The 141742-nt window shown below is 31.8% G+C and overlaps 13 protein-coding genes and 1 pseudogene across 23 annotated transcripts; 5 read left to right on the top strand and 9 right to left on the bottom strand.

Annotated features, from left to right (window-relative positions):
* Positions 1 to 9702: 9702 nt before the first annotated feature.
* LOC124819650 (protein IMPAIRED IN BABA-INDUCED STERILITY 1) lies at positions 9703 to 15733 on the top strand. 2 transcript variants are annotated; one of them, XM_047291206.2, is made up of 10 exons: positions 9703 to 10574; positions 11025 to 11309; positions 11450 to 11767; positions 12419 to 12646; positions 13201 to 13298; positions 13903 to 13990; positions 14110 to 14375; positions 14481 to 14637; positions 15061 to 15193; positions 15380 to 15733. In XM_047291206.2, exons 1-10 carry the CDS (start codon positions 10275 to 10277, stop codon positions 15397 to 15399), a joined length of 1893 nt encoding a protein of 630 aa, XP_047147162.1. In that variant the 5' UTR covers positions 9703 to 10274; the 3' UTR covers positions 15400 to 15733. The 2 variants fall into 2 exon arrangements, with proteins under 2 accessions (XP_047147162.1, XP_047147161.1); XM_047291205.2 differs by having other exon boundaries at positions 9704 to 10574; positions 14110 to 14637.
* Positions 15734 to 38101: 22368 nt separating this feature from the next.
* On the top strand, positions 38102 to 56845 carry LOC124819648 (actin binding protein). Of its 4 annotated transcripts, none has more exons than XR_007027273.2 (18): positions 38103 to 38334; positions 38475 to 38753; positions 39425 to 40128; positions 40208 to 40429; positions 40507 to 43355; positions 43478 to 43607; positions 44014 to 44085; positions 44408 to 44506; positions 45247 to 45288; positions 49087 to 49167; positions 49260 to 49310; positions 49388 to 49469; positions 49660 to 49754; positions 49829 to 49900; positions 53000 to 53133; positions 54625 to 54693; positions 54774 to 54840; positions 55947 to 55960. XR_007027273.2 is itself a non-coding variant. In XM_047291202.2 (18 exons), exons 2-18 carry the CDS (start codon positions 38681 to 38683, stop codon positions 56102 to 56104), a joined length of 4983 nt encoding a protein of 1660 aa, XP_047147158.2. In that variant the 5' UTR covers positions 38104 to 38334; positions 38475 to 38680; the 3' UTR covers positions 56105 to 56845. The 4 variants fall into 4 exon arrangements, 2 of the variants coding, with proteins under 2 accessions (XP_087961167.1, XP_047147158.2); XM_047291202.2 differs by having other exon boundaries at positions 38104 to 38334; positions 53000 to 53116; positions 55947 to 56845; XR_015783821.1 differs by lacking the exons at positions 49829 to 49900; positions 53000 to 53133; positions 54625 to 54693; positions 54774 to 54840; positions 55947 to 55960 and adding an exon at positions 46585 to 46633 and having other exon boundaries at positions 49660 to 49717.
* Positions 56846 to 57976: 1131 nt separating this feature from the next.
* Positions 57977 to 59687, bottom strand: LOC124819653 (uncharacterized). Its single transcript, XM_047291210.2, has one exon. It carries the CDS (start codon positions 59407 to 59409, stop codon positions 58327 to 58329), a length of 1083 nt encoding a protein of 360 aa, XP_047147166.2. The 5' UTR covers positions 59410 to 59687; the 3' UTR covers positions 57977 to 58326.
* Positions 59688 to 64410: 4723 nt separating this feature from the next.
* LOC124819646 (Protein kinase superfamily protein) lies at positions 64411 to 67089 on the bottom strand. Its single transcript, XM_088109244.1, has one exon. The coding sequence runs from the start codon at positions 66850 to 66852 to the stop codon at positions 64411 to 64413; it is 2442 nt and encodes an 813-aa protein (XP_087965370.1). The 5' UTR covers positions 66853 to 67089.
* A 5368-nt stretch (positions 67090 to 72457) lies between these two features.
* LOC124819645 (uncharacterized) lies at positions 72458 to 74228 on the top strand. Of its 3 annotated transcripts, none has more exons than XM_047291199.2 (3): positions 72458 to 72960; positions 73583 to 73682; positions 73888 to 74228. In XM_047291199.2, the coding sequence occupies exons 1-2, from the start codon at positions 72577 to 72579 to the stop codon at positions 73667 to 73669; spliced, it is 471 nt and encodes a 156-aa protein (XP_047147155.2). In that variant the 5' UTR covers positions 72458 to 72576; the 3' UTR covers positions 73670 to 73682; positions 73888 to 74228. The 3 variants fall into 3 exon arrangements, with proteins under 3 accessions (XP_047147155.2, XP_047147154.2, XP_047147153.2); XM_047291198.2 differs by having other exon boundaries at positions 73583 to 73694; XM_047291197.2 differs by having other exon boundaries at positions 72459 to 72960; positions 73583 to 74228.
* Positions 74229 to 76106: 1878 nt separating this feature from the next.
* On the bottom strand, positions 76107 to 77918 carry LOC124819652 (putative xyloglucan 6-xylosyltransferase 5). Its single transcript, XM_047291209.2, has one exon. It carries the CDS (start codon positions 77710 to 77712, stop codon positions 76375 to 76377), a length of 1338 nt encoding a protein of 445 aa, XP_047147165.1. The 5' UTR covers positions 77713 to 77918; the 3' UTR covers positions 76107 to 76374.
* A 6178-nt stretch (positions 77919 to 84096) lies between these two features.
* On the bottom strand, positions 84097 to 87468 carry LOC124819644 (Pentatricopeptide repeat (PPR) superfamily protein). Its single transcript, XM_047291195.2, has 2 exons — positions 87227 to 87468; positions 84097 to 86595 (listed from the first exon to the last, which is right to left on the bottom strand). The coding sequence occupies exon 2, from the start codon at positions 86541 to 86543 to the stop codon at positions 85053 to 85055; it is 1491 nt and encodes a 496-aa protein (XP_047147151.2). The 5' UTR covers positions 86544 to 86595; positions 87227 to 87468; the 3' UTR covers positions 84097 to 85052.
* A 391-nt stretch (positions 87469 to 87859) lies between these two features.
* Positions 87860 to 93406, bottom strand: LOC124826871 (two-component response regulator-like APRR1). 3 transcript variants are annotated; one of them, XM_088105039.1, is made up of 8 exons: positions 92830 to 93406; positions 92273 to 92434; positions 92023 to 92156; positions 91070 to 91237; positions 90112 to 90159; positions 89846 to 89945; positions 89543 to 89584; positions 87860 to 89385 (listed from the first exon to the last, which is right to left on the bottom strand). In XM_088105039.1, exons 1-8 carry the CDS (start codon positions 93014 to 93016, stop codon positions 88466 to 88468), a joined length of 1761 nt encoding a protein of 586 aa, XP_087961165.1. In that variant the 5' UTR covers positions 93017 to 93406; the 3' UTR covers positions 87860 to 88465. The 3 variants fall into 3 exon arrangements, with proteins under 3 accessions (XP_087961165.1, XP_047155774.2, XP_047155783.2); XM_047299818.2 differs by lacking the exon at positions 90112 to 90159 and having other exon boundaries at positions 92830 to 93405; XM_047299827.2 differs by lacking the exons at positions 89543 to 89584; positions 90112 to 90159 and having other exon boundaries at positions 92830 to 93404.
* A 4751-nt stretch (positions 93407 to 98157) lies between these two features.
* Positions 98158 to 102229, bottom strand: LOC124826884 (Polynucleotidyl transferase, ribonuclease H-like superfamily protein). The gene is made up of 6 exons (XM_047299838.2): positions 101644 to 102229; positions 101384 to 101541; positions 101179 to 101225; positions 101028 to 101091; positions 99116 to 99843; positions 98158 to 98556 (listed from the first exon to the last, which is right to left on the bottom strand). Exons 1-6 carry the CDS (start codon positions 101924 to 101926, stop codon positions 98322 to 98324), a joined length of 1515 nt encoding a protein of 504 aa, XP_047155794.2. The 5' UTR covers positions 101927 to 102229; the 3' UTR covers positions 98158 to 98321.
* Positions 102230 to 105618: 3389 nt separating this feature from the next.
* Positions 105619 to 107646, bottom strand: LOC124826893 (pentatricopeptide repeat-containing protein At1g05750, chloroplastic pseudogene; annotated as a pseudogene).
* Positions 107647 to 111797: 4151 nt separating this feature from the next.
* On the top strand, positions 111798 to 115414 carry LOC124826915 (RING/U-box superfamily protein). 2 transcript variants are annotated; one of them, XM_047299888.2, is made up of 5 exons: positions 111798 to 112146; positions 112756 to 112934; positions 113137 to 113220; positions 114717 to 114869; positions 115084 to 115414. In XM_047299888.2, the coding sequence occupies exons 1-5, from the start codon at positions 112047 to 112049 to the stop codon at positions 115204 to 115206; spliced, it is 639 nt and encodes a 212-aa protein (XP_047155844.1). In that variant the 5' UTR covers positions 111798 to 112046; the 3' UTR covers positions 115207 to 115414. The 2 variants fall into 2 exon arrangements, with proteins under 2 accessions (XP_047155844.1, XP_047155836.1); XM_047299880.2 differs by having other exon boundaries at positions 111800 to 112146; positions 114708 to 114869.
* Positions 115415 to 115958: 544 nt separating this feature from the next.
* Positions 115959 to 120995, bottom strand: RPE (D-ribulose-5-phosphate-3-epimerase). 2 transcript variants are annotated; one of them, XM_047299867.2, is made up of 10 exons: positions 120835 to 120995; positions 120033 to 120147; positions 119682 to 119822; positions 119481 to 119594; positions 118370 to 118448; positions 117384 to 117493; positions 117228 to 117284; positions 116753 to 116822; positions 116580 to 116655; positions 115959 to 116260 (listed from the first exon to the last, which is right to left on the bottom strand). In XM_047299867.2, the coding sequence occupies exons 1-9, from the start codon at positions 120939 to 120941 to the stop codon at positions 116606 to 116608; spliced, it is 843 nt and encodes a 280-aa protein (XP_047155823.1). In that variant the 5' UTR covers positions 120942 to 120995; the 3' UTR covers positions 115959 to 116260; positions 116580 to 116605. The 2 variants fall into 2 exon arrangements, with proteins under 2 accessions (XP_047155823.1, XP_047155815.1); XM_047299859.2 differs by lacking the exon at positions 115959 to 116260 and having other exon boundaries at positions 116304 to 116655.
* Positions 120996 to 128081: 7086 nt separating this feature from the next.
* On the top strand, positions 128082 to 130246 carry LOC124826927 (galactoside 2-alpha-L-fucosyltransferase-like). The gene is made up of 2 exons (XM_047299900.2): positions 128082 to 128462; positions 128570 to 130246. Exons 1-2 carry the CDS (start codon positions 128258 to 128260, stop codon positions 130024 to 130026), a joined length of 1662 nt encoding a protein of 553 aa, XP_047155856.1. The 5' UTR covers positions 128082 to 128257; the 3' UTR covers positions 130027 to 130246.
* A 6306-nt stretch (positions 130247 to 136552) lies between these two features.
* On the bottom strand, positions 136553 to 138466 carry NAC100 (NAC domain containing protein 100). Its single transcript, XM_088105038.1, has 4 exons — positions 138324 to 138466; positions 138046 to 138232; positions 137691 to 137968; positions 136553 to 137595 (listed from the first exon to the last, which is right to left on the bottom strand). The coding sequence occupies exons 2-4, from the start codon at positions 138230 to 138232 to the stop codon at positions 137002 to 137004; spliced, it is 1059 nt and encodes a 352-aa protein (XP_087961164.1). The 5' UTR covers positions 138324 to 138466; the 3' UTR covers positions 136553 to 137001.
* Positions 138467 to 141742: the final 3276 nt, after the last annotated feature.

Genomic DNA, 141742 nt, shown 5'->3' with positions numbered 1-141742 from the left:
TTTCTTAAAAAATTTATTATATAATTATAAATAAATTAGTTTTATTTTATTTAGTAAAATAATAATAATTAATTTAATTTATATATTATTATTTAATTAATTATTATAATACTTTTATATTATTATTAGTTAAACGGATGTGTCACATCCGTTCCGTTACGTTTTTTTTTTTTAGTTTTTAGGTGGTCATATCCGTTGACGGATATCAACATCCGTTGAAGGTGAAACAGATGTTGATATCTGTTAGAGACGAAATTGGAAGGACAAATTAGGTATGGGGTGGTGTAGGGAGGATTTGATGGTGGTGGAGGGAGCAACACTCTAAAAACGATTGAATTGGTCCGATTCTTTTTAGTGTGTGCATATGTGTCTCTTAATTTGTTTTTAGTTTTTATATATGGATCTTTGCTAATATTAAAACTTTATTTTGAATATTAGTTATTTCAAAATAATATCTTAAATTTGAGCTATCAAATTCCAATTTTTTAAACTTTATTCACTATTTCATTTATCGTTATTATTTTATTATGTATTAAGCTTTAAATTTGATTAGATTTGTCAAATTGGGTTAACTATATATAATATATATTTTTTCAAAGCTGTATTGGTCAGTAATCTATCTGTCTAACCATTAATCCAGTACAATGATAGGGCGACTTTTCAGAACCGTATAAGAAAGCTATTTTCTATTTCTATTTTTGATATTTTTTATTTTTGTAATACATAATTTTAACAAGTGGCTCATAATCTATAGAATAAAAGTAAATAAAAATAGGAAAAAATATATTTAAAATAACTTGTTTATCATCTTTTACTTTTTTCCGATTTTTAACAAGAATACAGTACGTTTGAAATGCTAGAAAGCGTTTTAATATTGCATTTATTATTTTCACAGCTTAAAGGTTTGTGGGTGTGAGGGAGTAGGGCCATCCATGGCACCCTGAACAAAAGGATAAAGGAAATTGTCCCTTTTCAAGGGCCAAGAAAGATTACTAAAATTTTGCAACATACTAAATTAATTCACTTAGCATAATGCAGTTAGGATTTATCTCTCTAACACCATCTGATGTTATTTTAGTTTTCATTTAATTTGTACCACAGGGATGCTACATGCGATATTACAAAATTGGGTCTATTCATTAATCTTCCTGTCGTAAGAACACAACATCATGGTGATTAATGCCTCATAATTCTATTACATTCTTAAGATACTAGTTCTACCACTAAATTCTTGATGCTTCAAGTAATTACATAATATTTTAAAAGTATTTAATATTACCTATACATCTTTCATTTTATATGTACCATTTTAAGTGTTAATTTAGGTTTTATCAAAAGATGTTGTAGAAAAAAATTAAGAGATGAAAACATAAAAATAAATTAGAAAAAAAAGGACGAAACAAACATTGTCAAAGGAGATGTTGCATAAATAATAGGTGTATTCTTTTTTTTTTTATATTGGACAATCTGCATGAATTTTTCTTCTCCAATTTTTTTTTAATGAGAGAGTTTCTTTTACCTTTTATCTCCTATCTTCCACCTTCACCCACATCCTTATTTATCCTTTCCATCACTTTTCTTCCTTTCAGTTCAATTTGTTCATGACATGTTGCTTTACTTAGTTCTATTACATTTTATTATTTTATGAACAATACAACTATGACACGATAAAGCATTTCGACTTCCCTCTAATTATAAATTACCTCACTTAGCAACTGATAATCATCTAATTATGCAAAACTACTTTGTTAATCAAGATTATGGCATTAATGTCTCATTTAAGAATTGGGCCAACAACAATTTAGAGAGAGTTGTTTCCTCCACCACCACGCATCACTCCTTCCACCTCCCTATTCCCTTTTTGTCCTCAATAATATTTAATTTCTGTTTTTATTTTTTTACCTAACAACCAACCACTTTCGTCAATGGTTCCACCACTGTATCAATGCACTTCCACAATAGTCCATTGATTCCGTTGAATGAAATCCTTTGGATATTTTTCTCCCTCTAATTTTTGTTTATTGAAACTATGATGGTGTAGCGTAGGGATATTGTGGTGTGTTTGGTTGGAGATAGCATTGATTTGTCGTGGTGCAAGAAGGATCTCAAGTGATTAGAGGAAATAGCAAAAAAGCTTTGGAGTGATGCAAGAAAAAGAAGGTGCAGGGGTGGGAGAGCTTCGTCTCGTCGTTGAAGGTGGTCCGCGTTCTTCACAGGTTTTTTGAATATATAAGCCTATCACTGTAACGGATGTGAGTACTCGATGGAGTCTTAAACGGATGTCAATATCCGTAGACGGATATCGACATCCGTTCAAGGCCAAACGGATAGCCACATTCGTTGAAGCCTAGCCAGTTATCTTCTTCCTCTACACACAGAAGACGCACAAGCAACCAAACATAAAAAATGCACAGGACAACAACCAAACATACAACAACCAAACATATTCCAATACATATTAATTAAAATGAAATATTTATCATGACCAACCTCTCTTGTGGACCAAAGAAAAAATGTACACAGTAGACGCACACACAAAGCGGCTGCAGCGGAATGGTTAGCGTGGAATAACAAACCAAGAGGGTTTTTAATACGAACGTGTGCCTTTTAATTTCTACTCAGTTTTACTTACTAAGCATATAATATAAATTAATAACAAGAGTAAGGTTGAGAGAAATTTGCACAGATGATTTTATCCTGGTTCGGATCTTACCAATCCTACGTCCAGTCGTTTATCTCAAAATAAGATAAACAATTTACTACTCACAAAACAATTACAAATTACAATCACAGAGAAACAATTTGTAAAAGTTTAGAAACCACCTCTCTTGATACCACAAGAGATGAACCTGCACCTCCTTTGAGTCTTCACAAAGGATGAACACCTCTTCCGAATACTTCACGAAGGATGAACTTCCTCTTCCAAACACCTCCTTAGACACACCAAGGATGAACCAACTATTTCCTCTGTCACCGTAGCAACACTTCACCAGCTCCACATACATGAGTTTCACAAGCCGAACAAGAACACACAAGTCTCAATGATTTCTGAGTACTAGAGCACAAGGAAAGAGTTGTTGTTGATGGATAAAGAGAGTATATTTATAGACTCAAGCAAATACTCTTTCATTCTTCGTAACTGGCCATTTAACGCTTTTAATCGATTAATATTAGTGTTAATCGATTAAAATGAGTGCAACGGCTAGTTTTCAAAAGTCAGCAAACTCCAACGATCACCTTTAATTGATTATTTTTAGGATTAATCGATTAACTAATCGATTAAAATAGGTATTAATCGATTATTTTCATGTTAGTTGAGTTTTCAGCACCTGCAACGTTTTAACCGATTAATACTTGATTTAATCGATTAAAACCGTGCATTTTTTATTATGAACAGCAAATACAAAGTATGGAAGTACAAGAATCAAAATCTAAGTCTTACACATTAAACTACAATTATTACAAAAGCTTTTAATAGCAAAACAAATCTTCAAAAGATCTTCTTGAATCTTGATATATCTTGACTTGATTTGGACATCATCAAAACTTCATCTTCATTATTTTGCTAACACACGAAGCACCACCAAAGCACCACTACCGCACAACTAGGAGACCAAAACGGAGAAGAAAGAACGAATGAATGAAATGAAAACTGCTATGGAGAAAAATGGTTGAGAAGAAACAAATCTGGAGGAGAAAAGGGATTCGAAACGGATCAAGAGGAGGAGAAAAGTTTGAAAGTGAGAGTTTGGGGGTAGAGGTGCGCCACTATGAGTGAAAATGAGGTAGGGATTTAGGATTTTGATAAACAAGTAAAAAAGTAAAAAAAGTAAAAGGTTAAAATAAAATGGATAGTTTTATAATTAAAATTTTTTTGGAGAGGTGTAGGTGGTTGTTGCGGTGGTGGAGGGAGCAACTCTCCAATTTAGACTCACACTATACCCAAAGTAAAAAGGCCACAACAAAGTGGTATAAATACAATACATATTAACTTTTACACATTTTGTAGTTTGAATTTTTTTTATTCACCTATTTTGTTAACGAAGAAAGTTGAACCCACGATATCTCTTACCCTTAAAGAAAATTTCTAAAAATAATAATTATGTCTAATCATATATTTTTATCTTTATAGATCTAAAATGCATAGCACAATTATATATATAATAAAGTTCCTAAGAAATAATAATTGCGTCTAACTACATGTTTTTATCTATAAAGATTCATAATCTATAATATAATCGTATATTAATCTTCAATGAACTCATAATTTAATTCATGATGAAAATGAATGTAAAAATATATTTTGCCATTAGAAATTATGTGGATGATCAAATTAACTGTAGATATGTGATCTTTCAAAAATATAGAGTTTTAGACACCACTTTTGTTATCTCTCTTGATGAGACAAAGAGAAAACAAAATTCTAATATAAATGTCTTTTATATACAAATAGATATCATATTTCGTTTTATAACTCTTGTTAGTTGTATTTCATATTTCGATAATTCTAATTCCAAATCAAAATATTATTTTAAGATATATATACACAATAATCTTTCATAATAATTATGTCTTTAGTTATAGATTTAGTATTAATTGATCGCTTTATTATTTTAACCACTCACTAATGATTCTAATATATTTAAATTATATATATATATATATATATATATATATATATATATATATATATATATATATAATTTAAATTCTAACCATTATCTCTTCCAGCTTTACATCATGTGAATCTTATATCTCATCAATAATCTGGGTATTAAAATCTCTTTTATAATTATTGAGATTGAGATTGCGATAATGAATAATAATTGTGAAAGGAGACAAATAGGAAAATAGTTGAGTATGATTGTTATAATAAGGCTGTCTTCCTTGAATATTTTACATATATTCTTTATAAGATACTTAATTTATATCCGTTTGAATTTTTACTAGGTAATGTTGATATAAAATGAAGTATCAAAATATGTGTATAACTCTACTTAGATTTATTTGAAGAAGAGGATATGTTTCCCTTTGCATGTCAAAGTTTAACTGTGCGTACATTTGCCCTTTTAGGAAAAATAAAATAAGAAAACTTAGATCATACATTATATACAGTTATGGTAATTTTTGGCTTTCTTCGATTTTGAGCTTAATTTTTATAATTTACATTTCATTAAATACGTTGAATATGTGAAACTCTAAATATTATTGGAAAAAACCAATCGTATCTATAGTATACTCTATTCAAAAGTTTTCTCCATAAAACTTCATAGGTTTAATACATAATTTGGTTCCTACTTTTAGGGATTTGATTCAAAGTAATCCAACCTTTTAAAAAAGTTCAGTAAGACCTCATATTTCGTTAAAAAATGTTTAATCCGGTCTTTTCCGCTCACGTCGTTAAAAACATAACGGTGCAAATGTCACGTCATCATCACCATCTTCAGACAAACCCTAATTTCTCGCGTCGCATAGCTTTGGTGGTGGCGTGTGATGTGTTGGAGAGGACAGCTACTGGCGAGGATGGCGATGACGGCGCTGGATGGTGCAGCGGCTAGGGTTTCTTGGAGAGAAATGAGGGTTTGTTTGGAGATGGTGATGATGATGTGGCAGGGACTTTTTTTTAAAATTAAAAAATTATTTAAGTCCACCTATTACCGTGTGCCACATGCCTATGATATGGCACAATGACATTTGCATCGTTATGTTTTTAACGGCGTGAACGGAAAGGATCAGATTCAACATTTTTTAACGAAATATGGGATTTTACCAAACTTTTTAAAAAAATAAGATTACTTTGAATCAAACCCCTAAAAGTAGAGACTAAAGTATTAAACCAACTTGATATAAGGAAGGAGATATGTTTCAATTACTCATTGTTTTCAGTAAGCATTTCTTCCAACTTTTACTAACGATTCGTAAAAATTGAAAATGTTTCTATTCTTTAATGTTAAAAAAAATGAATTTAATATTTATTCATAATTGTAATAAACTAATTAATAATAACGTTAGTATAACCTTTTAAGCAATTACTTTACATAAAAGTTATAAGTTGGAAACTAAACCGTAAGAAACTAATAAAAGTATATATTTTTAATGTAAAACAATGGCCACAAGTTGACTTAAAACCTCATAGAAACTTTCTAAACCCCACCATCATAGTCATAATCTTACTGAACGTTGACCCTTTTCTCTTTGTCCTTGGAAATAAATGTTTCCATAACTAAGTAGGCAGTACTTAACAAAAGGAATTAATATTACTACCAAATTAAGTTGGTCTTCTTATACACTCAGTATAAGAAATGTTCAGAGCAACTAATTAAATTTATTATATGCTTCAAATTTAATTATAATTAAATACATTATTAGTGGCTATTTCATACTACAAAATCTAATGAGATCATTTCCATTTTCACAACATAAGTTTCTTTTCATTTTTTATGTATTCTAATATATTTCACTTCATAATTTATTTTATATAGATTCTATTATATAAATCTTATTACGTCATATCGTTTTTAAAATATTTTTTAGTTTTGACACAACATACAAGTCGTATAACATGTATATAATGGATTTCTTACTATCTTTGGAAAAGGAATACGTAATGATCACGTAAAACCCTTTTCCTTTTTCTCAGATTTCAGAGCATAAAGCATTAAGAAGAGTGGAAAATGCAAAATATTTAGACGAGAAAAGGTCAGTTTTATGAAGAATTGGGCTCTCCTTTTGTGATGTGGTTAACTTCTGGCTGAGTAATGATGAGGGAGAAAAACATGAACATGTTGCAGGGCCAGAATGTGTGTAAGAAAAGAATAAAGTAACTAACGAAGGAAATGTTGGTGTGTTTTGGTTTTGTTGTCGTTCGGTGTTTGTGGTTTCATTAAGCGTATGTAGGTTCTCTAGTCAATATTTGCACCAACTAAACCACAGTTATAAACCAAATCCTGACATGGATCCCCACTTGTGGCCAACCTTTAACCTACCACACCCACCTCTTTTTGTTCTTCATTTTATTACTCTTTATTCCTTTTAATCACTGCTGTTGGTTTTCAGTTTATTTGACATCTTTTGCAGTGGAGGAGAGGGTGATGCTTCCTCCACCATGTATAAAAAAATGAATTCAAAAATTAATCACAACAGCTCCAATCACATGCTTTGTTCAACATCACATTTACTCACTTGTATCTTTTGGTGTACATTTACTCACTTGTTTGAGTTGTTTCCTTGTTTGGAAATTAAGCTTATCAGTTTAATCTTGTTTAGGTGCGCATGCATTGGTTTTCTGTTTTTTGTCAACTTCCTCAAGTTGCAATTTGAAACACCCTATATTGAAGATTAAATAAGTCCACTTATGCCACTAAACTGTTTGTCATTATTCTCAAGCCAACTTTGTCAAAATGTCTGGACTAGTTAATAAATGCATTCAATGGAAAGATTATTTTCTCTGATCAACTGTGGCACATTAAAAATCTGGGGGCTTTTTCAGCTTTGTGTTTACCCTGCAGTAAATACATGCAGTACATCTTCATATTTTTTCTTATAACTGGGTTGAAACTTTCAGGGAAAGATGGGTGCAAGGTTGTAATTCTAAAAGACAATCTTTTTCCTCTTTTAGCTCTGTGATTAACCACTTATCCCCTTTTCTTATAAATTGTGAGTTTGAATAATGCTTTGTCTGCATTTATTTACATTGATTAATGCAAGGGTTTCTTTCATAGTTTCATCTATAGATGTATTTATTAGTTCTCACTTTGGTATTGTTTATTTCTATCATTGCTTCTGAGTGCTCCTCATGCTTTGTGGGATATCTTGATTAGATCACGGGAGGCACGAGGCAGCAATTATGGCTTTTCTCAGAGCCATCTTTCTTTTTTTTATGCATATTATCAGAGCCATTTCTTTTTCTGGGGGAGGGGTTGGAGAAGTTACTTTAAAAGTTTTAAAAAGAGTTACTATTATCAGTGTGCATCAGTGATGTCAAAGACACCACATGTAGAACTGGTAAAAGGAAGGCTGATTTTTTTTGACAGCTAAAAATCGATATTGTTTAACTCTTTAAATTTACTTCGATACTTATTTGTTTTTTTCCTACTTTTGTGGTTTAATTTCTGAAATACAGGAATGTAAGATGGGGTGAAAGTGGGATACTGATATTTAAAATCCAGTCATTATTATCAAATCAAAAACTCTTATTACCTCATGTTTCTAGTTCCGAATCTTGACCCAGAACTATTAATCTCAGTTACTCGTGACTCAATCCAGCAACTATGAGCCTTATTTCCTTAAATTATGACTTCCTAGTATGATGTGTCCCTGTAGCTAAATAGACAAAATTATGAAAAAGCTTCAATTTGCATAACAGCACAAACCATTATTTAGGTGAATAACAAGACTTGAAGAATCAGGAAAGTTACTCACTTATTTTACTTTATCCTATTCTGACTGTTAACTCTAGGATTCCGGAAACTACATAGAATGGTAATCATAATGGTGAAAATAGCTGTTGGATGCTTGGATCCCCTTTCCTTTTATCACCTAGAAAGAGAAAAGAGAAAAGAGAAAAAAGATATATAGTGGGAGCCACACTGCAAACTTTTCCCTCGCCATTAGGATACTGAGAAAACAGCATACTGGAAATAAGGTAAGCACATTAATAATGCAGACAAGGTTTTGGTGATCAAATCATCATGCTATCCTTCTTTCACTCAAGTCAGCTATGCTTACACCATGCCTAATCATTGTACTAAATTCCTAAACGCATTAGCACCAGAAATAATTATTTAAAACAACACCGCTTTCATTTTTTTTTTCTGTATTATTAAGAAATGTTGGTTTTCCTTTTCCTGTGCGGATAGGAAGAACTATTGAAACATGGTAAATTATAGCAGCTAAAAGCTAATTTAGCATGTGTACGAGCCTAGGCCGTTTAAATATTATTGGTCTACATCAAATTCAAATGGGATAATTTTGCGAGATTTTCTGGAATCTACAGAAATGGTCCCAAGACTCCGAATTCCCTAGTCAGCCTATATCCTAAGCAGCACGCTTTCTACCCACTCAAAAATATCAAACATTCCAAAGCGTTATCTCTAAGAAAGTGAGAACTGTGGTCAATATATACACCAAGGATATAGAAGATGGATAGACACTGTTCTATTTTCATAATCGAGTGTCAAACCACGAAGAAAATTTTGTGTAGAGGTGCCTGCCCCATTATTATTTCAACCTATCAAAATCAAACACAGAATGCGTGGACTTTAAGTCAGTAACTGACGGAAGTAAACATGAAAATGTCAGCGTTTTATGCAGACACAGTTCAAGTAAGCGAATTTTATGCAGACTAACATCTCCTTCCTTTACCAACATTGCAGGGAAATGATTATTACAATATTTATTATTTTCAAGAAGTGATTAATACGAAAAATCACCCTTTTATTACCCTGTTCCCACGTAAAGTGGTGCATGAAGTATGAACAGAAAATAATCTTCAAATCTTAAATTCAAAGAAAGTGGAAACTCAAGCAAGGAAGACGCATTAATGAGCACAACAACGACAGCCCAATACCATTTATCAGTGTGGAAGCAAAATTAATTGTGATTGATAATAATTGGTGATTAGCAAATTGACATGATGACGCCATAAGGCAAATGAAAACGGAATGTATTAATTTATATATCTGTCATATACTATAACCTCCCGATTTCACACGCGCTCTTCTAATCAAGCCCATGCAAAATTTCTCTACTTTCAAGTAGTTTACCTTTCACACACACACAACATCACGCTCACTGGCAAAACAAACCTATTATAATACAAATTTGCAAACTAGCAGTACCGAGTAGTTACAAATACAACAAAACCAGTATTTCGCATTTTTGTTCGTTCGTTCGTTCGTTGTCATGCAAAAAGGCAAATACGCACAAAAGACTTTCATCCTTCCGTTGATTTCGGCGCTGTGTTTCAGTGAGCCTCATTAAGAACCCAACATCCATCCTCTCTTTCCGCAATTACCGGAGAAACGAAAAAAAAGTGAGAAAGCGAGTGAAACAAAATTTTAGTTCGTGCCTGTGTCTGAGTTCATGTCGCGTGAGCTTAAAAGATCAGACCCATTTGCCTTTCGATGTTGAACAGTTGCTGATGATCGCTCTCTTTCTCTGGGGTTCCCAAAGAAGCTAACTTCACCGGAGGAACAGGACGAAGTTAACCGGTTGGGTGGTGGGTCGGAAGGTGAAGGGGTTTGGAGTGATATGGTGCGGTGAGGCGTAACGTAATGGGGTGTGTGGTGGCGAAGCAGGCTGTTTCTGTCACACCCGCGATTGAGCACTCGGTTGAGTCGGATAAGAACAGGAAGAAGAAGACTGAGTCTAGTAGGAGCGAGTTGGGCGAGTCAGGGAGAGCGAGTTCCAATGCTGGAAGTGAGTCACTGAGCTTCAGGTTGGGTAACCTGAGCAAGTACGTGGAGGGAGAGCAGGCGGCGGCAGGTTGGCCAGCGTGGCTCAGCGCCGTCGCAAGTGAGGCCATTCACGGTTGGGTTCCTCTTCGAGCTGACGCATATGAGAAACTTGAAAAGGTTCGTATAAATACCAGCCACCATTTCATTCAAATTATCAACGGTTTATCTGGTGGTGTTAATTTTGTGATTTGACGAACTAGGAAGCCTTTCAAAACGAGAGTCATGGACGAGATTTCTCAAACATTTTGGAATGGTATAGATAAGATTTAAATTGCTGTTGCTGTCAGCAATTTTATCACAATGATTTTGCAGAAAATTTGTAGACGAACCCAACTGTAATTGCATCTTAATTTTCTTATATCAATATTAGATATTATAAAAAAAAATTTAAGTGCAGTCATAACTATGGTTGCAGAAATCTTAAAAGGCTTGACGATGCAATTGAAATTGTCGCTGTTGAATGATTGGTTTCTCTTGAGTTGTATATAACGTGCTGCTTTATATACTAATGTTTATTATTGAGTTTTGATAACTTGGCTTTTATATATTTGGAAACTGGATGAATAGATTGGTCAGGGAACATATAGCAGTGTTTTCCGAGCAAAGGAGATTGAGACCGGAAAGATAGTAGCTTTGAAGAAGGTGAGATTTGACAATTTTGAGCCGGAGAGTGTGAGGTTTATGGCACGAGAAATAATGATTCTTAGGAGGCTTGATCATCCAAACATCATTAAACTGGAGGGCTTGATTACTTCTAGATTGTCTTGTAGCATATACCTTGTGTTTGAGTACATGGAGCATGACATCACGGGGCTCTTGTCTAGACCAGAAATCAAGTTTAGTGAATCACAGGTATGAATGTTGCATGTTTGTTGTTTTGTTTCTCATACACCATGAGATAAGTATTGAGTGATTTGTAAACTGAGACAAAAGAGGTGCCAACTGAATGTTGTGATGCTTAACTGAAAGGATGAAATAATTTTGTTGTGCAGATCAAATGCTACATGAAACAATTGTTATCTGGTCTTGAGCACTGTCACTCACGGGGTGTGATGCACCGGGACATCAAAGGATCAAATCTTTTAGTGAATAATGAAGGGATATTGAAGGTGGCAGATTTTGGACTGGCAAATTTCTCCAATTCTGGGAACAAGCAGCCCCTCACTAGTCGTGTAGTCACGTTATGGTATCGTCCTCCAGAACTTTTGCTCGGTTCAACAGATTATGGTCCATCCGTGGATATTTGGAGTGTTGGCTGTGTATTTGCAGAATTACTAATTGGGAAGCCTATACTTCAGGGGAGAACCGAGGTAGTAAAGTAAACTTTTCAAAATGTATGGACTTTTTTCCTTCCCCATTTGATATTTTGTGTTAAGAATCAGATTATCCTCTAATGGTGCTCGTTAGTGAGAATTTGAGAATTGGATTAGATCTTATTACAACAAATAGTAAAACTACTTTTCTATTAGAAAGGTTTCATTTTATTTGTTGATGTGCCAAAAAAACTGGTCACGTGCCTAAATGGCCTGTGGTTTGTGCCACCTTATATGCTCTTCAATAGAATGTCTTTTTCAGTCTCAACTCAACTGTCTTGTCCGTCTAAAAGCAAGTAGTGCTCTCGTGTCATGCCTACAAACTGATTTGAGCTTCATTCATTGTTTCTATTACATACTGATTTTACCATACGAGTCACATTGTAAAGTTCAAAATAAATCTTATGTAGTTGTTGACAGTAATTAATCCGACTACATATTAAGTCCCCTTCCTGTTGCATCGGTGCTCTTGTTGTGTGTTTAATTATATATGATCTTGATACAGTTTAGAGTGGAACTGAACTTCATAGATTACTTGTTAACCGGCTAATTGATAATAAACTAATCAACTGGAATTGGAAAATATTATATTTTGTTCTTTACTGTTCTCTTCAATCTATTCTGAATTCAACTTTGCTATACATTCAGGTTGAACAATTGCACAAAATTTTCAAGCTTTGTGGCTCCCCACCCGAAGAATACTGGAAAAAGACCAGACTTCCTCATGCAACATTGTTCAAGCCACAACAACCATACGATAGTTGCCTCCGACAGACATTTAAAGATTTTCACGTATCCAGTGTAAATCTTCTACAAACTCTTCTTTCTGTCGAACCAAGCAAACGTGGGACTGCCTCCTCTGCTCTCTCATTAGAGGTTAGTCAACATGGCAGTGTTGGTTTTGTATATGTTGAAAATCGTTAGAAAATGGATTTGGGTCTTACTCAATCATGTAAAAAGTCAACTTGTATGGTGAGATTTCACTTGTATACAATAATATGGTCATTTTTAAGTCAGCATGTATGGTCAGGTTTCACTCACTTGTATGATAGATATTTATAGGCTGTTCAATTGCAGTCCTTGGCTAGGATAGACAATGATACAATTTTAGAAAGTGGTATTAGAGTTTATTCTATAAACTCGATTCTATAAAGTTAAACTTAAACTCATCTTTTAAGAAAAATCACTGAAGTGTTCTTTTTCAGTGATTAATCTCTATAACAGAGCATAGTCTTCTGATTGCCTTTTTCCATTTTGATTTTGATAATATCTTTTTATGCATATAATCTTTCTGCCATGTTTGTGATATTAGTCCTAGCCTATATACAGATTTGTTCATCATCCATCTGCAAATTTTATGACCATGTGCAGCATTGATGTATGGTTTTAGACTCTTGTAGCCTTCTAACAATAATTTTACCACTTTTCAGTATTTCAAAACAAAACCTTATGCATGCGACCCATCAAGCTTACCAATATACCCACCTAGCAAGGAGATTGATGCGAAACATGAAGAGGAGTCAAGAAGGTGAAAATCAATAATCTTTTCTGTCTATTTTATGGAATTTACTGTCTAAGAATGGTTTAGATTGTCGTACATGAACCAGCGCCCCTAGACATGCATTTCCTTCTGTCTGAGTGGTATGGTAAAACCAAGAGAACATCTGCATGTTTAATTCACTTGGTCAAGTTCATCAGCATACTTTCTTAAGTTGATCCATTAAAGAAATGTTTGTTTGAATATTTTATCAGGGTCTAGATTTGGTGTTAGATTGGTTCTTTTATCTTCCAAACATTACTTGAATGGCATCCTTGAACAGTAAATTAGGAAGGAAAGTAAGCTATTATAACATGAATACCAAAGGTTCAATTCCAGTAGCAATGGAGGCAGGAATACTAAATTCACCATCTCTGAAGAGTATTGTATGTGTTCTTCCGGGATATATCTTTAATTAAGGGTCCGTTTGGAGTCCCAATGTGGCAAACAGACTCTAACGGTTGTAATACTGAAAAGATGATATGAAGCTTTCAATAGTACTGAACATCATAAACTAAATTTAATCTTCAAATTTCCATTTTATCAATCATCGTTTGTTGCCTTTTCATGAGATTATACGTCGATGAACTTCCAGGAAAAAAATTGGTGGGCGAGCTGGTGTACCAGAATCAAGAAAACCATCAAGAAAGCCACTAGCACTGAGTAAATTAGCCCCAGCAGAGGTCTAGCTTGCTTTTTTCGTTTTTCCATCATGGTGTTTCTTATGCACTGATTTCCAGCACTGCTCTAATCACCAAAAATGTATTTTCATCTCACCTAGCATCATATTCTCCTCCTGCAGGATTTGACAACTCAAACTCAAACTTCCCAAAAGAATGATGATAGATGTATCCACACCCTTAAAGAAGAGAACACCCATGCAGGTGAGGGGGCACCAAAGCAGTCTGGTGGTAAACCAGACGATGATTCCCATGTGAAGAAGGCATCTCAAGTAGATATTCCCTTTCCTGGGCCATTGCAAGTTTCAAAATCAAGTGGCTTTGCATGGGCTAAAAGGCGTAGAGATGACGCTTCAATTAGAACTCACAGTCGTTCTATTTCTAGAGGGTATATCTTTAATTCATTGGAAACTTCTACACTAAATTCAAGGAATAATTCTGAATCCAGAAACTACGAAAATAATGAATTTTTCGGGACATGCACCAACTCTAGGGGCCATGACCTACTTGAAATTTCTAAGCTTGCCATGAAAAATCAATGGAGTAAGTTTGATCGTCCAGATTCATTTGATACTGAGGAGTACCATTCACAAGAACTTTCCATGGCGCTTTATAACAGGCAAGACTCATTATCCAAGAGAAGTAACCTGGTAAGTTTATTTAGTTTGCTACATTCACTACTAATATGGCATTAAGCATTCTGAGGCATGAAACTTAACTGCCTCTTTCTTATGTGGAGATTTCCAGGGATTCTATTTTCAAGATTAAATTTGGGACCTTTGATGACATAGAGAATTATTTAAACTTTAAAAAGCATAAAGATCTTCATATTTAGTTGAAATATTCATATCTGCATTGTTTAGAACAATGAGGTGTAAAGAAATATCTTGCTCAAATGACGACAATTAAAACTAAAAAAGTTAGTCTTACTACGATCACTTAAAATATTGATGAAGTTTACTCTTTAATTTACTTTACTGGCCCTAGTTGTTAGTTTACTTGGACCAGAAGCCAGAATATGCAATTTATGTGCCCTGCAGTGGACATGCTTCTTATTTATTTCCTCCTAACAGAGTTACCAGGATCAAGGAGAAAAGGTAGAGTTTTCAGGGCCTCTGTTATCTCAAATGCACACAGTTGATGAGCTCTTAGAAAGACATGAGCGTCATATCCGGCGTACTGTCAGAAGATCATGGTTTCAGAGAGGTATGTGACAGTAATATCTAAAAGATTGTCACAAAAAGAAGAAGCAAATGCTTTTTTCACTCACTCTTCAATCTTTTCTCATTCATTTGTGTGCATAGACTTCTTGAAATCATTATCAAGGAACTATGTTATTACAAAGTTAATCGATCAAATTGGCTGAGAACTTTGGCATGACATGGATTGCAGGTAAGAAGCAAGGGAAGTAACTCCAATGGTGATATTTATTCATGGGAGGAAATAGATCCTCGCATTTCAAACCAAATGTCCTTGTGAAAGGACCATTTTCATTCTCCAAGCTCACGAGCTGCTGTGATTTTGAGCAACAAATGAACATCATCATGTACACATGGACGCAGTATCCAGCAGCATGAGTTGGTACCAAGAATAGAAGCTTGGAAACTAACCAATTTGAGGAGTGTAATTCAGTCTACAGAAATCAGAAGGCCATGGAGAAGGGAAAAAAAGCTCTTCTTTTACTTCTTTTTCACCATGGATTCTCTATTTTTGGTCAATTATAATATATGGAAATTTATTTCTTTATGATCTAAACTTCCTCAAACATCTTCCCTTTGGTAATCGTTAGAGGTGTCATTTCAGCCCCTGGTCCATGGGTTGACCCTAACCCCTTCTAAAATCAAGCCTCAATTTTCTAGCCCCCTTAATAGGGGGCTTTTTAAAAGCCCCAACTCCTAAAGCCCCACATAAAGTGGGCTGGGGTAGGGTTAGGATGGGGCTAGCCCCCAAACTAAATTAATTCACTTTTAATGTTTTTTTAGTTATTTCTTTTATTTACTTTACAAGTTCAATAATTTTCAAAATTTACATGATATTTAATATCTTTTTAATTAAATATAAATGTATAAATATTAATTTTATAAAAATTTATTTAAAATAATTTTTTAATTATAAGTATATTTTAAATATATAATTTTATTATTTTGGAAAGTTAAAAAAGAAAATTATTATTATTTTTTTTATTTGAAAGAAAATGAAAAAAAATGAAAAAAATAAACTATAAAAGTAATACAGTTGAAAATTCGATTTTTCAATAATCGAATTATGATATCTATATAAATATTTGAAATATTAATTATGGATAGATTTTAAATTCAAATCTACTGATTGGATAAATTTTTAATATCGGTGTAAAATTTTTATTTTTTATAGTTTGTCATATAAAATTCTTTTGTTGAATGTTTTGTATAGATATATATACATTAAAAAATTAAACCACAAACTTTGTAAAATTTAAAATTAATTTCATGTAATAAAAGAACTAACTTTTTAGTGAAAATCCTTGTTAGGCAAAATTCTTATAAATATCATATATGTTAGTATACAAGATCTAGATATAATCCTAGTGGTTATAAAATCATATTTTTTTTCTAACCTTTTAGATTAAATTAATATTTTAAAATCATACTTATCTTTACCCAACAAAGATCGTTTTTATTGAATTATTTATCATAATTGAGCCGATTGTAATAAAAAATAATTAAATAATAGATACAATACTTTTAAATAAATATAATGTTATAATTTATAATACTAAAATTAAAATTATTATTGTATTTAATTATTAACATATAAAATAAATAAAAATTATAATAATAAATAAATTACATCAATGTCTCTTAATAAGAAACTAATAAAAAAGACAAATGAATATAATATAAAATATATGAAAAAGACATAGAAATATATAAATTGATGTAAATGACTAAATAATATGTTTCATAAAAAATTTTTTAAAAGAATTATATAACTTTGTAAATAATAAATATTAATTTTATTAAATTTGGAAAATTAAAAAAGTTAAAAAGTTATTAAGTCAAAATTTTAACATGTTCACACCAATTAAAAATAATGTAATTTTGATCACAAATCTTAATCGAATGATATTGATTTAAACTAGTGACAAAATAGATTACCATCTATAAATAAATTCGTTAGTCCATCAAAATTTTACATATTAAATTAAATTTTTTAACTTTTAAACCTATTTTATGTGGATATCTCTGAACCGTCAAATTTACAAACCAAAATTAAGAAACCAAAATTAAGATGAAAAAATTATCAAAACAAAATTTGAAAATTAAGAAATAATTGTATAAAAGCATTATTATTAAACTAATTAATATAGAAACAGTTATGAAGTAGAAAATTAATTTTATTGGTAAAAAAATATAATTATACATGAATCAATTATGGTTATAAGTTATTACTAACAAAGATAAAATGAAAGCTAGATAAAAAATACATATGATTTGTGATTACTTGTATAATGATATTATGTTTCTAGACGTTAAATTTTGTAAAAATGAAAGCCCATGGGCTGGCCCTGGCCTATAGAGCTTTAGGGGTTTTTAGCCCTGTGGACTTTTTTAATAAAGAGTTTTTTTGGTCCTGTGAGCTTTTTTGGCCCCAACCCACATGGGCTAGGGCCAAATCTTATTAAAGGGGCTCATTTGACAGCTCTAGTAATCGTTATCTACCTCTCAATTCTCATCCACCAATGTACATACTACATACACACATTATCTGCATTGCTTGAATATGTATAAATTGGTCTAATTCCCATTTCACTATTTTTTATAGGCTTCAATAGTATATGATGGAGGATCTTTGAATTGCACAATTAGACTTTAGGATTGCATATTCTGAAAATTTAAAATTATTTCTAGAAAAAAAAAATGATTTCAAGATTACATAATTAAGTTATCTAATTTTTGGATTACCTGAAAGTCATTTTTTAAATCTTAGATTGGACAATTTGAAATTATTTTTAGGTAAAATTTTAAAATATTTTTTACTTTCAGATCGTATAATCTGAAAGTCTTTTTTATTAAGGAAAAACTTTTGAGTTATACAAATGAGCCATTTTTGACTTTTAAATTGTAAAGTTACAAAAGACAAAAGAAAAAGAAAATGTGGGAGTGCAGAAAGAAGATAAGGAGGTGCAGTAGGAAACTGCTTCGTGAGTTACTATTGGACTTCTAGGGCTCATAGGAACTTTTTGAGTTTTGCTTTCTCCACCACCACACCCTACACCCTGCTCTCTACACTTCTCCAAATTCTTTTAATTTCAATTTTATTTTTAGATTAAAACTCTTTTACTTTTACTATTTAAGATTTTTTAATTAATTTGAAAACCTTATTTCTCCTCATTTACTCAGCACAACTGCACCTTCATCCATTCCTATTTTCTCCATTTTCGTTTCACTTCCTCATATCTGTTTTATATATTATCTTGATATTAAATTTGAGATGTTGATTTTAGAATTAAGCGATTCGTTCAGAAACCCCCTCCGTTAGGATTGGTTGGACCTTTCGCCTGTGTTAAAGTATTAAGATTTACGTGATACATAAAAGTTGCTTAAATTGTATCTTTAATCGTTCAAAATAATATATAAATTCATTCAACCATTAAATTTCATATTCTTATCGATTATATAATGTCTACCAGCTTCCATATAATAATGTTCATTTAATATATATATATATATATATATATATATATATATATATATATATATATATATATATATATATATATATATATTAATATATATATATTAATATTGACACAAAATATAACGTTTATATTATCTTATTTTGTCCCTATAAAATTTATAATATATTAAACACGTCTCCCTAAAATTGTTCCTATTATTTCCTCTGTCCCAAATTTAAACATGACAACCTTAACACAAGGTTAATAAGAAATCTTATGCAGTAAAAAATGTGATTGACGTAAAATTTCCGTGGGACATGGTTACATATAAAACTTAAAAATACATGATAGCCTGAAAGAAAGATAGTGAAAAGTAAGATTTTGGCAAGAGTAAAAAGATAATGATGGATCTTAAGAAAAAGGAAAGGGGTTAGTTAAGCAGTGTTTTGAGGTGATAAATTGTGGATGAATGGCGGAGGAGGAGGAGCAATGAAATGTTTAACGAGGTGATGGAGCCGGTTTTGGTGGAGAGGATCATGAACTTCAGCCCCATGAGATCCGTAGGGCTAAAGCTTGTCAGAACGGGAACGCCCTTCTCTGCCATCAGTGTGGCCAGACCAATCTGATGGTCGACCAGAGGGTCCTCTTGGCACCCACTCACCAACACGCGCCACCCCAGCTCCCTCACCCTCTCCAAAATCACGCTGCCATCGCCACCACCAGGATTGCAATACTCGTGCTCGCGGTCAACCCCAACGGGCAACGACAGCTCCCACAGCACGTCACACACGTGCGGCGCCAAAACCGGATCCTCCGCAAGCCTCACCTCAAAAAGACTCCGAAAAACGGAAATGGTGTGAGAGATGGGTGGAGGTGCAGATGCGCTGAGTAGATGAGTAGAAGTAGAGTTTTCAAATTAATTAAAAAATTCTAAATGGTAAAATTAAAATTATTTTTAATCTAAGAAAAGAATTGGAATTAAAAAAAATTAGAGAGGTGCAGGAAGCAATACTCGAACTTTTTCTCTGTGTCGTTTCGTTCCTTTTGTTTATTGGGCTTTGGCTCTAGACACCCGGAAAAGATAAGAAGGGATTTAACTCCGCAGCACTTCTGCACATCTCCATCTTTTTGCATCTCATTATTTCTTTCAATAGAAAAAGCCTGAATTATTTATATAATATATTTTTTAGTTTGTGTAATTTAAAATATATTTTTAGATTCTTCAATTCAAAATATATTTATATATTTTTAGATTGTATAATCTAAAATTAGTCGTTCTATTATTCAGTGTTATAAAAATAGTTCTTGGTTCTACAATTCAGAAGTTAAAATTATAATTTTAAATTTCAAAATTCATTATAACTGAGAATTGTATGATTCAAAATGCTATAGCAGCTGCACAATATAAATGAAACTCAAGACAAGAAAAGACATGATTTTTTAAAAAATTATTTAGAAAAAGGATTAATTTAAAGAAAAAAATTAATATAAATTGATTTATTTAAAACAGTTAATAATTTATATTGAAATGAGAAAGTGATTTGTAATTATATATCTGAAAAAGAGAGTGTGATATGCATTTAATTTAAGATATACCTCGATTATAATGATAAAATTTAGGGTTTGATTGGTGCAATCAACGCATTACAATGCGTCCCAAATAGAATGACCGCTGAGTTGTTTAATTGAAAGCAAGATGACCTAAAGTGGTTGTGGTGCATAAATTAGTGCTAAAAATAGAATGAAGTTGTAATAATTGGTAGCTAAACCTAGAGACTGAACAGAAACCTGGAAGCACTTGTTTTAGGTCATTGTCTTGGTGTTAAGAAAAAGAAAAAGAGCGAGGCATGCATGCATGCAAAGGGGTTGCTTCCAAACTTGGTCAGCATCAATCAAACATAACATGGATATTGATTTGTTTATATGCAGTTTGTGTGAGGTTAGTGATGTTTTAAGAGAGATATTAGAGAATTAGGGATAAAGGGTATTGTGAACAACGTGAATATGATTGTGTTTGTTTTAGTTGTCAGTTTTAAAGAGGACGCGATGATGAAAGCGAAAGAGGGACCATTGCGCTTACAATCATATCAATTTTTTACACAGCTCTTCGTTTTGGTTTCTCCAGATAAAAATAAAAGGCTCCTTCATTCATTCATATGCAGCTTTTTATCATCTTTGAGGAAGGATATGACACATGATATTGGACCACTACCTGCTCCCTTATCACTAAACTCATGTATTCTACTCTAATATTTTAGACTCTATGTTTTCTACCATTTTGTTTTTAAGAGGCATATAAGAAAGTAAAACAAATAAGAAAAATTCTTAAATTATTTTAAGTCTAAATTTATAATGTGAGAGAAGTAGAAAGAGTTACTCTCTTAAAATTGATTATAAAGTATTATCTTTTTTATATATTAAAAATCGATTTCAATTTTAATGGATATAAAATATTCTACATTGCTCTTGAAAGCAAAACACAACAAAGCAAAAGACACTGCAGCGCAAAATATAAAACAAAAACAGTTAAAAGGACCTTTTCAATTCACGTGGAACCCTTTCTTCCATTCAAATATGCGCAAAAAGGAAGAATCTACCTACGTCACTGGATTTCGGCAAATTACATGTGAATTGCATTCATCCATCTTCGAGTAAGTACGATACACACTCAAATATTTATGATTTTAAAGAAATATTTATCTTTAATAAATAACATTCGTATATTTTTATTATATTATTAAGTCACTAAAAATCTTGTTTATAGTTTTACATTTTAAAACATTAGTTTTCGGTTTTATAATTTTTATACCCAAATTTTAATCAGCATAATATTTTTAAATAAAAAGAGTGAATAGCATTTATTAAATACATAAAAGGACGTCTGAATAACAATTTAAAAAAGAAATATGAGTATCATCTTATTAAAAGATTTAATATTTATTTTAAATTACATTCACATTAAGACATTTAATAAAACTCTCACACTTGTAAGAATTCTCTGCAGTTTCTGAGAAAGTGCTGGAAATTTTTATTCCAGATTTTACACGTGAATGCAGAATCTCAAACATCCGATCACGTTTCTTACCCAGAAAATGTTAGGCAGCACAGAGTGGTCACAATCATTTCATGGACCGATTCACAACGCTGTACACCACTCTACGTTGATATTGTTGACTTTTCTCCACTGTTGACAAACAATCATGTGGCAGTGCACAAGGAGCCACAGAGGAACAGCGACAGGCCTCGCACGTCTGATTCCTCCGACCCCAACGTTGCTTACCTTACCTTTTATTGCAAGAGACAATCAACGCAGATTGCTAAACAACCAACCCTCTGTCATCAACACCTTTTTCACATCCATTTGTTTTTATTGATTAATTTATTTTCCTGGCTTTCTTATTCCCTAATGCACGACACATACGTGGATCATTATACACTACCTCGAGATCAAATTACTATAATGAAAATGAATTTATAGTAAAGTTAGAAATGTGATTGTTGTCATCGAGTAAAATTAAGGTAAAACGAAATGAAAAGTTAGGGCAGTTAATAGAAATAAACGGAGTTAAATGTTTGCAAATTTGGACAAACATATAAGGTAACATTGGAAACAGTAGGGCTTTAATCTACAAAATAGACTTTGAAGTATAATTCAACTTAATTATGTAATTTCCTAGAAGTCAGTTACTTTAATAAGTTCGTATGAGTTTAATGCGAATCAATTCACACGTCTTTCTTCCTACTTATTTTATTCAACATTATTTTGTTACACTTCTCACACGTAATATACCATCTTATTTTCACTACTCTTTCTGTGTACTGAAATAAATACATAGTTATCGTGTTAAAAAAATCACATTCACTCTCAGAATACGTTTTATTTTTATAGGAGTTGTGGGGATGATGTATCGGACGCATCTAACTCATGATAGAAAATGAAATTTAACAACAAATATGAAAGAAATTGAAGGATGGCGGGATACATAAAGTTTAATTAAAAAAATGTTATATTTATACATGACCGTGACTAATTATTGTAATCTAATTGTTTTTAGGGATTTAAGTAATGATTATAATTTCAAGAAATAAGACTGATAATTTTGTATATGTAATTAGTTTTGCTTTAACGCTTGTATTGTACGATAATAGTTATCAGCAAAGATGTACTTAAAAATGGCTTTCAAAAATATGGTAAGTTTACTCATTAAAGAGCCTGACGTAACCTACTCTACTGTCCACCTAAGCTTAGATACTACGCCTACTTGATGAATAAGTTACGAGATAATTTATTTAAAAACTTATTAATTAAAAATAGACTTAATATCAAGCTATTTTATAATAATAATAATAATAATATAAATAATACATTATCCAATTTTAGCAAAGTTGAATATGTTCTTTTAAAGGATATATTTCCATGTTGAACTTTCATTTCTTAAAAAAGCATTGTATTTTTTTGTTATAAAAAGAAATGTGTGAGTGAACTAAGAAGAGGGTGTATATTTTATAATGTTAGAATGAAAACATTGTATCCTATATGTGACAAAGTGGGATCAAGCACGGTTTGTACCAATTAGTTATCCTAAAAAAGATTATCACTTTATTCGTCGATACTCGTACAAGAATATTAGTGAAATCTTTTATATACGTGAATACGATATATGTAAATACTTTTATATTTTATTTTTTTATTTTATTAATAAATTTATTTAAAAGAATAAACTTAAATTATAAATTTAGATAAAAATTATTTTTTAAATATAATTTAAATCAAATTAATTAAAAAAATATTAATACAAATAAATTCAATTTTTTAGAAAAGTAAATTTAAATGAGTTGTACTAAAATATAAATTTTTAAAAAATAGCATTTTATAGAATAATTTCAGTTTTATATATCTAAATAAAAAATAGAAATATATAAATTTTAAATTTTAAACAATTATTTTATAGTTAATATTTTTTTATGAATAATTTTATTTCACTTAAATTTAAAAAATAAAATTTATCATTAATTATTTAGAGAAGATATCTATGTCTGTCATCCTGATAAAAAATCTTCTTAGTAATGAAAATATTTTCTTGTATATAAATTCATATCAATTTTTTGTTTTATTTGAGGTGTGACTCGTCTGCCAATATAAAAAATAAGAGTGGAATTTGACTTTTAAACTCGGGTATGTAGATTAGTATTACCTTATTCAAATCCTAATGATTGCCATTTATAATGTTTAAAGACAAAAGAAAATATAATAGAAAATAATTTGAGCAAGAAATAACTTAATGTTGGATAACAGCTTAAGACTAAAATTGCAATTAAATATTTATTTAAGATAAATTTATGTTTATTCATAAAGTCAATAGTTTATATATTAGCTATAAAGTTGGTCTGGTAAAAGAGGTTATAAATTTAATTCTTTTAATTAACATAATGTTAGTTTGAATAATACATTTAACCATCATCTATAGTTGCTTACATCTATGTTCTAAGTAGTTGACCTTTCACCCCAGACAATTTATATACAAGAACATTTGTTTGCAGGGTGGATAATAGACCAAAAACTAGGTAATCATTGAAGGCGTTGTTATTGAAGATTGGTAAAAGATTAAACAATAATGATTTAAATAATAAGAAACGATTAATATAAAGTGGGAAATTAATTAATATTAACGTTGTGAAAATATATAGAAGATGTTGTAAGTGAGGAATATCACGCAGCGATTGGTGCCTCCTTTTTCCTTTCTGAGATGCAATGTAATGATTCATTTTGTTGTGTAAAAAAGTTAAAATAATTCATTTTATTCTTTTTAGTCCTTTTGCCTACACCAGTGGGGTCTCATACATCATTAATTAGTGGTGCAAATCTTCTAACCTAATTTCTTCACGATTCAATCATAATTTTTTATAGTTACGTTATTCAGATGATCAGTGGCTCTTCATTCCATCGTTTCATTAACAAATTCATGGCTTTTACACTTTATGTATATTCCAAACTTCGCCCGCTGTCTATAAGATTACCATTGCAAAATTTTCTTTTAATTTTTAGTTTTACAAATTAAAACAATTCAAAATTTAAGTTCAGTTGAAAATTCATATAAAAACGAGAAAGATAGACTATATATAAATAAAATAACATAAATTTATCGTTTTAAAAGTTTTGTTTAATTTTGATTATAATTCGAACAAATATAATATAAGGTAGATAAATAATTTTAAAGTTTAAGTGTTCATGATATTGAATTTTTTTTCCATTTTAAAAAATTGTCTCATTATATAATAATGATAAAGTAAACTGACGCTGCTAAAATATTTATACTTGTCTTTTAGTTACAAACGAATAACATGAATAATATATAAATAAAATACAAACACATTATCTTTAGATTTTACATTTAAAGAAAATATATTAATTTCTTATCATCACACATTAGTGTCAAATTTTCTCATATCACTTAAATACCAAAAACTCATAAAAACAGGTTTTTTGTCTGCATGCGAGTGTTGAAAATTTATATATGTATATATTTCTATATATGCTTACCTAATTAAAAAATAAATGTCTTACATATTTAATCATTTTTTATAATTAATTTAAAAGTTATATGATAATAAAAAATTCAGATAATTTCTTAGGTTAAATAGGTTCGTATTTTATTAGAAGAAGGAAAAGAAAAAGGCTTGTGATGTTGTATTGTGTGATGAAATTGAAGTTATGGAAGACTGTGATTCCTTCTTGTCTGTACGACGAGGATGAGTCCTCCTTGTCTCGCGGCGATAATGTTCCCTCACAGTCCATCACTTTCCATTTGTTTATGTAAAAAAAATTATTTCTCCAACTTTCACAAAAAATGTATATTGTTAATACTTTTTGACTTTAAAAATATATTATATATACTTCTGGTTTAATATTAAACTATAAGAGGCTGGATAGGATGAAATTAAAGTAGTACGTTGCGGGATAAAAAGTGGGGAAGAATTTTAAGAAAGCTATTTTCAGTGTACTGTTTTCTTATTTATGGGCATGATGTTACTATAATTTTTTTTTTCTTCCCGTTTCTGTCTTTTCTAAAAAAATATAAAAGTAAGATTAGCATTAATGAGAAATACTTTTTTACGACCATTTATTATATCGGTTATAATTCACTCCACATAATAAATAACATGGTGATAGTATGTGAAAATACTTTTTATATTAATAATGTCTAAAATTGATATAGAAATAGTACGTGAAAATAGTTTTGTATATTAATATATTATTTGTTTCTGTGCACTGATATATCTTTTCTTTTTTATTGTTTAGAATTGACATGAAAATATATTAATATATTATTTTAAATTGTTTGTTATATATTATAACTAACCTAGATTCTTTTATTTTCGTTTTTAGTCATTTTTCTCTCTAGTATGGTGGATGACATTATTCTTCTCCTTAGAGTAACTTTTGTATTTTTCTTAATGGCTACTTCAATCTTATTGAGATATTTTTAATTGGTGTCGCTCTTGTTCTCACAGACCTTTTAGTGTTATCGCAATCACTCTCGTAAGCATTGTGTTTAGGGTTTGGGTATTTCGCCGCAATGGTTTCTCCGTGTCTGTTGTCGATCTCGAACATCTCCCATACTTTCCTAAACGTTACTACCCTTTTTATATTTTTCTTTTTTATTTTCGCATTAGGTATGCAATTGTTCTTCTTCTTCATTCTTTTACGTGCAAATATTCATTTCCTCGTTCTTTTATTTTTCTCTTTGTTCTGTCACTTTTTAAAACATGTCAATTTTTTTACATTTTAACATAGTAGTTTTAAATAATTTCAATGAATCATTCTTACACTTGTCGATGGCCTTCACGACCACCATGTCGTTGTCCACAAGAAAGCTTGTTTGTTACGCCTTAGCGAAGTTCTCACTACCAAAGAATCACGTGAGTTGATACCTACTTGAGAAAGTAACACTTTCTATGTCTATTATAACTATAACTAGAACAAAAATAAAAGTTTTCTATAACATAGAAAATTTTCTGTGCATTAATGTATAAAAATAATTAAGTTAAAAATAACATATTTTATAATAAATAAAATACTTATTAGTATTACTGTGTTTAATTTATGGTAACATATTTGATAAATCAATAAAAAGATTAATATATTGTGAATATTCTAATGATAATTTTAATTATGTGAATGAAATAAATCATTTAAAATATTTATAATATTATTATATTATTAAAAACAATTTGCTTTATATTTAAAAATAATAATAATTTGTACTTTTTTTATTTTTGCAAGTGTTTTAATCATTTTTAAATATTTCATTTATTGTTGACATCTCGTGTCCACTATAAATAATGTAAATTCACACTATATAAATAGAGAAACTCCACTTTACAATTTAGTTTTGTAAAGTTTAATTACATTAAAATATATTTAATAACAAGAGTCTAATTATAGTCTATCATAATGAACTTTGATTTACATTAATAAGTCTCATACTTAAATTAGATTTAAGATTTACTTTTTAACATTTATTATCGTTTATTTTGTTTTCACTTTATCAATTATCAGTACATGTTTTACTATAAACTATCTCTCTCGAATAAAAAAAAATAACGTGTCTTTCGATCATCATAAACATCAAAACAAATTATGTAGTTCAAATCATACTTGAAAGAAATGATTAAATAATAAAATAATAGTAATAAAGTTTATACTGAATGATAAACCATGAGATTGATTATTTTATGGTAGAATCCAATGAATTCTTTTACTAAAATCATTACATTATAAGAACAAAATTTCAACAATCAGTTAGTAATATGACTTTTCTGACATATTTCTGGTTATAATAAATTTGTTAATAATTTAATTGTTAACAAAACTATCAATCAATTATATATGTCTGTTACAGATATTCTAATGAAAACTATTGTAGGCAAAACTTGTGATATCCATCATAAATTATTGAAGGAAAAATGTGTGATGATAAATATTAAATAAGTGTGCAAAATATCACTAACACTGGATATTCACCCTAAGTTTGTATGGCTATAAAATGTTTCGTTCGTATTTTCTGTACCCAAATACCTACTAAAATAAAAATTCAAAAAACCTAAGTAAAATTTTTATGAACTATTAATACGTGTTTGATCCAATTAATGAAACATGTTAAACCATCATTAGTCAAATAATTAAATCTCTATTACAAATGGCTATTAACATGATAGTATTCATATTGTTAAGCTATTGTGACAAAAGTGTTCAAATTCTATTATAAATTCTTTTAAATTTGAACTTACACCGATGAATATAGGAAATTTCAAGTAGGCATATACAATCATTATCAAATAAAGGTTATGTGAACTAGGATTCTAGTAATGCATGCAAGGCAACTGAATGTAGAAATGGATCCAAAAGCATCATTAAAAAAAACTCAGGAAAACCATCAATTAAAGTTAAATATATTATTAATAAGTTATTTAATGAAAGGCAACAAATGTCTACAATAAAGAGATTGAAAAATCACCAAAGAAGATGAAGGAGAGAAAAGGGAATAATAAATAGTTAGGATTTAGGAAAAATAACAGCTGGTGATCATAAGTAAAAGAAAAAAAATGAGAAGAATTTGTTAGCATAACTTAAGAATCTATCTCAAGTAGGAGAAAAACTCATCTAAGTAGAATGGATTAGGGTTGACGTTTAGGGAAATTGGGACCATGCCCTGATTGGGAAGAAGAAAAGGTAGAATTTTCCACAAGCATGATTGTGTAGATATTTGGGTTTGAATAGGTTAGGATTCTTACTGGGGAGAGTTTAAATTGGGACTATGCTTAAATGAAAGGAGATTCCCCATTGTTAAAAATCTTGTTGCATTAGAATAAAACAACTTTTAATAATAAATAATAATAACTTTTCAAGTAATAATAATAATTTTATTTAATTACGAATTACAATAAAAAATGCATTTTTGTGTGAAAAATATTTAAATCAATATTTTAATCTGTATTTAAATGATTATAATAGTAACGAATTAATGTATAAAGCTAATACTCATTTCGAAAATAATAACTCCTCTAAATTTATTATTTGAACACTTTTATACTTTCAATTTAAGTTTCCATATACAATTTCCATTAGAATATCATTGGTTAAATAAATAATTAAGCTTATACTCTTAATGATTAAATTTCAATAAATTGTTAAAAATAAAACAAAAATCTTAAAACCAACGATAGTTGAAATTATTATTATTATTAAAAAATTAATTTTAGTTAATATAAAATTAATAAATATAACTTTTCTAATGAACATATTACCAGTAATAGTATGATTACATTAAAATTAAAACGTTTTCAATAATAATTTGATATTTAAATTCATATTTTACATTTATTAAATTTATGTAAACAAAAAAAGTTAATATAAAAAATAATTTAAAAGGTATGTCTCAATTAATAATGATATTTCTATTTCTATTTAAGATGAAACTTCATGTATGTTTACTGGTCTTTTATTTATCTTCCAGTGGTTAAATTTATATTTCATTTCATTTGATTAAATTTCAAGTCATTTACAATTTTTAATATTTTTAACTGATTTTTTATTAAATTGTTTTGTATGCATTAAGTATTTCAAAATTTAGTTCTTTTAATTATGTTTCTATTATTTATTTATTGAGTATTTATATATATTTTTTCTAATGAATATTTACTTAGTAATTACTTATACTCACTATTATATTCATAAAAGATCCAAACTCTTTTAATAACTTAAGTGTTAAAGAACTTTTAGAGGTGAATGTTCTTTCTTTGAGTAACAAGAAATTCAATTCCAACTATAAAGAGCATCCAAGTCACCGCTAGGATCTTGCCACCTGTCCGTAAATTCATGTTAAATATTTTGATAAGATCAATTGACGTTCACCGTGGTGTCGATAACGAGATTATTGATTGGAGGCTTATGTTTCTACTCCACCTTATAGTCTCACATCGCTTAGAAGTTGAGACTAAGACAATTTAAATGTCTTTCTTCTTTGATCCTTCGAGATGTCTTTTAAAGACAAAATTGTGACTGAGTTTCATATTCTAAAGCAGAAAATACCTCAAATGTATGGATCAATCACGATATATTTGAGGTATTATCGATTTTTTGAGTGTAAAACTCTCATGATTTTGTTTTTAAAAAACATAGAATATAAAAGAATAAATAATTATTTAAATTACTTTGAATCCTAAATAATGTGAAACTATTTTGTACCGTAGAAACATTTTTTGTAAATTAATTTCAATTTCATTAAATCATTTATATTTTTATATTTATATTTATTATTTATCTTTGAATTCTTTCATATATATTTTTTATATGCCAGAGAAGAGAGACACGGTAAATAACATTAATTGATATTCATAGTTGCAACCTCTTCGTTGATAACCGAACCGACCAAAATAATTGGCTTAGGCTGTGCCATTATGTTTGGTTTGGTGCGTGGTCCACCAAACTTACATATCAGAATCACGCACGAGTGCTGACCATTAAGTGTGTGGGCAATGATGCAGTATGCTCTCAAAATCCAACGGTTCAAATAAAACACAAGTCCTTCCTCACTTTTAGCTCATCTCTACAAAACTCAAATAACATCTCGATAGCTTAAATTTTCAGAAGTATAAGGTAATATTCATAGTTGTTTTACTTTTCAATAATGGTTCAACTTCTATAGAAAGTGAATATAATAAGTAAATTATGAGATGTTAATATAATCAAAACCTCAAAATGATCAAAACTATTATGCGCATGAAATGTCATTCTTAATTTTTACGTTGTCAATCAATTTGAAAACCACTGTTACTAATTTAACTTTTTAGCAACATGTTACAAAAAAACATAAGTTAATCTTATAAGATTATTTAGTCAGTACTAGGACTGGACAAAAATAATTGATCTGTATTGTACTATAGTTAACTATATTATATTATACTTAAAAACACTGATCCATTTTTACTAAAAGTTCAGTATACTATTTTATGGTTTAGTTTTTAAAAACTGAACTTATAACAGTTTCGGTTCAATTAACTGTGAGAATTGTATCTACTCTTTTTTCTTCTCTAGTTCCCGTCCAATTGTTCCGTTTTGCTAAGAAAACGTTATTTAATAATAAAATATTAATAAAAGAAACCGTTCAAATAAAAAATTAATAATAAATTTTTTAAGACAAAACTTTTTTATCACAAATTTTTATATTTTTTTTTATCAATAAACATATATTACTTTTTAAATAATATTATTTTAAGTAATAAAAGTAAAATATATTTTTTTAAATTTAATTTTATTAAATGATTAAGTAATATAAATGATAAAAAAAAAGACTATATAAAAAAAATAATACTTTAAATATATTATATTCTTTAACATATTATTAAATATGTAAAAATATGTTAAACAAGCTTTTAATGATATTAAAACGTGTGTAAGCGAACAAACTAAAATAACTATTTATTTTAAAAATCAACTTACTTTAAAATAAATATCAATATTATTATTTTTAAATGATAGTATTTTACATACTAAAACTAAAATATATTTTTTAACATTAAACTTTATTAAATGAATATATAATGAAATATCATAAAAAAAATAGTAATGTAGCAAAAATAATTAATATTATAGAAATATCAAATGACAAAAAAATTAACAAACGTTGATTAAGAGTAATTTTTCTAGTATCATCTTTTATTATATTATAATAATTAATAAATATTAGTTTAATTTTTACATAATAAAATATAAATAATAAATAATTGATTAATAAAACAATTTTAGGAGGGAACAAAATAAATATAAATAAAAAATTATTTTAAAATAAAATAAGTAGATAAAAAGATAAAATAAATTATATACACATATAAAACAAAAAAATATAAATAAAAAATTAAAAAAATAAATATAAAAGTAAAATAATATTCATGACAAAATAAATATAAATAAAAAAATAAAAAATAAAATAAAATAAAATAAATAAATAAATAATAAAATAATTTCCATACACATATAATAATAAAAGAAATATAAATAAAATAGAAAATAATAATATCAAATAATTAAAAAGCTAATTTGTAAGACACTTATGAATAAAATAAAATAAATATTAAAATAAATTTCAATTAAAAAGAACATGTATTGTTATACTATTCAGTTTAAAAACTAGTACAAATCAGTTTAAAAACTAGTACAATTCAGTTTAAAATTAGTATAATTCAGTTTAAAATTAGTATAGTTAGTACTTCAGTTTAGTTTATATTGTAGTTTAGTACAATTTAGTATAGTTCAGTTCAGTCCAGTTTGATAAAACAAAAAATAGTTCAGTTCAGTTTGTTTGAACTGTTTTATAGGTCAGTTCAGTTTAGACAAATTAGTTTTTAGTTCAATACAGATTTTAGTAATACAATGCAGTTCAGTTCTATTTGCCCACCCCTAATCAGTACTGATTTTTTCCATACAAAATTTCTTTATTTTTTTTTTCAAGACGATACAGTACTAATGAAATATCGTCAACATTCAAAGCACATATAATTGATTTCCTTAAAACAGTGATGTTATGTCACAAGTTGACACGACCTTTTAAACTAACTTCAAAATGGAGGGAGGTTAACATATGTTTCATCTGCTTAAATATGTCATGACAATGGTCATCCTAATTAAAAATTGATATACTTTTCCAGCAATTTTATCATGAACGTATTTTGTTTGTCAACTTTGGAATGAAATAAAACATTATACCACTTTCACGTTCTTCAGACTTATCATGTCAATCATAACTTAATATTTTTCAACATTCACTTCTATTTTGGATCAATAATAATTTATTTTTATAAAATTATTAAAATGTTTCAATTAAAGAATAATAAAAATATTAAAAATTTATGAAAATAATCGAATATCTAAAATAATATATATCTATATATATAAAATATCAAAATAATATATCACTTTATATGATAAATTCTAATTACATTGTGTAATTTAGTATACATGCTCCTTTATATTAAGCATGTTTCATTATAGACTAATCATCAACTCATTAAAAGTCTCTTTAAAATCATCTTTCATCGTTTTTAGTATACATGCCCCTTTATATTAAGCATGTTTCATTATAGACTAACATAAACTCATTAAAAGTCTCTTTAAAACCTTGTGCACAAACTTTATTTTGTCATTGATGCCTCCATCTATTTGATTAAACCACCACTCAAATACAAGGTATTTTTTTCTTAATTAACTTTTTTGATGTTATAATGCTATCAAATATTTTCATCATGCAACCATAAAAGTAACATTTATTTTTGTTAGTGTAAAATTTCTAATACATTTTTTCACACTCAAATATATAGACTTAACAAACAGTACACTTGTTAAAATACACTTTAACCCATGACTATATAATATCTAGTTAATAATAAAACTTTAAATATAATTTAATCTTACAAAAATTGATTTATAAAATAAAATTTACATTCATTTATATATTATAAATTAATTTTATCTTTAATCAATGTGAGATATTTATAATAATTTTAAAAAGGAAACTCACAATATTTTAGAAGAGAATTTGCCTAAAACATAAATTTCATGATTTAGTTTAAGAAAATAAAGAGAAATTACGCAAATTTCTAAAATAAGTTTAAAGAAGTTTTTTAAACAATAAAATAAATAATAAAATCTATTTATTTTCCATTTATAATCTTGAAACCAAGCATAATATTTTTTTATTTAATTTTTAAATATGCTTACCTAATATTCTAAATATAAATCCTTACACTAAAAAAAGACCAAACATTTGAATTAATAAAGCATTTTTTTATTACAAATAACTAAAACATTATTTTAAAAACGAGTAATCGAATATAGTCTACGAATAATTATACATTTTAAATTTAAACGTCTTTGCAACATGTTTTCCTGGTATAACATTTTATAAACCTATTTGCACTTCTAATTTTCAGCGATCGTGTTTATGCAAATTTCATCTATTTATTTATTTATAATTAGTCTCCCACTATTTTACTAGTGTGATTTTTTGATTGACCCGTTAACTTACCGTTTAAATTTAATAAAAGCAATAATGGCAACATAGTGTGATTGCAATGCAACATTGTGTGCAGATAGTGTTTGTTGAACATTAAAAGTGAAATTAAAAAATAGATTAAAATTGCATGACTAAAAAAGTGATAGATAATTTTGTATATAAGAAAAATGAATATTTAGAATTATGTTGTTTGGAATAAAAAAGAATTGTTGGGATAAGGGAGGTGAGAAAAAGTTGAAGTTGATTGGAATTTGTCGTTGAGAATGAATGGGGCGTGTCTCGTGTCTCATCCACTGTGCCAAGGAAAAGATCTGCATCTTTGGACCCAATCCCAATCTCAATCCTTCCATTTTACACTTTTTCTCCAATACCTCTTTTATTTCATTTCAGAACATACCTATCTCTATAATAAACCTTAACATTTTACTTCGATTATACTTTCCTTTTCTATTTTTTAAGTTGGTATCCATTGACTTTTTGAACTGAAGCAGTGTACTTGTTCCGAATGTGTAGGACTGTGTCGTTTAATATCTTCACGTCCTTCTTTGTTTGTACTTGGTGTGTTCGGTCCTTCGTACTCACTCCTCAATTTCTTCCTCAATCCGCGGGTAGGAGACCTGCGAAAGATTCTCCGATGCCAAAGTCAGTTGAGAACAATGACGTTTTTCTATCGAACAGTAATAAATGTGCAGTGGAAAGTTAATCACGGCCCATATTAAACGCAATAGCTTTTAACCTCAACTTACCTTAAACCTGGTTAATCAACAGTATGGTCGGCCATTCTCCCATAGTTTGGCCTTTCGGCCGGCCAATCCCTATAGGTGGTATGACCAGTCGGCCTCCTTGCTGTTTATCCGGATGACGAGCTGTAAGGTTGCATGATCGCGGGTGAATGGGCGTCCGGCTTGGCGCGTCCAACCCTCGATGATGAGCAAAAGGATAACGTGTTTGGTCCATTGTGGGCGTACGGTCCATCGTCCGTCCGGTCCCTATTGGTACAGTACTTTTGGTGTGATCACCTAATGAATAAATCAATAAACTTATCATTATATATTAGGTGATACTTTAGCTTATGACACATAGATTAAGTGAGTTATTAAGTGTAAAACTTCTTGAAATAAGACATTCCTTGTTAGAAAGATAATAAACTTGAAATACAATAATGGTTTCTTGGTGAGAGTAGTTTTTAGAATATGATAAGTTGATCATGTGTAGAGATTTAGATGATAAGTAACTACCATTCTTGTTGCTCAGTTCATTATTAGACAATTGAAAGATATTAGCAATATATCTTAATAAATATATTTCTAATGAAAAACTTGTTTTTGACATGATTAATAATAACTTGTTAAATGAGGGAACTATAGAAATGATAGTAGGCTATCTACTATATTCAAAATGAACCTTTAGTTATATTAGAGTTCAAAAGTAAATATGTATACAGATTTTTAAAGATTTAATGACCATTGTTATAGATTTAACAATATTAGTAAGTTAAAATAAAAGTAAAGATAACAAAATACATCACGAGCTTCTATGGTAATAAAATAGGCACATTATTAAAGAGCGAAAAATTCTAAAACAAGAGAAATCAAGAAACAAAGAAGATAATGATAATATTATCTTTTAATTTAAAATAATATAAAAATAAAATAAATAGTTGTATCAGATAGTGAACTTGTAATTGTTAACAAAGATGATTTTATTAACTTCACTGGTCAGAATATGAATGAGTTATTAAATATACGATTTAATTGTATAATTTTATAACGTTATAATACTATGATTTTATAATAAAAATTTATTTTAAAGTTTTTGAATCATAAAATTACATGTAAAGACAATTAAGTAAGATGACGAGAAATTAATACTCGTGACATGTATTTAACTATCACAAAATTAAATGATAAAAATTTAATTGAAATTTCTAATTTTTTCAGCACTAAATAAATTATAAAAATTCAAAAAGTTTTCAAATTTATATAGAAAGCGAAAGTTAGTCAAGTCATAAAACTTAAAATGTATTTATAGCATCAATTCAAATTTCAATAAATAAAATATGTAAATGTTTTAAAAGATAAAATAAAAATTACACTAATCATTATAACATTACCACACATTATATTTTATTTGATTTAATTAGTGATTTCGAATTTTAATTTGTTAATTTTGGTTTCGCTATTTTTCTTTTCAATTTAATTCCTTAATTTTTTTTAAAATTTAATCTAGTCATTTTCATTGAGTTAACATTACCATTCGTATATGTCACATATCAATTTATAAAATTTTTATTTATTTATTTATTTTTTAAGAAAAACAAAAACCGTCATGTGCAAGTTAGAGTAGTGCTATGTGACAATATCATCATGTTAGTGTCATTGTCACGTATTGTTTTCCATTTAATTTCTTTGTTTTAAATTTTAATTCAATTTAATTTCATTTTATAAAATGTATCAATTCTGTCATTTCTTATTTAAGATCAAATTAATTTATTTTTTACAAATGTAAAAAACTTTAAATATAAAAAATTACAAGTGAAAAAACATAAAAAACTAAATAATTTTAGTATTTTAGTTTTAAGATGTAAATTCTAAAAAATATTTTTTCACGTATATATAACCGTAATTAAGTTTAAATATTATTTTTTCTCAAATTAGAAAAGACAAAATTAAATTATTTTAAAATAAATAAAAAATAAATTGAATTAAAATTTTAAATAAAAATTAAATTGAAAATAATCACACATATACAACAATAAAATTGACACAACCACATGTGAAATTTTATTTTTTAAAAATTAAAAAATATTTTTTTTATAAATTTACACTTGAGATAAAGTATTAATACCAACTTAATAAAAAAGATTAAATTGAAATTTTTTAAAAAACTTAAAAAACTAAATTAGCCCAAAAATAATAAAAAGAACAAAATAAACCAACCTAGTAAATTAGAAAAATCACTAATTAAGCCTATTTTAGTTTTTTAAATAAAATTTTAAATGATAGCATTAATATTAGTAATATAAGAAATGGAATGTTTATTTTAAAACAATAAACAATATGAATGACATTCGAAGGAAAATTAAATGAAAAGCCATTTAATATTTATTCACAAAAAATATTTAATTTTTATAATTTTAAATTTCCTTTTTTAAATTTTTTATCTTTAATAACATTTTAGTCAATACATTATTTTAAAATTAAATAATAGAAACCACTGACATTTCGTTAAAAATATAAAGACAATAGATGTCATTTTATTAAAAATATAACGAATTGTGAGTTTTTCAAAAGCTAAAAGTGGTGTTATTGTTATTATTATTATTTTATAAATTTAAGGGAAATTGAATGCTTTTTAAAGGTATACATATTTACTATGCAAGTATTTTGCCTTTTCTGATGTATACAGATACACGAAATCAATGCTAAGAAGATAACAAATACGGTGCGACACAGTACGAGAATATGACTATGTTTATTAACACACACTTTCGCTAAGTTAAATTATAGTGATACTATTGACATTAAATATAAGCTGAGTTAATTAGTTTTGGAATTTATCTACTAGTTAATTGACCTGACTATAATTAGGTTAATCCAAATTAACCAAATTCAAAACGATATATAATCTAAATTGTTGAATTGTTGTTCGGATAAATTTATGTGTATTAATTAATCCCTAATTGTTAATCTAATTGAAATTGTTAGAGGATTGGTTTTTTTATAAGTTCAAGATTTTAATTTATTATATATATATATATATAAATATTTTAACGAATTTCAATTTTAAAAGTCAATCAAATGTATTTTTAAACAAGTCTGGACTGGTGTAATAAAAAGTCTTGAATTTCAAGTTATATTTTAATGTTCCAATTTGATAACCTTTTTAGAACATTATATTGTATTTATATTATTTATCTTAACAGTAATATATATGTTTAACAATATCCGATGTTTAAATTGATATATTATATTTTATACATTTGATATATTTGTCTAATTCAAATAATACAAGCCGATTAATAGGTACTTTTTTGATAAAAGTTTTATTAATTTCTATTAAATGTTCTTATATATATTAAAGAGTTTAGTTTTCCATTACTGATTATTTTTATAATATTAACTAATCAGATATTATGTAAAATGTGAAACTTACATAATTATTACTAAAATAGTTAATAAAAAGATGTATGAAATAATAACAAGTTAAAAATTACAGCGAAACGTATAAGAAAACTACGTTAAGAAGTGAACTGTTAAATTTTGGATGTGTTGGAGTTAAACATGTCCGAAGGGAGATGTGGAATGTACGTGCCACGTCACCAACCACGTAGACAAGGGTGCAATCAACCCCAGCTTGCGCAAAAATATGTTGTCTGTATGCAGTTGCAGAGAGACAGAACACAACACAGAGGCAAAGAGAGAGAAGGAGAAAGAGAAAGAGAAAGAGAGACGGGTCTAACTTCCAACAAGTGTTCGTATTCTCCTTTTCAGTCCACTACGCTTCCTTCTTCCCTTTCCCTCTTCTCCGTTACCCCTTTCCCCCTTCACATTCTAATCACATTTTCTCACCCCGCTTTACCAAAAAAAGAGAAAGAAAGAAGAAACAAGATAAAGGTTTATTACCTTTTATGCATTCCACTTATACTTCACTTCAATTTTTCTTCTACCCTTTATCTCCTTCAATTCGTTTTTTATTAATTTATTATTTTCATTTTAGAATTCAATTCTTTGACTATTGTTTTTCTTCAATTCAGCTTTTCATTGGATCACGTCACCCACCTTTGCTTTTGCTCTCTTCTGCCTCTGAATTGAGCATTTCCGAGTTCTATTGGCCTCTGATCGAATTGGGTATTTGCAAGATCTGCGGCTTCAATTGTTGGGGGCAAAAAGTTTTGATCTTGGTGGTGGACCAACCCAATTACCGGTTTGGATCCGATCGGGGTAGAAACAGCGCCATCAGATGGCGCTGTTCAGAAGGTTCTTCTACCGGAAGCCGCCGGATCGGCTTCTGGAGATTTCCGAGAGAGTTTATGGTTTGCTTTCTCCCCATTTCCCTCTTGTCTCTACTTTGCCCATTTTCTATTTCTTCATTGATTGTTCTGTTTTCTCTGCACAATTTAGCTCATGAATGCACCGGAAGCATTAATCCGTTACTTTTTCAACTCTCCAAGTTAAGGGGCAGCTGATTTTGTAGCTTTTAGGGCTCGTTTTAATGTTTAGAAGCTAATTTAGTTAAATTTCATTAATGTCATTTCAAAACAATGCCTTTGGTAATGAGCTACAACAGGGTGGACCTTTTATTTTTATTTTAACTTGCACTTTTTAGTTTCTTCTCTTCCTTTATTGTAGGACACTAATTACTCTGGAGAAGGAAAAGTAAAGCATTATCTGATTCATGGTGGTCAGTTATCAATTAGGTTGCTGTTTGATGAGTTCTGGAAGATTCTTTAAACTGAGACCATTGAGTGTTGTCCTTTAAGACATTTTTCTTATGGCTTGCAACGATTCTCTTTTTTTCCCTTTGTTGCAAAGATGTGTACTGGCAAAATGAAACAGTGTTCTCTGTTAAGAAATTCTTTCTTCTTTGCTTATTGCCTTTGGTTTTTCTAACTTGTTGAAATGAAACATGACTTTTAAAGTTGTAAATAAGTACCCTAGTTACCGAATTGGTAGTATCTGACTATTCCATACCCATTTTTTGCAGTTTTTGATTGTTGCTTCTCCCCGGATGTCTTGGAAGAAGAAGAATATAGAGTTTATATGGGGGGGATTGTGGCTCAGCTACAGGATCACTTTCCAGATGCTTCTTTCATGGTATTCAACTTCAGAGAAGGGGAGAGACGCAGCCAAATCTCAGACATATTTTCTCAGTATGACATGACAGTTATGGAGTACCCTCGGCAGTATGAGGGTTGTCCTGTTCTGCCGTTAGAGATGATCCATCACTTCCTTCGATCAAGTGAAAGCTGGTTGTCTCTGGAGGGGCAACAAAATGTGCTTTTGATGCATTGTGAAAGGGGAGGTTGGCCCGTGCTGGCATTTATGCTAGCAGGTCTTCTGTTATACAGGAAACAGTACAGTGGGGAGCAAAAGACTCTTGAAATGGTCTACAAGCAAGCTCCAAGGGAACTACTACACATATTGTCTCCTTTGAATCCACAGCCTTCGCATTTAAGATATCTTCAGTATATTTCCAGGAGAAGTTTGGGAGCTGAGTGGCCACCATCGGAAACACCCTTATACTTGGATTGTCTGATTCTTAGAGTCCTTCCAATATTTGACGATGGAAAAGGTTGCAGGCCCGTTGTACGTGTTTATGGTCAAGACCCTTCAATTACTGCCACTAGAAGTTCAAAGCTTCTTTTTTCAACTTCACAATCCAAAAAACATGTTCGCCACTACCTACAGGTGCCATATAAATTTCCACTATTGATACTGAATTGTGAATTGATTAGATAGACGTCCTCTTATTAAATTTTAATCACAGGCAGAGTGTATGCTCGTGAAAATTGACTTGCGTTGTCGTGTTCAAGGGGATGTGGTTCTTGAGTGCATACATTTAAGTGATGATTTTGTTCACGAGGAATTGATGTTTAGAGTTATGTTTCATACTGCATTTGTGCGGTCAAATATTTTGATGCTGAGCCGTGATGAAATTGATATTTTGTGGGAGGCGAAGGACCTATTTCCCAAGGACTTCAAAGCAGAGGTAAGTTATTGTTATTCTTCCACAAAGGCCATTTTCTGGAGCAGTAGGAGTTGAACACGTACTCATATCTGTATCAGGTGCTTTTTTTGGACGCTGATGCTGTTATACCTGATCTAACCACAGTCACGGTGAGTGAAGATGCAAATGAGATTGAGAGTGCTGAGACAGAAAGTGCTTCACCTGATGAGTTCTATGAAGTAGAAGAAATCTTCAGCAGTGTAATTGATGCACAAGAAGGTAAGACAGAGTATGATTCTCAGGCTTTCCATGAAAATGCTGTGAATGATGAAACTCATAAGGGGGTCTGGAGGCAGAAGTCTGATCCTCATAGTTTTGAGGATTGTCCGCCAGATGACAAGATCGCCAAGCAGGTTTACAAGATGGATCCTGGTATTAATACTGTGAAAGACATCTCTATTGATGATGCTCACTATAAATTTGATGGGAGCATAGATTCAGATCCTCATGCAGTGAAGGACATTGCTGTCGATGATGGAGAAATTAAGTCAACTTCCATTGCAGTTATTTCTGATATGATGAAACCTCCTCTGGAAACAAAGGAAGTTACCATGCATGTGCAGCAGGAATTTGCAGTCATTGAAAATGAATATGATGAAGATAAGGAGGTAACAGAAAAGGAGCTAGACTCCAAGGCTGGGAACCAGATGCCTGATTTGACTGAACAAAAATCTGGTAAAGTACTTCCATCTACTGCCAAGAAACAACCTCCATCCAACTCGAAGCCAGTTGGAGATACAGTTGCAGCAAAGCAAAAGATTAAACAGCAAGAAACCCATGGTTTTCAGGCAAAACAAGCTAAGCCAAATGCCGTAACTAGATGGATTCCTTCTAACAAGGGTTCTTATACAAATTCAATGCACGTCTATTATCCGCCATCAAGGAATAATAGTGCACCAGCTGCACTGACAAATTTGTCTTCCACAAAAGAGAAAATTGAAGATTCCAAAACAAGATCTTTATCTGCTCCTGTTGTTTCTGCAGTTGTTGCTTCTATTGACAAAACAAATGACCTAAAAAGCCGGAAAGTGGTCACTTCAAAATCTTCTGGCTATATAGCAACAGAAATAGATGAAAAAGGTCTACCGTCACCATTGTCATCAATTAAAGAGACATCTTTTCAGTCAGATACTCCAGCGCAAGAGCAGAGCTCAGAACAACTGCTACAGCCTCCCCCACCACCTCCCCCTCCCCCTCCTGCTCACAGTAGAGTCTCTTCTCAAGTTTTTGAATCCTCATCATTAAAGGATGATGTATCAGCTCAAGGCTCTCCATCTTCTTTGGGTGGAAAAGGGTCCCTCATGCCACCACCACCACCTCCTCCACCGCCACCATTTCAACCTTCAACTTTAACAACATTTATGAGACCACCTGAAACTTCTCTTCCTTTCCCTCCACCCCCACCACCACCCCCGCCCCCTTTTTTTGGGCAAAATGTAGGGAGCTCAGTACCTTTTCCATCCCCTAGGAAATCTGTGGCTTCATCAATGGTTGGAGAGACTAGTGTATCTTTAACAGTTTCTACAACCCCTCTTCCATTTACAAGCACTGCCGTTACACCGGATGTTTCTCAAGTGGGTACTGCAGTGATCCCTTCACAGCCTCCTCCACCGCCACCACCTCCAAGGTATGAAGTTTCATCTGTTCCTCCTTTGACACCACTAGCATCACCTCTTCCAAAAAATGAAATTCCATCGGTTCCCCCTCCTCCCATGTTTCCTACAGCTTCAACAAACAGGGCTCCACCCCCTCCTCCCCCAACACCCCCATTTGCATTACATAAAGGTTCACCTCCACCAGCAACCCCACCTCCAACTCAACCCCTGTCTCCGCCTCCTCCTCCCCCTCCCCTAGCCAATTCACATATATATTCAGCTACACCACCTATAGCTAATTCTCATGTATATTCAACTACACTACCTATACCTCCGCCACCACCTCCCCCTCCTTTTGGTAAAGCTTCATTACCTCCCTCTCCACCTCCTTTCAATAGTCCTCTTCCACCACCACCACCTCCACCCACACCTCCTTCCCCACCTCTTCCTCTATCAAGTGTGGCCTCTCCTCCACCTCCTCCAATGTATAAAGCCGCACCTCCCCCACCACCACCTCTTCCTCCATCAAGTAGAGCCTCACCTCCGCCACCGCCACCACCACCTCTTCCTCCATCAAATGGAGCCCCACCTCCACCTCCACCACCACCTCTTCCTCCATCAAGTGGAGCCCCACCACCCCCTCCACCTCCAATGTACGGAGTACCACCTCCATCAATGTATGGAACACCACCTCCTCCTCTAGGTGGTCGAGGACCACCTCCTCCACCTCCTCCTCCAGGCGGTCGAGGACCACCTCCTCCACCTCCTCCTCCAATGTATGGAACACCACTTCCTCCACCCCCTCCATTGTATGGAGCACCACCTCCACCTCCTGGTGGTCGAGGACCACCACCTCCTCCTCCCCCAATGTTTGGAGCACCACCTCCACCTCCTGGTGGTCGAGGACCACCACCTCCTCCTCCCCCAATGTTTGGAGCACCACCTCCACCTCCTGGTGGTAGAGGACCACCTCCTCCTCCTCCCCCAATGTTTGGAGCACCACCTCCACCTCCTGGTGGTAGAGGACCACCTCCTCCACCTCCTCCTGGTGGTCGAGGTCCTCCTCCTCCACCTCCCCCAGGTGTTCCTGGTGCTCCTACACCTCCTGGGGGTGGACCTCCGCCACCTCCGCCCTTTGGTGCAAAAGGTGCAAATGTTGGAGTTGATCCAAGAGGGAGAGGACGTGGGTATGCGCGCCCTACAGGGGCTGCACCCCGTAAATCCTCTTTAAAGCCTTTACATTGGAGCAAGGTTACAAGGGCACTACAAGGAAGTTTATGGGAAGAATTACAAAGACATGGAGAACCACAAATGTAATGTGTCTTTTCTACTGTTGAACATGTCTGCTGAAACATTTCAATTATGTATAATTGTATTATTTTCTCCATCTTATTTATATCCCTATATTTTTTAATGACTGGTTTTATGTTCTTAGTGCACCAGAGTTCGATTTTTCAGAGCTAGAGAAGCTTTTCTCCTTAAATGTTCCAAAACCTGCTGATGCTGGTGGAAAATCTGGAGGGAAGGGCAAGTCTGCTGGATCTAAAACTGACAGAGTCACCTTGGTATTATTCTAACACACATGAATATTTCAAAACTTGATTTTTGATATAAGCCTTAGAGATGATTTGATGGGTTCTCATTTAGTAACTCCATCTACAAATATAAGTCACCATGATTTGTAATTTTGCTTTGCACCTTGATAGGTGATTCATTTAAAATTTAGTATTATTGACCGTACTAAATTAGTGAATGAAAAATATTGTTCTGTTATTGTCGTTTCACTTCACTGTCTCTCATGTTCCATAATTTAAAATTCTGATACTGTATATTTGATGAATTGTAAAGTGATATTGGCGCAGTTTTCCTCTTGTTAGTGCTTAAAGCTAACAACATAAACTCATTGACTTGATTTTTATTTGATTCCATGTTACTTATCAATAACTTGTGTGTTTATATTATTGATTTTAGGTTGATCTAAGGAGGGCTAATAATACTGAAATTATGCTCACTAAGGTTAAGATGCCACTTCCCGATATGATGGTAAGCTGATACTTTGATGTGGGAATTTTTTTACAATCATCTAGGAATAGTTATTTAAGATAAGTATTTTTTTTAATGAAAATAACTGCTTTCTTTTTTTGTTTTTGTTTTCGCTTGAAGCACTATGGTGAAATAATTCTTTTTTGCTTTCATTAAGATTGGTTCTTAAAATGGTGAAGATTAGTACCGAAGGCTGCTGATAGTAGATAAACACTCTTTTGGACTCCAATCTGCTTCAAACTTTTCTAACTTCTAAATCTCAACCTGTATCTATCAGTGCCAGGTATTATCTTTTATAACACATTCTAATGTGATATTTCAGGCTGCAGTACTGGCTTTGGACGAGTCAGTATTAGATGTTGATCAAGTGGAAAATCTTATTAAGTTTTGTCCTACAAAAGAGGAGATGGATCTTATAAAGGTGAATTTTAATAAATTTATCCCTACTTACATCTTGTTTTAACAATCATGGGTTCGTTTCTGAGTTGTAAATTCCAAAAGGTTTTAGAAACTGCAACCATTTTAGTTGTAAAAATTAGTTTAGTTTTGGGCGATTTTTTAGTTTTGAAAATCAGTATTTTTTTCTAATTTCTAGTTTCAAAATAAATTAGATTAAAAATTCCCTATTTGGTTAAAATTAGTTTAAAGATATGTTTTAGCGTTGACCATGTTAGTAGTGGTAGTAAAAATAACAATCGTTGTGGAAGTAGTAGTGTTATTATTATTGACGGTTCTTGAAGTAATAACAACATTCATAATGGTGGTACATGTTGAGGTAGTAGTGTTGTCTGTGACAGTAAAAGTGGTGACAAAAATGTTAATAGTGATGATGGTGGTGATGTGCCAGTGGCTGTGATGATGATGACGGGAAGGACCATAGTCAAAGCTAGTGAGATGTGGTTTTCTAAGACTGAAAACTAAATTCATAAATATTTTTGTTTTTGGTTTTGAAAATAGGTTAAAAGCCATTTCAAATACATTTTTGTAAAACATGCTTTGTTTTGATTTTGAAATTGCATCTTTAAACCAAAAGCTGAAAACTTGCAACCCTGCCAAATGTGCCCTAAAGTTTCTATTTTGTGGTATCTTCTATTACTTTGTTCCTTTTGCTCTGATTTGTTTGATTTCTAATTTAGATTCCTTTTGTTTATGGTTGTTTAGGCATACACCGGTGACAAGGAACTTTTGGGGAAGTGTGAACAGGTGTGTGTGCAATAATTTATTTCAGTCATAATAATATATATGTTGGTTATGAGCAGAGATTGTGGGTAATAGAATTATACATGCTTCCTTTTACTGTTACATGTATTTGACTCATGCTGTGGTGTCGTCAGGTTTCATGAAAGATGAATGAGCTATTTGAAAGTAAAATTTCCTTTAGAATATTGGTGATGGGATACAATTCTCACAATTTAAGTTGAGGGAAAAATTAAACTTATAATATTGATATAATATTAGCCAGCATTGTCTGCAACAAAATCTGAGAGGGTGTGGGAGGAATGATTGCATAAAATAATTGATGTGTAGTCTAATCAAATTTAGTAATTGCTGGACTCAAGTTATAAATAATCAAATCTTGAGATTAAAGCACTACAAAACAATTAATTGGCGGCAAGGGATTTGGATGTCAATGTCGATTTCTTTACTAATTCTCTTTCGATTCTTGAATGTTTTGAATTATTTTTTTGGGGTTAAAGATGAACCTTTCAGAAATTGCTTTAGTAGAGATTTTTAGATTTTAAGCATGTCTTTTCCTTTTTGTTGTTTCGTCAAATTCTGACAGTTCTTCGCCTATTTTATGAATTTTTCATTCCATTTACGAATTTGTCATTAGAAAGACTTTCAAGTGGTTCAAATGTTGGAGGGGTGCTTCCTTTTTTGAGTGGTTGTACTTATATTTTGGAACTCAATTACCTTTATAATAACAGCCTTATCCTACTAGGTAAGCTTAACTGCGTGGACCACATGATGCCATTCAGCACGGATAAAAACAAAATTTCAGAAATATTATTACCTTGAGATCTACCTTTGACTACTTCCCCACAATATCTTTTCTGGTCTTCCTCATTTGCATAATAGTATAAATCGTGCAATCTACACTTCTGACTAACACCTCTTGTGGTAATTTTTGTAATGCCCAATCCATCTTAATTTAATTAGTTGTGCTACGCAACCTTTTCTTGTATATAACCATTATTCTATCCTTTTGTGTAGGGCTACACATCCATTTTAATTCTCTTTTTTGCTAATCCGACCTTCTCTCATGTCCCTTTAAAGCATAACATTCACCGTGCATCCACTGTATTATCTCTCTCTTTTGCATTCCATGGCAGTTGCTTATTGGATTGAGAAGATTATGAAGGATTTTCTTTGGTTTGTGATTAATGGGTTTATCATAGATTGATTGGTAGAACACCAATTGTAAATGTTGGAATGAGTCTAATGACTGGCTTTTAAAGTCTTATGACTAGCACTGAAATGTATTTACTCTTGAATCAGATCTTGCAAGCAAGTGCCTTGAGAAAATCAGATCCTAAAAGCCTTGGAGGTTGAATCTTTGGTTCTGGCCCACCTGTATTGTTCATTTGTGTACTGTTAATAACAGCTCTCATATCATTTACCCCCGAACTAATCGCTGTTCATTACTGGTCACATGTCTTTTGTTCATCAAGGGGCCAAAATTATTTCGCTCGATTGTTTAAATAAGAAAAAATATCGGATTTTTTATTTTTATTTTTTTAAAAACAAAATAAAGAAGCTATGCAAAAAATTATATAAGTTTCTATGCCAACTAGTTTGACATCTCAAATTATTTGTCATTTGCAGCATACTCAAATTCAAATATTGTAAAAAATACAAATCGAATGGGGAACTATACCAAAACCTACTCAAGAAACATAACTAGGTAGATTCAGTCTATTCCCACAGAAATCAAACAATAAAATTAGGAATAAAATCCCATCACCTAGTACATCTGTGTGTGACCCCAAAATAAACGAGTTTGTCAGACACATGAAATCTTGCACCCTTAAGCTTCCAATGCTTGGAGAAAACTTGCATCACCAACATAGAATCACTTTCTAGCCATAGGCTATGACATTCTTTCTCAGCTGCTATTCCAACAGCATGAGTAACACCAAAAATTTCTACATATATAGCTTTTTTCGCAGCAAGATAGTAAAATATCCAAGAGAAGTAGCAGATATATCCCTAAACAAACCCCCGCACGCAGCAAGACCAGGAGCACCATGAGCAGCACCATCAATATTGCATGTCATCCAATGACAAGAAGGAGATAGCCAAAAAGCAGGAATGATCGAAGGAACAATACCCTACTTAATAGAGATACAAAGATTCTTGAGACTACTGAACTCTGTAATGTTAAACCTCTCAGAAGATCAGCTTAGATTACCAACATGGTGCTAGGGTTTTTTTCTCGTTCCTTTTAGTTTGATATCCCTTTGCCAACTTGCTCTCTAAATTGCATAGTAACCTTTGATGTTGATTCTTTTACTATGCCAAAACTTGGTCTAGGACGAGTAAATGGTGTTGGGCAACAATCATGTGGTTTTTATTACCTTTAATCAAATACTTTTATAAATTGAATTACAACTCTTCAAACCTTCTTTATGAACTATTAGGTCTCCCAAGTTTGTCAAGATTGAAGCAAATGATTGCAAAGATAACTTTGAATTGAGTTATGTCAGTTGGTCAATACGTCCATTCTTCCTTCCAAAGAAAGTTTAAGGATGTGTTGATTTTTCCTTTATTAATTATCTATTCAGATGTACAGGGAACAAGTTGTTTCTTTCTTTAGTTTTTTATATTTTGTTACTTTTATTGAAGAATTCTCCCAAGGCACTTGGGTATTCTTCATGAAAGAGTGTTGTATAATCTTTAACTTGTCTCTAGTTGATGTGAGACTTCAGTTTTTCCAATTAGATATAAACAAATGTTTTTCTTCATAGAGAACTTGAAGAAGTTTATATGAAAACAACCTCCCATACTCGTTACTTGGGATAGTTTGGATTGTTTAGCAAACTACAAAAATCTTTCTATGGGCTTAAAGAATCCAAGTTTTATTGTGCAGAATGAAGTGAAGTAGTCTTTTATTTTCATACTTATTCAAATAAAAGTGTTTATTTGGTGTTAAGAGCTGATCATTGTTCTGAAATTGGTTCTCATTTGTTCTTGCTTTTCTTTGTAATCAGTAATATGTGTTCTGTTTTATTTTGGTGGAAATTGGGTTCCCTGAAGATCTTTGACCAGTTATTGTGGGTTAAGTTTAGAGTATTTGGCTTTTGGGTTTTTCATTTTCTGGTCGGGATGAAATACTAGAATCTTTAATGGTGGCAGTTGTTTGCCATGAACCTTTGCATAGGATCAGGTCATGGGGGACTCTTTCTTGTAATCTTTTCGTTAAAGGGGGGAACACACACTTGTCTTTCACAAAGCTCCTCCTAAACTAATCCAAGTTTCTTTTAAAAATTATTTCTCATTATTATATTCTACTCAAGCCTGCCCTTTTAATAGGTTAATGAGATATCTTTAATTAATAGGATTATATTATATCTAACAATGATCCTAATTGATAAAATAAAAAATGAAATATCCTCGCAAGTAACAATTTTCCTACTAAATATTGATGTAAAGGACATGAAATCTGATTCTGATACGAAAATCTCGTCAAGATCTGGGAAGATAAAGAAATAAAATAAATGTAATTAAATCAATATTTAAATAGAGAGACATGATGATCCTAACCTGTTATCCACATCCAATAGAAAAGAAAATGTTGGTAAGCAATTTGGTTTATTAAATAGTCAATGTATATAAATTCAAAGTTCATTTATATAATGAAATGACAGTTTGTTTATGCTGCCTTTTTTTCTTGTGGAAGAAAAAGTTATTTTTGTGAAGTAAATAAATTCTTTTGGATTTTTTTCCATTTAAGTCCTATTGTATATTATATTACATTTAATATATTTTGTGATGTTTCAGTTTTTTATAGAGTTGATGAAGGTGCCAAGGGTGGAGTCAAAATTAAGAGTATTTGCGTTCAAGATTCAGTTTGGTGCCCAGGTCTGATGATTTCTGTAATATATTTTTGACTTCTGAATGTTCAGTGAATTTGGCCTTTTCCCTTCTGATATCATATTTTGCACGTTATGCAGCTTACGGAGTTTAAGAAGAGTTTAAACACTGTTAACTCTGCCTGTGAAGAGGTACTTTACATTTCCTACCGATGAATGTTGTTTTGTTTGAATTTCTTTGACTATATGCACCCTTTTCTGGGTAATAGGTCCGACATTCTGCTAAACTGAAGGAGATAATGAAGAAAATACTTTATTTGGGTAATACATTGAATCAAGGAACAGCAAGGGGTAAGTCTGTAAGTTTTTTTATACTTGTGGCAATTTCATTCTCATTATTTGTTGCTGGATGTACTGACAGAAGGTGCCAAAATCTATTTGTTAACCGTCAATGGTTTACTCGATTCTGTTAGATCTTATCTAGTGTAGAATGTCCAGTTTATGGATAAGCATTAATATAAAATTATTTCATTTTTTCCAGGATCTGCAGTTGGATTCAAGTTAGATAGCCTTTTAAAGCTCACTGACACTCGTGCTTCTAACAGTAGAATGACACTGATGCATTATCTCTGCAAGGTATAAGTGTCAATTGCAACAAATGAAGATATTATATGGTTGCTAACCTTTTTCCCTCCCCTATTTGGCTATAGGTCATAGCTGAAAAGTCACCCAAACTCCTTGATTTCCACCTAGACCTTGTTAGCCTGGAAGATTCCACTAAGGTGATGATTAATTTGTTGGTTTTTTATAAGCAAGAAAGGTCGACTTAGCATTATTTCCTGATTCGTTGGTTCAATTTCACTTTGCCCCATTATTTGTAAAAGTGAGCACATTCCTTCTAGTTTTTGTAACTAAGTCTACAAGACCAATATACTTGGTTTTGGATGCTGGTGAACTAGGAAGTGACTAAGAAAACAATTTACGTCCTTGAATCAGCATGTGTGTGTGTGTGAAAGAAACCATTGAGCACATGAATTAACCTTAGAAATCCAAGTGAGTTTGAGTCCCACATTAGTTACAAATAAGAAAGTTGAATAACATACAAGAAAAAAGACTCACGAATTCATTGTCTTAAGGTTGAGTTGGTGGTGATATCATAATCTCTTATATGGGTTACTAAAAATTCATTAATATTGAATCTGTCTAGTGAATCCCTTCTTGAAAGACCCAATAGTGGTATTAGAATCTATGGTTCGTCTTGGTGATCAGTTTAGAGAGCCAGTGACGAGTCCTAGGTTTGTGGATTCTTTATGTCGGAAGTCTTCATAGCAAGTGTTTCAGGTAAGCATGTCACATTAAGATAAAAAAGATTACAAGTAAAGGTTAGAATTGAGGGGGAGTGTGCTAACATGGAAGGGACCCACTTGAGGGGGAGATTGTTAGGAATCTATGTGAGTTTAAATCCCTCATTTAGTAAATATCAAGAAGTGTCTGATTGTTACAGCCAAATCAATGGTCTTGAGTTTGAGGAGGCGGAGCATATTGGCCCTTGTTACTCCCAATGCATTCATCATACATCTCGTGTGTGGAGGTGGAACAATATGTCTAACAAACAACAAATTTCACTAGAATATACTCTAAACCATGGCTCTGATATCATGTTAAGAAGTGAACTTTAAGTGTATGTCAACCCTACAAAATTGGCTTGTAAGGTGAGGTTTGCACCCACTTATACACTATGAAACCGCCTTATCTCTAGTCGATGTAGGACTTCCATCACAATTCCCTCACGCCGAGGTATATACATCTCGTGTGTGAGACTAGACATTAATGATGGTTCAATAACTGCTTGATAGCTAGTGGAACAATATGCTTAACTAATAGCAAATCTCACTAGGATAGACTTTAACCCATGACTTTGATTTTATGTTAAGAGGTGGACTTTAAGCCTAATTCAACCTTACAAAACTGACTTTGCACTCAGTTATATATTTTAAATTGGTCTTATCACTAGTCGATGTGGGACTTCCAATACATCACGAAGCACATGGATGTTGTGGCTGTCACAACTCCATTCACAAGGTAAATTGTGTAAAATTGTGGTGATTTGTGGGCTTCGTATTGACTGCTCGTCTAGTTGCACCATCGACAAACAAGGCTATGTGACCTTCTATGTCCCTAGGCATGGCTGTGACATTTGTTATCATTGAGCATGACACCGCCACTTTTGCTGTTGACAATATTGCAACCTGCCACTCCTTTGCACTCTCTTGTCTGTTTGGGCCAAACCTAGCTAATAGCAATTGACTATGATGCAGTGATTCCATACATGTATCAGATATGATGTGTATCCAACATAATGATACATTTATTATAATACAATGCATGCAATATACATATTTAAAAGTGTTAAAGTTTATGAAACATAAATATATAACTGCAATTGTGCAAATCTAAAAACCACATTTAGACATTGCCGAATAAAAAATATCAGTGGTTATCATTGTAAATTAATTTCTAGCATTCACATATTGGAGTACTGCTATCAATCTCATTACTTTTTGAAATTGTTCATAAAGAAAACAATTTCCCTCTTTGGTTTACAAAGAGAATGTTTTTGTGTTTCTAGATCACACATTTGTATGTTTCTTGTAGTTTTATTGGATATAAATGATTTAAAAGCTTCGATACTTCACCAACACATTCCGGTGAAGTATTCAAAAGTATTGCTGTCGAGATACTAGAAACCGATAAAAGTATTGCTGCTTCGTAGGTTTTCATTCTTCATATCATTATGTATCTGTGCAGAGTCATAGGGTATCAGTATTAGATACGATATACATGATGCACATTAAAGTATCGGTGTTTTCATAAGCTGCTGAAAGGTGGGGCTGGGTTTCAGTGTTTTTTATATCTCATGCCTGCCTATTGTGAATTGTTGGCCCCATTTTGAGTCCTACAACTTTTTTCTTTGTTTTTTATGTAAAAATAATACAATATAATCAACTCATTGTAGTAATGATATAATGAAATTAAAGAATAATACTAAAAAATTAATATAAAATATAAAATTTATTTCAAAATCAATATATAATATAATAAACTAATAAAGCATATTGTGTGATATAATGATTACATAGTTAGAGTGGAAAACTAAATAAAACGTAATATATAAGATAAATTAAATATTAATAGTATTAAAAAAATTTCTAAACAACATAATAAGAAATATATATATATATATATATATATATATATATATATATATATATATATATATATAACAAGTAATAAAGAATATAAAATATCAATGCAAAATAAATATATTGTTTATAACAAACTGTGTAAGCTAAAATCTAAAAATGTGCATGTGTATTTACGTGTGTGTGTGTATTGTTTAGTAGCATTTTTATCCAATAATTGAATCAACTCAATGATATGTCTGTTTTCCAACAAACCAGTCCAATTGGCTGGTCCATTTTTTTTTAAACACTGGTTGTGGGTTCTACAAAAAGGAATTTTTCTTTAAATTTCCAAGCGTGCACATTTAGAAACCTTAGTGAAATATGCAATTACCTGTAATCACAATCAAGTGAAATATCATCTAGGAGGTCACATGTCATGTTCCTGCAAAATCCCTTTTATTTACACGGCTTCTCTTGCTTTCATTTCTTAATGTGTACAAGGCTTACAAGCTGCTATTTGCTTGATGCAGTAAAAGTAGGATGATTACACCCTTCATTTACTCATGGATCAAAGTTAAAGTGATATTTACATTTATGGATGAAAGAAAAAGCTGTTGCAATGGAACAATTTAACTACCTGTTTTGGGTAATAATATTACAATGTGTATTGATGACTGGGCGCACCACTTCTTTCAGATACAATTGAAGTCATTAGCAGAAGAGATGCAGGCAATCATCAAGGGACTAGAAAAAGTTAAACAAGAATTTGCTGCATCTGCGAATGATGGACCTGTTTCTGCAGTTTTCCATGAGGTGTTAAGAATTTTTATGTCAGTCTCTTGATTCTTCATTATATCACGATAATAATTATAATAATAAAAGGGAAAAGTTTAATTTTTAAAGTGAATTCAAGTAGTGGTTGTTCATGCAATTATTAAAGTTGATGATTGTGCATGGGTTGTTCCTGTTAGATGTGAAGATTTGCAAACTCTTGCATATTTTTTTCTCATCTGGTTTTGTTCATTGTATCTGACAGTCTTTTGTTAGATTACTTATCACAGCCATTGATTTTTAGCATGAGATATAAATGTACATTTAATCGTATTTTACACTATACAATTTTTGTGCTGACAGTTTGTAATGTTTTTCCTCTTTATGTAAGAGGTCATATTGTTCTGGAGAAGTAAAATACCTCTGATACAACTTGTAAGGGAATTTATTGTGGATTTAAACAACAGTTTCCAGACGCTGGCAAATGTTTTTTCCTTTGATTTGTAAGGAAAATGGCTAACAATGGGAACTGACTTTTCCTCAAATATCGATGGTGATAGCAGACTAGGTTCTATTCTATTCCTCTAAAGTGATGGGGATTCCTCAATTTAGAGGAGCCAAATCCTTGGGTTGCTAGGGTTATTTATTGATTTCAGCTTGAGTATGTGTACTTTTAATTTACCTTCCAGATTTAATTCAATGAAAGGGATCAATTCAATGATTTAAGAAATAGTTAATGTAAATTACAAATGTTGAAATTATTATGAGGGTATGTTGGATTATGGGGTTCCCACCTGGTGGTAGAATTGAACTACAAAAAACCAGAAGAAGCTCAAAATTCCAAACTCGTATTTCAAAAAGGAAACGGCAGCTGTTCTTAAGTGACTTGGTACCAAAACAGTTGTGTCCTTCCAAGTTTTGGGGTGCAGTTGTTAGGTGCTTATATGCTATTTATTTTATTCAGTTAGAACTTTTTACTCATGTTTTGGAGTGACTCATTCCCTGAGCTAGTTTGGATAGGATTGTGTTCTTTGTTGTTGGTGTTCTGCTTATGGCTATTTCAAACAAGTCACGATTTCTGATATGGAGAGAAAGATAAGCTTTGGTGTTTCTGGAATTTTTGTATGCTCATTGTTTCTTGATTTTAATGCTTTTGAAAGTTGTATATTGTTGACATAAACACCGTGCTTTGACTTAGGCAATTATTTACTTGAACTTTCCTATTTACACCATGAATATTTCTCAACAATTCCAAATGCTTTTCTTTACCGATTTTCACTTTGTTCTGTGTCTGAACATTTTTCTTGCCAGCATTGCTAATTATCAGATTCTTAATCCTATTATCTCCTTGTTGTGATGAGCAAATACAAATTTTCAATTGTTGCTTTAGCCTTGAATAAACATGTGTCAAGCTGAAGTTAAGTGGATCTTTAATTTTTTTAATCAGTGTCACATTTTCCTTCATATTTACATGGATGAATATAATTCTACTTTGTCTTATCCAGTTTACATTTTCATTACCTTATACTTTTTGTTAATGTTCTGTTCAGAAATTGAAAGAATTTATTGGTGTATCTGAGTCAGAGGTGGCATCTCTAACAAACCTATATTCTGTAGTGGTAATATGCTTACTATCTTCTTTGTACATTATGCACCCATATGAAGAAATATAAAGATTGTATAATTTGCCTATGGACAGGGTAGAAATGCTGATGCACTTGCCCTATATTTTGGTGAGGATCCTGCTCGTTGCCCTTTTGAGCAAGGTAAGTTGGTGACTGACATGGTTATGTTGTTGGTACTATACGAAGGAACTGGTCTTTTTCACTGGTTATTTAGGGTGTGTTTGGTAACAACTTCATTAAGTGCTTATTAAATATCATGTAAGAACTTATTAATAAGTCATTTCTGTAGTAGAATGGAAGATAGGCTTAAACTGTTTTCAAATGAGCTGCAAGAATTTTCAGCTATTCTAAAGATCTTAAATTCGTGATAATAATCATAAGCTCTCCCAAATATGTAGACAAAGTCTTATATCAGATAAATCCAAATAAGCTCTTCAAAACACATCCTTTTTTCATGATATTATAGAATATTAACCTGTAATGTTTCTTGTGATAGTATTCATGACCTGTTACATTTGTGGTTGAGACAAGTATGTATTTTGTAGAAATTAGGATGTTTTAGAAATGTGATTTTCTTGTCTAAGGTTATGGAAGGAAGCATGCCTGTATTTATTTATTAATGTTTTCTATCGAGTCTCACATTAACTAGAGTAGAGATATCACTGATGTCCTGTTTGACTCCGATAGCAAACTTATGAACTAGTTTGTGGGATGAAGTTAAGTTTAAATCCATGTTCTAAGATAGTATTAGAGTCTATCCTAGATCTATTATTGTGTCACCTTACACTGTAGATGTCCATTCCTTGGCACTAGGGGGAGTTGTTGAATTAACTGCATTTGTTAACACTATAGATGTTCAGTGTTTTGTGTGAGGAAGGGTTCTTATATTGCATATCAATTTGAAATATTACCAATGTAATCCTTATAAGGTTGATGTAGGCTAAACTCAAATTCTAAAAGTTTCTAATGGAAATGTACTGAGCTATATCAAATCCTTCTTTAAAATGAAAGATGTGGTAATGAGTTGCTGAATTAATAGAAATTCCTTTCCTCGTTGGATCCATGTGTAAGCACTGCTACAGAACAGAACTAGTTAAATAGAGGGAAAATCTAAATGTAAAGAAGTTTCATCAGTCATATGTATTTCTGTTATGTTTGAAAAGGCTTTACAAACATAACAGAAATACATTCTCGCATTTTCTGTTATACTCAAGCTAACTTGTTATTGGTTGGTTTAACAATTGCAGTTACTACAACCCTGCTAAATTTTATAAGGTTGTTTCGGAAAGCACATGAAGAAAATTGCAAACAAGCAGAGTTAGAGAAGAAGAAAGCTGAGAAGGAGGCTGAAATGGAAAAGGCTAAGGGCGTTAACTTGACAAAAAAGGGTGCAAAAGATAGTTGACGACTGGATTTTCTGCTCCTTTGCATCAAACATCACACTCTTGCCAAAGAGCAGGAATGTACCCGAGCAAGGGGAATGCTTCCGAGATCAGTAAAGAAGCCTCTCCCTTTCAATGATGATGATGAAGATGATGTGGCAATTAGCCTTTCAAGCTGATACATTGGCTTGGAATAATGAAAGCCTGCATCCTGTGGAATTGAAAATACAACAGGCTTAGGAGAGTTGATTCTTTGATGGCATGCTGTTGAAATGGGATTTATGTGGCCAACTGATAATTTTTGTGAGAATACCCTGCAAATTCCCAGATGTAGATGCAGAGTGGATGCGTACTGTGATTATATGCGTCCAGTGTATACTGTAAATGTTGGTTCAAGAAGAATTTTTGTAGCAGGGCATGTCTTATATTATGGCAGTAGAACAGCCATTGGCATGCATCATTCACTTCATATTTTTTGTGGCACCACAGCAGTTGCCTTTTGGATTTGTGAAGCACCATAGTCCAACCCCAACCGTAGTACCATGACACCTTGTATAAAGCTCTATCCCTCTCCTTTAGGATTCAATTCTTTCTCGTGTAACATAGAAATTAGCTCCCTTTTTCATAGAGATTTTGATAGGTACCCTCGACAAAATGTTGTATAGCTGTCAGGTTAAGAGAGAAGGTAGAAATCAGGTCCCTGTATTGTAACCAATATTATTATTCTTAATTGTGAATCACGAGGCTAATTTTTTAATTGTTAATCATGAATCATATGGAATGAGAAGATTTTGACCGAATGAAAATAGCTTCAAATATGTTGTATAAATCATATATAATGCTGCTCCTTGTAATTATCTTCAGGTGGAAAACGACTTAAGGCTGCAAAACAAAATCAGAAAACATGAATGTGAAACATTTATTTCAAAATTAAATAATATATGATGTAACAATTTATATTGCCATTTAATTACAAATTATTTGTATATTGACTATATATGTTTATTAATCGATAGCATAAAAAACTATAGTATTATTAATTGACTATATATGTTTATATTAATTAATCTTTTTTAAAGAACAAAATAGAATAATAAAATAATCAAATGGAGTGAGTATATGAAACGAGGATGTGCCAGTTTGAAATCCTTATATTAGAAACAATAGGAATGCATTTGCGTGATAATGCGTTTTTAGTAATGCTCTTCCAATTCTTTTTAATTTAACCTTAGCGCTTATAAAATATTTCAAGTTCCTATCCTCCAAAAAAATTCAAATTCCTTGTCTGAAATGGTAGAAGCAAATTAAAAAAAAAACAACAACTAAAAACAATGAATCATCTGAGTTGGTATTCCATATATGGAACCTCTCCCTTCAATCCATGCATGTATCATAAGATTTAAATTTTTAGGTGATTCATCACATGATAGGAATCGTGGGCCAGACCAAGATTATGAAATTATGCAGTTGTGTTGTGCCTCGTGAGATCCTAGAAAGTATGCTTGTTACTGTAACATAAGAGGAGCAGGTCAGTTAGAAATGCTAGTTTCATTTTTCAGTTCTCCCAGGAGTTCAAGAAATTTGCAATATTGGATTGATATGAATAACAGAGAAAATTCAGAGATAGTGTCACTTCATTTGACGTGGTCATTCAAGATTGTTTGATTGAATTTAGCACCGCCCTGATTCTTGTTTGTACAAATACAATTGCTTAATTATGTCTGTGGAAGGATGGTATTAGTGGTGAGGGAGGGATATACATTCTCATCCTAGCTTGCATCTTCACGAGTTAAGAGGCTGAGGCTAGTTCTTGGGTACAAAAGTCCGAGAAACCATTGTTGATTTTTCATTCGATGAATAAACACTAGAAAACCAGAGACAGTTGCACACAGAGAAGGCAAAGGGAGGCATTTGTATTATTCACACTGTAAAAGATTGCTAGTTGCTAATCTACAATGTAAAAGAGATTAAAACAAAAGATATAGTATGAGAATATAACATAATTGCATTTCATTTATATCAAATGGTGTCTGAGAGTCTAACTTCTTTGGCTTTGCACATGGTTGAGCCGAGGTCGCTCAATTGAAAATCTTTATGTCTTCAAAGTTGCTTGATTTCCTTCAAGCAACATCAATGAATAGTAAATTCCTTCTGTACTCAGTTTAAAATAACTGGTCGATCCTTCTCCCTCATGAAACGCGAAGAAAAACCTTAACCAAATTAATAACTTGCCACCATATGCTACTTAAGGTAGTTCCTTGGTGCTCGTGTAACCGTACTGGTCCTCATCTGGGAATTCAATCCTGAACAAATATTTGTCCTCCTGATGGATCCACGATCCTGTCTTAAGGCTTTTGTAGAATATGCAGCTGACAATTGTGTCAAGGATGATGAAGATCGAGTAGAGGTAAGCAATGAAAATCCCCTCCAAAGCCACACAAGGCCCTGCCATTCCAGCAATATGATAGGGCCTTACAATCCGGAATTGGAACAAGGCCTCAATGGCTGCCAGTGCCACATTGACAGGAAGTGCCAGGAACAAAGCCATTGATGTCCTTCCCCTTAAGAGAAGACAAGCTTTAAGAATTGCAAAGTACCCACCATGTCCCTCCATGCCAGATAGAGCCAGTGCCATGTTGCATATGACAAGAGCATTGGCCAGAATCACAGAAAAGAGAACTGCTCCAGCTACTGACATGAAGAGGATGAGGTTACCGGGGGAAGAGTAGCCAAATCTTTCAACGAAGCCGAAGGCCAAAAACATGAGACCAAAAGTAGTTGCATTTGCTGAGAGAATCAAGAAACAGTTGCAGAAGTAGGTATGGAGGAGGGGCTTGTAAAGGGATAGAACTGAACTGAAGGAAGGCTGCAAAGTTGGTTTGTTGTGATTGAGAGCCTGGATTATGAATGCTTTTGCAACGAGGAGAAAGGTGAGGGTGAAAGGAAGGGTAAAGATTGAAGAAGTGATTGTTTGAGAAACCTTGAGGTTGAGAATGGTAAAAAACTGTGAAGATGAAGGGAAGCCAGCAGCATCAAAGAGAATCCTTAGGCGAGTGTAGATTTGAGGCAAGAGAGATGAAGGGGTTGGGACTACAGCCTGAGAGAGGAGTATAGAAGCTGAGAAAGGAAATGCTAGAAAAGCTGCTGTTGAGGTGAAGTAATGATAGTTTCGGAGAAAACTGTGAGTTGATCTTCTGAGAATCTTGCATGAAACTTCCATTTGGAGTTGTTCCTTTGGAAGCTTGCCACTAGAGGGAGAGGGGGAGGAAATGAGGGAGGAGTTGGGTGGCTTCTCAGTTCTCACCAAAATGGACTCTATATTACTCATCAAAAGTACTAAGAGTCAGGTGTTGGTGTTTCTTTTTCTGTCCTACCTTTTTCTTAAATGAGTTTTGCCTTTTCTTTTGGCAATGGTAGGTTAGAGAGTTTAAGGGTTGGTGTTTTGAATAAATAGATAGGCCAACAAGAACAATCTAACCACTGCCATAAGGTGGAAGTGTTTGGACTTTGTTTTTACCAGATGCTTTGGAAACATTGTGCTTTTTGCTTTGTGTTCTTCGAATCCCACCGTCTGGTTTAAGAGGGTGTCAACATTTAATTTATTGCCATTTAGCAATAAGCCAAATTGGAATATGGTATTAAAGGTCTTTTGTTTTTGTCTTCATCATGAGAGCAGCTTCTTCTCTTTCTAGATTGCTTAAATTGCACATTATTTGGTATATTATCATTTTGGCCACAACCCCTTTCGGACTCCTACAAATATAATAGAAATTATCACAAGCTGAATTATGAAACACTCGATGTTGGCCCACCATTATCCTTGTAATTAAAGCGTCATTAGAAAATTTCAAGAGCAATTTATGACATGAGTGGAAAATATAAAGTAAAATCTATTACTTGATGAAGAAGGAGCATAAAATTTAATCCGAGTTGCCGTAACATGCATACAATGAAAATTGTTATCAACCAGATATTTGAGGTACATACCACTCAAGGTAGGACCATCACCCCAATTTTCGACTTTTGGCCCTTTTTCACATTGTATAATAAGTGACCAATACGTAGCTTGAAAGCCATACCATAATATTAATTAACAAAAAAGAAAAATATGAATATCAATTATACTAGTAAGATATATAGAAATGGTTCCATTTCCCTCAACAATTATTAGAGGAAAGGGACCCCTTAGCAATATGATACGTCTATAAATCTATAAATCTAAACGAACAATTTAACGTCAAATCACATGCATTATCACACATAACCAATGATTCATGAGAAATTAAAATGCCACAGAAATTGGATGTGAGAGGAAGGCTATAGAATTAGGATATGATCGATGTGGATAGGGTTGGGTTAAGCTTTTGTATCATCGTTGAGGTCATTGATGACAAATGAAAAGAATGAATAGTGAAAATGGAGTGAGTAAGAACAATTTAGTTGGTGACCCAAACTAGTTTGACGTTAATTTTGGGTACAAGTTGTTCAATGGAGTAATATATGTTACTGGGCCAAAGGAATATTATCTCATTAAACCGGATTAAGTATTTTAGTTATACTTTCTTTCCTTGTTAAGATGTCAACATATTTGTTGACATTTCAACTGAAATTTAATTGCAGTTAGGTGGTTGAATATAAAATAATTGACATTTGGCTAGGGACCTCTCTCTCTTATTATGTAGAGGAAAAAGAAAAGGGAAACATTAAGAAGACAAAAAATATTTTAGACTAAATTAGCATCATAATAATACCACTATATTTACACTAAACAAAGTGTCGGTTCCTTTTATTTATAGTTCAAAATTAATTTAATCAGTCTATTTTATATATCATGTTTGTCTAAAAACCAATCTAAAAAATATTGACAGACATAAAGGGTCGAAGTTGACATAATTCGCCAACCTTTTCCGATGCTATTTTTTTTTAAAGAATTTATGTTCTATGCTCATCCTTTCAATTTTAGACCTACTGATCACACTGAACAATGCTTGAAATGTAAAATCTAGCAAGTTTTCGTGATGGTGAAGAAAAATATATAATTAGCATTTTGAGATGGAGATATTTGAATGTGTTTGGGACATTTTAACATATATTTAAGTGGTGTTAATATATGTATGGTGGAAAAAGAAGTGATGCGTAACGGCACTGGAATGTACCATTTATTGCAGATACTCAACTAGTTGCATAAAGAGTGTCATATTCAACTCTTGCCAATTTTTTAATTGAGGCTCATTGACAAATTCATTCATTAACCTATTGTTCATTCAGCACAAACATTAAGCTAGAATATATGGTTAATTTCTGTTTCATATTTTAATTATTTATTATTTATTATTATTAATCGTTATAGAAATTTATGTAAGAATCATATAACTTTCTTAGGATAAAAAAATTAATATTAAAAGTTCATATTCTAGTAATGATGACCAAGGTTGGAGTCGTTCTTACAAAGTGATTTAAATTTAACAATTTGCACTGTAAAAGCAATTTGTGAAGTGAGGAGTATTTTATTTAAATACTGTGTTTTAACACTATCAATAGCTTTGACAACTGTATTTGTTTCTGGGAGGGCACTGTTACTGTGAACACGAAGGTCAGTGATTCTCCAGTTAGTACGTATGATCGAATATGCAAAGATTTGATCATCTTAAATGGAAGATAATATTATAATCTTTTACATGACTTTTGATTATTGATATTAAATCTTTTTAGTATATCTCCCTAGAAAATGTTCCTTTGTAGCAATTACTTCTCCAGAAAAGTGTATTTTGCAAGATGTAAAGCTCATTTCTCAATTATTTTTTAATAGATTTTTTGTGAATGTAAATTGTTTATTAAAAGTAACCACAAAATATGTTGGATGCAAAATGAAATAAGTCTTAACATCAAGATATGTTAAACAGTTTTAAGTGCAAATATTTTTGGCTATTGCTTCCTATATCCCATCAAGGAGAAAATTGTTTTCCAAAAAAAAAAAATAATCCAGTGTTTATTGTATTTATGAAAATAATTTTCAGAAATGATAGGGTGGCGAAAGCAATCTGATGAGGTGCAGGAAGTAATAGCAATATTCTTACCACGTGCAAAATGAAATACTGTTCTGTCCTACGGCCTCATGGGTCTACAAGACTTTTTGGATGGTTATTTTTTCAATGAAATATTAATTCGGACTAGAATATTTTTAGAGTTCCTTAACTCAAGTGAAAATATGGGATACAAGTGGTAATGTTAAGAGGTCAAATTCATTTGTAAGAATAGTTTGAAGTATTATACAATAAATTATGTTGTGGGTAAGGAATTTAGAAATAATTAGAATTCAAAAAGTTATTAAATTAATTAGATTAATTAAAAATAGGGAATTTCAAATTTTACTTAAAAATAGAAATTGAGAACGTTCATATCAAGCATTAATTATTGTCTAATTAGAACGTTAATATATTGGTGCATATTGCAATATTTTGTGTTGTTTATCTTTATTTTACTTTTTTAATTTTTAGTTTATTAGTTTCTAATATGTCTATTTAAAACGTTGTATCATTATGAATGAATGAAAAAAAGATAAAGAAATATAGAAAAAGAGAGAAAATATTTTAGTCCTGGTATAAAAACAAGATTTTGTAATAGTGACAAGTAAAACATTCTTTGTGTAACCAAAATTCTTTGTTTTGATGGTTAGTATGATCATTCTGTATGCTGATGAAAGATTTACTAAGGTCCAAGGTACTAAGGTACTAGCAAGTAATTAAACATAATGTACCAAAAAAAATGAAGTGTTCATTGATAAACAAAAAAAAAAACGAATTAGATGCAATAATGTTTGAAAAAAAAAATATTTGTTTCAAGTCAATCTATTATGAAAATAATTATAAATAAAGAAACATATAAGGATATTTGAGATTTAAAAAAGAAGTATCATGGATTTGAAAGAGTAGAGGTAGCAATTTCAAGTTTTTTTGGTGAGTATAATTTTTTTTTCTAGAGAATCAATTATCAACAACTTTGAAAGTGTGAAGATATTTGTTAACAAGATGTGCACACATTGTAACATAACGAACAAATGAATGTTCTTGAAAAAAATGCTCTAATGTATCTTATGCAATTAGGCTAGGCTTAATGTGTTTTGTGAGTGTGATTAGTAGGTACATGAAAAATGCTACTAACAATCAAATTGTCAAAAAAATCTAGTCTTACATCATGAAAGAAGAAAACATGTTGATGTAAAATTTTATTTGTTAAGAAGTCTTTGAAAACAAAAAATTATTGATTAAATTGTTTGCAAGAGTGAAGATTATAAGTCGCTAATCTATTTATCAAAAAGTTTAAAAATACTTGAACTTATATCAATTTTAGGGAGGGATTATCCCTATAATAATTTGTTAGATTTTATATAATTGAATCGGTTAGTACAATGAAAAAGATTATTATAATGCACATTGCAGTTTTTTTTTGTGTGTAACTTATCTTTATTTTTCAGTAGATATATATGTGTATTCAAAAGGCTAAAAGCCATATCATCATAGAAAAACAGAGAAAATTTTATATAATCCCTAGGTTATTTTGATTTGGTAGTCGTCAACGTAAGACTCAAACATGATAAGGGTGGCTATTATTATTCTAATTATTTTTTATTTATTTTGTAAAGCACTATATTAACAAGGATTTTATCTGACAATATGGATGCTATTTTTTTAAGAATGGAAACTAGATTTATTTTATTGACTTTTAATATCTTAGGTGATTATTTTTATTATTATTGATACTAATATTATTATCGTCATTAGTTTGTTTAAAGTTTTTTTTCTTTTTTTAAATATTGCCTTCAATTAACATTAACTATGATTATTTGATATTTAAATAATTTTATACATTAATAATTGAATATTCTATCCAAATTAAAAAATTAAAATTCAATAAGTTTAAATTAATTTATTGAAACAAAATATTTAGAATGAAACAATATGAAATGATATGGATTCAAATTAAATATATTTGATGTGTTCAAAGTAAAAAAATTCTTTATCTAAATATAAGATACTTTTTTAATATAAAGTGAAAGTGATAAGGGTATATACTTAATATACTTTTGTTAACGTTTTGCTATATTATGCGCCTAGCAAAAATCACAATGGAGATACAAATTTTTTCATATTGTTGATTTTTTTTGCACCACGATCAATTAAGAAAGTAGGGAGAAAATAAAAGAGTAGGCTCTTACACTAAAACTAAAGTTCCTGACTCCAAATCCAATAGCAGTCACTTTGACTTTGAACCTCTTTCTAATTCCTATGTATTTAACTCTATCTCAGAAAATACAGATCCTCGTTTGTGCCTATATTGCCCTTTTATCTTCAGCTTCATCAATCCGTGAGGCAGCTTCTTGTAGGCGCAACGCGTATTCCAAATGCCACAACACATCCCCCATGCTAGGCCTATCAACACCACAGTCTGCTAAACATCTCTCAGCAATTTCCACAAAAACACTGAGTGATTGAGGATTCATAGTAACACCAATACGTGGATCAATTATTTCATTCACCAATCCTCTTCTATTCTGTTTCTTTGCCCATTCAGCCAAGTTAATCTCTTCTGTTGGACGTGTTGGGCAAATAACTGGCCTAGCACATAATACCTCAAATAGGACTACCCCAAAAGAGTATATATCAGATTTCTGAGTTAGTTGTTGACTCCTATAGTACTCAGGGTCAAGGTACCCAAAACTACCCTTCACTGCTGTGCTAACTTGAGCTTCATCTGGGACAACCTTTGACAAACCAAAGTCAGAAACCTTGGCCACGTAATTCTCATCTAGGAGTATGTTTGTTGTCTTCACATCACGGTGTGTGATGCTTTGAGCTGCGCCAGTGTGGAGATAGTACAACCCACGAGCTGCACCAATGCATATTTCAAGCCTCTTTTGCCATGACAAACAAGGCAGGTCGAACCCGTAGATGTGAGAACGAAAAGGGCCATTAGCCATGTACTCATACACAAGAACCATCTCTGAGTTTTCATCACAGAAACCTATCAATGAGACAAGGTGGCGATGGCGTAGCTTTGACAGCATTTCCAGTTCTGTTCTGAATTCATTGATGCCTTGCTCTGAATTACCACTTCCTCGTTTTATGGCAACCTTTGTCCCATCTTTCAACGTTCCAAGATACACTTTCCCGAAGCCTCCAACACCAATTACTCTTTTCTCTTCGAAATTATTGGTGGCTTGTCGCATTTCACTAAAGGGGAAGAACCTTTTGGGCCCTTGTGGGGTGACACGATGATCGTGTTTATTGCTCTTGCGGGAACTGGATGCTGTTGACCCTCGACAACTGCTTTTGCTTGAACACGATATAGGGGAATGGACAGGAAGGGGGCTTGATGAGAACCTGTTATGATTTTCCCTACCTTGAGGCCTCTTTTTCCACCTTATGCAAGTTATTACTAGCAACAGAATTGTTGTCACAGCCAATGCAATTCCAACATAAGCCAAAATTTTCATTTCCATGGTTGTTGAACATGGCCCTTTGTATTTCCCATCAACAGAGTATAAACCGTCCAAGCTGTCTGCGATGTTGCTAATCTTCATCACCTCAAATCCATTCAGAATTGCATCGGTCGGGCCACGTGGGAGATTGGTCGGTCCCACCTGAACCAAAATGGAACCGTTTGTGATATCCCGTGCATTTAACACAAAGTCCTGGTAAAAAGCAGTGGCTAGAGCTTTGGTTTGCGATGATAGATTCAAAGCTGATACACCCTCAATCCCGTTGATGTACACATTAAAGTATAACTGATTAAGACTCCTGCTCAAAATGTCACAGAAATGCATTCTTATCAAATAAGAGTAGCTCCTATCCACGTTCACCATCCAACTGAGATTGAAATTCGGTAGCATGAATGTAGCGTTCTTCACGTGTACAGCACTTGCATAAACCAAGTTGGGAGCAATCGTAGGTGTAACCCTAGTATCAGGATACTTTATGCCTTTTTTGGAGACAGAAATAGTCTCAGAACCCTGTGGGAAGATGTTGTATGAACCATCAGTTTCCCATGTTCTTGCCAAAGTGTCGTCGTCAGGAGTTATGGTGGGACCACCAACGTTTATTCTGTAGGATACTTCAAGAGCAGAATTGAACAAGCCTTTGAATTCACCAAGTGGGGAAAGTGCAGTTGCTGAATCCGAAATAAGAGCGTCGGGGACTGAGACAACCTCAATTGCATTGATGAACGCAAAGGAGCCTTTCTTGGGCTTGAATTTGAGGGAAAATCTACTATCAGAAACGTTAACAAGGTATTCCTTGAAAACAGGTGAGTCATTGTTCCTGGCGGAGAACTCGTGCAGGAGCACATGGTGATTAGTTTGGACAGAGAAGACAGCAGTTGTTAGGTTATAGGAAGGGTTAGAGAGAGGGAAGAAGTAAAGGCGAACCCAAAGTCTACCAGTTTTGGATATGTAAAAGGAGTAGGTGGATTCCTCTTGAAAAACCCTTGCAGTTTGATACAAAGGAAGCAATGAAGAAGGAACAGAAGGGGAGAGATTTGAGTAAAGTGATATTTGCACATCTTCGGCTGTGGCTAGGAGAGAAGTGGTTTCACGATCAGATTTGAAGGTTCTTCCATCTGTGAGCTGAGTGGGGTGGGAGGAGCCACAATCAAGGAGATAGTTAACATGAGGTGTGAAAGAAGATTTGGCTAGGGTGGAAAAGAAAAGGTGAAGAATGACAAGGAATAATAGAAACGTAGGTTTGAGTCTGGTTCCTTTGTTCTCTACGTCCATTGCTGAGGTTGGACAATGAGGGTGGTGGAAGGGTGAAGATAAAGCATGAAAAAGAGGAAGAAATAAAGATGGTTTTATGTATGGAGAGGGTGCATGCAGCAGTTGGAGGAACAGAAGAGAGGTGTTTTGTTTGTAGCGAGAGAGAGAGGGAGAAGAAGAAAGTATTGTTGCATGTTAGAAAGGTTGTTAGAATCGGTAGAACGTTGGACCTAACCATGGTCGTTTCTCCTAAAATACTTTCAGATTTCATCAATCAGCAAGTACAAACCGAGTAACATCCAAACTAGAATCTGTTTACAAACAAAAAATTATGTTTTCGCATGATGCTATGCATCCAGACATAAATGATCATTGCTCTTAAGAAATAGTATCATTTAGATTATACATTCCACAACATGGATATTTATTTTATGTGATTAAAATTTATAGTAAAATCATATTTTTAAATATATAATATTATGATTCGAATTTATGATAAATAAGTATTTTTAATATACAAATTATATTTTATATTCAATAATAAAAATTTGATCTATGGCCTAGTTTGTTTTGTCATCCTGGTCACAAGCTTATTTACCTTCTCACGTGTTAAGAATGCTTCAATGTTGAAGGGTTCTAAATTTTCTAAAGACTTGTTTACCCTGCATTTTTTATCATTTCTTCCTCCACCTATAATTTTTTAAAATTTAAAAATTATTCTCTGCAATTCAAAAAATCATACATCCCACATTTTGTACTATAAGATTTCGAAATTCAATATAAGATTTTTCATTTTCTTATCAGATTTTGAGATCCTATAAAATTTAAAAAGAAAAAATTTTCGGATTTCGAAATTTGATGAAAAAAAAATTCTTCATCCGATTTCGAAATTCGATGAAAAAAATTAACCCTAATACTATTTTTGAAAATTAGAGGTGCATATTAAAATGTTTGAAGGTGAAGAGTGAAGTAGTCTTTCAAACCTCTTTTGGAACATTGGTCTTTGATGATCCATTTAGGTAATTACTCCACAGCGTTTCACCGTACCTCCAAAATTTTCTAAAAATTTTTTAAAATATGTGTAATATCTTCCATTAAGACAGTGATTAAATTTTAATAAAAGTAGAAGAATCTTTACCTAGAATTCTCAATCTCCATTAAAATATCTTGTTTTATAATTTTAAGATATATAATTATTTTTTAATGAAATATTTAGATTTTATAAATATATAAATATTTGAATTAATTATGAATTAAATAATTTTGTTTGTAAATATTAATATTTATTTTAAATTATTTTAATAAATTAATAATACTTAACACTACCTAAAAGATATTTTAAATTTTTCATATCATTTTTAAATAAATTTATCAATTTTAAATAAATTTATTTTTTATAAATTAAATTAATGCATACAAAATACCTAATTAAACATTTAGAAATAATATAATAAAACGTTTTAAAATAATCTAATAAATATTTATAAATAATATAATTAAAAAAAACTGTATCAGAAAAACATTGAATCTCGAAATCTGATTTAAGAAAAATCGGATTTCGAGATCGGATACTTATTCTTGTTTCTCATAATAATAACTTTTATATGTTTTTCATTTTTGAATAAGCACACGTTTTATTAATTTCATTTGTCATTAAATTTTTTAAATTTTTAGCATAAATTAAAATTAAAAGCACAATACAAATGTTATTTTTTTTAATATATGATAATAAGATTATAAATAATTAATAATACCGTTATCATTATAATATTCATGAAACATCATTAATTAGAGGACAAATTGGAATTTGAAAATGCAGGTGAAATCCTTGAAGCTGTAGGGTGAAACACCCATTATTGGATAATAGTCCGTTCTCTGGCGTTTCTTCGTGTACCGATTGTTTTGTTTTGCTTTCTGCACCCAAAAGTTTTCTATAGCTCCTACTTTACCCCTATAAAATATATATTGAATAAATAAATTATTATTATATGAGGTATATGAAATCCGGGTCATACACCATATTCTGAAATCTAGTTGAGGACTCCATCTCATTATGAAATTCGATTAAAAAATATATAAATTCACATAATTAGGTTTCAAAAAGGAAATAATTTACATAATTCGATCAGATTATATAATATGACTCAGTTTTGTTTGTTTTCATTACATTTGGGTTGTAATAAACAACACAGGTTTCAAAAAGGAAATAATTTTAATTTGATACAAACTTGAATGTAACCAAATATTATTTAAAATTTGAATGCACCAATTTAAATAAATTTGTATTATTATGATTGAATAATCAAATACCACCAATTTATTATAAATAAATTTTGTGGCATTAAACATACGAAGAAGAAAAATAAGATGAGTTAAACATGTTTTTTTTCTTAATTTATTAAAATTAATTCATTTTTAAAATTTTAACTAACTCACTTTTCTATTTTTAGAAATAAGTATATTTAATCATCTTAAATAAATGTTATTAAATTTATTTAACGTTTTATTATAATATTTTAATTACGACATATTTTCATTTAAATATTATATGTATTAAATTGAATAAATAATTCAAATATTATTATAAATTGTGTTTAAAATATTAATTAAATTTAGTAAAAACTATTTAAAAGATTAAATCTGTGACATCCCAAAATATATAGCAATGTATATATGTAGAATGCATCGATTATAATAATAGAAAGCAGTTAAGGGTACACAATAGATAGAATTAAGGAGTACAGCTATCCAAGTCTGGCTGAGAAGTTTTAAAACTTAAGTACAAGTTCATAATTCTCCAAAATACAAGACTAATGAAATTTTAAAGAGACCTAAAAAGTTTCCCGAAATGACGGATCATGATAAAATGAAGTCTAGAAGTCTTTCAAAATGAAGACTATATAACATAAGAGCTAGTAGAAATCCTAAGCACTAGGTGCTGGGTCTTCCTCAACTTCCAAAGCTTGCTCCAAAGGTACATCATCACCTACTGCTCACATCCAAAGGATTGGATGATCAACGCAAGAGGGAAAGCAAACACATGCAACACATACAAATGCAAGGGTGAGCTAGGTCTCAAACAATCATACAATTCATTTTCAACCAATCTAGCATTTACCAGAATATCCATACACATAAGTCATCATAAACATTAGCATTTATTTCATAAAACTCATCAAGACAAGCATCCTATCATGTTAAGACTCTAGACACGTCCGGACATAGAATGTATGTAGAGCTGGGGCGGGTTGTGCACTTGTGATGGCCTCTACTGCTTTGCAAAGCCATTGCCGAGGGGTTCCACCCGACCATACACAAGGCTAATCCGTTACCGCGGAATAGACCTCCAGTGATAGCGTCTACCCTAGGACCTCCCACTACTCCCACCACACGCGTCACTCCTCTCTAAGTGAGAATGAAAGACCGTTGGAGTGTTAGGGATAACCCCCATATGGAAGCCTCTTACATTCATTCAATACACTAACTGATCCCACCGAGAGATCTAATTTCCGATTAAATCCGACCATTTTAAATGTCATGATATTCCTTTTGGATCGACAATGTACATCATAAACCACTTATAACCACACACTTTCAACCAATTTGGATCACATGAAAATGCATTCATAAATTGTAACTGAAATATTTAAATAACATAGCTTACTGGAATGAGAGGAAATAAAACAGAAAACACCACCACTTAAATGGACGAACCCTGTTTGGACGAACTCCAAAAGCACTTGGACGAACCCTATTTGGACGAACGTCAAAAGCCCTTGGGCGGACACTGTTGGGACGAACGTCATACACCCTTGGACGGACACTGTTTGGACGAACGTCATACACCCTTGGACGGACACTGTTTGGACGAACGTCATACACCCTTGGACGGACACTGTTTGGACGAACGTCATACACCCTTGGACGGACACTGTTTGGACGAACGTCATACACCCTTGGACGGACATCAAACACTAGGTCGAACGCCTCCAATATGAACGCTCGCTACTACTTATGGACGCTCGCTACTAATTCAGCCCTGACCGAACGCTAATTAAACCTTCAACTGACCGAACGCTACTCAGCACATGGCATGACCGAGCGTTCAACTCCGACAGGGACGAACGCTCAGTTTGCACATTCTGCAGAATTTAATTCTGCAGAATTTAATTCTGCAGAATTCTCAGAATTCTGCAGACTGTATCAGAATCTCCCTTGGCCATTTCTAACCACTTTTCTCAACTTCTTAGACTCTTAATTCTCGTTTTAGACTTAATTAAACTTATCCAAATTATTTTAAACATTTCTACTACCATTTTTAAGTGATTAAAGTTCACTTTCAGCCCCAAACACTAACTTCAACAACTTAGGGACCCAAATTTGATTCTTACCACTTTGCACCTATCTTGACCAAATTAGTGACTCAAACAAGTCACAATACAGTGGGTGAAACTGTCCCCACAGTCCAAAAACATGACAAACCTCATTTACTCAAAATCACTACCTCACTTCCTCCAAAATGACCAAAAAGTGACCTTAAGACACTTGATTTCCTTCCTATCAACACCACACAAATTTTACACACCAAAACAGTTCCAACATACATAATTCATCACTCTAAGTCATCCCAAACAGTTTATAAACATCAATCACCAAATTCACGTAACACTCACACTTCCATACATGCATTTCAAGTTAGCAAAATTCAAAATTATGCTTCCAACAACATACCAATTTGAAATCATCATGCATTCACGTCATACACTAAATCGAAAAAGAAGAACTAGCTCCCCTTACCTCTAGTGTAGACAACCAAGCTCAAGTAGGAACCCTAGACCACTTGCTTGCACTTTCAAAATGTTAGAATCACCTATAAATCATCAATTGATGATAGAAAACGAATCTTAGCACCAAATAGAAGCTAGATTATGGAAGAAAACGAAATGGGTTGCATGCAACAAGTTCAATCACATGCTTACAACCCTAGGGCACATGAGAAAGGGGGTTTTCTTACCGGTTCTGATTAGAGAAAAGGATCGACTAAGAGCAAGACCCGCTACTTTGTGATCGTTGGGGCGGCACCTAATCGAGAATTTAATGGTTCAGTGTAAAGAATGGAAAGGGAGAAGATATAGGAGGAGGAGAGAGCTTGCAGGAAGAGGAATGATTTCTCAGACAAGAGGAATGAGTTAAAAATCAATGTTTCAAAACTAATGTAATTTTATTTTAAAGTACTCAACCTCTCATCTTTTGCCACTTGTCATCCCTTTTGCTGACTGAAATCCAAGTCCTTACAAAATCTATATATTTCTAAATATAAAAAAATTAATTGAATCAAATTTAAAAAATGTATTAATTTCAATTTTTAGGAATCCATACAACTATTTAATCCAATAAAATTTACGTGGAAATTAAAGAATCATTGTCTGTTTTGTTTGAAAAGTAAAATATTTTTTTTAAGAAAAAAAGTATAATGTTGAAATCATCGATAATCCGTAAAAGTACTTATAATTATCTGAATCTGAATTATATATGGAATAATATAATATTTAGGGTAACTTACGTTTATCTATAATTTAATTAGCATAAATTGTGCATCTTCAATCGAGTGAGAAATAATTTATACATGTTAGACATTTAAAATTTTGCAAAGAACCTTACAATGGAGTGCAGCGAGAACTGATGAAATGAATTAAAGAAAATGAGAAAGTAAGAAATTGTGATTGCTTCGTTGAATGAAGAAGCATGATGGGGAATGTGGATCCTCAACTTCCACCACTTCCAAATCAAAATGATTGGTCAATCCACGATAACAAGGACGATTTGGTATTTCCCCCAATTCACCACGAAAACCTCCAAATTCTCTCACCACATTCAGACAACCACACCCCCCAATCACCTCCTTCTTCCTCACCCTTCCATTCTCGGATTCGCGGCTGGACCAGTATCGCCCTCCAGATCATTCGTTCCAAGCTTTCCTCTTTCAGGAACAAAGGGGTAATTTGGTCAATTGGGGTTCCCGCTGCGGCGCTGTTAATGTTCTGCTGGATCATCATCGCCACGAAGAAGAAGAGAACCCTCACACCCAATGAAGCTCGTCTCATCTCCATCGTCAAGCAAAAGGAACAGGTTCGTTAATTTTATTTTTTTCTTTCATAAAATTTCCCCATTTTATGGGTTTTAGCTCATGTTAGCTCTTTTGGGTGTATTAGTTAACCATAGTATAGTTAAGCCTATAAAAAACGGAAGGAGACAACAATCGCCTATTGTTGTGTGGCATGGGATTTATATTGCATTAATCATGTGATTGCTTTGTTTCATTCCACTAAAAAGCCTCAAATTGGTTAAGAATCAAGGTTAAAATATAAATTTGTGAACACCTTTATCTTCCTTCTAATGAATAAAACAATGAAAATCCATGGGAGTTAAAACTAACAATATTTGGATTGAAGTGAACCTAACATTGTTAAGAAATTTAAGGTCAGAACAATTTTTTACAGTGGCAAGGTAAGAAAGGTTCAGGAGTCATATAGCAAATGGAATGGAGAAAATTTACAATAAAGAATGACCTGACCTTGTTTGCCCAAACGAGGAGAGGGGGTTAAACAAGGTCTATGCAAATGTATTTATGTTTTCTTTCTCTCATTTCTTTTGATTCATGCTCTTGAATATGTACACTTTTTAATACTCGGTTAGCTAGTCCTCCTTTGTTTTGGCTTCGTTTGTAACTGCTGGTTACCTCTGTTTACAGAAAATTGCCCAACTATTGAACCAGATTGCACAAATGAACGAAATACTAATCGATCGTCATAAAGCTGTGGCTGCTAAAGTGGAGTAGTGATTGCCTACAGGTTGTGAATAGGGTTGGTAGCTCACATTCAGAAGGAACAGTGAACAAGAGCGTCACCCTACAGTGATGCCGCTTTAATCTTTCTATTTTGAAATATCACTGCTTACGTGTGCATGTCTTCAATTTGCTTGTATTCTGCATGTGAGAGTTAGGTTGTAATTGACAGATGAACTAATCATGATTCTTCGCACATGTTCCTGCTACAGCTGAGTGACTGAACATCTGCAAAGCAAATGGCTGATGAATTGAAGTCCCAACTTTGAAGAAGGAAGTTCTCCACTTCTCATGATTCGTCAATGACTAGATCAGCATGGAAATGGCTGAATTCTCTTAACTGTACTAATGGTTACTCAACCAAGTTCTTTGTGCTATAGATGTTCAGCGCATGTTTAATTTGTTCAGGTCCTTGATGTCAACTAAATGACACCATATTTGGTGAGCTTTTTGGAAAATCCCATTTTTTTATTTAATTTATTTGAGATGCAAGCCATAGAACTTGTCATTCTACATAGTTTAATATATTTTCAGGCTGAATTACGGTTTTTCATTTGACTTCCTATACTTTTATTCAAAATAAAAGCCATGCAATAAAAAAATTGAACTGTTAATCACATGTAGAAAATTTTGCAGCGCATCCTCCTAGTTAACAATGATGAAATATACAGAACATAAGGAAAAAGCTGAGGTCACTTGGGTGTGTTTCATTCGGAGAAAATAATGAAGAAATAAGTTGAAAAAAAGAGTAAGAAATAAAATTAAATGTGTAGTTGTTTGTTGGAGTAGAAATAACTGAGATAAATAGGAAATGGTTAGAAAGATAAGTAATTTGATTGAAAATATATAGTGATATATGAAGATGTGAAATAGTAGATTTGCATGTAACATCTTTCTCATCCCTTCACCCCAACATCAAACAACCTTCTTTCCTCTCCTGATAAGTAAATCCAAATTCATTGGTATCGAGTATTAATGGAAATACCCAATGTTGACTAAAATATTCGGATGGAACATGTGTATGAATAATACTTGAATTTTTATAGTTGTCATCATTTTTAATTATTAAAATATTTTTAGTTAATTTGATACTTTGTTTTAAAATGTACCTAATTATAACTTTTAAATTTTTATTTATTATTTAAGACAAAAAAGTTTATATCTTTTTTAAAATTAAAATGTTCTTAATATTCTATTTTATTTGTTTCAGTTTTCATTTATTTTAAAATTATTTAATAAAAATTAAGACAGATACACGTCAGAATAAATACATTATTTGATTAAAAATAATAATAAGTATAACTTTTTATTTAAAAAATGGGACAAATATAATAAAAAAACCTACGGGTCTCATTGCAATCTCTACTCTACCAAAGAAGGAGTTGAATTTTAATCAAACCACAACTGTGCAATTATTTGTTAGGACAATGAAGGCGACACCAATAATGAATTGACTCAATTTGCAATTATAACTTGCAAGAGAAAACGATAGGGATACAGAGATAAGTCATGTGGTGTTAGGAATCTCTTAAAAAAATCCAACTAAATTCAGATTGTTGAGTTACCATCACCGTCAAACCAGCAAGAGTACTTTCATACTCTTTTTGATGCTGTATTGTTAAGTGAAAATTTATGTAAATCTCATTAACCCTCTATATTATTGGAGTAAGCATATAATTTTCACAAATGACAATGAGGTTGTAAAAAAAAAAATAGTACCAAAGAATGAGGCAATAGCCTAATACTAGAACTTCTGTATCATATTATAAGTAATAGTATGTTCCTATTCTTTGCTCATCAGCCATAAATGATAACCTGTCCAAAGTATTTGTTTTCTTCAGGTCTGTGTTACTCGCAAATGGGAAGAGAAAAAAATTATCGGAAGGTGAAAACAACTCGTCAAGAAAATACAATGTTTTATCTCTGTACCTACAGCAGCAGAGTGCGCAGAATGTATAATCGGAACGAAAGCTGTAGCATCTGACAAAGAAATACGATAAAATTAACGTGCAAGAAAGCAGCGCCTCGTGAGATACGATAATCACCTATCAAGCCGCTCTATTGGTCACTATGAATGATACCTTTTTGGCTCCAAGACAAAACATTTTTGCAGTTAAAAGATGTTGGTGCGTCGGGGATATGATATTTATCCTGTTGTTACATGTCACTCCTCACATTCTGGATTCTCTGTTACCATTAAGGTTACGAATCCAAAACATTGCCCAAATATATCATAAAAATTTACTTCGAATCATAATTCAGACAAATTATCACAAACTTCCATTGTTGAATATCATACCCTTATTTCCTTTGCTTTCTCTTCGAATTTGGAAACACACATTTGAGATCTGCAGATCAAATATATCAGAAACAGAAAGTGGTGGTTACCTCATGTTATACAAATCACAACGATATCAAGAGGACATGGAAGTATATTAAGTTCGTGAATTGATTTAATGTCACATAAGCCCAAATACAAAGGTAGCTCAGTATACAGCAGATGAGTAAATAAAATTTGTTTGCTGATTGCTCAAACTGATAAGAAAGAAGATAAATTACGAAAGAATTCTATCCTAACATTCTCAAAAGAAGTACCAAGACAACAGAAAAAGCAGAAGTTACATGTGAACTGTCCCCAAATGAAATTTCACTTCTAAATAATTTCTGTCTATAATACCACCATTGAACAGCATTTCTTACTAGCTCTTCAATCCCTTGCTTTCCGTAGAATGCCTTCGAATATCAAACTGGTCTACAAACTCCAAAGGAGTAACAGTCTCATTTCTGATCCTCTTGATCTTGGTGCTCAACAGACCACGATGCCTGAAACCATAGAGCTTAAGCACCTGATTATCAGCAAAATTGTAAGCCCTCTCCATGCTACTGAGGCACCTCTCCACAGGATAATCTCCATAGCTCCCACAGGGCTTACAGCCGACAAAATGTGTCACAAACGGCCATCTCTCATCACCCAAACCGGGGTGATACTTCTCAATCATCTCCTCATACCGATCAACCAACCCTGCCCAGTAACCGTGCAAATAGAACGAATTCTCAAGAAACACCTTATCCATCCACTTCTCCTTCTGGGACAGCAGCAAGTATATCAATGCAGACTGATCGTCGGCCTCAAATGCCGGCCTCCCCTTGAGATTGGCCGTCAAGATCTTGCCGGCCTCCTCGCGAACCGGCCCCTTGGGACCCATGGGAGCCCATTCATCAAGCAAATCCAAAGACCACTGGCAGTTCCTAAACAGAAAACTCCCAGTATTCACCGCAATCCAAGACTTCTGGTCAAACAACAAATCAGGGTATCCATGAAGAACCAAATTATAAGCATCGTACTTAGACATGGGAAGCTCAAACACCATATCAGTAAAAAAAGCATCACTATCCATCCACCAAATCCACTCAACCTCGGGATGTGACAACATCAACCTCCGAATCATAGGCAACTTTGCCCAGTAGCCAGCAAGTTCCACATCCAAATGAGCCAAATTGTACACAATTTCAATCCCGTGTAATCTACAGTAATCAATCTTGTTCTTAATGGACTTCAAGAGGTAATGATCTCCAATAGGGTTATCACAGGGTTTGGGAGGGGAACCAGTGAGGAGCAAGATGCGAGGTTTACCTCTGATGAAATTAGGGTATTCAGGGTTTTGAGTGAGCCAATTTTGGCGCTCTTGGTCCCAATTATTGATTTTGGGGCCGAGGGTGAAGGTAGCGTTGGGGTTGAAGGGTTGCTGGTCGTCGGGATCGGAGGGGTCGGCGTCGGATCGGATCTCGGCGAGGATGCGGTTGGTCTCCTCGATAAGGTTCTGGTTGACGGCGTCGGAATCGGAGGAGCCGAGATTGACGCCGATGGTGCCGCGGAGGACGAGGATGGTGACAAAGCCGCATAGCATAGTGATCTTGATGTTGTTGAAGGTCTTCTGGATCTGGCGGCCGCGGGGGATCCCGGTGGCGCGGCCTCGGGCGTTGGAGGTGGGTAAACCGGCGCTGGTGCTGCGCTTGTGGTGATTGTCTTGCCCCATGTTGGCACGAGATTTGGGGAATTCACCTGAAACGAATCAGCGAAAGGTGTTGTTTGCAAAATGCCGCATAAACAGAGGATGGATGCTAGAGAGTGGCGGCTGTTTGTCTCCTCGGATCGAGGTTTACAAACAAAATCATTACTTTGTTTTGTTTTTAAGAAGATGAAAGCAAAGGAACCCAGAAAGTAAGAAAGACGTGTTTTAGATACATCTTTCACACTTATAAATAATGATAATAATAAAATAATAATATTTTCTCTTCTTTGTGCTATTTATTTTATATTTAATACTTTTTCTTTTCTAACATAATCGCTGTTTACAGCAGTTGAGTTGAGTTCCTGCCTCCGACACGCTCAGAGATAAATTGGACAAAACTAAAAACGCTTGAAAAATAAACTACGCTGTTAAATATGATACGAAAAACATTAACTTATAAATTGGATAATATCAACTTCCAATTCGGAAAAACATATTTTTTATCGTTTATGGAAATAATGTAATATACCAACAATTCAAATTTTCATTGAATAAAGAATAAAAATTGTTATTACCCTTTTAACAATGAAATAAAATATACACTACTATTATTGTAAATTTTTTATATTGTTATTTAATTATATATTATCTTGTATGTTAAATTATTATTTCTGTAATAAATATTTTAAAAGGTGCCACTTTTGCCATGACTTTATATGGAAAGTGTATATATGAAGTAAAAAACAGGTGCAAAATCCATATGAGGAAATACTTAAAGTTAAATATAGAAAAATAAAATTAATAAATATTTTATTGTTAAAAATTATTAAAAATAATTTTTGAATGATATAAAATATTCCACATGATTGATTTAATATATATATATATAAGGGATTTTTTTCATTTATTTTTTATATGTTTATCCAAAAGACGGATGTTTTATATAAGGTAACGATCATGTTGTGCATCAAATCTATCTTGTTATTTTCTTTTACATCTATCAAAACGTTAGTATTTCGTTTTATTTATAAGAAAAATAATAATATTTTATTACAAACGCTTTTATCTTCTTTTATTTCCTTTAAAAATATTTTAATTTTAATTAATGTCTGGTATTATGTTAAATTATTACAAATATATTTTCATTTTACCAAAAATATCAAGAGATTAGTAAATTTTAGCATAGTTAAATGATTTTCTAGTAAGTGTGAAGTTAATTTTTTTTCTTATAGACGACTAATATCAAGTAAATTCTTTTTAATATAGAATATAATAACATTAATGTTGTGTTCCTTTTTGTATTGAAACGGATGGAATGACGACTGATAAGTTTGTTCTTGATTTGGAAAGATAAGGAAAGATGGATTTGCGGATGTTGGGATTGAGTTATCCTCGCTCAAGTGAGGGGTTTTGAAGGTATGTATGTGCCTTTTACAATACTATCATTCCTTCCCTGAAAGCCATTGAACAATGGTTTCGTTCCCTGAGCTGTGCGTGAGGTGGTGGTTGTGGCGGGTCCTTGGTGGTGCAGGTGGTGGCTTGCGATGGTGCCCGTTGGCATGTGCGATTGCATAATCGATGTTTGGCTCAGTGGATGTGCTCCTTCACTTGGACATGTTGAAAAATTCAGCAACCCCATTTGCTGAAAGGGTGGCGAGTCCATTGAGAAACCAGGAAAACTTTGTTTGGTCCGAGAAGGAGTCCATGAATGGCTTTGGGATGGGTTGGAACCCATTTCATGACTTGGGGAACCGATTCCCATGATGAGTTCGAACCGATTTGATGACTTGGGGAATTGATTATCATGGTGCATATAATTGTTTTTTTAAAGCTATGAGGTATGTGTTGTGCTTTCATAAACATTTTTTTAATTTAATTTAAAGTAATCAAATCTATATTTTATAATAATATATATATATATAATAATAAAAAATGATATTATATTAACTTTTACTATAAAAGTAAATAATAATATTATGTTTTAATCAATTACAACTTTTTTTTATCTATTATATCAATCAAATCTCACTCACAAATTTTCACCATTTTGACTCCCAAATTAATTCACTTTCATCTTCAAATAAACAACACAAACTTTACCACAAAATTCATTCAAACTCATCCATTTACTCTTCTCAAATCCATCTTATCAAATAAACACACGAAATTAATTTTCATTTTACCAACTCATATGATAGTCAATGTTGCAAATTAATAAGTTATATTTATAAATTTATATATAGTTTAAATTATAAATCAGTAGATTATTATAAATAGAATATTAAATTTTATTTAATAATTCATACGTTTGCAGTGGTGTATTAATAATATATATCGTAAGTAAACTATTATTTCATTAGAGTGATACTCGTGATTTAACATGAAGTGAATGAGGCCAAAGTTTGAATCAAGGTGCAGTACTATTTTTTTTTTTTTTAATTTATATCTATCAACAAGTCTGCACTCCAAACAAGATTAAAATCACATAATTATCAAATTTAAAGAACTAAAAACATATATGTTGCACTCCAAACAAGATTAAAATCACATAATTATCAAATTTAAAGAACTAAAAACATATATGTTGAGTTAAGGACTATGAAACATGTGAAAGTAGACATGTCAACAAAACTAAATTTTATATTAGTATTAAGTAAATCACATATCATCAATGAATGTCTCTTTGTTTAATTCATTAAGTATGCAATACAATCTATGAAAAGATTAAATTGATTTTATATAGTCACAATACTTACTTTATATTAATGCTTCTAGCTTCATTGACTCGAATTGGTTTTCCACTAGTAATTTATAAAAATTATCTAAAGATTTCATTTTAAGATGATAATTTTAGACAATGCTGCATATATTTGCAATGTAAATAATTTATTTCATTGTCATTTACATACAATTTATGCAGGATAAATACATAAGCTTTATATTAATCGTTCTAAAAGATATTAAATATATTTTTACTAAATGTAAAATGAATTTGTTTTTATTTTGGTCCTATTAAAAAATCTTTGTTTTGGTCCTCTTAAAATTAAATATTACCACTTTTAGTCCATACTATTACATTGTCCTAGTTAACTACTTATGAGTTAAATAACCATTTCAACTTACACATACTAATAATATAACACGATGTGGGTGTGTATTATCTATAAAATGTTATTTATATATCTTAAAATGAATATTAGAGACTAAAAAGAACTATTTAAATTGTCAGAGGGATAAAAATCAAATAAAAATATTACAAAGAGTAAAACCAAAAACTCAACATTTTATAAGAATCGAAAAAGATAATTATAGAAAACAAAATCAAAAGTTGGTAACTTTAGACAGAATAACAAAAATGCTAATTCATTTAAAAACTACGCCAATCATAAGTGATGAATTGATCTTGTAAAACTATTTCATTAATGTCCCAAGAAACCAAGAATTTATTTTTCAGTGCTTGGACAGAAAAGAGAAGTCAACAAATTCCCCAATCCGACAAGTTAAAAAGAGACAAAAGGTCAAAAGGGAGGAATGTGGTTAAAGAGTTAACCCCAGACAAAAGAGCAGATAATCTTAACTTACTAGAGAATGAAAAAATAAATTTAAGAAAAATGACTTATGTGCCAAACCAGACCATATAAAGGAACTTGTGATACTTAAGGATATTTATAGAAGAAAGGGGGAAACCAATTAACTCACCGCACGTAACTATGCATCTAGATGGAGCCGAATCCAGCTTAGGACGTTCTGGCATTGGACCCATCTTGTCCCTTCACTGTTGTTACGCACTTCTTTGCAACATCATCTTTATACTGTCAACGCGTCCTTCGCTTATTCGCATCTTCTGGGAACAACCACGTAGGTGAATGGGAAGCGCGTGGATTCCACTTCCATTGTGATGGAATGTTGGATTGAAGAGTGGAAACTGGAAACGTGGGTGAGAGCTAAATGGGCCCCACAACATCCCTATATTGACGCCTTCTTCTTGTCTCATTCCTCTGCTTAACTTACATGTGCCATGGACCCATGTGAGGGGTTCCCAGATCTTGATCTTCTGCTTGCTACCTCCATTTTGTAATACTGTGTTATGAGCCTCTGCCACTGTCTTACCTGGACGATGATGTAGTTTCAAAAATAGCACATTCACCTCCTAAAGGGAAAAAGGAGCATTATACTTCTACCAAGCAAACCTCAAAAAGACAGACAAAATAGAAACATGAGATTGTGCGATGGGGTGGGCAAGTGTCATTAATTCCTACAATAACTGATTTCTGAATCTAGATGCCTTTGAAACGGAAGCTTCTACAAGCTTTTCCAAGCATGTGCTCCTCTTTCTCTGCATACATCGTGTGGTATCGTGCAAACACAACGTTCGAAAACTATTACAAGGAGATTCAAAAATGATTTCCGATGCTAGGTCTGAACCATGGAATTCAATAATAAAGGAGATAAGTAATTTGAAAATATGTGCAAGCGATCGAAAAAGCTCCTGGAAAATCAATGCGGTCGAGACAAAAATCTGCAGGAAAACAATGTCTCTGTTTTGGGTTTCAGTTTATGGGAAGTTGACTGATAAGAACCTCTTGCTTAGAAGAACCACGCTACAGAAAACAATAATCAAGTCGTTGTCATTGACAAGGGTGAAGTATAGGAGAGATGCACTTTATGTTAGTTATTCTCTTCAAGTTCCTGTGAAAGTTATGAACGGTGAGGGAAGTACACAAACCAGAAAAATAAGACATGCCCATATCTAACCAATGATATTGTTGTTCTCACTCCAACATGTCCATAAAGTATTCTTATAAAGTATGTTTAATACCAATTTTGGTCTCAATTTTTGTCAGTTTTATTCGAAATGGTCATAAATTTTTTTTCTATTCAATGTTGTCGTAAAGAATGTAATTTATGCTCAATTTAGTTCTTTTTGCAAGCGGCATTTAAATCGTTCACGGTGCAGTATCCAGCTGAGCAATAAATGACACATCACCCTTGACACGTCATCATCATCTCCTACCTCCAGAAGCCCTAATTTTCCCTACACAGAAACCCTAGCCACCACCTAATCCTAACCGTCGCCACCACAGTCACGGCCAACCACCATCTTCGCACCTCCATCATCTTCTCCACCACCTAAGCCCTAATTTTTGAAAATGTATTTCTGATTAGGGTCCCAGCTTGCCAGACCACCATCTTCGCGCATCATCTTCCTCGTGCTTCCAAAACCTTAGGTCGCCACCACCGCTACGCAACAAAGCCTATTTCAGGTCGTCGCCGCCGTAAGAATCGTGTCACTCAACGTGAGAACTTGCAACCACCACATCTACATCCACGACGCCATCAGACCTGTAACAAATCACGAGTCTTCCTCCTCTAGCACCAACCTAATCCGGTAAAATCAACTAATGGAATAGTGCAACATGAACTAGCGATAAAAACTATGAAGAACATAAAACTCACTATGCATTATGAAGTTGACTGTGCAGAATTTAATTAGAATGATCTAAGCTGAATAGAAATACTATGAACGAATTTAAAATGGAAGATTACAAGTAATAACAACTATAGAACTGAATCAAACACATGAAAACGAGAAAATCAAATGTAACTCAAAAATTAAACTGTTAAAGAACGCTCTCACGAATTAAGCTAAGTACAATGATCAAACTCAGAATTATGCAATATGAGATGAAACTAAACAGAATTAGAGATGCAAAATGATATAGAAACAAGTTTATTGCAATTTGGAACGCAGGATTGAAAGTAAAAGCAAGTGTAGAAATGAAATTCTTAATTGGGGAAAAACTATAAAATACTTAAACCTAACTTCTATTTTTGGAACAGAACTGGAAATTGAATGCTAAACTTGAATTAAACCAAGAGACTATGTTTCAGACAACTAAACTAAAACTAAATATTGCATAAAAATATATTAAAGAATTAGAAACAGAAATTTGAATTAAGAAACCAGTGTTGAACATGAATAACAGGAGCAAACAACCTAACAAAACTGAATTAACTATCACTTTAATTGCAAGAAATCTGGAATGTGATTTGGTTTGGAAGTTTGGAATCATTAACGTAATAGGAGAATAGCTAGAGAACAGTTAATTGAATAAAAAATCAGAATCAAACATAGAAATAGAAAAGAATGAAGCGAGAACTTGAAATTTCTGAAAAGTTACTTCATAAACTCAGTTTTGACCATTGCGTTTTCAAGCTTAACTGCCAAGTAGTTCAAATCTTAACTCTTAGATTATGAAGATCCTTTAGACCAATTAACACCCAATTGCAGTCAGAAATTGAGGTTACAGAAGACGCAATATTGAAAAGAAAAAAACATGACCAAACCTAATGTCTATGTTTCTCAATTGAGGAAATTCCAAGCAAAACAGAAAATGAAGATTGAGATAGAGAGAACAAATCTGAATGCATTAGGAACTGAATGAAGAATTACAAATGCTGGAGTTGGAAACTGGAAAGCACCGAGAGATACTGTCCCCTCTCCCAACTTCAGAGAAAAATGAAGAAGATCTAAACTAAAGTGAACTCTCCTCTCTCACATACTGCAATATGTCCGGCCACAGGCCTTATATAGGCTTCTCTATGTTTCTAAAACTGAAAAACCAGTAAAACTGTCGAGAACAAGTCTTTGAAACTGCTAGCAAAAGGTAAAAAGTATGTACAATAACAGGACTACTAGGTAACAAGTAGAACAATTCCAACTTAAATGTTCATACAGGCTAGAGCAAGTCACCTAAGCTTGAGACATCTGTCCTTCTGAGTTTCTCACTGGCTAATACAGGTCACTGCAACTGCTCCAGCCATTCTTCAGTCAACTCTCGGTCAAGCTTGCTTCTAACTGGACTGGATAAGTGCTACAGCAGAAACCACTGCACAACAACTAGAGATCCAAAGAACATGTCCACATACATTGCAAAATCTTGAAATAAAATCTGAATCGAAAATCCAAGCTGAAAATTTACTTTCCAAATTAAAACTGACTCAAGCTGGACTTTATTTTCCCAAAATCACTAGAAATCTACCAAACTAAAATTCTATGAAAAAAATAAATAAATAAAAATATCTAAAAACTACAAATTAACATGTTTTTATAAAATTCGCAAATTATTCAAGAAAAACCAAATATTGGCTAAAACTAAAAAGTAAATGCAATCTAAAACCCAAGGACACAATGTTAGGCTCTAAAAATACAACAAAACCGGGACTTATCAGTACTTCATAACCCCAAAACTGTAGTAGTACTAATTCGATATTAATCTATAATAAGCAAGCAGCAATAATAAGATGTTCTTTGGAGAAAAAGGGCAGAAGAAAGCGGGAACTGGAACTGTAAAACTATCAAATTAATTTGAAGTAAACTTTTTAACTTTTTTCCTCTTTGTTGCATCATATTTTTTTCTCATCTTTATTTTTCCAACAAATTTTTTAACTTTGTGTGTAGACTTGGCTTTAGAGCTGTCTACAAGACTGTTTTTTTCTGGCTTCTTAGGTTTGTAAACTTGCGTTATTGAAGGATCCAAAACATCTTCGGAACACTGAAGAATGATGCCCATTGATTTAGCTTCATCCCAGAGCTCTCTCCCCTTCTCAAAATTTCCGCCTCTACAAAGCTTTGGAATGAGCACGTCATAAACAGGTCCATAACCTCCCATTGAACTTTTCTTCATTTTCTCAAACAGTTCAACAGCATGATTTACCCTTTCAACTCCACAGAGAATACCAATTAAACTATAGTAAAACTTATGATTTGACATCAAACCTTTTCCAATCATTTGATCCACTATCTCTTTCCCCTTACCAAACCTGCCGCTCAGAAATAACACCTTTGCCACAAGATAATAGCTGACCCAATCAGGATCACAACCAGAATTTTTCATTGTTTCGAGTATTTGAACAGATTCCTTGACTCTTCGGGTCTTCCCTAGACAAGAAAGGAGTATGTTGTAACTGATAGAGGTTGGGAAAACCCTATAAGACCTCATCTCGATCATGACATTTAAAGCTTCAGGAACAAGTCCCGAAGGATTATGTCTAAGATTCTGTTCACAGAGGCACCTGAGTAATGTGTTGTAGCATAGCAAATCTGGAATAAACCCATTCGTTTTCATCTCTTTAATAATTCTCCTAGATTCTTTCACATTCCTCTGCACAGACCACCCGTAAAGAAGACTTCTATATATGCAAGGTAGTGCGCCTGTAATCTTGTCTCTATGATGCCAAACTACCCCTTCAGCCCTCTTGGCATGCCCTTTGGAGCAAAGGGCATTAATGATAGCAGTGACAGTAAATTCATCTATAGAACAATTATACTTGTCTAAGTTCTTGAAAACACCCAATGCCTCATCTTCTTTTCCCAGATTAACCAAAGTATCCGCTACAACACCAAAAGTCTCTGCATCCATGACTCGACCCTCCTTCTTGAGATCTCCCATCAAAATATCCATTGCTGTGTAGTCTTTCTTTTCAGCAAAAACTCGAAGAGCATGATTGTAATCCTTGTCTTCCAAACTATGATTCAGATTCTTACTAGACCATAAAAAGAACCTGAGCAATCTTCTAGTGTGTGCCTCGTGCTTACTAGAATCAATAGTCTGACTCACAAGAGACGAAGTTAAAGAATCTTTAAACTTATTTAGGCTCAACTCCAGATCATCTAGCCCACCAACAGTGCTCATGACAACGCTGCAGAGCTCTTGGAACTGGGGAGAGACAGATACTGGCGGCAATGTGGAGTACTGGGAAAATGAAAGTATTTGCAAATTCTGGGTACACATAGCTTTAGACCAAGAACGTTTCCATGCAGGTTTGAACAAGACGTGCGCCATGAATCTCATCCTTGAACTTTGGGTTCGGAACTGAACTTCTATTTAAATTACCAGGGTTCTCCTGTCAGACAGGTTGAAAAATGTTACTACACACACGAGTTTAGAAGAATATTAAAACATTTTCAGTAAAATTTAATTATTTTAATTATAATACATCTTAAAATTTCTATTTAATTCTATTTATAAATATGAATTTAAGTTTCTCGTGCTCAGGAAGTACCATAACAAAAAAAAATTATATTTTTAATAATTTCAGAATACGAAAAGATTAATGTGTCATGGAATTACTCCTTTCCGAAATTAATATGTTTGAACTTCTTTTGTCTTTAATAATATAATTTGAAGTGAAAGTAAAACATTTTGGAAAATAAAAACTCATTGAAGTCGTTAAAGTGATAGTAATAGGCGTCAATGTTGTAACAGCTAAGGACATCATGTTGTATGTAGGAAGGTCCCTTTGCAGTGAAATCATGGTTATAAAACTCGAGAGTAGACTGGTTAACTAAGACGAGTTGACGTTTCTACGCAGAGCTCCCGAGTTAACTCGGAAGCAAACTTGATTTTCATGTAAACTCGCTAGAATCAGCTAGAATCGGTGAACTCGGCCAAACTCGCAATTTTCGAATAGAATATTTTCTAAAACTCAAAATGACAGTGGTTTGGTATGCGAAAGTGAAAAAAAAAAAACTCACTGATTAGGGGATTGGGGTTTCGCTCTTTTTCTTCTGCTGCTCCGCACTGGTTCGTTTCTTCTTCTGAACCGCTCGCCGTCGAGTCACATACCGTCGCACCGGTCGCCGTCGCGCGCCTCACCGTCGTCGTCCGCGGCAGATTGGGAGGAGAAGCTGCGGCGAGGTTGGGTGGAGAAAAGGACACCACTGATCCCCTTCACTATTTAGTAAAAGTGGTGGATGGTTGGATGGGATTTTGTTGATTTTAATGGGTCACCATTGCACTAATTTTTTACCGAAAAAAATTATATTATATTACTTATAATATAATTTTTTTATTACTTTTATAGTTAGGAATTAGGAATTATATTTATTTATTTAATAGTTATATAATTTGATTTTTAATTTTGTAATTGAAAATTGAAATACAGATTAATTTAAAGTATATGGAATGGATCGAATTCAATTGCTCGTGTATTAAAAGTAGAAATATAAATGCTTCAAAAAAATTGATAAAATAATGAATGGAAACAAGATATTTAAATCGTGTGGACTTCAATTAATTTGTGTAATTATTCTATCGAAATATTTGAATTCTAAATTTTATATGTAATTCTGAATCTTACGAGACGAGTCTTCGAAGTTTCCATAAACTTGAATGAAATAGTCTAAATAGTAACATTACCCAGAGGTTTTGTTATACCTCCAACTCTCCACTTGAGTGGGTAAATAGCTACAAACTGTACAGGTATTTAGATTACTACAACAAACCACCATCATAAAAAATCATCACCAGCCACATTCACACTTGGATTTTTCCTCCATAAACTAGCTTAATAACACAACACTTTTACATAGTAATATTACGAGGCTGGTTGCAAAATTTGTTTGACAGTAAATTTAAAAAAATGGTTCCAAAAGTTTTGATTAAACAAAAGTGTAATACTTTCAACCACTTGAGTAAGACCTGCACAGGTACACCTTGAGGAGGATATATGGAACTTTCATTTGACAGAGTGAAATTTGAGACCCCACCAAGATTTTGTTTGAACTAGTTTTGATAAGAATGGTGCAGAGTTGAATAGGAACAGCATACCAGACCCTTCACATTGACAGAACGTGCACATCCACTAATATTGTCACATGAATTTTCCATCAAGATCAGGAGCACTAACAAGTCCTCCACAGGACAATTTCACTGCAGAAAGAAATTCATTGGTGGTCCTTCAGCCTTTTGGTCAAACTTACAATTTGAGATTCTCAAGCATCCTCAGGAGAGAAATCTCTTGCTACATGGTTGTCTTCCTCCTCTTCATCATAATCAGTGGAAGTAGGTTGTCCATTAAGATCCACATCAACACCATTCAACTTTCTCACAAACTGTCCCCTCACACGAGGCCGCCTTTCTGCAAGCCGTTTTCTGTTGACATACCTAATTTTCTTATCAAAACAGCGTTCTTTCCTTTTCTGTCTAAACTTCATCAGTGCTGCTTCTCTCCTATCAACCTTGCTTGATTTCACTTCACATGAACTTGAACTTCCTAACGATGGCCAAGAATGAGTTGTAGAAATCTGACCAGGTTGTAAGCAAATGCTCATTGGATAATATGGGAAGGATGTCATCCCACTTGCTTGAGGAGGACATTGGGGAAGATGATTGTACTGTGCAATCACGGAAGAACCAGAATGACTTTGCAGGTCCTGGATATTCTTTTGATACATTTGTGCTGATGATGGCATCATAACATGATTAACAACTCCTGAAATGCAATATGGATAAGCATGTTGAGCAGGATCGGAACCGTGACTTCCATTTATTGGATGCATTACTCCCCGAGAACGTTCTTCCCTGTAATGCTTTTGCTGAGAAACTTCCACAGATGCAGGTGGAGTACAAGATCTCTCAATAGAAAAAGAATCATGGATACTGTTGCTGCTGGGTAAGTCATCTTGTGAATGATTTTCAAACATTTCTCCATTTTCATGTGTATTAAGGTCATTACCATCCTGTTCACCACATGCTTGATTCACATGTTTCACCCTAACTTCTGTAGTAGTATTGTCAACATGAGCAGTCTCTTCAATGTTGCTCTTCAGTGCTGTTGCTTTGACATAGGTGAAAAAGGCTGATGACTCTCCAATCTTCAGTTCACTCTTCTTTGGACCAGATGAAAAATGTCCTGCAAAATTATGGAAAATTAGAGCGAAACCAGTAAAAATAACAAGGGGTTACTCACTTCAGCCAAATTTTATTCAACTTTAGGACCTATTTTCAACTGTGGCCATTTTTTAAATCATGAATGTAGGAGGCAAATAAGATGTACAAGTGAAAACTACCAATATTAGTTCTGCTGCATGATGGATGCTGTATTGGAGTACCTATGTGAGTAATCATAAATCACAATTAGGCAAGAACCAATGTATTTATTTGATTTTCTTGAGAAATCGAACAGTAGATATATGGACCAAAATTGGCTATAAGGGCACAGAGATAGGAAAAACCGAAGCTTTACAAGAATGTGTTATTTTATGGCATTCAAAATATTGTTCAATACATTGTATTCAATAAACATAATGCACAAAAGTATGATATAATTTTGTATTTTGAAAATAGTGGTTAAAGGAAAAGGAGAAGCATACCTGTTCTGCGATCACTTATTCCAGGCACATCAGGCTGATATTCTGAGACAAGAGCACTGGGAAGCTCCACCACAACATTGGTGGCGGCGGCAATATTAACCTGAAAAGACAAATTTTCTACATGTATTATAATGTATCACGTAACCACTCTGTTCTACAGTTATTACCAGTAAACCACACAGATCATACTTAAACGGAAGTAGCTGGCCCAAAAGACATTTGAGCAATGCTATATATACACTCATTTACAAATGCAAAACTCTCACCTCCTTTTCTGCATTGCTGGGTCTATGCAAGGCTCGTATCAACACTTTCTACATGCATAAATAAATAATCAAATGGCTCTATCCATAGTTGTGAGTTGTCTAGTCTTTAGTAAAAAAAAAAAAAAGTGTTTTCCAAATTGTTATTAGTAACTTCCTTATAGTTATATTTTTTGCTTTCAGCAATGCTGTTTATTTAGGATACTAATTAAGACTTACATCAGAAATGGTGTTTAAGATTTTATTTAAAAATGCACTATGACTCATTTACATTAATCAATTTTCACCCTACCAAAGACTTTGACGGATTTATATTACAATTTAACTTTTATACTACCATCAGAATTAATATCCATTTTCAGGTGGAAAGCAGTGAGAAACATAGTGTACTGGACCAGCAACTAGGATTACCATAACTTTTTATTTAGATCTTGACTTATTTCGGTTTAGCTTGTTTCTTTAATTTTTCCTATGATCTTAATAAGATCTTGATGTTAGGATCATTGCTTTATTAATTAGGATAATTTTTATATAAGATCCTATCAATTATTGATATCCTTTATATTATCGAATAGGATAATTGTTAGTTATGCTTCTATTGAGTAGGAAACTATTTATTTTAAGTGTATCAATTAGGAGAATTCTTAGGGATATCTTAGTAGTATTTAAAGGGTAGACTTGATTGAAATTTCATCACTGAGAAATAGTTTTCAGAAAAAACTTGTGTTAGCTTGGGAGGGTTTCTCACTGTCATTAACAGATAGAAGCACAGCAATACGAAAAAAAAAACTTAGAAAAGTTGAATAATTTGCAAAGTAATCAAAGTTGATTAGAGAAAAACACCGTTTCTAAATATAATAGATTTAATTTCAAGGTGACACACAAAGTCATCAATTTCCAATTCTGTAAAACCCACTACATTCTTTCTTTTATTGTTTAAATATTGTTCTCTAGCATTTACCTCTTCTTCTTGTTGGATTGATACTACGGTCTCTGGATTAGTGCTTCTTTTGGACTTGTCATCTGTATCATCAGAGAACAAGGTGGTACTGTTTGTATTGGCATCACTTGGATCTGATGCTACCAGTTCAAACTCATAATTCAAGATGTTGTTCTCCACAAGTCCAAGCTGCCAGAATAAAAATATCCATTTCAATTTCAAGTTGAGAAGATCTAAGTTGAAAATTGAAAATTTAGTAAAACAAATGTCATATGCAATGGGGATAAGAAAATCCACATAAACAATGAGGAAGCAAGCAAGAGAAAGGGGTGAGGCTGCACCAACATTCCATATTCCATTATGATTATTCCATGAAAAGTTGTTCTCATTCATGACTACTAAATCAATGTTTTCCACATTCATAGTATGAAGCCATGTGACATATTTTCACCAGAAATTAAACTATAAACAAGTTAGATGCACTGATCACAAACTCATACTTTGCTGAACGCTTTGTTTCAATTTCAACTTACCTTTAAAAGATGATCACAAATTCATACTCTCCAAGCTTTCCAAAAATCCTTAGGAAATACTAGACATATACTTTACACATTCACATATACTATAACATTATGTAAAATATCTGAATCTTAAACACTAATGCTGTTCGAAAGCAAACAGAAGCTAAAAGCATGTTCATGTGAATTGCCATTATGCTCAGTTGAATTTCAATCCTTAGTGAGTGTATCATTCAGTTAAACATGTATTTGAAAGTAGGACTACAGCAAACAAAGACCCCAATTAAATATTATAACAAGAAAGTTGACATCATGGAATAGAGATTCTTCAAGTCACAAGAAAGACAGTCATCAATATTCATTTCGTATCAGCATGGAATGGAGATGTTTAAGGACAGGTAGAAAATCAATAATAGTATGAATAAACACAATATGAATAAGTTGGGAAATAGATACCATGCGTCTCCTTCTCCACATGTGTGTCCACAAATTTAATAGTTCATTTGTGCGTAAAGGCTTTACTAGGTAATCTGCTGCCCCAAGCCTCAAGCACTTTACAACAATGGATACCTCATCTTGTGCAGACATCACTTAACCCCCCCAACCAAAAAATTAAAATAGAAACATTGATGAGAAACAGGATACAATTTGCCAAACAAAAAGAGTGCTAAAAATTTCCTTATGAAAATAAAGACTCGAGACTTACTTATAACAGGGATTCGGCATAATTCTTTATCCCTTGCTATGTACTTCAACAACTTCATGCCTTTCTTCACCGGAAGGTCAACTTCAACTAGTATCATGTCTATATATTGCCCCTCCGCATTCAGTGCATCAATTACTTGCCTAGCCGATTTTACTGAAGTAACTGTTAAGCAAAAAATATCCACGCTAGTCATATTTTCAAAAGTTGCAGCAAGCAACTCTCTTGAACAGGCTTAATTAAGACACAAGGGAAGCTAAAAATTCCTCTAAGAATCATCTTTCATGTACACCTTGAACAAATGGATAAGGTTCACAAAGTTGAAAAGCAAAATAGTTTGGATCAGCCAGCGAATACAATAGTTGGACTAATTACACAAATTGATTTTCAAAATGAAAGCATGTAACTCAATGATACATATAATATAACAATTCAAAATCACCCCCTTCATATTTCGGACATCACTTACCATCCTAGAAAGAAAATTTCCAATTCAACTTTTTCTATCAGAACAATAACTGACACCAAAAGAAGAAAGTAAAAGGGGGTTTAATTCATACCCTGATAAGAACACCTCAAAAGAAGTGCAAAAACCTCTTCAGAACTCTTGGAATCGTTGTCACACAACAAAATCCTCACTTTGCTTCTGTCAATAAAGCCATCTCCACTCTTACTATTATTCCCACCACAGTTACTTGCTTTATTGTTCAAATTAATAATTTCCTCAGTCTCAGTATCGGCATCCATCGTAACCCTTCTTCCCTGTACTAGAAAAAACAACAACTCAACACTAAACCCTCGCTCAAAATCAAATCTTGCAACCACAACCCCAATCAAGACACATGATATTCAAAGCCCATTTGTTCATATCTGCTGATCGTTGCGGCACCGGCAAAATTCAAAGCCTAGGAGAAGCGGCGCAAGTTAGCAGTTCACACAAAAAAAAAACTGAATTTTTTTCTGGCCCTGTAGTGAGAAAAGATCAACCATGAGAGTATTTTGTACTTGGGAATGGGATTTTCAATCCGAGGAAGAAAAAAACTAGATGGTGGTAGGAGCTAACGTGCGCCTGATGAAGTTGGAGAGAAAGGGGCGTACCGTAGCAAAAAGGGTAGGGGATGACGTGGAAAGCAGGGAGAGAAGAGAGTTGAAAAAGTGAAAAAGAAATAGATATGAGTGGGTTAGGGAGTGGATAGTTAGTTTGAGATAGAGAGAAAGCCACGTCACTCCAAATCTCCATCATTTCGTGCAGCCACAATCTCACCAAAATATCCCAAATCTTCTCTACCTCTATTTTTCTTCTCTTTTTTGATACACAACCAGTTTTCAGATTCACTCATTCCAGTAATCAAAATACCTCGTTCTGTTCATTGTTCTTTTTTTCCAACCCACCTATGATGTTCTTGTTAAATCAGCCACAAGTGTACTTCCTTTATTATGAATAAATAAATGTGATTTATGTTTCATCGTATGGAACTTATCTAGGATTTATGTCGAGCTGCACTAAAATTAACGAGAATTTTATTTTAAATGCCAAGTCCTTTTTAATTCAATAAATGATATTTAATGAGAAAAAAAATGTAGGTATCAAAAAGTGATACGATTGATGTAAAAAGAAAAGGAAAGGAAAGAAATTATGTTACTCAAATGTTTGAAAATAAAACATGTTCATATCATTGTTCTTGGTGAAACTATTTTTAACTTTTAAGTTGCTTAAAAATAGAATTATGCTTTTGTATTGTTTACACTTATCTTTGTTTGTAGTTCAATTTATCTAAGATTCAGCTTATCATTTTATACTTTTGCATGCTAGATTCATTTTTTACATCTTAATTTACAAGATCCGGAACTCTTGTTACTTTTTTCTTCTTTTTCAAAACGTTATATATTACGATGGCCTTTGTTTCTTCATCGCCCGTATGATTATCATAACCAGGTAAAACCAACAACGTGGAATGAAGAAAGGGAAGAAAGTGACAAATCAAATATTCGGAGGTAATAGAGTGTTGTCACAAATATATTTTGACATTTTGGTGTTAAGTGTTTATTATTGTTATTTTTTTCATCAACCGTGTTTGAAAAATGCCAATACTTTGTTAAATAGTTTGTTATAATAATTTGTTAAATACGAACTAGCGAATGTTAAAATAATTAATTTATTTTTAGAATTTCCTTTAAGAAATTGTGAAATTTGAGATAAAAGTCTCGCTCATGAATAAGACCAATTTTACATTCTATATTTTATAAGTTAATTTTATAAAATTAAATTAAGTTTAAAACTCGTTTCTTAATATAATATTATAATTATAATTTGATGTCTTATCTTTTGAAAATTCTAAATTTAAGATTAAGTCAATTTATAATATATAAATTAATACAAATTTGACGTTATTGGCGTAACATGCACTTAAAACACATGAAAAGTTTATATTTATTTAAAAGATTTTTCATTTGATTTTATAATATTTAATAAACTTCTTACCCAATATTTATAGTTGTTTTAATTTTAAAATATTTAAGAAACTTTTATCCAGTTTTATAGCTATTCTTACAAAGTAGATATATTTGAGATGTGGTTTCTTTTATTAGCGGTGGTTGAATTCTTAACTTCACTTTAGTAATTGAGTTTTGTTTTATAAGTAGTTAGGGGTATAGAATGATTTTCAATTATGCACCAGTCTTGCTTAATTATTTACTTGATTTATCTTTAGTTATGTTTAATTATTTTAATCAATTTATATAATTTATATCATGTTACGCACAAATCCTATTTATTTTATTTTATTTTACCTTGAGTAGTTAAGTATTAGTTTCATTTATTTTTTTAATTTAATTTATCTACCATTACACATTGATTGATCTTGTTTATTTATTATATTTTATTTTCAGTAGTAGTCTTGCTCAATTATTTCTTTTAATTTAATATCGGATAGTATTTATTTATTTCATTTAATTTTTCGCCTGCTTAATTATTTCTTTTAATTTAATTTAACTTAGTCCCACACTAGTTCTATTTATTTATTTAATTCAATTTATCTCCTGTTATATATGTACTAATTAATTATTCTTTTTCAATTTAATTCTAATTACACACTAGTCCTATTTATTTACTTCATTCTATTTATCTTATATATGCATTCTTCCTATTTATTTATTTATTTCATTTATCTCTCATTATCCCCTTACTTTTCTATTAACTTATATTTTCATTACTATATTTATTTATAACATTCTAAATCATATATAATTATTTATTTATTTACAGTTCTCGCTTTTGTTCTTATTTTATTTTATTTTGTATTATTTTAAAACATCATATTTTATAACTTTATATATATATTATATATATATATATATATATATATATATATTAATTAGTGTTGTTAAAATGAGTTAGAATCCATGAGTCAATTCGGTTTACCACAGGTTCAGACCGAGTTGGGTTTAAAAAAAATTGAAATTTCGATACAAACAAATTTTTAGTCTAACTCAAAAGTTTGGTGTTACGGATCTTTTTTGTTCGAATTTGTTTTCAATATTTTTCAATTTATAGGTTTTGAGAGTTTTCTTTTTGCATATATTTTGATGAGGAACTCAATTTTTTGTTTAGATTGAATTACAAATGGATAATGAAGATGAAATCTTAATGAAATAAGTGAGTTGAGATTGAAAAACATTTAAAAGTTAAATGAAATTAATTGTAACGATTTAACAGATAATTTTAGATAAAAGAAACTTAAAAATTTAATTTTAAACAAAAGGCTTATTGTGTATATTTGCTTTAGACGTCTTAAACCTTTAAGTCGTCTAAAGTAAACTAATCCAACTCACTTGGTTTGGCTCATCGTGGATTGGACTAAAAAAAGGATTAGTTCAACCTGATTCACTTTTTGGTAAGTAAAAAATTTTGTAATTTGGTTCTACTCACCATAGGTTGGTGATGTGGGTTAGCTTACTTACGAATATTATATTTTTTGTAATTTATATAATAAAAATGAATTAACTCGATTCATTTTTTATAGTAGTAGAATGAAACGTTCACATAATTATCTGAATATTATATAAATACAGTAATTAAAAATTAGAACACTTTGACAAATAAATAAACGAGTTAAATATGTTTTAATAACTAAACTTTGATATAAAATTATAACTCTTTTTTTTTATCTCAAATTTGGATACATTTTGATTCTTAAAATTTAAAAATAAATAAATATAATTATTTTAACTAAATTGCATTAACATGTCAAACACGTTACAAGCTAAAATTTAAATTTATTTTACAATATTTGACATGTTTTTGCTTCTAGTGTCAACCAAAAATATCATTTAACAAACCTAACAAAATTAATATCATTAAATTAAAAAAATATATTAATTCACTTTGAAATTTAGAAACTAAAATATATTAAAATTTAAGAAAATTCCAATTTATGTCCAAATTTAACAACTAAAACCATATTTAATCTTAAATTTAACAACTAAAACCATATTTAATCTTAAATAAATTAAGTATTAAACATTGAAACTATTAAAATATTATTAAATAACACATACCAATATTTAAAAAAGATCTTGTAAATCTATAAAATTAAAATTAATAAATAATTATAATAAAAAATCTTACAAAAGAATAATAATAAAATTAATAGAATGTTATTGTTAATGAGATACGGATCAACTTACTTTTAATTAATCAAATGGTAAACCTATATAATTAAAATTATAAATAATTATAATAAAAAACTTATAAAAATAATAAAAAAATTAATAAAATGTTATTGTTAATGAGCCACCGATCAACTTATTTTAATTTGATTTGAACTCATTTAATATGATCAATTTACTTGAACTCATTTAAACTCATTTAATAAGTTAAGTAAATCAAGATTAATTTAATTCATATTTAAAAAAATTAAAAATTTTCAATCTAACTCAATTTCAATCCTGATGAGTTAGGTTAACTCTATTAAATAGATTTAATAGATTACCCTCGTTGACCTGAGCATGGGTAACATAAGTAGAAGTATAACAAAATGACATTTTTGGAAAATCATAATATATTATCTGATATAACATGTTGATTATGCTGTTTCGTGGAGCTGCTGTACATTGAACAATGTTGTAACTGTGTTATATAATTATATAATATAAAATATTAATAATACAAAAGCTTAATTAGCTTTTAATAAAACTTATGTGATATGGATATTCCGAAAGATGTCAATAATATATATATATATTAAATATCTTCTATGTTTTTAGTGTTATAGTGTGATGAAAAAAACAATCTTGTATTTAATATTTGAGGTAACTTAAGAATATTTTGGGTCCATATGCAAACTCAATAATAAATTTTGGATCTACATTGGAAAGAAGTAAAAGCTATACCATAGAGTTTTGTTTATTTTGTATATAAACCCGTTTTTTCATATATTTTATAATAAGCTAGACCATTGAAGCTTTGAACTGTTGCTTAGACTCTTAAGACTTTCATCCTTTTTCTCGAATTTTGAGACATTATAAAATCTAACCACAAAAAAAGAATAAAAAATAATTTGTTTTGTCTTCTCACCAGCCATATTTTGTATCTAAAAATTCAAACGTCCCTGACAGCATGAAAGGGGTAAGGATAAAGATGTAATTTTAAATTTATCTCAGACTTATTTAATAATAAATCAAAGGCCTACGCCTATAATCCACTACCATTTTGAAAAGTAAATTATATTTATTAATAATAAATGGTTTTTTTTTTAAATTGAAATAATATTAATCATTATTATTGTTTAAAAGAATAGTCATTTCCGTTACAAAAGGTTCATTTTTTGAAACAATAATCCCTTATTCTTTTCTTAGTTATTTCTATTTTTTTGCCACGGGAGAGGATATTCATCCAGTAATTGTAGATGGAATTAAGTAACCAGAAAATTCAAAGGTGTGAATATCAGTTGAACTACAAGCTTGAAATGGAACCACTTTACAGCATAACCAATATTTAATCTATCAACCTTGGCGTGTAATAATTAACCTATACTTAAGTTTAAACTTCCTTCTATTTGCAATGAATGATCAATTTTTTAGCAACTAATTTAATCCCTGCATTCTGCTGATAGTCATAGGGATCTAAAGAGAAGAAGGCATCAACAAATGTCCCAGGCATGAACAAGGAACCAAGTTCTGCAGCATCAAACTTACTGAAGAGAAGTCTTTGCACTGCTCCAGAAGACTCTTTCTGATATATTTCTGTGGCATAAATGGCCACGTCTGCGACTACAGCTGTAGGTATGCTGTAAAATAAATGTTACAGAAATCAGATAAATTCTAATTGAGAGTAATACTAATTGTTTGGCAATTAGGATCATCAAAGCAAAAGATTTGGATAAAAAAATTCTCTGTTCACAGTTGATGGTATTCTCGAAGTTACCCCTATTTCATGATTTTAACAACTTAATGTCATCCCTTCATTATCAGTATATAAACCATAAAAACAAATGGGCTCCCCAGTACATAAGGTTCCCACCAAGTGGAATCTAGGGAAAGCAGATGTACACAGGCTTACCCTGGCAAACAGGGAAGTTGCTTCCAAGGTTTGAACCCATGACCCCAGTCGCCAGGTTACATCGCTGTAACCTTACAGTTTCGCCAGGGTTCACTCTCAGCACAAAAATAATAAAAGCATAATCTAAAGATTTTAAAAAACCAGGAAAATGGACACAGACCCCATCTGACACGGTGGTCATGTTAAACTGAATGCCCGGTTTTGAGATTAGAGTTTTCCACCATTTTACATGTGAAGTGAGGCAGTCATTAATGTTGATAAAATAAAATAACAAGTCAAGAACTTACTGCAATCTGACAGTAGGATAGTTGAAGAAACCTTCTTTCCTGATGACAACAGGCCTCCAATCAGAGCTGCTGCCAGAATCTACCGTTAACTTCTTAGCAACGTCATCACATGCATCAAGAACATTACATAGACTTGGAGATGAATCAACCACAAAACTCAATCGTGGCCGGCCAGCATTATCAGAAAACTTCGTGCTTATTCCAAACCGCACTTTCAAATCAGTACAATAAAGTTGGAATGGGAAACCTTCATGCAGCAATTCTATCCTTTGACTGCCTTGAAAAGATGGAACAAGAGATGCATCAATAGAAGGGACACATCTTCTATCAGGTTCAAAAACAAGAATAGAGCTGCTGCTAGGCTGAAACACAGAAGACGAGGAAGCCAAATCAGGTGACTCTTGCATGGGTTTTTCCACCGTGGAAACATCTGACTTAATGGGTTCTCTATTTATTTCTTCCTCCAGAGTACTCAAATTAAAAGGATCCGATTGAACTATATTAGGATCTGCATTATTAAGGGCATCCCCTTTTGGGCCGCTCATTGCTAAAGAAATTATAGGATGACTTTTGTCTTTGGATTCAACAGCAGGAGATGATAATACAGAAACCCCATTAATGTTTAATAAGCCCCCCTGTGATGGAGATTTCCCATTACTGCGGCTTCTTGTCGTAGTCTTTGGTGAAACCCAACTGTTTGCAGTGAATATATCCGGGAGACTTGACTCCTGTAAGGACAGAGAGTATCATTAGTTTTATGAGCATAGTTGTCAATCACTGCTGCAAAATACATCACATATAATACAAAAGATTATATAGAATAAGAAAAAAATATTTCCTAAAACGCCTTCTTGATTCAGAGGCATTGCTAGTATTAAGGTTCCTCAATCAAACATTTTCTAAGGATATATCCATTGCAAGAGTCATACTCAGGACTATACGTTTAAGACTTGTATCTCATAAGAACTTCCTATTGGAGTATGCTGTCATGGTATAAAATTTACGATCCTTTGTTTTAAATTAAACCCCGGATCATAAAATATAAAAACATTTAAACTTGCTCAAAATATAACAAAAATATTAATCAAAATGTGAGTCTTACTTGTATTGGAATAAAAGTTGCAAGTTCATAAGAGTGATGTAGCACAGTGAAGCCCGCAAAAAGTAAATTAAAAGCTCATGTAATGCCTCTTACAATGGAAATGACCGAGTAATCTACTGAAGCTACACGGTAAAACCTGATTCCACCCACATGTAGGGCACGTGTAGGATAATCTTGCCTATGTAAATTGTAGACTAATGATAGATTATATATACCCCCGTTTCCAAACAGAGACAGCATGAATATTTACTGAATGTGACTAAGTGATGTGTATGATTTTTTTTGCGGAGAACGTACAGTGATTCAACCTTAAAAAACACAAACAGGAGAATGTTCTATTGATGTCAAGTAGCAAGTTAGAGATAAATTATTCAAAGCCAGAAAATGCATCCAGGTTTTTACAGAATTATAATTTAAGAATTAGACAAGAAAAAACCAAGGCAAAGAATCATCACGGGTAAACTAAGGAAAAAAAATAACATGGTCAAAATGTGCAAACCCATGCTAGCCAAGTTCTATTAGCATCACCAACTCCAAAAAAATGTCACAAGACCAAAATGATAAAAAATGCTACTATATTATTCTAACAACGTGCTTTAAGCCAAGAGACTCAAGTAACCAAAAGTATTTTCTCGATGACATCAATCAGAGAGCTGATGAACTGAACTGATGTCAAGTTAAGAAATAATTCAGTTCTTCCTTCTTTATGTAGATATGAAAAACCTTAACCATAATAAAAGTTGTTGTTACATCAACAACTGAGCTGTGTTGCCAAACGAAAGAAAAAAAAGACTTTGAATTGCAAATTACCAAGAATAGAACGGTTGCACAGTATTTAAGGACTTCAAGATTCATCCGAACATCATCTAAGCTCCTGCACTCCAGAAACAGCAGATATCAGAAAAGATAAACTGAATACATTGTGAAGGTGGCATACGACAAAATTGCATTAGCATGTTACCTATGTGTCTGGCGTCCAAGTCCAAAATAAGTAGCAAGAGTAGCCATCTGCGTGTGACGTAAAAGGTAAAAACATTATTATGACATGGTAGAGCGCAAAGAAGCCAACTGAAATAGCAAATTTAAGTAGTAGAGCGCAAAGAAAGAAATGCATGGAAAGAACAATGACATGCTGTCATTATTATGATTTACAAATTATATAATACCTTCATGTCACCAGCTCTTCTTCCAAACTTCTGAGTCAACAAAACTAGAGAGTCAATGGTTCCCTTAGGTTCAGGTGGCGGCTGATTAATCTCAGCAAAAGCATCTCTAATCCGAACACAGTCAAACCTTATGATATTATGACCCGCCCAAATCCTCCCTACACAAAATTCACCACTCACAAATATCAAAACGTAACCATACACCTTTTTTTTCCTAAAAGGAAACTATTTTAGGAGAGAGGCGAACAAACAGAACATACCGTGAAGAAGGTCGTAGACGAGGTGAGCAATGTCGGCAAAAGTCGGCGCGGCGGCGACGGCGTCGGCGGTGATGCCATTGCAGCGCTGGGACAAGGGGGAGATGACGGAGAGAACGGGGGGTCGGATGAGGGTGGAGTAGTTGCGGAGCTCCGTGAGCGTCTTGGGGCAAACCAAAATGGCTCCGAATTCGAGAATGGCAAAACCCTGACCTGTTCGAGTGGGGACGCTGGTCTCCACATCGAAGAACACAATCTCTGATCGGTCTTCAGCGGTAGAACCCATTAACAGAATTCAACCGAACAGTGTTGTGTTGTAATTTGTAAGGAGAATTCAGAATTTTTGTTTGATTGAAGTGAAGATGAGGGTATATAGTGATTGGGCTGGCAAAGGCCCGTGATTTGAAGTTATTACTAACCCAACCATGAGGTTGAATGGCGGTGCAGTCTTGGAATATCTTTTCCTGCACAGTAAACCAAAACACCAAGGAATTAACAGTTAGTGGATATGCTTTGCTTCTTCCAATAATTTTCTGGAACCAATCATCTTTTCGCTCATATCACATTGCCTTGGAACATGATATGGACTTCTGGGAAGAATCGCATCCTAAAATTATGTAACAAACCATAATGTTTTATTTTTAACGAGTTGTTTTATTTTGGGCAAAATATGTTTTTTTTATTTTATTTTCCGCTAAATTGGAAATAATTTTTTTTAAAATTTTATTTAATTTAGTCTAATTTTAGAAATATAATTAAACCATTTTTGTTAAGTTTATTTAACGTTTCAATCAGAGTACAAAAGTATTAAATTATGTATATACTCAAATATAATGTATTTACATTTTTATAGCATATATAATTCAAATTTTTCATATTTTTTTATGAGAAAAATTAATGTGTTGACAATTTAGTGAATTTGATTTTTATTCATAAAGAATAAGTGGTTTAATGTTTTATTTTTTTTATTTTTGTTTATATTTTTCATAATGGATATAATTTGATTATGTTTATTGAAGTATAATTTTTTATCATAAGTTTGGTACAGTCTTCATGTTTTGTATTATTTTATTTCATTCTATCTTTTATGACAAATGATCGGTAGACTTAGAATTATCATGTTAAAATGTCTTATAATCAACAACATCGAGGTAGAAGTTTACATTGTTATAACTATAATGGATTTTATCTAAAGAGATATTTGCATCAACCTAAAGGACTTGTGAGGTGTTTCAACTACAAAGGAGATGGACATATTCTTAAAGATTATCCAAATAACAAGGGAGTGACCAGAGGTACAAGGCCACAACCTCAACAATCATTACAACAGAAGAGAAATAAAAGATATTTTCCATAGGCAGTTGGAAGAGTTTACACTATGTCAGGAGAGGAAGACATCATATCAAATAACCTTGGTTTTAGTATGGATGCTACATTTGGAAAAGATCTAAGAGTTCTTTTTTATTTTGAGCGACACATTCTTTTGTGTCAAGTGTTTGTGTGGAGTTGAGTCTACTAGCTAAAGAGACACAGTTTGGTCTAGTGCTGACAACTCAGCCTCTAATTAGGTGTCAACCTCAAGAGTATGTGTTAGGTATCCAATGATTATAGAGGGACGCAAGTATAAGATAAATCTTATTTATTTGTCTTTATAATAATTACATGTAATTGTAGGAGTGGATTAGTTATCTACCAATTACATTCTAATTGATTTCAATCTAAAGAAGGTGGTGTTCCTTGAGCAATCATCAACAGTCCAATAGTTATGGAAGGAAATTAAGGAAGAAGCTTCATGTTTTTATGATATTAACGCATGTGAAAACAAAGGAGAAAGAGTTTAAAATAGATATATTAATGGTGAGGGAGTTCATAGATGTGTTTTCTTATGAGATACCAGGATTACCCGTTAAGAGATAAGTTGAGTTTTTTTATTGATCTGATGCTTGGGGCAGGGCTAATATCAATAACTTCTTATAGAATAACTCCAACAAAATTAGTTGAGCTAAAAAAGCAGATAAAAGAATTATTGGAAAAATAGTTCATAAGGCTAAGGGTGTCATCATGGGGAGCGTCGATGTTGCTTGTAAAGAAGAAAGATAAAAGTTCTAGGTTATGTGTGGATTACAAGCAACTCAATAAGCTAATTGTTAATAATAAATACTCGCTTCCAATAATATATGATTTGTTAGACCAACTATATGGGATTATGGTTTTTTCTAAGATTGTTTCGGAGTATCGTCAAATATTAATAAAGGTAGAAGATGTGTATAAGACAACTTTCAAGTCTAAATAGGATTTCCAGACTCTTTTTTATATAAGTTTGTCATTGTCTTTATAAATGATATTCTTATTCAAAAACACAAGAGGAACATGAGGAGCATATAAGAACAATACTTGGAATATTGAGAGAAAAACGATTGTATGCTAAGTTATAAAAAATGTGAATTTTGGATAAAGAAATTGTAATTTTTTGGACATCTCGTATCAACTAAAGGCATCTCATTGGATCCTACCAAGATTGAGGCGATGCTTGAATGGGAATGTGTGAAGTTTTATGGGTTTGATAAGTTACTACCAAAGGTTTATAAAGGGGTTATCTAAGATAGTTTATAAATACATGAGTGGAAGTGACACATCGTAACCATAGATTCAAATTTTCTTCTTAATGCTCAAAAGAATAAAATGTCTGGAAAATGGTTCTTCAATTATGATGAAGATTCCAACTTCTTGTCATTAAAGGATAATTTGTCTTTTAACTCTAGGGGTCTTTTATCTGGGTTCTTTGAATGTTAATGTTGACTCTAGTGGACAAGAAAATGTTTCTCTTGAGCTATAAGAGAAATTCAATCGTTTGCCTACCTTTAGCCCTTCATATTTTCATAAACAATTTTATGATGGATTCTGCAAGCAACATTTGTGGCCTCTATTCATTATATGTTGCCCTTGAATTTAGACTGTGGCAACCACTTTGACAAGTCATTGTGGCAATTTTATCTTTTTGCTAATAAAATATTTACGGATAAATTCATGAAGGTGATAAGTGCCTATTTTACTCATATTTCACATACATTTTGGCACTTATCTTGTTTGATTTCTTGCATAAATTTGATATTTCACTTCCCTTCACTTAGAATTTGCTAAAAGCATTTAGAAATAAACAAGTGTGATGATGCAATGCAATTTTTGTGTGAATTGATGCAGTTTAGAAGAAAACAGAGTCAAGCAGCTTGAGCCCCAAAAGTGTATAACCTAAGCATTGAAAGATGGTTACAATATATTTCATATTTTTCCTTCAGAGCTTGAGCTAAATAGATGGTGTCTAAGCCACGCAAGGACAACTTTACCATGAAGTAATTTAAAGCACCAACTTTTAGAGCTCAACCATAAAGAAAACCTACCATTGAAAGTAACCTTTTGGATTAAATATCATAAAGATTGTCTGAGCTATATGAGGAAACTCTCCATGGAAAGAAAACTCACAAGTTGACCACCATGTTTGGAGCTACAACCAAGACCAGAAATTTTATAAATTCATAGCACTCCATGCTTTCATTTCTCTTTAGGACTTTTCTTTTACTTTCACTTGTAATATTTTATAGACTAAAGAGATATGGGAAAAGACAGATGTTAAAATCAATGAGTTGTTGTTGAATTTTTTGTACTATTTTATTGTTTTATTCAATGTGTTCTTTTGATGTTAATAAGTTGCTTGTTTCATATGATGAATAAATCACTCATCTACTACGTCTAACTTGAATTAGGCAAAAGCTAGTTTAAGTTATAGATTTTTTTTTAATTGTATTTCTTATGGAAAGCTCCGGAATAAACAAACCGATTAGCGTATCTTTAATTTTTTTGAATTTGTTTATAAAACTAAATCTGCATGTTTTTAAGACAAACCAATAAGCCACGTAATTTTAGGAAAACGGTATCTTCATTAGCAAAGCCACTCCAAAAGCAAGAAAATAAGCACCAGCCTTCTGAAAAGATGCAAACAGATATAATTGTAGAGCTAGAAGGCACAAAGCAAGAAACTATGTCCTTCTTACAATTCAACATCCAAGAAAATATTTATCTTTGATTCATAGCCTTCCAAATTGGCTTGCTTTGAGACATCATACAGAATTTCATAGATAAAATATGAATGCTTATGAGTCATGTCACCCGCAACAAAATTGTGGACAGCTCCATTAATTTGGATCCAACTTCTGCCGGGAGGCTTTTTCACACCCATCTCGATCATCTTCTGTCTCACTGTAATGACATCCTGCCACCTTTGACCAAAGGCATATATGTTTGACAAAAGCACAAGATAGCCTGCAGCTTGATCAATGCTGAGCTCGGGTACTAACTTGTTTTCCACTTGTGATGCTAGATCTGAATTCTTGTGAATATGACAACCACCAAGAAGGGCACCCCAAAGGGCATCATTAGGCTTTAAGGGCATAGTTTCAATTAGTCCACGTGCTTCATCTAAGAATCCAGCACGGCTCAACAGATCAACCATGCATCCATAGTGTTCAATCCTCGGGTTGATTCCCCAAGTATGCTTCATGGATGCAAAAATTTGGCGCCCTTCATCCACAAACCCTGCATGGCTACAAGCACAAAGAACTCCGATGAAGGTTATTTCATCAGGACTTACTCCATTTACTCCCACACCGTCTCTAAGCATAGTTTTAAATGTATCAAGGGCTTCCTTCCCCAGTCCCTGTTTCGCAAAAGCCATGATCATACTAGTCCAAGACACAGTGTTTTTCCAAGGCATCTTGACAAACACTTGATAAGCTTCATGAATGATTCCACAACTAGCATACATGTGTATGAGTGCATTGTTCAAGCGCACTGACGGTTGTTCGTTCCTGGCAACAAACCACTGTTGAACATACCAATGGATCCATCTTCCCAACTTCAGATCCCCTAATTCAGCACAAGCAGACAAAGCTGCCACCAATGCCACCTGATCCAATGGCACACGAGCCCTCCTCATCTCACCAAACAACAACAAAGCCTGTCTGCACTTCCCATTCCGAGCACACCCAGAAACCATGGTGGTCCAAGACACAACATTCCTACATGGCATCATATCAAAAACCCTCAAAGCCCCATCAAAATCGCCACACCTGACATACCCAGCAAGTATAGAATTCCAGCTAACAACACTTCTCTCCGCCATATCGTCAAACACATGGCGCGCTCGCTGGACGCCATCACGCCTCGCATAGAAATTGATCAAACTTGTGTCCACAAAGACATTGGAGCAATACCCTTTTAACAAAACCGTGGCATGCAGCTGTTCCCCTTCTTTTTCCAACCCACCTCGCGCACATGCACTCAGGAGAGACGAGTACGTGATCCCATCCGGCTGAGCCTCAGAAGACAGCATGTGGCTGTAACATTGGACCGATTTCCAAGGCATGTGGCCGCGGGCGTAACCTCTGATGACGTGGTTCCAAACGGTGGTTGTTGGGTTGTTCATTTTGGCCAAAAGGTGGTGGGCATGTCGGAGATGGCCAGAGGCAATGTAGAAGGAAAGAAGCTTGGCGATGATAATGTTCTTGTGAGAGAGACCGTTGAGAAGTACTTGTGTGTGAATTTGAATGAGGGAGTTTACGCTGTTGCAATTCTCTAATAGAAACAACAAGTGCTCTTGAACAACTCTTCTGCTGCCTTTGATCAACATCGAACCTCGACAAATAATCAACACATTCTAAACCACGTCTTTCATCTTCTTCTTCTTATTCAGAGGAACACGCTCAAACAAATTGCATTTCCGTTTCTACCTTCTCTCGGTCGGATCAAAAACTGAAGATTGGAATTAAATTCAGGTCACATTTTTAATTACGGAGATCAACTTATAAATTTCCGAAATTGTTATAAAGTAGTTTTCCTACTATTATTGAACTATAAAACTTCATAATCCACACACATCTATTTTACAACAAACAAAATATCATATAAATCATTCAAACCCGGTTTAAAATTTAACGCAATCAGAAAAACATGCACATCCATAACCTTTCACATTTTATTTAACTTTCCCCATCTTCACCATTCCTCACGTGAACATATAAAAATTGCATAATAACACAACAAATTTAAAGCATTTATTATTCTATTTGGACACATTTTAGCTTATTTTTACCTTAATTTTTATAACTCTCAAAACTTTATTCTAACCAGGAAAAAATTTAACTTACTCTCAGAAAGTTTGATTAATGAATAGAATACATCGTACAAATCTAAATTAACAAAAATATATCTATTATGCTTAAATTTCATATATATATATATATATATATATATATATATATATATATATATATATATATATATATATATATATATATATATATATATATATATATATATATATATATATATAATATTTATATTTTTAATATATATTAAGAATATTAATTATTTTATAAATTAATTGGTAATTTTTTAATTAATATCTTTGCATATTAAATTATTTTATTTTATTTTAATTAATGATTAAAATTTAATTTATAAGGATGAATAATTCAAATTATCTACTAATATATATCTATATTATTATTTTTTATTTTATTTTTAAAAACATCTAACTCCTTAATATTAACCAGACAATTACTATCTGTATTATACAAAATATACCTATTGGAGTTAATGATTATCTATGGACAATTAGCAAGTATGAATGGTCAGATTGTCTTACCTTTTACAATATTATTAATAATTGATATATGATTGATGTTCAAGTAAAACACCTCTGTTCTAATAGAACAGAGATATCTTTATCAAACATATCAGATTTAAGCGTTGGGTGTCTTTTGCAAATCAACAACCCATAATAGTAGATTGCGTTCTCGGAGAGGATTGGACGATCGAAAGAGAGTAGAGCAAGGAAGGACGACCAGAGCAAGGAAGGATGACCGACCCCCAGACACCTTTTCAACCCAAACACTAACATATATTTTCTTCTTAGAGTTATATCTTTTCCTGGTCCATTGTTACCTTGTTTAGTCAACGAAAAACTTAAAATACCACATAAAAGAAAATAAAGTAGAATATAAAAAATAATCAATATCATAAAAATATTAAATGATAAAAAAGTTGATAATTAAATCACTAATCATCAAAATAAATATGGATAAGAAAGTATTTTTCATAATATCATCTTGAAATATACTTTAAGTTTAACTCAATCCTCTAAAACAGCTTGTAAAGTTTGCACCCGCTTATATATCTCTAAATTACTTTTATTTTTAGTCAATGTGAGACTTTTAACACCCCTCACACAATGAGGTATATATATCTGGTGTGTGGAACTAGACATTAATGAATGGTCTAAAAGCGACTTGATAGCAGGCAGAACAATATATCAAACAAACAACAAATATTGTTGTAATAGATCCAAAAATGAATCTGATAACATGTTAAGAAATAGATTTAAGCCCAACTGAACCTTTAAAACCAACTTTGAAACTTTAAAACCAACTTTGAAAAGTTGGGTTTGACTTAAAATTTACTTCTTAACAATTATATTATTATATATAATAGTTATTAGTTTAATTTTTACATAATTAAATATAAATAAAAATTTAGTTTAAAAATAAAATAAATAAATAACAATAAAATAAATTATATGCACTTTTGACAATAAAATAAATAAAATTAAATAAACTAAATAAATTAAATAAATAGATAAAAAGTAAAATAACTTTCCTATACATGTGAAAAAAATAAATATAAATAAAAAATTAGTTTAAAATAAAATAAATTGATAAAAAGGTAAAATAAATTCTACACATATGACAATAAAATAAATATAAATAAAAGAATTAAAAAATAAAATAAATAGATAAAAAAAAAAGTAAAATAACGTTTGTACATGAGTGATAGTAAAAGAAATATAAATAAAAAATAAAAATTGTCAAATTTATAAAAAACTAATTTTTGGAAAAATTGTCAATAAAATAAAATAGGTATGAAAATAATTTTTTTAGTATCTTCTTTCCTTATCTTATAATTATAATATATTCTTTCATCAATTAATTGTAATAATAATAATCATATTAATTGTGAAATAAAAATATTGAAATTTTTTAACAATAATAACAATGATAATAATCGTAATAATAATATTAATACTAATAATAATTATTACAGTAATAATTGCATCTTATTTTATATTTTTTAATCATAAGAGTAAAATTATAATATAATAATTTTATCTGTTAAAATATATTTTTTATCTATCATATAAATTTTCCTTTCAAATTTATTTCCTTTTACCTTTTCATCTCTTATATTTGTTTGGGTTAAGAGAAAGATAATGAAAAAATAAAGATAAATAAGAATAAAGTTTATGAAAGTTGATGAAAGATTTAATTGATGTATATATTACTATTATTTAAATATAAATATATTTATAATACTAGTATTATTATTATAAATTATAATAGTTAATATTATTTATGTTATTATTCTTATTATTATTTTTATTATTATGTATGTGCCCTGCATTTTCATTTCTTTGTATATGTGGAAAGAAAGTTTAAAAAATATATATAAAAGTCCATTTTATCTCATTTCTTTCACTTTCATCTCAATTTTTTTTTCTCCTATTTTCTATCACTCGAAACAAACAAAGACTTACACTTTCTTTTTTTTCTATACTCTCTAATTTATTTACTTACTCTCTCCCAAATTTATATTTAAAAACAAACATATTCTTAATATGTTCGAAATGGTGAGAAAATAAGATACTTATGATACAGACAACTAATAGAATGAATGATAGGAGAGTTTGGAAATATTCCTTTTGAAATAATTTTTTATCTCCAATTAATTGTCATTTAAAAATATATTAACTATTATTTCTAAATAATTTATTCTTATTCCAACATTCAACGCTTCAAGACATTAATTAGCCGTTTTTATTATATAGCTAAAAACATCTTATTTGACTGAAATTTTGAATTCAGAATAGTAGAACGAGCTACCCTGTAACGTCAACATTAATATTAGGAAAATGAATTTTTGCATCTCCATTACACTTATTTTGCATGACTCTGACATCTCTGAAATTAATTTGTACCAATATTAGGAAAATAATGAATTTAATTAAACTTTAAAAATATCACCTGTATACTTAGGCCTTTTATTAGTGGCTTTTTAAGTATTTTATTATTCGTTGATACAAAACACAAATATATTCATAATATTTAATGGACATACGTGAGAAAAATAATAATAAAATTATAAAAACAGCTATCAATTTCTTTAAATATATGCATTACAATCAATTTCAGAGAAATTGAACATATTAAATAAAAATTTCTTAAAACGGTTCTTACAGATAAATAAAAATATTATTTAAGTGTGTGTATACATAAATTATTTACTTAAATGTAAAGAAAACGTTTCCAATAAAATAATTATTGTTTATATGAATTACCTAAAATTAAAACTTTTACTTTGATGTGAATCTCGTGTACATAAATTGTTTAAAATTAAAGTAAATTATTTATGTATATAGATAAGTTTTCTTTAAATTTAATTAACTAATATTTAAAATGTATATTGAAAACTATTTTTATTTATAGATAATTAGAATAAAAAAGTTAGTTGTAACAATTATGTTTAATGAAGGTCAAAGAAAGCATGTAAGGGAAATAATTATTAACGAAGTGTGCGTACAATTTTGTCAGTTGGTGCAGAGAATGATACAGTGATACACTTTTTTTTTGTTACTCTGGAAAAGAACAAGTACGATAAATTTTGTTAATTTAAAATAAATATTTATAAATTTATTTATTTGTTTTTATATTTATATCATAATATATATAAGTTAAATAAATATTAAATAAAAAAGTAGAAAGGTTATGATTAATTAATTAGGGTTGGGCGATGGAGAAGCTTATGTGATAGGCGAACATAAGGGGATTATCATTAATTGTAGCATTAATTACCAAATAAATACGATCTTAGGTTGTCACCAACTACTCTTTCTCTCTCCATGCAAGTCTAATGACCTTCTAACTCCTCCATTATTCTATAATCAAAATAATATAATAATAATAATAATGATCATAATAATAATATAAGAAAGTAATAGTTGTATTATATTTTCTTTTCTTAGTAATACTATTTTCCTTGACCTTACCAAGCCCTATCATACCATCAAATTCCATCATCTTCATCACTTTTCTTTCAATTGACCTTACCTTACCTCACCTTTCAATTCATTTTTTTCGTTTCCCATCCCTTCAAATCCCATCATCATCATCGTCACGGTCGTCGTCATCATCGCATCATCTTATCACCAATAAACAACAAGAAGAACAACAGCCATGGCCTTGAAGTCTGCAACTCTCTGACATATAATTAGATTCCCAGTTTGGGTTGGGTTGGGCACTATGGAAACTGAAATAATCCAGGGACCTTGGGGATTTCGCTGTCTACCCAAATTCATATTGTGCACCATTTCTGGGGCCCTCACCGTGTGTTTTGCCATTGGTAATTTATTCCTTTTCGTTTGTTTTCCTTCATGGATATATCAATGCTTTGTTTTGATTAGTGGGGCGTCATTAAAATGAATCTTGTCGTCCTAAAGTTGGAGTCTTTTTTATAATTGCTTTTGACTATTAAGGTGTAATTCTCGAGGCTTCTTGCTAACTGGAAAATAGAAATACAAGATTAAATTGTACCATGCATAAATCAAATTTATGTTGCATTTTTTATGTCGCAAAACTTGGATGGCGTTACTTGGGTGGTTTTAGTGCTGTTTTCCTGTTGCAATTGGAGTTTTATTCAATAATCAATATGATATCTGCTTGCATCAAAGGTTAACATAGTTTTTACAGGTGAAACTCTAATCTGATTAAAAAAAATTACTGAAAGCACGTACGTATTTGTATTTAAGTTTTTTTCCCCCTTCCTATGATCTGAATTGGTGATAATGAAATTAATGGTTGTTGTGAAGTTGTTGGGGAAGGTGCTTTTGTTTACAAGGGTGGAAACAATTCAGAGTGGAGAATGTTTTCCTGGCCAGTAATCACTATTTTTTGGTGTTGCTAACTGTGATGTTTGATTATATTAGTCTCATGTTCTGTTTTATGGTTGCAGCTGGTGCCATGACAGGAGCTATAGCCGGTGCTTTAGCAGCTAAGGCTACAAGGAGCGGTCTTCTCCGGGGAGTTTCTTTGGGTGCCATTGCCGGGTCTATACTCTCAGTGGAGGTGTTGGAAGCTTCCCGTGCATACTGGTGTATGGAACAAACTGGCTCACGGGGAGCATCATCTATGGTTGGTAGTCATTTTATTGTTGATTTTCCTTGGTCTAAGTAAAATGATCTGTAACTTTCAAATTTTAGAGGCATAAAATGGCTACCTTTTTAAGTTTTATGCCTTGCCTGCTCATTAAGTAGCATTTTAAGAGCGATTTAGACCTTATGCATGGCATTCTTAATTCGTAGTTTTAAGCCAATGTTTTAACTTTTAAATCCAGGCAGATTTCATAGAGGAACTTGTTCGGGGGAGGCTTGTTGAGGAATCCCTTACACCAGCCATTTTAACTGCCTACAACTTGCAGGTAATTTTCCTTTCCCTCACGCACCACATTTACCTTTTTGCAAGCAATAGTTGTATATTTCCGCGGATTGATATAATAACCTTGGTGCATCACCCAATGTTTGAATTGGTAATACTGAGAGCTATTGGGTATGGCCAATTTTTTATAACCTTAATCCTATAAGGCTTTTGAGTAACGGCACTTGTTTTAGATTTTTTTTCTTTGCAATATGGAAGCAGGCAAAATGACAGTTTCTTTTTCCTCCTCCTCTTGGCTAGTACTATGAAGATATTCACTATTCTTGAATTAGAGACGAACCTCTTTTTCTTTCAATTCAACTAAAATTGGTTTCTCAGTTTGAACAGCTTTTTCCAAATTCATGTAACCTATTTAGCTATTGAAATCTGACTGTTGAGGTTGAAAAAGAAGCACAATCAAACTAATCACTTCGTAAAAAAAGCCTCTAAACTTTTAGAATGCAAATCATGGTAGAGTGATCTGCTGATATATTTGATAGTTTACTAAACAAATATTCGACGTAGTAAAGCAAAAACAAAGATTTCGCCGCCGAGAATTTGTTTTCGTAAAGGAAATCAAGCATGAAAGGTACATTAATCAAATCAAGATATGGTACCGTGGTTAATCCTAAATCTTTTGAAGGATTTTGTATTTTATTTATCTGAAAATTTAAGCTAAGTTGGACAAGGAATTCCTCAATCAACAATTGTCTCTAGATTGAGGAATATCTAGGATCTCCTTTCCAAATTTGCAATCAAAAGTTATAACTCGTGACCTTGTTAGATTGTCAGTCCGTAGTTAGATGTCCACAACTTCCTGCTCAATACAGAGTGCAAATCATGCCCAGTAATCAAAATCTTTAGACACACGGACAAGATTTGAATCGTGAATCCAAATATTCTGATAACTCATGACTATGAACACAGATGCCGTTTTAATGCATTGCTTTTTAAGGTTGCACTAGTGCACTCGAGGTGTGTCGGTGCACTGTGAACTTTGCCAACTATGTATGACGTCCAGTTGTTACGATACCAGAGGAGAGAAAAGTGAAATTACTGAATTGTAAAAGTTGTTTGCATGGTAATTATGTGCGCTTATATAGTAGAGAGATTATTCGTCTCGCAACTAATGACAGTTGCATCTATAGTAATATCACTTTCATCGGAACTGTAGCAGTATATGCACATGATTATCTTTAAATTTTAATGTCTTTTAACGACACAACTTCATTTTTATACCTGCTTTCAACTGCTTGTTGATTTTTGTGACCCCTTTGTAGACCACTTTGGTTTTAACAAGCACAGTTAAAGCTTATTTACATATAACTGATATGAACATGTGTAAATGTGTGAACATCTGTAAATGTTTGCTGATTTGATTGCTTAGTACATTATCGTTAAGAAGTTCATTATCAATTCTGTACTTAGACTATCTTATGTCGTGATCTGTTGGATAGTGACCACCTTTTGACGTATGATCATTCGTTTTAGTTTGAGCAGGTTGGCATTGCTAATGCAGGCTATGATGAGATTCATGATGTTCATGGCTTAGTGGCACCGAGAGGATTGTCAGGAGATTCGCTCAAGAGGTTACCACACCATATGATCTCAAAGGATATGAAGGCAGAAAATACTTGTACAATATGTTTGCAGGTGATCATTGTTTTTTAAGATATGTGAATGCCCTAATCCCTTTTCATTACCTGTGTTAAAAACAATATAGAAGAACAAAGAATATTGGTAAGATGGTTCCGAAAATACTAATATTAAACCACCTGTAGGTAGGTATTAAATTGATTCCATATTTGATTTCTTTTTATGAAACTGTTAATGTAATGGTCTAAATATCTAGAAGTGAAATTCACAGGATATTGAAGTAGGCGAAATTGCAAGAAGCTTACCACGCTGTCACCATACATTTCACTTGATATGTGTGGACAAATGGCTTGTCAAGAATGATTCCTGTCCTGTCTGTAGGCAGAATGTGTAATTGTTGCTTGTGCATTCTGAGATTATCTTTATGGGAAGATGTATAAGTTGTATAATTTGTTTTTATAAACTGCATTAAGTTTTGTACAGTTGACTTTGGCATTTTGTAGTATTATCTGATGTAATTATTAATAAGACTATTTGCCCAATAACAAATGTTTTGGGAGAAAAAGAATTTAGAAAATAGCATGCTTTAATATTTGAACGAATGACTCTTACTTTCATAAGCACGTTACATTTTTATAATTATATCAATTCATTTTACAATGTTCCGTATACTTTTAAAATACGAGAATCCAAGACTAACTTACAAATGCAGAAATTTCAGCCCGTGAGAATTTAATAAATTTGATTGATTTTGCTGGCCTATGAATTTGTCGTGCTACTTTCTTGATATTGTTCTTTATGAAGTGGTTGGTTTCAAAGTCGCCATCAGGCCAATTAAATCACCATTAAGCAACATGCCCATCGGTCAAGAATTGTAGGCACCTATGTGTAAATTGTCTCCGGCAATTAGGTTAGTTGATATTTGAGCACGTGAAGCCAGTTTTTTGGTTGCCAAAAAGACTATAAAGTAGTGTATGTAAATATAACATACGATTAACTTGCATGTAGGCAAATTATTCCTTTTTCAAGAGGTCCTTTCCCCTATCTATGATTGTATAGACATAGACACATTTTGTATCTTGACTAATAGAACAGCAACTGACAAGGAATGTCCTGTTGACATTGTTAGAACAAAACAAAATGGAATGCAGAAATAAACATAATTTATTTGGGCTTTTTTCTCAATACTTATATTCAAAGAACGCACAACTGCTTTACAATATGGGGAATATAACTGACAGGTTACAAGCTGATATAGACTACATTGAATAGGGCTTTATCTTGGATTAAACTTGTCGCTATAAGATTATACACAAACTATGCATCCCACCAGCAGCCTTACTTGACTGATTTCTTATAGTTAATTCCAGAGAAAAGCAATTGGCAGTGGTGACAGCAAGCCAGGCAACATAATGGTGCCCTATAGGCCGCCAACTCATTAATATTGTCTGCCAGGTTCAAACAGAGCAAAACCAGCAGTGAGAATGACAATTAAAATGAGATCATTTTGTGTTTCCATATGAGCATTTGAAGCAGTATTGCATAATTATCAGTCAGATACATGTGATAATTGAGTCAAAAGTATAACATTATTATACAATATTTTTCACATGGAAGTTGGCTCATAGTCGTAAGCAATGTCTGCAATTATTTTACTTGATTATTTCTCATATTGGCAGCCAATTATGTTTGTATTCAACCATCCAATCAGAAAATTGATGTCAAACTTTAATGGAGAGACCTCTATGTTGCGAAAATGCAGCTTACATTGGAGGGTAGAATATTGCACACATTCACACAGCAACTGCTTCAGGTCTTTTGCTGGTTTTGATTCCTCTTATAGCTACAAGGGAGTTGAAGCCAGGAAAATAATCAAAATCATAATGAATTTACACTCGTTGCAGTATATCTCCATTCAAATAAAATATTATTTTGGGTACCTTCAGCATAATCTTTAGCTCCAAATACAGCAGAACCAGCAACCAGTGCATTGGCTCCAGCCTCAATCACCTGCCAAAAGAGATTATACTTAAAATTGGATCTTACAACGCAAACGGATCACTCTTATTACTATGCCTTGTTGAAAGCATTCTAATCCTATGAACAAACAAGAATGAATTTGCTCGTCATTATTTCTTTCCAAATCTTTGTGCCGTCAACAGATGGAGCACTTAGCCAAAATACAGAGGTTATAAAGTTGAAGTGCATTTACCAAAAAAAGTACACATATAAACTTGACCTGCCTGAACAGATTGATTAGATACACATGACACATCATCTGTTTCCCAATATATTTTATGATGAGTTAGTTCATTGAGCACAATCAAATTGTGTTCACCACGTAGAAGAAGACTTGTCACAAGATAATTCTAAATTATAAACGGATGGAAGACAATATGATTATGTGTACGGCACCTTGTAAGCATTTGCTGGTCCAACTCCACCATCTACTTCAATCCATGGATTCACTCCCTGAAAAGAAAGAGAGAGAACACAGATATAATTATGTATGACATAGAACTAGGGGGGAAACAAAAAATAATACACAGTAAAGCAGATACAACACCATACCTTCTCTGCGCAAAGTCTTCTCAAATCAGAAATTTTCTTTACTTGACTCTCAATAAAACTCTGGCCACCAAAGCCAGGGTTTACAGACATGATTAAGACTAAATCAACCACTGCCAACACCAAAACAAGATTAAGAGCTTTTGATTTTTAACTACTAAAACATTTTTTATGCATGTAATTCAATAGATCTCAATATGTTGTGAAAGGAGTTGTTTCACTCCCTTTTACCTCCTTAAGGAGGTAAAATATGCCCATACGTTTCTCGTGAGTAGTTAAGGTAAATCAAGAAAAAAAAAATTTACTCCTCTAATTTTGTTGATTTATTTGAACTAAAGCTTTAAAACAAGAAACTAATTACAAAAATGTGTAGAACATGATATAGAACTATAATGTGACTAGCAGAATGAAAGTTTAAACTAGTTAATAATTGAGCAAAAAAACTATTCTTGATCTTTCAAATTTGTTGACTTTCATTATGAACCCAAAAATGAAAAAAAAAAAACAAAGAAAACAAACACATGCTCTAAATAACAACAAAAAAGTCAAGTGTAATTCACCAAAAAACTAGAATAGTATGTGTGAATTAAGATTTGAGAGTAAACTGTAAAACCTTAAGCATAGGACTAATATGTCTAACACTGCTATTAAACCTGCTAACTAAATCTTTGTCTTCTGTTTATAAATTAAAATTTTCTGGTACAAGTATTGTGAAAACACAAACAGTTTCACAAAGCTCAGATTACACCCTTCTACTACTAAAAGAAATAAAGCACCAAAGAAACAGAACTCCCAGTTAACTGACAGCTTTGCTAACATTTATATTCTAAACTCAATGCAGAGTAGGCTGGTATTGGTCCATGGTTAAAGCTCAGAAAGCCACATTAAGAATACTGGGAACCTGAGTCAGAAATATTAAATGGAACGACTACTGGTATCATTGTATAATGAAAAGAAAGGAGACAATAAAGGGAGAAAAAATGGCTCACCATCAAGGACATATTCTATTGTGCTTAAGGGAGTTGCAGGGTTTAAGACAACTCCAGCTTTAGCGCCCAGACTTTTCACCTAAATCAGGACAATGAAGTCAGCTATATTAAGCAGAAAAAATTAAAGCATGAGAGGGAAAATTCCCATGTATCCAAGGATTAATTTCAACTGTCCAGTTCCCCAGATGGCTTTTAACACTACTCCATATAACAATTTATGGTTCTGAAAGAAAGAAACGAACTCTGAAATGGATATACTCAAAAGTAAGGTCTCATATTTCACAAAGATTCAGACAAAGGAAAACTTCTGATATGGTATAAGGCTTCCAAAATCTATTTATTTATTTAGACACTCACTTGGAATGAAGAGGCCAACCACTCCTCATTAGGAATAAGAAGTACGCAACTTCATATAGCACTGGCCAATTATATAAAGAGACCAATGCCTTCTACTGCATTTTACCATGACCTAAATAATAGGTGATTATGAACCCAAACCAACCAAGAAAAGGATAAAAGAGATATGGGAACCTAAGCAAACCAACCAGTTAGCATCACTGGCACCAGAAAATATTGAAAGAACGTGTAACAGCAAAAAGAATTTCACCTTTTTTGAAAATTTTTTAAAAATACTAAATTCATTCTAAGGTCAATCCCGGTTTAAGAATTTCCTTGATATAAGATTTGGCTTTCTGCTTCTTCAAAGGGATAAACACTCAGTTCTCAAATCCTTAACGAAAAAGTACACCAGTTTCAATATAACAATTTGTTCAGGCAAATTGATGCCTTAAATACCACGAGAATTTGCTGTGGCCATTTCTTTATCCTGTCCTCAGACTGCCTTGCTAATGTTCTATCCACATAGTGAAGTATATTCTATAGATATCCTTAATAATATAAGTAACCAAGACATCCCTTTACTGTCACTTAAATCTCAAACATTTATCCCAGCATCATGTCACTAGTACCGTGTCCTTGACAACAAAAATCTCAAATTGATCAAAATAATATTTTTATTTTATTTACAATTGATCAAAGTTATCTCCTTGGTATCAGTTTTAAGTTGGAACAACGTTGTTCAAGAATCAGAAAGTTCAGGAGGAAATCATACTTGATTAACTGTACGGTGCAAATGGATGGTGGAAGATTGTTCACAATGAACACTGACAATATCAGCTCCTGCCTTGATAAAATCTGGCACCCTTTGTTCAGGCTCCACAATCATCTAAAGTGTTTAAAAAAAAGTAAGAAATGTACTTAGATTCAGTATCAGTTTAAACTTGCATGCGTGTATACATGAATAGATGAATACCAGGTGCACATCCAAAGGAAGATCCGTCACAGGGCGCAATGCATCAACCACAAGAGGTCCAATTGTAATATTTGGGACAAAGCGTCCATCCATTACATCAACATGAATCCAATCACAACCAGCCAACTCCACTGCTTTCACCTAGACAAGATAACACACGACTCCAACATTCATTATTAGTTCCTAGAAAACAAAAGGACGGGTTCACTAGCAATTAGAAAACTTGATAAAATGATAATCAAATATAGTACATTGTAAATACTTTAAAGACCTTTCTAAGTTTGAGTAGTTGCAAAACAAAACATTGGAAACTGAAATACCGATAACAGAATGTAAAGTATGTTACCAAACCTGCTCTCCCAATTTTGAAAAGTTGGCAGAAAGAATGGATGGAGAAACAATGATATCGCTTTTTGAAAACTTGTCAACACGAGATGAAGCCTTCACGATGGTTGAAAGTTTCCTCCTGAGTTCACAAAAGTAGAGAAGTTAAAAAAGGACATTAAAGAAGGCTATATTATTCTTTCAAATACCCCAAAGCACAAACCATATCTAACAAAGTATACGTGCACTGCAATCTGCATAAATATGTACCGATCACAAGAAAGTTGTTTAGAACTTCATATGAACACAAGGTCACAGATAAATACATCGAAATGCTGGCTAATAAAATGAACCTCTGAAGCTACCAAGTTTTAGCCTATTGACGAGATTCCCAAACCTCAAAAAAATTAACAAATCTGATAGCAAAGGGTATAAATAAACAGAACCATCCAGGTTCAAAAACAACACAACAAGTTGTCAAGATCCTCCCTGATGAAAATAGCATGAATTCAAACCAGGAAGGAGACAATGCGTGATGATGACATTAAGTAAATCATTTAACTTCTGAATTATCTGACTGCAAGCTACCCAAAGGTCGTTCTTTTCTTTTAATTTGAACAAACAGTATTGACCTGTTATCTCCACAAACACCCACAATCACATACAGGGGTCCCAGTGAGTGGATTTGATTTGATTGTCAATCCAAAACATAGGAGTGAAATTCGTGAGAAATCCATCCTCTGGGTGTCTCCTTTAGGAATAAGATGTGCGCTTCCCAATCTACCAAAGTAGGAAGTATGAAACCCAGTGGATGTAAGAATAGGAATACCTGGAGAAAGTGAGGGAAGGAGGATGAAAAAGAGTGGCTTTGTGAAGGTGGAGACCATTAATTTGGGATTGGAGGGTGGATGAACACAAGGAAGAAGTTGCAGCCATTTCCTTCTTCAACTAAATTCAAGTTTGCTTGTGGGTTGTGATGTGAATTGATTGAATTTGTAATATGAAAAATGGAAAATCACATGAATGACACGTGCCGTTTGGTTTGGTGGAGATGTGCTTATCTGAAACGGTTGGTTGGCGCTCCTCTTCTCTTCACCACCTCTCACAAAACCATACCACAAGCAATATTTGCCTTCAATTATTAAATACTTCTTACATCAACCATCTTATTTATGTAAGTTACTTATTTTCTCTTATTTTGTAAAAGTTCAATTTATAACTTGATGATGCATATAATCTAAACCTTTGAATACTCCTTTATTTTCGTCTCTTGCTTCATCTGGTATAATTTTTTATAACATATTCTTACACTTATATTTTTTTCACATGTATTAAATATATTTTTTTAGTTCTTTTACCACAATTATTTTTGTAATTATTACTTTATTTTATAAGCTATTATTTCCTAGTATTTTGCTAGATTTTTTTTAATGTTAATAGAGAAAACTTTCGGCAATCATTAACTAAATTTTCTTAGTCAAATTTTGTGAGAAAATTTCAATTTATTTAATTAAAATGTCATCCAAAAAAGACTTTTAATCAATGATATTAAACATGATTTAATGAATGTTAGTTTGTATATATAATTGTGGTTGATATTTATACTATATAGTTAAAGACTCTTAAGTTATATTTATAATTTTAAAATTATTAATTAACCAAGTATCAATAAAATATCATTAGGTACATGTTACCGAGTGTCTAATGGGTAATAAAACTCATACAATGATCAATAAATACTTTGTAAATGATGAGTTATCTACTAGATACGATGATTGTACTCCTCAAGGAGTAAGTTCAATGATTACATAAATTATATTTTCGAAACTGAAGGTTATCTACCATCCTCTAATAAGCACGCTCCTTATTGGAGTTGGGTGTTGTCTATCAGTATCTATCCCTATTTGTTGAAGACATTCACACATTAGGTAACTTAACCAAGAAATGGTTGTAGGTCACCATATGCCATTGGGCTATGGGTCAATAGACCCATAATTGAGGCCCATTTGGGTTATGACCCATGGTAAGTAGAATACCTTTATACATATTCTTTTAATCATATTTAACTTCACTTTTACATTAATCAAACTTTGACTTGAATATCTGATCTAAAGACTAAAAAAATCTTCTACATGTACCTTACCATTCGGTAGAAAACAAATGAGGTTTGGAGGATGAATATCGAATAGTAGGAGTTCATGAAGTAAAAAAAGACTTTGTAGGATATATTCGATTCTGTAAGTACAATATTAAAAAAAATATCTTAACTCATATCAATAAACAAATAATTTTATAAATGTCATTTGAAAAAAAAAACAAAATCTAAACAGAAAAATGTCACGAATATAAATTGAATAATAGGATAATTAATATTAATATTCTTGAATTAATAATAGATGTTGAATATTTAAATATTTTTTTTTTAATAATGATTGAAATAGTTTATCTAAAAATAAATATAAATTCAATAAATTTGAATTGTCTTTAGAATTGAAACAATTTGAAATGATACAAATTCAAATTTAATGCACTTGAATGTCTTACAAATTGTGAAATTCTCTTTTAAAGCACAAGGTAAAACTAAACATCAACTTTTATTATTAGATAAATAAATTCATTTAAATTATATTTGTCTTATAACAACAACTATTTCAAATAAGTGTTAGATAGTACATTTATGTATAATTTTTTTTTTACTACTTGTAATCTCATCACTTACATTTAAGATTAGAGTTTATGTACTACTCTATTTTGTCTTGTCACTTATGCTTAAACTTGGAGGTTATATATAGACTTTTTTTTTCAACCACATTAATAATTTCTATATTGAAACCATAACAAAAATTGAGACGGTAAGACCTTACACAGGTGATGTGTAAATCCATTACCTAACAAAATATTAATTTGTACCATTATTAGGATAATTTAAGTGTGATTAATTTTAAGTATTATCAAATAGACATAATAATTAAGAAAATAATTAATTATAAAAGACTAATAATAAAAACCTAATCACAACCTTAAAATAAATAACCAATATAAAGAGGGGGTTTCAGTTCCAATAAGAAAACAACACTAATTATGAATGTTCTAACTTGAGGTTCTCTTAAACTATTTACTAAAACATTTAGCATTTATTGAGAAAGCTATAAAAAAATATGTTGTTTTGGGACACATTTGTTGAACTTAGGAATTCATGAGATGAATTGGAGCCTTTTATTGACATGTTGGTATGATTTTCTAGAATAAGTAGCGATGCAAAGTCATAAAAAGTTGAAAATGACCTTTGGAGAGGATGAACATGCCAAAACTCGTACAATATGGTATGTAGTTGTAAATACACCTTTCTCAATAATATTCTATTAGGAAGATCATCATTTTAAGGAAAATAAACTTTGTCAAACATTCACTTAATAGTAAAGTATCTAACAAATATCCTATATTTAAACCCAAGAAAGTTATGAAAGATACCAAACACTTATGTACAATAAAACAATTAAGATATAAATATTCTAGATTTAAACTCAAGAGTGGTGACAAAAAAAAACTTACCTCAACCAACAAAAGAGTTAAAGGACATGATCCTAAAAAAGAAAACAATGTGTAGATAAGTTTGAACCTACAAGTAATGTTAGATAAACGATAGTGATTCTGTCAAAAGAAAATATCAATGTGTTTTCATAGTCAACCAAAGATATGCTTGGGTATTAATCCAAACATAATGTGACACAAGGTAGTAGTAGATCTAAAAGTTAAACCAACAATTAAAGAGGTCAAAAGAATGAGAAAACTAGCCATGTGTGATAAGTCCAATATCTAAGGTGGTTCTATAATATAATGATTGTAAAAAATCTAATAGGAAAGGGATGATATGTATTAATTTTGGAAATATAAATAATGTTTGTAATTGATACCCTTTGTCCAATATTGATATGGTGACTCGTGTATCATGTTATGAGCTATTAAGTTTCATGAATGTATATTCAAGATATAATTATATTTGGATGCATTCATGAATGACGGTAAGACATTTTTTTTAAGAATGTGATATCGAATGTTTAGTATCACATAATGAGTGAGATATTTTGGCTCTACTTATTATAGCTTGAAATTTGAGGTATTATTTTTAAAAGTTGATTTACCAATAAAGCAAGTGTTACAAAAAAATGATTTAGAAGAAAAACTGATTAAATGAACTATTAAGTTGTTGGAATATAGTCTTAGTTGATGTCAAAGATATAGTAAAAGGCCAAAGTTCTAATTAATTTTGTAGTAGAGCTAACACCTCCCTCATAGCTAATGAAGATAGGACTTACAAATTGAAGAGTAGTGGGTGAGGAGTGATTTGAAAAGCCTAAATGATGTTTTGTTAGAGCAATCATTGTGTTTTGCATTTATTGTAAATAATAATCAAGCAATATAAAAATGGATGAAGTTACATGAAAAATATATGTATAAATTAAATTATGGGATGATGTTTGGTATGAGAAAAAGAAAACAATAAACTTGGGAAGAAAAATCAAATTGTTACCTTGACAATATGAAGAAGAAATAATGTTTTATAAAAATATTAGTCTATACCTTCACACAACTAAACCAAGTCATGGTCGTTAAAGTAGACTAGATGACATCCAAATATATTGTTAGCATTAGTTTCAACACAATCATTATATTTTAAATGTTGAGAGTCCATAGCTTTGTTGAATTTCACAAGGATGAGTTCCTTTTCCTCTTTTAGTGGTGGAAGTTTTTTTTTTTTTTTTTTTTTATAAAAAAAACACGAAAATTTTGTAGTCCTCATAAAATCTAGTGCAACACTTTATGACTAATAATATATATTAAACTTATTGCATTTGAAGCTCCTGACAAATCATCTCCTTCCAAGTTAGGATCATTTAATTGTCTACAAAATATATAAAAACACAGCAGTAATTATATTATGATAATGAAGCAATTAACCATACCAGAGAAAGGACAATATTAAGGTAAACTTTGAGGTCTATGACTAAAATTTCTAGTTTCGGAAGAGTTAGCATGTCAAATAAAATTGCCTCCACTATATCTTCTGTTTTATTTTACCAACCTAAGAATAAGGGCTTTTGAGTCTGATATAAAAAAATCCTTCCTAAGAACTAGGCTTGTAGTAATGAGCTTGGATTTTGTTGAATTTTTCCTCAAACAATTTATAAAATATTAAAGCAGAGTCAATAACTTATTATTAACAAAGGACCAATTGTATAAGTGTAATTAGGCTAGAGGGATGTTCATCACCATCAAAGGCTTGAGAGAAAAAGTGCAATCTCAACCAAACAAACACAATGTTGGTGTAATCATCTATTATGGCAAACAAAATAAAATGATGACAAAGACAAAACAAAAAACAAAAACAAATAAATAATATATAAAGATTCCTACCGATTATGTAAATATAGGACTGATAAAACAGATTAGTTTGATTCGTTTTGACTCGAAGTAAAGTGTGTTAAGAAATTTGGCTGGTCAACATTTCTTTTAAAATATTATTATTTTAAATCTTATATATATATGATCATATAAATATTTTTTAAAGTATTAATTGATTAAATAATGCCATTAAGAAATAAATTAAAAAAATTATTACTTTTATATTTTGTTAGTCAACTATAATTAATAATCAAAAAGTTAATTTATAAATTTTAACAATTTAATTTAAAATATTATTGTATATTTACATTTTCACATTATAATATAAAAAATTAATATTTTAAATTATTTTTATTTTTATTTTTATTTTAAAAAAATACAATAATTGACCGACTAACTTGTCTTATTTCTTATTTAGTCCCCTAATTTAACTAATCAGGAGACATTAGTCAAAACAAATTAAAAATACGAATCCAATTTATCAAATTTTAATACAGTACTAAGTGATTCCTAGACCAAGATCTACCTTTACACCTCTAATTAGGGATGGCAAAAAAATCCGCGCCCGCGGATATCCGCGGATAAAATCCGCGACGGATAGTTGATACCCGCGGATATTTACTACCCGCAACCCGCGGGTAGCGGATATTTTAATACCCGCTTATAATCGGGTCGGGTGCGGATATTATACTATCCGTACCCGCGGATACCCGCTACCCGCAAAAAATAAAAATAAAAATTTAATTTATATTTTATTAAGTTAAATTTAATTAAAATTAACATTAATTTATATTTTACAATATTAAATTTAATTAAAATTTATATTTAATTTAATTTATATTATATTTTATATATTTTTTATAATTTTATTTAAATTTTATTTTATTAATTTATTAAAATATATATTTTTTTAATATTTGCGGGTATCCGTGGATATCCGCGGGTTTTAAAATACCCGCGGATATTTTTTAAGCGGATATCCGTGCGGGTAGCGGGTGGATTTTTTTTTGTCGGGTCGGGTTGCGGGTAGGCACTATCCGTGCCCGACCCGACCCGTTGCCATCCCTACCTCTAATCAAATAAGAAGTATTTTGTGTAGCTGCTTTGAGAAGCCAAGTAACCTTTTATATGGACTTCTTATTTTTATTCTTTTATGTAATTGTCATATTTAATTTGGTTCATCCATTCAATCCCATGGTACAATCGGTCAAAATTAGAGGTTAAATAAAATAAACCTTTTAAACATAGAACCCTATCAAAAATATGACAACAATAAAGTCATTAAAACCTGAAACTGAATCCAAAATTAATTTCATCCTGTGTTCTTCTAATCATCATCATCAACACTCACTAACTCCATAGAGATTTTATTATACCAACAAAAACATGAATAGTTTATTCATTTCACCGTTCAAAAATCACCAATCACCATTGTTAATGTCTATTGAGAGCTATCCTTTTTGTCGCTGTCATCTTGCACTCAGAATAAAATAAAACATGTTTCACAAAATTTATCGATTTCAAGGAATTCAAGAGTGTGTCTATTTAGAAAAAGATAATTGAGAGTTCGTAGAAGAGAAAAAAGCAAAAAAACAAGACAAAGCCCAAAATAAAATAATTAAAAACGAAGAGAAGCGGACTAGAAAATGTTAAATTATTATTTTTTCTTTCTAAATTTAAAAAGTATTTGAGTGTTTAAATTTTAAAGAAAACATTTTCAATCCTTAAACTAATAGAAGAAATTAAAAGTAAAACTCCACCCACCAATCTTTGATATTTTCTATTTCTAAATACCACAATAATATCATTTTTAACAAACATATGACACAAAAAAAAGTGCACAAAAGACAAGAGTTTCAATTCAGAAATCCGAATCAAGTTGGTTAGTCAAGTATGTCAGTCCAACGTACTAGTCTTATTGGTTGATCAGGCTAGTCGGACAACTCGCCTTCATTAAAAAAAGATTAATTCGTATCACGACATTTCATATTAACACAGTCTGACAATTCGATCCAAGTATAATATGATTCAGCTAAAATTTTATACAGCTCGACTAAAATATGAAACAATATAAACAATAACTTTTCATAATAATAGTCCAACATCAATCTATTTTTATTTAAAAAATAAATAAAAAATTAAGTCTCCATGTAATATTAGATTTTCAATAATTAAAAAGATAACAAGCAAGCCCGCCAATTCGATTACTTCAGAGTGAATTGGATGAAGTTTTAAAGTTTAACCTATTTTCGATTTGTAGATTAATTTCACCCAACCCGTTTTTAATACCGTTTTTACAAGCTAATATTATACTAAACTTAAAACGGGTCAAATTTTGCCACCCCTAACAACACCATTCAATTATAAAAACTAAAAATATACTTTTCTTAAATTTAAAACTTAGAATAAACACTTTATAATCTTAATATTCAAAGTCAAATTTATCTTAAATTGCATAGTTTATTTTATTTGAACAACGAAGATCTAGATGTCAAAAATACGTGCGCACGATATATGTACGACCGAAAAAAAATTAAAACATGTGACATCATATTTATGTTTTTGTTTGAATTTTAAAATGAAAATTGCCATGAATAGAGTCGGTAACGATAACGGAAAGGTGGAATAAAAGGGTGTCACCGACAGTTCATTTACATAATTTCATACAGTAAGATTATTATCCTAATTTGGAGAGAAGTACAACGTTATTAAACTATTCTTCTAACCAAACAAATTAATGTCGATCGCATCATGCTCTGCGGCGTCTAAACCAAATCACACTATCTGCTCCGACACCCACTCACTCGCACTCACTGCATTCATTCACTCTTCTACAATCAATTTTTGTGATGAAGAAGTTCTCACTCTCACACTCCGATTTGGACTCTAAATGTGCCGTCACTTTCTCACTCATGCGTTTGATGGCTTTTTTCGTCGCTGCTTTCGTCCTCTGCTCTGTTATTTTCTCTGTCTCCATTGTTCTTCGAGATCCTCCCTCAGATGCCGTCCTTCGCGAACCCTCGTCACTCACCCCTCTCTTTCAAATCACTCAAGGTAACTTTTTCATTTCCTTGCTAAAGGGTTAACTGCTTTCACCTTTTTATCCCATCGCATTGCTAAAGCTGTAACATTTCATTTATTCTTCCTCTCATGACTTGTAGATTTGGACAATGATACCTCTGATTCTGTTGAGTTGCTTCGAGATAAACTTCTCGGTGGCCTTCTAGTTGATGGATTTCATGAAAATTCCTGTCTCAGCAGATACCAATCAGCCGAATATCATATCAAAGGGCTGTCAGGAAAGCCTTCTTCTTACTTCATTTCTAGGTTAAGAAAATATGAAGCTCAACACAAACAGTGTGGACCTTACACTGAATACTATAACAATACAGTGGAACAACTTAGGTCTGGTAAATTTACAGAGTCCTCACCTTGTAAATATGTTGTGTGGATTGCATTTAGTGGGTTAGGGAATAGGATATTGACCCTAGCTTCTGCATTTCTCTATGCTCTTCTCACAAACCGTGTTCTGCTGGTTGACCCTGGAGTGGATATGGTTGATCTTTTTTGTGAGCCATTTCCAGATGCTTCCTGGTTTCTCCCTGCTGATTTTCCTCTTACCGCTCAGTTTAATAATTTCAGTCAGAATTCTGATCAATGTCATGGGAAAATGTTGAAAAATAAATCGGTTCTAAATTCCAATGTTCCTTCTTTTGTCTACCTTCACATAGTCCATGATTATGATGATCATGATAAGCTTTTCTTTTGTGATGAAGAGCAACATTTTCTCCAGGAAGTGCCTTGGTTAATGATGAAAACGGATAATTACTTTGTCCCGTCTCTATTCTTGATGCCATCATTTGAGCAGGAGCTGAATGATCTCTTCCCAAATAAGGAAACAGTTTTCCATTTCTTGGGTAGGTATCTGTTCCACCCCACTAACAGTGTGTGGGGACTTGTTACCAGATACTATCAAGCTTATTTAGCAAAAGTTGATGAAAGAGTGGGGATACAAATTAGAGTGTTTGACACAGAACCTGGCCCATTTGAATATGTTTTGGATCAGATCTTAGCTTGTACTTTGAAGCATAAACTTTTGCCTGATGTTAACCATCAGCAGGATGCTACCAATTCATCAGGAAGTCCCAAGTCAAAAGCGGTGTTGATGACATCCTTAAGCCCTGGTTATTTTGAAAAGGTAAGAGACATGTATTGGGAATATCCTACAGTGACAGGAGAAGTGGTTGGTGTTTACCAGCCGAGCCATGAAGGATATCAACAAACAGAGAAGCAGATGCACAACCAAAAAGCTTGGGCAGAAATGTATCTCTTAAGCTTAACTGATGCTTTGGTTACTAGCTCTTGGTCTACTTTTGGCTATGTGGCTCAGGGGCTTGGAGGTTTAAAACCATGGATTCTGTACAAACCTGAGAATCGAACAGCCCCAGATCCTCCCTGTCGGCGTGCCATGTCAATGGAGCCATGTTTCCATGCTCCTCCCTTCTATGATTGCCAGGCCAAGAGAGGAACTGACACAGGTGAGCTTGTTCCATATGTGAGGCACTGTGAGGATATGAGCTGGGGCCTTAAGCTTGTAGACAGTGATACTTATCGCTAGTTATGGCCATATACAATGTATGCTATTACGAAACCCAGCTATGATGTGTTCCAAATTTTGTTGTAAAATAGAATGAGTTATTTCTTTCAGATGTGTATCCACTGTTCTCTCCTAGAATCATGGTATTAGCTTTACTATTTCAGGGCTATTGAATGCGTAGAAATGACCTTTTCCTAATTTTGTTTACATTGATAAATATTAGTTATTAGTTCTCGTTCCATCTACTTTTATTATTAAGTTAAACTTATATCCATTTATTTGTGACTTCAAATTATATTATTCTTTTATAAGGCACGAGAGCTTCAAATTTTCAGTCACTGATATTTCCGGTAGTAGTGACCTCGGTTACAGGAAAAAAGAAAAGGAATATTCCCTTACGACATAAAGTCACTGTGGAGTTCTTTTCATCAATCACTCTTGGCTGAACTATGACATTAGCCATTTTCATTATGTTCTAATAACTGCTGAACTTGTCAATTTGTTGAATATATTCTTTCAGAAAGTTAAGTGTATCAACTGGTGGACCTGATATGTATAGTTTATGACAAACAAACTACGAATATAAGTCTGTCCATTTTCCTATTCCAAAATGCAACAAAACCATTCATAACTTTCAATCTCATAAATGTCAGAGAAGCAACAACAACAATAAGCATCTGGTAGACATTACCTGTAAATTATAAACCACATTCTCGATTAAGGAGTGCATTAAATCAATAACAAAGAATCAAGAACAAACAGCACTAGGTGACCTACAAAAGAAAATCACCTTATGGGTGCGATCTTCACTGATGATCCAGCAGCTTCTTGTAAAAATAAGAGTCACAAATTTTCAGTCCATGAGAAAAATATAACTGAATTGCTTAATGTTGTTGGATTGTATTGATTTCTTGGGCTTGATTTTAAGCCCAATGTTATGTTTGATCTCACAAGGATATCCCTTCCAAAAGGGCCATTTAGAAAGTGTGGATTGTAATGTTGATGGCAGAAGGTAGTGGAAGCATACATAGCATAATGGGAGAGTAATGGAGAATAAAATTGAACAGAAAAGGTCGCTATCAGAGAAGAATATATCTTAATCTCAAGAGTTTACAAAAAGGTTGAGAAAACACAAAAGTTAGGAGGCACATCTCCATCCTATCAAATTCGAATAATTTCCAATCCAAGTCAAAGAGATCAAAAGTTAAGCTTTTGGAAATTGCCAATACAGTAAGCAACTCTATATATTTTCACGCGTGTTTTCTTATTGCGTTCCAATTAATCAACGTTTTTTTAATTTTTGGTAAAAGAGGAGATTATCAACGTATTTTCACACGGAAATTAAATATCATAGTATCCACATATTGGATAATGCTTTGGTACTTCTTCACAAAAATCTAATCACTCACCAAAACTACTTTCTTATTTGTTTACAAATCTGTCACTAATGAAAACAACGTCTATGGTTGTACGCTCTTTTGATATTTGCTAAATTAAAAGTCAATTACTATTATTGCTTCCATTTTTAATTTTTCCATCAAAGTTTTAATCAAAAGAAACACCAGTGTAAATGTGATTCTAATTTTATCCCCCATAATTACAATTTCACATTTACTATATTTTGTAAAAGTAAAAGAATTGTACGTTTTTAAAATACAAAAAATTATATAATTTTTTTTTGCAAACTTTGAAAAGACCCACTGAGAGCACGTCCCAAATTAGCCTTGGCACATGGAGAGTTTGAGGAGGAGATAGTAATGATATCTATATGATGTGGATGGAAGCAATTTCCCAAGAGTTGACCCTATTAGTTTAGTGGCCTAGTGTAATGAAGTGAAATATTTGGCGTTATGTTAGAGGACTAAGAAGAAATGCAAGGATATGAAAGTTTACCAAAAGAAATTTGTGACATATGCGTTTAGAAGTTTTGTAATGAATAATGACACCAAAAGAGTCCACTTATGAGGCACCATTCCCTTCCCAAACAAAACTCCAACTTCCCTTTGAATTGAAGTCCCAATTGGATTTCCCCAAGGTGTGGTTGTGACTTATTTCATCTTTTTTTCCATCAAAACACCATTTTCCAATTCACCCCTTTCACATTCACTTTTCCTCAAACCCAATTACATGCCTCCATATTTCCATTGACATGATGAGGTGCATGGGCTAAGATCAATGCCTATAACTTTGTTCAATGACATCCCTTTTACTATTACTTTCATTTATGCATAAAGGGAATGTACTAACTAACCATATAATTTCTTATTCTAGGAAAATGCCCATTTCTTTGAAATGTCTCACTCCCACACCACACTGCAATCATTTTCTGTGGTCACTAGGCCAACCAAACAAGGCTAACATTGACCTTTCACTCTTTTAGTTTCTATTAACCTTCGTTATGCTTTTTACACACAAAAAATCTCCATGGATATCTCGTTTTTCTGTTCACTGTTTGCATCTTTTATTTTTATAATATTTCCACTTACTTCATTTGGATACCATGCTGCAAGTATACCAATAATAAAACCCCATTAAGTGGCCTTGAAATAATTGACATTATCTAATCATAGTAAGAATCCACATTGTGGTTAACAAACATGATAGCAACATGTGACCACATGATCCCATACACGTAGTTCCCCCATCACCCTTCATTCTTGGACTTCATTCATTTCTTTTCTTCTTTCAATCACTAATCTTTTTCATTCACTTTTTTATGCATATACAAGGTCGTGTGCAAAAATATTTATATTAAATATTATGTGATCTCTGTTTGGTAAGCCAGTTTCTTCATTTTTCAACTCAAAATGTTTAGATATTAATGATGGTGGTTTGTGAATATTTGTTGATAGAGAAAAGGATAAAAGAGTTTTTGTGGAGAGAACAATGATTGGAGTCTGAGTGGGTCATGAAGACCAGAATCACAATAATGGAAATCAATTTTTGCCTTTTGGACTTTTGGATGGCACAGCCACAAGGAAGGAAGCTTTCTCAACTCCATGCATCACAGTAATGTTCAATATGTTAAACTATGATAAGTGAATGATATAATTATATATTTCGCCTAATTGAATTTAAATTATGATAAAATCTGAAACATAAAAAAAAAAAATATTACTTCAAGTGTTCATAAAAAATTCAAAACACATTGCTTTTGTACTATATGGTGAACATGGTGGACATACTGACATTGGGCAAGAAAGAGACAACTGCCACATTCTGGTTGGTTTTATAATTCCACTCGAGAAATACTTAAATATTAAATTATTGAACAGATTCTTTTTATCAAAATTGTACTGATTGTTAAAAATCTAATTGAAGTGTTCAACGCGTCCTTGATCTCTTTTTATTTTTCTTTCCTACGTGATAATATTAAAATTTTAATTTAATTTAATTAACGTTTTAAAAAATGTTATTTGTAAAATAATTGTGTAAGAAAATATTTTTTATTTATATATTATATATAATTTACTACCTGTCATAATAATAAAAAAATATAAAATACAACAAATAATACTGGGAAATTATTTATATAAACTACATAAATAATATATAATCTATCAGAAAAAATTAACTACTAAAAAGATTATCATATGACTAGATATTATGGACTGGTATGTAGTATAATCATAATAAAAACAATTTTATTTCATAAATAGTTTACGAGAAAAAAATTTATAAATTTAAATTTGTTTATACATCAAGATGATAATTTTTTTTTAAAGTGATGATAAAAAGAATCTTCAAACAAAAATTTTCAATTTTTTAAAAAATTTTACTGTATATAAAATATTATAGATAATAAAGAAATATAAGAAAGAAGAAAAGCTGTGATGGGTAGGAGAAATGACAACACTTAGGTGTGGACAGTTAAAAAGGCCTAACTTTCTCCTTCGACTGACATCAGGCGGTGTGGGACACACTGCCACTCCCAATTCTCCTTAGGTTCAGTCAGTCAGATACCACACTCACTGCATTCCTTACACAACCTCCAGAAGCTACAACAATCTAAACTCATTCTTTTTCACTTATTTTCTGTCACCATGCAATAATAAACAAGATTATGTGAACTTGAACATGAATTTACTGGCAGATAACAAAATTTTAATAGTGATTTTTAAAATTTTGTTGGATAGAATGAAATTTCTTGCTAGTGAAATAGACAAAATTTATTTATAAAAAATACTCAAATATTTATATTGATAAAAGATTTTAATTTTTTTATAAATATAATGAATATGAATAATTATAAAATAAATATTTATTTAAAAATACTAATTATATTTATATATAATATAAATCGTGAATTTATATTTTTATTAAAATAATATTTATCTTAAGTTTATAATAATTATGTAATTAATATAGTATAATATTAAAAAATTGTTAAAATTAATTACGACATGTAAATATTATTATAATAAACATTTGGAATGATGCACAATAAAAAAAACTTAAAAGATTATTTAGACCGTGCTTTCAATTAATCTTAATTAAGTATATTTAACGGGATAGAAACAAAGATGAATATAACACTTCAGCAATCACATCTGTTTAATTAATCCTTCAAGAATATTTCTTCCAAACAAAATAAAACATCATGGTTTGAATAGAAACAGTGCGAAGAAAATTTTTACTGAGGTTGAAAGCGAAAGTTTTACTTTTAACAACCTCATCCTGATTTAATCTACTGATTTTGAGAGCCAGAATGCCCCAGGGCATAGCTGACTAATACGACGATTATGATAAGGTAGTTGGTGTTTCTAAACTTATACCAGAATTGCAGCAATCAGAGAATAGAGCCATAAGAGTAATAACACATCCTCGAAAGTTAATTTTTTATTTCAATCTCATTCCTACAGTGAAATATACTAAGAAAAATTAAACAAGTGATAGGGCAATGCAGAAGGGCAGCTAAAAATTTTCAGAAAAGATAAGAGGTTGGATTGGTCATGAAGAAAATGAAATATTAACAGTTAATATTTTCTTCAATGTATTTATTTGGTATGAGAGTGAGTGAGAGAAAAACTATAAAAAAAAAAGACAAATTGCAGTATTTTCATGGAGATAAGGATGAAGACGTGCAGGACTCAAAGTGGTGGACTTTTGAGGGGATTTATCATGTGACATAAATGTAAACACCACATGGTACAAATGAGATCGTATATTGTATTTTTGGACAAAATAAGAAAAAGAAGATCAATGCTCTCATGTCATGCCATTACACCTTAACAACTCAATTCAGATCATACAATCAGAAACGGATGAATTCATAAATTCAAATGAATCAAACAATAAATTATCACATATACAGACAACCCTTCATGTTTCACTGAGGATAAGAAAATTTAACTAATATCAACTAACAAATAATTCTAACCTGTATCAACATAAATAATTATAACAATATCAATTTAAAGGTATTTTTTATCAATATCAACTAAAAAAAAATTAATTTACTTCACTTGAAAAATTATTTTCATTAATGTTGATTAAAACACCTTGTTGCCATTGATTAGAAAATAGTTTTGTCAATAATGTTAACTGACAAATAACCACAACTTGTAATATGAAATAAAATACTAATCAATATCAGGTAAAAAAAATTGCAATGACTGCAAGCAAACCTAATTAATTCCAACAAAAAATATATATTATAATTAACGGTAAAAACACAATTAATATTAACTAAGAAAAATTTAATTAACTTTGGTTGCAAAAATAAAATTAACATTCATTAGAAAAAAGGAAAATGATTACGACAATGTTGAAAATAAAAAATCCTTATCAACTTTAGCATAAAAGAATCTTAATTAATATAAAAAGTCAAAACAATGATAAGGTCTCGATTATCTGAAGTTAAGATGATGAAAGAAATCACACCCCAAAGAAGTTTATTTTTCTTTTTTTTCATAGCATACAAAAATATGTGTCCAGGAATCAATGTTATAAAATATAGCTCAGTGGAATGCAATTCAATATAAAATAAGAACAATAACCAAAATATATCAGATTAAAAGTGGTAGTATATTAGCCCATATGACATTTTCTATACTTAACCTTACACTTTGATTTTATTTATTTATTTTTTATTGCAGTCGCCATGCCAGTGGTCATGCATGGATTTTGTTACGTGTTGGAGGTTGCACTGGCAGAAATAATCTGTTATTGTACCCTCTGACTTTTACCTGCAGTACAAATTAAACCCATCATATTTTCTATTCTGAAAAGCTTTCTTATTAACAACATACAAAACACGGAAAGATGGGTGTGAATTCTGAACACCGCCACTGACGAGATGTGCTAAGATGTTTAGGTAAAACGTTTGAATTTTTGCATTTGATAATGAATCATGGTGTCTTGTCATTAACACACACGCACGTAAACGGAAAGAGAAAGGGGAGAGAAGTTCGGAGTTCAGAGTCATGATTTGCATAGTGAGGTTTGGAGTAGGTAAATGCAGATAAGTTTGTTAACATTTGTCTATGTCAAAGTAAGCTCGTGCACGTGTGTCCAAATAGAGAGAGAGAATTCAGGATTTTCTTTCGTGACCGTACAGCCCCACATTTTAAAACTAAAATTTATGTTATTCAATTCAAACATTAACCGAATCAAGCTCTTGGTCTTGGTCCTGGTCTCGGTATTAGCTGGACTATACTGATCCAAACCAGAAAGGCAAGATCAACAAGATACGCCACACAATCATTATTTTTAGATCTTAATCCAACAGTCTCATTCCATCATGATTTTCAATCCAACCTCATACAAAATAATCATGTTCTTGCTAATGCAAATGCTAATACCAGCCACAAGCCTAAACCAAGCTAAATAATTTCACAATATTTCTTACACTTATCATATATGGTTCAATACATGTTTTTCGATAAAATCTATACAGAGAAACAACAGTATCAACCCCATCCCACGCTCTTCTTGTTCCCATTCCTTTTTAGATCAAAAGTGGGGCTAATTTCACTTTTCATTGTAGAAGGTCCTTCAGTAATTCCACAAACCATCAAGATCCACCGGAGCAACAGAAACAGAAGGATGAATGTGATTGTCAAAGTGCCTCCTACCCATATCAAAATTTGAAGAGGTTTCAGGGTTGATATCGGTAGTAAGACCCGTTTCCTGTGAGACACTGATCATGTCCCTCTCTGACTTGTAACCATTACCATTGTTTTCACACATGGCTCTCAGATTGGTGTGGTCCTGCAGAGAGTAAACAGAACCGGGAAATGTCAAATTAGGCACAGCTTGAACACCTTGAGCAGAGTAGAACGAGGTAGAAGGTGGCATTCTGGGAAGAAAGTCCATAGGATTTGGAGAAACCCCATAAATAGAGTTATTGAGGGAATCAAAGACCCCGTCTTGGTTTCTTTGAACATCAATTGGATTGGAGAAGCAGGGCACGTAAGCCGATTCGTTGAGTGGTTTAGTGTTGCCAATAGAAGGTGAAGAATCCGAAAGGGGTGGAAGAGCAGAAGAACCCAATTCATTGGCCAAAGAGTCCAACCTCATTATCCCAGAAATATGAGTTTTCTTCCCGGCTGAACTTTTCTGAAACACCCTGCAGATCACCCACTCGTTCTGCCACAAAAACAACAACCTCAATCACAGAGAAACAAAAACAAATCCAACCAGAAAAGAAAGAAAGCACGGAGAGAAAGAGGAGAATAACGTACCTTTGCAGTTTTGGGGAGGTTGTGAACAGAAAATTTCCCCTCAAGTCTGTACTCGTGCATGACCCAGTTGCTTTTCTCTCCTTTGGGCGCTCGACCTCGGTAGAAAACAAGAGTCTTTTTCATTCCGACCAAAGATTTGCCTCTGAAAATCTCTTTGTCTTTCCCGGTGGCTTTCCAGTAACCGGCTTCGGTGGCCCTGTTGGTTCTCAAGCCAGTAGGGTATTTTCTGTCTCTAACACAGAAAAAGTACCACTCCTTCTCTCCCATTTTGGCTTTCCCTGCAAAAAGGTGAAAGTTATAATTTTATAGAAAAGTGAAGAAGAAGAGAAGAAGAGATAGGATTGTTTTGACTGACATGGCAATTCCCAAGGCTCAGACTTGTTGAGGTCGACTTCTCCGATGGCCCGAGCGGAGAAGTTGGTGTCAATGACCTTCTTGTAGAGGTAATGGGTTATAAGCTCTTCATCAGTGGGGTGGAAGCGAAAGCCCGGAGGCAAATCCATGTGATGGTCGTCCTTAGAAAGAAGCGAAAGCTTTTCCATCTGAAGAAAAAGAATGGAAGTGAATGGGATTTAGAAGAGAAAGGGAAGGTGTGAGGGGAAAGGAAAGATAGTAAAAGAGGGTCATAAATACTTGTGTCTTGGAAGGGAGGAAGAAACGTGGAATGTAAGGTAACCTCCTTTGGTTGTTTATAGCCTAAGCCCACTTCTCTCTTCCAACTTTTCTCACATAACAATTTCTTCTCTCTCATCACCCCCTCCTTCCTTAAATTCCATACATCATCATGCTAACCTAAGTAACTAGTTACTACTTACCTACTTTTTCTTATCTTTACTCTCTCTACTTTATCTACATCTCCACTGCATATTCACCAAACACTCAAATCTCACTGCCATTAACCTTCTTCTCATATTCACCAAACTAAACTATACTCCCTTTTTTTTTTGAACTCTCATTTTAATCACACACCCACACAAATCTCCTTCTAACATCACTATACTTCTTTTTCAGATAAATGGTTCAATTTAAGTGGTAAAGGGGCCAAAAAGAAATGTTTTATACAATTGGTGAATATTATATTCAGTTTTTCCTTTCACAATCACAAGAGGAAAGAACGATTAGAATGAAGCGAGTAGATAATGTATGTTTTTCCACCAAGAACTTTGCGACTTTCACATAGTTCTTTTTAAAAAAAGATTCTGTACTTTCTTTTGAAAAAAGAAAAAAAAAACTCGTTTTATTTTATATACATATATATATATATATATATATATATATATATATATATATATATATATATATATATATATATATATATATATATATATGACATATAATAAAAAGAAGAGTATTTGCGAAGCTACAATATTCCCAGCTGTATTAATGCAATCAATAATAGATCATACCAGCTCGTTCTGCATCTTCCTTTTGAAAATCAGTTATCACTTTTTTTGTAATGAAATTACAAATATGGTCTTCAAGATTTATCGTGGACAAACAAGAAACAATAAGATAAATAGTTTCCGAGGTAGATATGGTTTTTGAGAATTAAAAAAAGAAATCCATAATTTCAAAACCACCTTTTTGTCAAAGTTGAATCTTATGTTATGCGTTCGATGTTGAATTTGAAAATTAGTATACACAACCATGAATTAAGAGACATACAAACTGTGGGAAAGACAAACGAAAAAGCTGTACTTGAATCTTGGATCATCAACTAACTAGTGTCGTTATAACGCCGTCTTTGGCATATGGAACTCAACTCCACCAAACATTATTCTTTTCGAATGGATTTTATGATGTTTATGATAATATTGCATCTTGAGATTGTTAACTTTATTGTAAATTTCAATTTTAACAATTTATAATACATGATTATCCACAATTCTGTCTTCAAAAAAGTATCAATGTAACGTATTATCAACATAATAGAAAAAGTTCGAACGTGTGTTATCCACATTATATTATGACATAGCAAGCATAAAGTAATATGCGTAAAAATTAAAAATTTAATTACAATGTCTTGAAGTTTATATGTAATTAGAATGTCGTGTACGATAATAATGTTTGTTTTTACAATAAATGTTTAGATTAAGATTTATTTAAAGCAATATTTATGTAATTTTTACATTAACGGTGCATGAAAACCAAACTTTATATATGAAAAGAAAATGTTAGTGAAAGCGTCTATTTGCATTAGGGTTGGAATTTGGTGCAGTTGCAAGTATAATGAGAATAGAAATATATTAAAACATTTCCTAATTACGAGTGTGCTTGTTTTACAGACTAAAACTATATTTTGGTAAATGTAAATTTAGAAATGTAATATTCTAATTTTTCTATGTTGTTATAAGCTTTGGAAAATTATTTTAAAATGGTTTTAAATTTTAGGAAAGCGGGCATAACATGATTTTTATACTTACTATTGCCGAAATAATGAGTGAGAGAAATATAATCCAAAAATTCTTTTCTAACTCGCATATTTTTTTTACTATAATTCTTATTGATTATCTTTTACTAATTAACTTTAATAGTTAAAACTTACTTTTTGGTGAATGTCAGTTTAGAGTTTTTAGAGCTCACATGAAGAACAAACCAAATTGTTTATCATTTGAGAAGGTGTTTTTTCCGCCACTAATAATGTGCAAATGTTTTAAGAAAAAAAAAAATAGGGAGAGGAAGAGATGGAAGTAACAGATAATATAATAAAAGAAAGAAAAAAGATATAAAACGACAATCCCCATTATAATCACAAAAGGACGCGAAAGAATTAGTAGTTTAGGTTATATTATACAGGACAAATATTTATTTATATATAATTATAATATAATTTATAATAAGTGAATATTTTCAAACATAAATAGTATATTTTAAATATATAATAAACAATTAAATTATATTATATTATTTTAAAATTAAATAGATATTTAGATTTTTTTTTTTGTAAAACATGGTCACGTGATAATGAAAAAAAGAATGTTACGTATCCTTAGCTGCAAATATTAAAAAATTATATTAATTCTCTAAATTGGAGAAATGTTTTTATAGCATAAAAGTATATAATAATAATAATAATAATAATAATAATAATAATAATAATAATGATAATAAAAAGGAAACAAAATAGATTTTAATAGTGTATAATATGAGCATAATCAGTTATATATCAACTAGTCGAGAGAGTTATCACATTAATCTAATAAAATATTGACGACACAAATAAAGTTGCATGATTAGTTGTAAGGTGATTGTGATTATTAGTTGTTATATTTAATATCAAAGTAACTAAACATTTTCTAATTTAAGCATCGAAATACTTAAAAGATACCAATCCAAAGTTATAGATCGAGCAATAATTGATTCAAATTGAATAAAACAGAGAATATAACAAGTGAAGAGAGAAAAAATTGAAACCAAGTCACCCTAAATTAGTAGTAATCAATCTATCAAGCAGAAACAAATAATTTATTCATCACCATACCAACTATAATAAAAAAAATATTAACTTGAATATGATTCTCACCATAGTGTCATTAATAGAAAATCAAACGTAATTTAAATAAGATTTTAATGCCAATTAGAAAGTACATTTTAATTACTAAAATATTTTGATTATATCTATATAAATTCAATATGCATTTATGAAAAGAGTCAAAGTAACGTATTGATGCTATATAGAATCAATCTGTGAGATATTATTGACTTGGGTGGTTGCAAAATGATAGGTGAATTCCTTGGTCTTTCATAAGCAAATTTGTCTAATATGTAAGATCATGCATAACCACTTCGACCAACTTTTCATATTACAAAGTTACTATTTCATTTTTTTCATTATATTTTAATAATGTCAAAGTTAGATACTGTAATTGAGATAGGTTATGAGAGTCATAATGTTAATTCCTTAAAAAAATACTAAAATGTATCGAAAAATTTAGTTTATTTATATGTTTTAAGTTTGTTTTCTATATTTTGCAATATATTACCTCTAACAAGACTAATAGATCATGAAGCTTGAGTTTTGCTATTAGTAAACACTTTGTAAATTACTCTAA

The sequence above is a fragment of the Vigna umbellata genome, chromosome 1 (genome assembly GCF_029865625.1).
Source record: "Vigna umbellata cultivar VRB3 chromosome 1, Vumbellata_1.0, whole genome shotgun sequence".
In the NCBI taxonomy this organism is placed as follows: Eukaryota; Viridiplantae; Streptophyta; class Magnoliopsida; order Fabales; family Fabaceae; genus Vigna; species Vigna umbellata.
Note: the sequence above shows the minus strand (reverse complement) of the source record. Positions and strands in the feature narration are given on the sequence as shown.

Coding starts and splice junctions, on each gene's coding strand:
- LOC124819650 (XM_047291205.2), top strand. CDS start 10,275: ATGGGGTGTGTGGTGGCGAAGCAGGCTGTTTCTGTCACACCCGCGATT. Junction 10,575..11,024: donor CATATGAGAAACTTGAAAAG/GTTCGTATAAAT, acceptor CTGGATGAATAG/ATTGGTCAGGGAACATATAG. Junction 11,768..12,418: donor TACTTCAGGGGAGAACCGAG/GTAGTAAAGTAA, acceptor CTATACATTCAG/GTTGAACAATTGCACAAAAT.
- LOC124819648 (XM_047291202.2), top strand. CDS start 38,681: ATGGCGCTGTTCAGAAGGTTCTTCTACCGGAAGCCGCCGGATCGGCTT. Junction 49,470..49,659: donor GAATCAAGGAACAGCAAGGG/GTAAGTCTGTAA, acceptor CATTTTTTCCAG/GATCTGCAGTTGGATTCAAG. Junction 49,901..52,999: donor GCCTGGAAGATTCCACTAAG/GTGATGATTAAT, acceptor CACTTCTTTCAG/ATACAATTGAAGTCATTAGC.
- LOC124819653 (XM_047291210.2), bottom strand. CDS start 59,409: ATGAGTAATATAGAGTCCATTTTGGTGAGAACTGAGAAGCCACCCAAC.
- LOC124819646 (XM_088109244.1), bottom strand. CDS start 66,852: ATGGACGTAGAGAACAAAGGAACCAGACTCAAACCTACGTTTCTATTA.
- LOC124819645 (XM_047291199.2), top strand. CDS start 72,577: ATGATGGGGAATGTGGATCCTCAACTTCCACCACTTCCAAATCAAAAT. Junction 72,961..73,582: donor TCGTCAAGCAAAAGGAACAG/GTTCGTTAATTT, acceptor CTCTGTTTACAG/AAAATTGCCCAACTATTGAA.
- LOC124819652 (XM_047291209.2), bottom strand. CDS start 77,712: ATGGGGCAAGACAATCACCACAAGCGCAGCACCAGCGCCGGTTTACCC.
- LOC124819644 (XM_047291195.2), bottom strand. CDS start 86,543: ATGAGATTCATGGCGCACGTCTTGTTCAAACCTGCATGGAAACGTTCT.
- LOC124826871 (XM_088105039.1), bottom strand. CDS start 93,016: ATGGATGCCGATACTGAGACTGAGGAAATTATTAATTTGAACAATAAA. Junction 91,238..92,022: donor TGTGGAGAAGGAGACGCATG/GTATCTATTTCC, acceptor TTATTCTGGCAG/CTTGGACTTGTGGAGAACAA. Junction 90,160..91,069: donor CAATCCAACAAGAAGAAGAG/GTAAATGCTAGA, acceptor TTATGCATGTAG/AAAGTGTTGATACGAGCCTT.
- LOC124826884 (XM_047299838.2), bottom strand. CDS start 101,926: ATGGGTTCTACCGCTGAAGACCGATCAGAGATTGTGTTCTTCGATGTG. Junction 101,542..101,643: donor CGTCTACGACCTTCTTCACG/GTATGTTCTGTT, acceptor AATTTTGTGTAG/GGAGGATTTGGGCGGGTCAT. Junction 101,226..101,383: donor GAAGAGCTGGTGACATGAAG/GTATTATATAAT, acceptor CGTCACACGCAG/ATGGCTACTCTTGCTACTTA.
- LOC124826915 (XM_047299880.2), top strand. CDS start 112,047: ATGGAAACTGAAATAATCCAGGGACCTTGGGGATTTCGCTGTCTACCC. Junction 112,935..113,136: donor CACGGGGAGCATCATCTATG/GTTGGTAGTCAT, acceptor TTTTAAATCCAG/GCAGATTTCATAGAGGAACT. Junction 114,870..115,083: donor CTTGTACAATATGTTTGCAG/GTGATCATTGTT, acceptor TGAAATTCACAG/GATATTGAAGTAGGCGAAAT.
- RPE (XM_047299867.2), bottom strand. CDS start 120,941: ATGGCTGCAACTTCTTCCTTGTGTTCATCCACCCTCCAATCCCAAATT. Junction 119,595..119,681: donor TTCCTTTGGATGTGCACCTG/GTATTCATCTAT, acceptor TAAACACTTTAG/ATGATTGTGGAGCCTGAACA. Junction 117,285..117,383: donor GAAGACTTTGCGCAGAGAAG/GTATGGTGTTGT, acceptor CTTTCTTTTCAG/GGAGTGAATCCATGGATTGA.
- LOC124826927 (XM_047299900.2), top strand. CDS start 128,258: ATGAAGAAGTTCTCACTCTCACACTCCGATTTGGACTCTAAATGTGCC. Junction 128,463..128,569: donor TCTCTTTCAAATCACTCAAG/GTAACTTTTTCA, acceptor CATGACTTGTAG/ATTTGGACAATGATACCTCT.
- NAC100 (XM_088105038.1), bottom strand. CDS start 138,232: ATGGAAAAGCTTTCGCTTCTTTCTAAGGACGACCATCACATGGATTTG. Junction 137,969..138,045: donor TGAGCCTTGGGAATTGCCAT/GTCAGTCAAAAC, acceptor ACCTTTTTGCAG/GGAAAGCCAAAATGGGAGAG. Junction 137,596..137,690: donor ACCTCCCCAAAACTGCAAAG/GTACGTTATTCT, acceptor TTTTTGTGGCAG/AACGAGTGGGTGATCTGCAG.